General features: G+C 46.6%; 1 protein-coding gene across 1 annotated transcript; it reads right to left on the bottom strand.

The window, feature by feature from the left end:
* Positions 1-39,299: 39,299 nt before the first annotated feature.
* On the bottom strand, positions 39,300-122,455 carry LOC115462243 (oocyte zinc finger protein XlCOF6-like). The gene is made up of 5 exons (XM_030192254.1): positions 122,404-122,455; positions 119,431-119,544; positions 105,143-105,791; positions 103,785-105,052; positions 39,300-39,523 (listed from the first exon to the last, which is right to left on the bottom strand). Exons 1-5 carry the CDS (start codon positions 122,453-122,455, stop codon positions 39,300-39,302), a joined length of 2,307 nt encoding a protein of 768 aa, XP_030048114.1.
* Between the last annotated feature and the right edge of the window lie 21,724 nt (positions 122,456-144,179).

The raw sequence follows: 144,179 nt of genomic DNA, 5'->3' as shown, positions 1-144,179 counted from the left end.
ATGGCCGGCGATCTTGGAAAAGCGGCGAAATCGGTATAATCGAAAGCTGCTTTTTAGACAGCATCGCCGCTTTCCCGTTGCCTCGCCGGCGAAAGTTCAAAGGGGCATGTCGGTGGCGATGTGAAGGCGGGACATGGGCGGGTGTGGGCGTGGCTACTAGATGGCCGGCATTCGCCGATAATAGAAAAAAAAAAACCCCGGCGTTAAGCAGTATTTCGCCGGGTTTACTTGGTCCTTTTATTTTCACGACCAAGCCTCAAAAAGGTGCCCCAACTCATCAGATGACCACTGGAGGGAATGGGGGATGACCTCCCCATACTCCCCCAGTGGTCACCAACCCCCTCCCATACTAAAAAAATAAAAATAAGAACCTTTTTTGCCAGCCTGTACGCCAGCCTCAAATGCCGTACCCACCTCCATGACAGCAGAATATGTTCTATCCTCTGACAGCCTTTCCCTGGTTGTGATTTGGCTCTGGGGTGAGTGTGACACCTTTTCTGTTAGGTGCACTGCAGAGTCACATCAGCAATGCATTGTGGTGGGTGTAGGGTAGTGGGCTCTACTCCCATGGTGCTTTTCCCCCTGCTAACTGGGTCAGAGTGTGCCCTGATGTGTTTCCAGTAGGCCATGAGGTAGTGGCCATTTTTGTAAGGCAGTTTTAGATCCCTTTCATGTGTTACCCACATTAGAGAACTTAGTTCTTACCTTGAATGTTGCTGAAAGAGGGCATTTTACAGCATTCTACCAGCTCTGACCTACTGCTAATCTCAGTACCAGGGAGACTCTTTGCCAGTGGGGCACAACCTCTGATCTGCAGTTAACTGTGAGTAAACGTGCTTATTCAAATAAAGGACTTTTTCAAAGAGATTAGTCTTCAGGTGTGAACTGGTGTGCCAAGGTTATACAGCAGCAACAAGTCCTAGAGGCCCGTGTGTATGCAGGTCCCTGGAGCACTTTTAGTGGGTATCGCAGTGCACTTAAGGCAGGCGGACCCAGGTCCATCCCCTCCTACCTGTAACACTTGTGCTTGTAATGGGAGCCCTCCAAAACCCACTGTACCCACATGTAGTTGCCCCCTTCACCCCTAAGAGCTACGGTAGTGTTGTACATTTGTGGGTAGTGGGTTTTGGGAGGGGGTGGGGGGCTCAGCACCCAAAGTAAGGGAGCTATGCATGTGGGAGCTGCACATCCTTGTACAAGAAGGGAATAAGATTTGCGCTCACATTCCCGGCTAAGTTGCGAGTCTGGCACGAGGGGAAACAGCTAGCCTTACATGATGCAGCAGCAGCTCAGGACTTTCTGAATAATCTCAATCAAGTGTTACGTCTGTGCTTTCCTCGCCCTCTGGTGGCCGGAACGGGTGGCTGCTATGGACCATCACCCATTCCAGATTTCTGCTCGGTCCAGTCCGGATCTTCCAGGCTGCCAGGGTTGCTTGTGTTGTTTGAGCTTGCACAGCACCCATAGCTGCCTGGTGATTGCAGCAGCTGAGTTCCAAGTGCTGCAGTGCTGGGCTTATTAGCCATTTTGTTACTCTCAGCCCTTGCATCGTCTTAGGCCCTGGTATGTGGGTGCTTGTGCACTTCTGCCTGAGAGACTTTGTCTGGACCTGATCCAGCTTTTGCTGGTTTCCTGCCTTTTGAACCTTGCCTGATCCTGGACTTTGCTTTGCTTGCCACCTGCCTTTTGAACTTTTGCCTGGACCTGTCTTCTGCTTGCGGGCTGACTGCCTACAGACCTTGCCTGGATTTGCCGGTACGTCTGTTCTGCCTTGCTTCTGGTGTGGGGTGGTTTTGCCTGCCACTGCTGCTCTGCGGCAGTGGCCCAAGGGCTCACAAACCCAGTTCCTGTTTAGTAAACGTGACATCAACAGGGACCGAGGGACAGGGCTCAGTGACTGTAACCTTAAAGGTATGCTGGAGGGGAACAGATCTGGTATAAGGAGGGATGTGATAATTCTCCTATTGTTTTCTGTTTGGTTCCTTACATCACTTTCTGGGACACATAGACAAGCAACTATCTTTGGTGTGTAAAGTCAGTCCAGAGGGAGCGAGCACGCTGCCAAGACCACGTGGGCAAAAAAACAAAACAAAAAAAAACAACTCAGAATTGTTGATCTTTTGATGACATTTTATAAGTTGGGGTTCACTGTTGCAGGGGATAGTAATCTACGGGGGGGGGGGGGGGTATGGTTTTCTCTTGTTGTGTGGATCGGGAAAGGGGGAGGATGGCGGTTTGGTTGGAAAGGGGGGAGGGGGAGGGGGAGGGGAGGGGAGGAAAAGGGGGAGGGGAGGAAAAGGGGGAGGGGGGAGTGTTTGAAATGTTTGGGGTAGCAGGGGGGTGGGGGATGATGTGTGGGGAGTGCGAATGGGGGTGAGAGGGATGGGGTTAGGTTTTTTTAGAGAGCAGACTTCGTTAATGGCGGGGTCTGTTGTGCAAACAGGCGGGAAAAGGGTACACATATTGAGAGTGGAGGAGTCTGGCAGACTAAGCTGGGAGGCCTGCGGGACACTGAGAAAAAGAGAACGGAGTATTCTAGCTACAGACTCTGATCATGGTTAAGTTAAAACTAATATCTCTAAATGTGGATGGATTGCACTCCTTGGTTAAACGGTCCAAAATTCTATCTTGGCTCAAAAAAAACGGAGGGGACATTGCTTATTTGCAAGAAACACATATTACTATGGGAGAACATGCTAAATTGAAAAGAGGATGGGTGGGTGAAGTGGTTAGCTCAGCTTTTAACAGCAGACCGCGAGGGGTTGCCATTTTAATACATAAACAGCTACCACTTCATATTCACAAAATAATCTCAGATACAGAAGGTAGATATATAATAATTTTGGGAGAGCTGTGGGGCAGAAAGATGAGCCTCTGCAATTTATATGGTCCAAATATATGTAATCATAAATTCTTTTCAGAGATCATGGCCCGGTTGTTACCGCACACAGATTATCAACTAATAATAGGGGGTGATTTTAACATCTTTGCAGACCCCACACTTGACTGTAAGCCCGCAAAGACATGAGGAACTGCAATAGAGAACAAGGGGGTCCACTTTGTTATGAACCAGTTGGGGGCGGTGGATGTGTGGCGGTTACTTCACCCACATGAGGCGGACTTCACATTTTACTCACATCCACATAACGTGTATTCTAGGCTGGATTACTTTCTCATTTCACAATCACTATTCTCATCAGATGATGAGAAGGCAACATATCAGGCATTTGGACAACTCGTTGAAGGAAAGACTGATGGGTCTCCGCAGATGAATTGATCAAATCCTCACTAGCAGGGCTAAAAAAGACATTTACTACCAAAGATACAGGTTGTTTAAATGGGGTAGTAAGGCCGGAAAGCTCATGGCCAACTTGGTACGTCCTTATAAAAAACGACAGGTTATAACAGTCATCAAAGATAGTGTCGGCAGACAATATCAAGATGCAGCTCACATTCAACAGCAATTTGTTCGATATTACCAGGCACTTTATGGAGAGAAGGAATTTGATAGGGAGCGGAGGGATGAGTTTTTTTAAGGACCTCCAACTTCCCCAGTTCACTCCAGATCAGCTGTTTAGTATGAACGGGCTAATTTCTGGAAAGGAGGTTAAGCAGGGCATCAAAGCCCTCAAATTGACAAAGGCGCCCGACCCAGATGGATATGGACCTGAATATTACAAAATTCTAGCAGACGTAGTGGCAGTCCCGTTGGCCAACATGTACAATAGTTTGGAATCGGAGGGGGAGGTTCTACACCATAATATGGCTCACATTATCTTGCTTCCAAAGCCTGGGAAGGACCTGACACAGGTAGGGTTGTATAGGCCCAATCCTTACTTAACCAGGATGTGAAGTTATTAGCAAATATAATGGCTAAGAGAATGAATGCCTTTCTGCCGAGTGTCATACACGAAGATCAAGTGGGCTTTGTACCCGGCAGATATGCTTCGATGAATCTCACGTGGGCTCTGGCAGCGATACATGTCTATAGGGGGAAGGGGGCTAGGGAGGCCATAGCAGGATTAGACATGGAAAAAGCGTTCGATAGTATATCATGGCAATTCCTTTTCTGGATAATGGAAAAATTTGGATTAAGAGGTTGGTTCATAGAATGGGTTAAGGTTTTATACTACTACTACTACTTAACATTTCTAGAGCGCTACTAGTGTTACGTAGCGCTGTACAAATTAATAACTAAGGACGGTCCCTGCTCAGAAGAGCTTACAAGCTAAAGGACGAAATGTCAAGTTGGGATAGTCTAGATTTCCTGAGTAGAGGTGTTGTGATTAGGTGCCGAAAGCGACATTGAAGAGGTGGGCTTTGAGCAATGATTTGAAGATGGGTAGGGAGGGGGCCTGGCGTATGGGCTCAGGGAGTTTGTTCCAAGCATGGGGTGAGGCGAGGCAGAAAGGGCGGAGCCTAGAGTTGGCAGTGATGGAGAAGGGTACTGAAAGTACTACTACTATAAATCACTTCTATAGTGCTACCAGTCGTACGCAGCGCTTTACAACTGAACATGAAGAAAGACAGTCCCTGCTCAAAAGAGCTTACAATCTAAATCCAAGCCGCAGGCGCAATTATTAGTTAATAATATCCTCACAGATAAATTTGATTTGCAAAGGGGCACCCGGCAGGGGTGTCCCTTGTCACCTTTACTATTTTTACTAGCTATAGAACCCTTGGCGAGTAAGATACGGCAGAGCTCGCAGATCAAGGAAATTCAGGTGGGGAGGGGCAGGAAATTCGCATCAATTTGTTTGCGGATGACATCTTATTGTATATGGTGGATGCTCCCCTACAGTTGGAAAGGCATTGCAAATAGTTAAAGACTTCAGGGCTCTCTCTGAACTTCAAGTTAATTGCACTAAGTCAAAGCTCTTACCCCTGGCGGGGAAAATAAATGACTCACACTTTGCAAATCTGTCTATCCCATCAGTGCAACATCCGATGAGACACCTAGGAATATACTTGAGTACAAATCCAGAGGTCATGTACAAAAGGAACATAGTAGACTAGATTGAAAAAATTAAGCAGATTTGTCTGCACTGGAGAGACCTTCCAATATCCCTATCGGGGCGGGTGGCCTTGGCCAAGATGATTTTACTCCCAAAGTTGTTATACCCATTACAAGCCATGCCCATCTGGGTTAAACGGAAAGATGAGAGACTTTTCCGATCTATATTATGCTCCTTTATACGGAGACAGAGGGCATCGAGGATCGGACATCAAACACTGATTCTTGATAGAGAAAAAGGTGGACTCAATTTCCCTGATTTACGACTATATAATGTGGCAGCCTTGATGAGAATAGTGTTTGAGGGGATACGGGGCAGTCGAAGTTTACACCTAGGGATTGGTGGGAGGGCTGGTACATAAGTACATAAGTAATGCCACACTGGGAAAAGACCAAGGGTCCATCGAGCCCAGCATCCTGTCCACGACAGTGGCCAATCCAGGCCAAGGGCACCTGGTGAGCTTCCCAAACGTACAAACATTCTATACATGTTATTCCCGGAATTGTGGATTTTTCCCAAGTCCATTTAGTAGCGGTTTATGGACTTGTTCTTTAGGAAACCGTCTACCCCTTTTAAACTCTGCTAAGCTAACCGCCTTCACCACATTCTCCGGCAACGAATTCCAGAGTTTAATTATGCGTTGGGTGAAGAAAAATTTTCTCCGATTTGTTTTAAATTTATTACACTGTAGCTTCATCGCATGCCCCCTAGTCCTAGTATTTTTGGAAAGCGTGAACAGACGCTTCACATCCACCTGTTCCACTCCACTCATTATTTTATATACCTCTATCATGTCTCCCCTCAGCCATCTCTTCTCCAAGCTGAAAAGCCCTAGCCTCCTTAGTCTTTCTTCATAGGGAAGTCGTCCCATCCCCGCTATCATTTTAGTCGCCCTTCGCTGCACCTTTTCCAATTCTACTATATCTTTCTTCAGATGCGGCGACCAGAATTGAACACAATACTCAAGGTGCGGTCGCACCATGGAGCGATACAACGGCATTATAACATCCTCACACCTGTTTTCCATACCTTTCCTAATACCCAACATTCTATTTGCTTTCCTAGCCGCAGCAGCACATTGAGCAGAAGGTTTCAGTGTATTATCGATGACGACACCCAGATCCCTTTCTTGGTCCGTAACTCCTAATGTGGATCCTTGCATGATGTAGCTATAATTCGGGTTCTTTTTTCCCACATGCATCGCCTTGCACTTTTTCACATTAAACGTCATCTGCCATTTAGCCGCCCAGTCTTCCAGTCTCGTAAGGTCCTTCTGTAATTTTTCACAATCCTGTCGCAAGTTAACGACTTTGAATAACTTTGTGTCATCAGCAAATTTAATTACCTCGTTAGTTACTCCCATCTTTAAATCATTTATAAATATATTTAAAAGCAGCGGTCCTAGCACAGACCCCTGAGGAACCCCACTAACTACCCTTCTCCATTGTGAATACTGCCCATTTAATCCCACTCTCTGTTTCCTATCCTTCAACCAGTTTTTAATCCACTATAGGACATTTCCTCCTATCCCATGACCTTCCAATTTCCTCTGTAGTCTTTCATGAGGTACCTTGTCAAACGCCTTTTGAAAATCCAGATACACGATATCAACTGGCTCCCCTTTGTCCACATGTTTGTTTACTTCTTCAAAGAATTGAAGTAAATTGGTCAGGCAAGATTTCCCTACACAAAAGCCATGCTGACTTGGTCTCAGTAATCCATGTCCTCAGATGTGCTCTGTAATTTTGTTTTTGATAATAGCCTCTACCATTTTCCCCGGCACTGACGTCAGACTCACCGGTCTATAATTTCCCGGATCTCCCCTGGAACCTTTTTTAAAAATCCATACACATTCATCAACATGTTGCATGTGTCTTCAGGTCCGGGTACCAGGCTCAATAGGCAATTCTTGTTTGTGAGGCCGTTGCGAGCAGCGTGGAGTTGGTGGAGGGCCAGACAGGCACGTAGTCCATTTGCATCACCCTTCTTGCGGATGGTTGGCCTGATGGGGTTCCCGGCGGGGATGGGCCCGTCAGTCTTCAAGCAGTGGGACAGCAAAGGTTGTAGTACCATAGGCAATTTGCTCACACCAGGGGAGGACACTTTTATGTCCTTCACTCAGGTAAGGGACAAATGGCAGATACCAACAACACATATGTTACATTACATGCAAGTGCAACACTACTGGCACCAGATGAAGAGGACATATGGGGATACTTGGGTTGGATGGGATGATGCAGTGCTTGCCCCAGGGGGGAAATAGATTATCTAATTGGTAGAAGTTAGTGAAATTGTCTATCCCCGAAGAGGAGACATTGAGCGATGAAGGCGATGAAACAATGCGACAAGGCAGTGGCCGTAGCGAGAAGGTTGCTAGGCTGTATAGAGCGAGGTGTGACCAGCAGAAGAAAGGAGGTTTTAATGCCCCTGTATAAGACGTTGGTGAGGCCCCACCTGGAGTATTGTGTTCAGTTTTGGAGGCCGTAACTTGCGAAGGATGTTAAAAAAATGGAAGCGGTGCAAAGAAAAGCTACGAGGATGGTATGGGAGTTGCGTTCCAAGACGTATGAAGAGAGACTTGCTGACCTGAACATGTATACTCTGGAGGAAAGGAGGAACAGGGTTGATATGATACAGATGTTCAAATATTTGAAAGGTATTAATCCGCAAACGAATCTTTTCCGGAGATGGAAAGGCGGTAGAACGAGAGGACATGAAATGAGATTGAAGGGGGGCAGACTCAGGAAAGATGTCAGGAAGCATTTCTTCACAGAGAGGGTGGTGAACGCTTGGTATGCCCTCCCGCGGGAGGTGGTGGAGATGAAAACGGTAACGGAATTCAAACATGCATGGGATAGGCATAAAGGAATCCTGTGCAGAAGGAATGGATCCTCAGAAGCTTAGCTGAAATTGGGTGGCGGGGGGAAGAGGGGTTGGTGGTTGAGAGGCTAGGATAGGGGAGGGCAGACTTATACGGGGTCTGTGCCAGAGCCGGTGATGGGAGGCGGGACTGGTGGTTGGGAGGCGGGAAATACTGCTGGACAGACTTATACGGTCTGTGCCCTGAAAAAGACAGGTAGAAATCAAGGTAAGGTATACACATATGAGTTTATCGTGGGCAGACTGGATGGACCGTGCAGGTCTTTTTCTGCCGTCATCTACTATGTTACTATACATGGGGAGAAGGAACAAGGAATTGGGTACTAATTACACAAAAACACAGTATTGGGCACTGTATAAGACATTGAACGACATGGTTAAATCTGCTGAGTGGCAGGAAACCCAATACAAATTGCTACATAGAGCCTTTATTACCAGGAAGAAGGGGAAGCTGATGAAATTGTGGGATTCTGATTTATGTCAGAAGTGCCAGGCGGGAACTGGCACCCTGGTTCATTCTTTTCTGGAATGCCCGAAAATAACATTGTGGAATAGGGTATTTGACACTCTTAATCAAGTCATACAAAAAAAGGTGGAGTGGTCTTACTCGGCCTTGTTGCTGGGAGATCAAATGGATCTGATTGAACAGGGATTGATTGACATATCCACAGAGGAGATTCTTATACATGGGGGTGCTGGCAGTTAAAAAAGTTATATTGCAGTTTGGGGTAAATGAGGAGCCGCCTCCTTACTCGTGCTGGATGGCCAAAATTTCGGAGCTAGCTAGACATGAAAGCAGAACATCGGCTCGGGCCACGAACATATTTCTTAAGACTTATGGTGCCCTATGGACTAACCTTCTAGAGGTGACAAGCGCACCGGACTGCCAAATCTCAAATCCTTCAGAAGAGTGAAAGGGAGGGGGGAGCGGATGTATGGAGAGTGTGTGAGGGAGTGAATGGTGGGGAAGTATGTGTGGATGGGGCAGGTATAATTGGGCAAGGATGAGAAGAGCGCGTGGGGGTAAAATGTAAAAGAAATACTGTCAATGGGAGATTCACAAGATTCCTAAAGAGGGGGCAGATTCTTTATCATATTGTTCATGTACGTATTCTCCCTTCATTGAAATGTATTGAAATGTACTATACTGTATTATGTTCTGTTCGGGTGGATATTGTGCTGTCTTGTATTGACGTCAATAAAAAGAATTTAAAAAAAAAAAAAAAAAGAGAGAGATCATCAGCAAAAGCTGAGATCTTAAAAGTAGCACATCCAATAGGTACCCCAGCAATCTCTGGATGGGAAACAATTTCTCTAATAAGGGGATCCACAGACAACACAAAAAGCAATGGAGACAAAGGGCAACCCTGTCTCTCCCCATTAACCCACATAAAAGCCTTTGGAACTGAATACAACATTCTTACCGCCTCTCCAAAGAAACCCTTGATCCCAACCTTCCTCAAGACTGCAAAAAGGAATTGCCACGCAACCCGATCAAAAGCCTTTTCTGCGTCGAAACTTATCAACAAAGATTCCTCCCCAGAACGTTCCACTGCTTCCAAAGAAGCCAATAATGATCTAATGTTTTAGTTGCCATCCTGCCCTTCACAAAACCCACCTGTGAGGGAGAAATCAAGTCCGGAAGTACATGAGATAATCTATTTGACAAAATTTTTGAATAGAGCTTCACGCCAGTATTAAGGAGACAAATAGGTCTGTGAGACCCCGGATCCTCCGGGGACCTCCCAGGCTTCAGAACTACAATCATTTGAGCAACTTTAAATGACTCCGGCATGGACCCAGTCTCCCCCATTGAATTAAAAAGATTTAATAATGGGGTCTTCAAGTGATCGCAAAGCAATTTATAGAATTCCACAGTAGAGGAGTGTGGTAGCCGTGTTAGTCCACTCTTAAGGTTATCAATAGAAATCAAACAAAATAAAACACGAAAAAGAAAATAAGATGATACCTTTTTTATTGGACATAACTTAATACATTTCTTCATTAGCTTTCGAAGGTTGCCCTTCTTCGTCAGATCGGAAATAAGCAAATGTGCTAGCTGACAGTGTATATAAGTGAAAACATTCAAGCATTACTATGACAGTCTGACAGGGTGGGAGTGGGTAGGAGGTATGCATGGGGACATCAAAGCATATTTTATTTTTTTATTTATTTTTGTTACATTTGTACCCTGCGCTTTCCCACTCATGGCAGGCTCAATGCGGCGGGCAATTGGAGGGTTAAGTGACTTGCCCAGAGTCACAAGGAGCTGCCTGTGTGGGGAATCGAACTCAGTTCCTCAGTTCCCCAGGACCAAAGTCCACCACCCTAACCACTAGGCCACTCCTCCATTGATATTCTAACAGGATGGGTGTGGATAGGTGAGGGGTGGGGTGATCAACAGCACATTTGCTTATTTCCGATCTGACGAAGAAGGGCAACCTTCGAAAGCTAATCAAGAAATGTATTAAGTTATGTCCAATAAAAAAGCTATCATCTTATTTTCTTTTCCATGTTTTATTTTGTTTGATTTCTATTAATAACCTATAGAATTCCACACTAAGGCCATCGGGGCCTGGTGCCCTATGGAGCTTACTTTGTTGGAGTGCCAGCAATAAATCTCCCTCGGTAATGGGGGCATTAAGAAATTCTCTTTGCGAGGGTGTAATCTTGGGTAAGGATAGGTTATCTAAGTACAAATTACTGTCCAGCATAATATCTGTAGGTTCTTGATACAATTGTTCGTAATATTTCCCAAAACACGCCGCTATCTCAGTATCCGAGCATACCCATCCCCCTCTGGAGACTCGCAACTGTAAAATCCTCGGTTGCCCCTTTCTTTTTTTAATCAGTCGTGCCAACAAGGCCCCCGCCTTATTCCCGTGTTGGAACAGCTTATATCGATAATACAATTGGGATTTTCTCGCTCTTTGATGGAGCAGCTCATTCATTTCTTTCTGAGAAGTCAGAAGGGCTTCCCTAGCCTCCACTGACCGCTTAACCCCATATTGGAGGTGTTGCTTTCGGACCATCTTCTCCATATTGGTGGGCATGAGCTCTATTCTGAAACGCAAAATCCTCCCATCTTTCCTGGAGAAAAATGCCAAAACCTGCATCCCAGTAGTGCTATATGTTAACGAGGAAATTCAGTGAAAGAGTAAAAATTCAGCAGGAAACAGATTGCAAAGTGGATGTAGAGAAGTCAGAAAGAGTGAGAGATATAGGGAAGATTATAAAAATTAACAAAGGATGAGAGACAATAGATACTAAAGATAAAGAGAAGAGGCAGAGCGACATGGGATAAGGGTGAGGGAGAATAAGAGAAAGAAGAAATGAAAAAAAAACACCACCAATGAAAGAAGAAAAGGAAAAATATGAAAAATAGAACAAACACATTATCTACACAAGAGTTAGAAGTCAGAGGCTGTGATTATAACACCTCATTCTCACTATCTCTGGTCCACAGGAGAGAATCTTTCTTATAGGAAAAGTTTGTATCACCTCATTACTAGCTTTAATCGTAGCTTCATCACATGCTTCAGGCAGTTCCTCACATCTGCCTGTTGTGGTCAGATTTCCTGTTTCCTCAGATCCCCGAGGCTCAGTTCGGAATCCTTTTTGCTCAAATTGGATTAAAATGTCAGGCCTGACATTGTAGAAACCTATTATAAGAAAAAGACAGCAAAATATGTTTGTTTGTTTGTTTTTTAAGTTACCACAGAATTATTCACAGGCACCTCCACTGGTACAGAATTAAAATAAAGAAGGGTACTGCTGTACTGATCATCATCAAAAATGTATTCTAGAAATACCTCGATATTTTCATGCTGTGGTGAACAACTCCTTTCTCAACAGCACTAATACTGCATAAATATAATGGAAATGTCTGTCATCAGAAGTTTTGTTGCTGATTCGATTATTAGGCATGTAGATAGCTGGGTGGCTGGTGGACGTAAGGATCGCCTGCTCACTTGCCTGCCTGGTGCGAAAGGTGACGGATCTCACGCATCACCTAGATAGGATTTTAGATAGTGCTGGGGAGGAGCCGGCTGTCTTCGTACATGTGGGTACCAATGACATAGGAAAATGTGGGAGAGAGGTTCTGGAAGCCAAATTTAAGCTCTTAGGTAGAAAGCTCAAATCCAGAATCTCTAGGGTAGCATTTCTGAAGTGCTACTCGTTCCACGCGCAGGGCCCAAGAGACAGGCAGAGCTCTGGAGTCTCAATGTGTGGATGAGATGATGGTGCAGGGAGGAGGGCTTTAGATTTGTTAGGAACTGGGCAACATTCTGGGGAAGGGGGAGCCTATTCCGAAAGGATGGGCTCCATCTTCACCAGGGTGGGACCAGGCTGCTGGAATCAGCATTTAAAAAGGATATAGAGCAGCTTTTAAACTAGAAACTGGGGGAAGGCTGTCAGTCGCTTAAAAGCGCATAGTTCGGGATAAGGCATCTTTCAAAGACATCACCAAAACAGGGAAGATAGGGTATCCTGATAGTGAGGTTGCAAAAAAGACCATAGTAGATCAGGTGTCCTTAAATAAAAATCAGACAAAAGATTGCAAATTAATACTGTCAAGTACTGAGCATGATGTAAATAGGAACAACAAACTTAATTTGAAATGTCTATATGCAAATGCCAGAAGCCTAAGAAATAAGATGGGAGAGTTAGAATATATTGCACCAAATGAAAAATTAGAAATAATAGGAATCTCTGAGGCCCGGTGGAAGGAGGATAAACAGTGGGACACTGACATACCGGGGTACAAATTATATCATAGCGATTGGGTGGATTGAATTGGTGGAGGGGTAGCACTGTATGTTAAGGAGGGCCTTGAATCAAATAGATTGAAAATTCTACAGGAAACAAAATACATCTTGAAATCCCTATGGATTGAAATTCCATGTGTAAAGGGAAAAGGATAGCAATAGGAGTGTACTACCATCCGCCTGGCCAGGATGGATGTAGAAATGTTATCGGAAATTAGGGAAGCTAACAAGCTGGGCAACACAATAATAATGGGTGATTTCAATTACCCCAATATTGACTGGGCAAATGTAAAATCAGGGCATGCAAGGGAGGTAAAATTCCTTTACGAAATCAAGGACTGCTTTATGGAGCAGCTGGTACAGGAGCCGAGAAGAGGAGGAAAAATTCTAGACCTAGTCCTTAGTGGAGAGCATGATCTGGTGCGGGAGGTAATGGTGATGGGACCACTTGATAACAGTGATCATAATATGATCAGATTTATTTTTATTTATTTATTGCATTTGTATCCCACATTTTCCCACCTTTTTGCGGGTTCAGTGTGGCTTACAATACGTTATGAAAACTGGAAGTACATTTTGTTACAGCTCAGTTATGGATTACATTATGAAGCGTTATGCGAGACAAGTCTTGTAACAAGGAATATTACAATGGAAAAGTTAATTGAGACATTGGAAGGAAGGAACGGGAAACTAAAAGGGGCGATACATTGGAGGGACTCAGCGGGAAACAAGAGGGGCGGTGTATAATAACAGGCAAGCATTTGGTATACATTTTCTGTGAGTAAGGTATGAGTGTGGTAAGTTTGCGGGAGATGAGAAGGTGAGGTAGGGGATGGGAATTCAGAGTGGCTGTAGTGATGCATTATTGAACAGTGAGTGCGGTTTTATATTTATATTTGATATTAGCTTTGGAGTAAGTATAAACAGGAAATCCAAAACGTTAGTGTTTAACTTTCAAAAAGGAGACTATGATAAAATGAGAAGAGTGAAAAAAAAAATACCTTACAGGAGCGGCTGCAAGGGTCAAAAATTTACATCAGACGTGGATGCTGTTCAAAAATAAATACCATCCTGGTTTTAAAAATGGAGGACGGAAGACCAAACGACAGCTGGCATGGTTAAAAATTGAGGTATAGGAAACTATTAGAGCTAAAAGCAAATCCTTCAGAAAATGGAAGAAGAAACCGACTGAAAATAATAAGAAACAGCATAAGGAATGTCAAGTCAAATGCAAAGCGCTGATAAGGAAGGCAAAGAGGGACTTTGAAAAAAAGATTGCGTTGGGAGGCAAAAACACAAACTAAAATTTTTTTTACGTATATTAGAAACAAGAAGCCGACAAAAGAATCAGTTGGACCTCTAGATGACCGAGGGATAAAAGGGGCAATCAGGGAAGACAAAGCCATAGTGAAGAGATTAAATGAATTCTTTGCTTCGATCTACACCGAGGAAAATTTGGGAGAGTTACCCGTGCCAGAAATGGTATTCAAAGCTAAACTGAATGAAATCTCTATAAACCTGGAGGATGTAATGGGGCAATTTGACAAACTGAAGAGTAGCAAATCTCCTGGACCGGATGGTATTCATTCCAGAGTACTGACAGAATTGAAAAATGAACTGGCGGAACTTATTGTTAGTAATATGTAATTTATCTTTAAAATTGAGTGTGGTACCAGAAGATTGGAGGGTAGCCCATGTAACACCGATATTTAAAAAAGGTTCCAGAGATCTGGGAAATTATAGACCGGTGAGCCTAACGTCGGTGCCGGGCAAAATGGTAGAGACTATTATAAAGGACAAAATCACAGAGCATATTCAAAAGCATGGATTAATAAGACAAAGCCAACATGGATTTAGTGAAGGGAAATCTTGCCTCACCAATCTATTACATTTTTTTTGAAGGGGTGAACAAACATGTGGATAAAGACAAGCCAGTTGATATTGTGTATCTGGATTTTCAAAAGGCATTTGACAAAATACCTCATGAAAGACTCCAGAGGAAAATGGAGAGTCATGGGATAGGAGGAAGTGTCCTTTGTGGATTAAAAACTGGTTAAAGGGGAGTCACGTGACGCGATGCACGAGAGCGGATGCTAAAAACTTCGCTCCGTGCCTACTCCCGCATTCATCCGGGCTAAAACCCATAAAAACAAGAAAAAGCCATTCCCTTTTTATACAAGACGCCCTATCGCATTGCTGGGAAACGGCGATCGACTGTCAGATTTGACGATGGCGGCGAAAACTTTGAGAAAAGACAAAGACAGAGGCAGAATCGGGGAGGACAAAATGGCGGCCCCTGTGAGTCCCTCGGGTTCGTCGGTTAGCTCCGCATGGACAGCTGAAATAGTCAGAGAGGTAACAGCAGCTCTGGAAGTATTCGACAGAAAACTACAGGGGCTGGAACAAAAACTGGAGGGGATAAAAGACAACATGTCCCAACTCACCCAAGACATGGCGGGATTCCAACAACGTACGGGAGCGCTGGAAGACCAGGTATCAGCTATTGAACAAAACTATGCTAAGTTGTTAAAGTTGATCGAGACACAGGCCGAAAAACTGGAGGACTTAGAGAACCGGTCCCGTCGCAATAATTTGCGTTTTGTGGGGATATCAGAGGAATTGAGTGACAGAGACCTACGTTCCTTTTTGGAGGACTGGCTTGTGAAAGAACTGAAACTGCCCGCTGCCATGGGGCCACTGATAATAGAGCGCGTGCATCGGGTGGGACTCAAGCGCCAGAACGAAAGCAGACCCCGAGTTGTAATTTGCCGTGTGCTCAACTTTGCCCAGAAAGCGGAGATTATGCAGGCGGTTCGGAGCGGAGCTGGACTGCACTATAAAAATCAAAAGATTCTTTGTTTCCAGGATTACTCAGTTGCGGTGGCGGCGCAACGAAAGGCCTTCTCGCCGACACGTTCAACACTGGTAAAACACAAAATTAAATTTGCGCTGATGTATCCAGCCAAACTGAAAATATTTCACCAGACAGGCACAAAGATTTGTGAAACGGTACCAGAGGCCCAGCAGTATGTTCGCCAAATATTAAATACAGGTGATGAATGACCCCAGCAAGAGAGCGGACCGGAATGGTTACAGTGGGGGAAATAAGTATTTGATCCCTTGCTGATTTTGTAAGTGTGCCCACTGACAAAGACATGAGCAGCCCATAATTGAAGGGTAGGTTATTGGTAACAGTGAGAGATAGCACATCACAAATTAAATCCGGAAAATCACATTGTGGAAAGTATATGAATTTATTTCCATTCTGCAGAGGGAAATAAGTATTTGATCCCCCACCAACCAGTAAGAGATCTGGCCCCTACAGACCAGGTAGATGCTCCAAATCAACTCGTTACCTGCATGACAGACAGCTGTCGGCAATGGTCACCTGTATGAAAGACACCTGTCCACAGACTCAGTGAATCAGTCAGACTCTAACCTCTACAAAATGGCCAAGAGCAAGGAGCTGTCTAAGGATGTCAGGGACAAGATCATACACCTGCACAAGGCTGGAATGGGCTACAAAACCATCAGTAAGACGCTGGGCGAGAAGGAGACAACTGTTGGTGCCATAGTAAGAAAATGGAAGAAGTACAAAATGACTGTCAATCGACAAAGATCTGGGGCTCCACGCAAAATCTCACCTCGTGGGGTATCCTTGATCATGAGGAAGGTTAGAAATCAGCCTACAACTACAAGGGGGGAACTTGTCAATGATCTCAAGGCAGCTGGGACCACTGTCACCACGAAAACCATTGGTAACACATTACGACATAACGGATTGCAATCCTGCAGTGCCCGCAAGGTCCCCCTGCTCCGGAAGGCACATGTGACGGCCCGTCTGAAGTTTGCCAGTGAACACCTGGATGATGCCGAGAGTGATTGGGAGAAGGTGCTGTGGTCAGATGAGACAAAAATTGAGCTCTTTGGCATGAACTCAACTCGCCGTGTTTGGAGGAAGAGAAATGCTGCCTATGACCCAAAGAACACCGTCCCCACTGTCAAGCATGGAGGTGGAAATGTTATGTTTTGGGGGTGTTTCTCTGCTAAGGGCACAGGACTACTTCACCGCATCAATGGGAGAATGGATGGGGCCATGTACCGTACAATTCTGAGTGACAACCTCCTTCCCTCCGCCAGGGCCTTAAAAATGGGTCGTGGCTGGGTCTTCCAGCACGACAATGACCCAAAACATACAGCCAAGGCAACAAAGGAGTGGCTCAGGAAGAAGCACATTAGGGTCATGGAGTGGCCTAGCCAGTCACCAGACCTTAATCCCATTGAAAACTTATGGAGGGAGCTGAAGCTGCGAGTTGCCAAGCGACAGCCCAGAACTCTTAATGATTTAGAGATGATCTGCAAAGAGGAGTGGACCAAAATTCCTCCTGACATGTGTGCAAACCTCATCATCAACTACAGAAGACGTCTGACCGCTGTGCTTGCCAACAAGGGTTTTGCCACCAAGTATTAGGTCTTGTTTGCCAGAGGGATTAAATACTTATTTCCCTCTGCAGAATGCAAATAAATTCATATACTTTCCACAATGTGATTTTCCGGATTTAATTTGTGATGTGCTATCTCTCACTGTTACCAATAACCTACCCTTCAATTATGGGCTGCTCATGTCTTTGTCAGTGGGCACACTTACAAAATCAGCAAGGGATCAAATACTTATTTCCCCCACTGTATGTACTGCAAATAAGGAAACGGATTATATTATAGGTAGAACGAGAGGACATGAAATGAGATTGAAGGGGGGCAGACTCAGGAAAGATGTCAGGAAGTATTTTTTCACGGAGAGGGTGGTGGACGCTTGGAATGCCCTCCCGCGGGAGGTGGTGGAGATGAAAACGGTAAAGCGAATGCTACATACCTGTAGAAGGTATTCTCCGAGGACAGCAGGCTGATTGTTCTCACTGATGGGTGACGTCCACGGCAGCCCCTTCAATCGGAACCTTCACTAGCAAAGGCCTTTGCTAGCCCTCGCGTGCCGATGCGCACCGCGCATGCGCGGCCGTCTTCCCGCCCGAAACCGGCTTGTGCCGGCCAGTCTCATATGTAGCAAGACAAAGACCAGGGAAGACACAACTCCAAAGGGGAGGCGGGCGGGTTGGTGAGAACAATCAGCCTGCTGTCCTCGGAGAATACCTTCTACAGGTATGTAGCATTCGCTTTCTCCGAGGACAAGCAGGCTGCTTGTTGTCACTGATGGGGTATCCCTAGCCCCCAGGCTCACTCAAAACAACAATCATGGTCAATTGGGCCTCGCAACGGCGAGGACATAACTGAGATTGACCTAAAAAAATTTACCAACTAACTGAGAGTGCAGCCTGGAACAGAACAAACAGGGCCCTCGGGGGGTGGAGTTGGATCCTAAAGCCCAAACAGGTTCTGAAGTACTGACTGCCCGAACCGACTGTCGCGTCGGGTATCCTGCTGCAGGCAGTAATGGGATGTGAATGTGTGGACAGATGACCACGTCGCAGCTTTGCAAATCTCTTCAATAGTGGCTGACTTCAAGTGGGCTACCGACGCTGCCATGGCTCTAACATTATGAGCCGTGACATGACCCTCAAGAGCCAGCCCAGCCTGGGCGTAAGTGAAGGAAATGCAATCTGCTAGCCAATTGGATATGGTGCGTTTTCCTACAGCCACTCCCCTCCTGTTGGGATCAAAAGAAACAAACAATTGGGCGGACTATCTGTTGGGCTGTGTCCGCTCCAAATAGAAGGCCAATGCTCTTTTGCAGTCCAATGTGTGCAGCTGACGTTCAGCAGGGCAGGAATGAGGACGGGGAAAGAATGTTGGCAAGACAATTGACTGGTTCAGATGGAACTCCGACACAACCTTTGGCAAGAACTTAGGGTGAGTGCGGAGGACTACTCTGTTATGATGAAATTTGGTGTAAGGGGCCTGGGCTACCAGGGCCTGGAGCTCACTGACTCTACGAGCTGAAGTAACTGCCACCAAGAAAATGACCTTCCAGGTCAAGTACTTCAGATGGCAGGAATTCAGTGGCTCAAAAGGAGGTTTCATCAGCTGGGTGAGAACGACATTGAGATCCCATGACACTGTAGGAGGCTTGACAGGGGGCTTTGACAAAAGCAAACCTCTCATGAAGCGAACAACTAAAGGATGTCCTGAGATCGGCTTACCTTCCACACGGTAATGGTATGCACTGATTGCACTAAGGTGAACCCTTACAGAGTTGGTCTTAAGACCAGACTCAGACAAGTGCAGAAGGTATTCAAGCAGGGTCTGTGTAGGACAAGAGCGAGGATCTAGGGCCTTGCTGTCACACCAGACGGCAAACCTCCTCCACAGAAAGAAGTAACTCCTCTTAGTGGAATCTTTCCTGGAAGCAAGCAAGATACGGGAGACACCCTCCGACAGACCCAAAGAGGCAAAATCTACGCTCTCAACATCCAGGCCGTGAGAGCCAGGGACCGGAGGTTGGGATGCAGAAGCGCCCCTTCGTCCTGTGTGATGAGGGTCGGAAAACACTCCAATCTCCACGGTTCTTCGGAGGACAACTCCAGAAGAAGAGGGAACCAGATCTGACGCGGCCAAAAAGGAGCAATCAGAATCATGGTGCCTCGGTCTTGCTTGAGTTTCAACAAAGTCTTCCCCACCAGAGGTATGGGAGGATAAGCATACAGCAGACCCTCCCCCCAGTCCAGGAGGAAGGCATCCGATGCCAGTCTGCCGTGGGCCTGAAGCCTGGAACAGAACTGAGGGACTTTGTGGTTGGCTCGAGATGCGAAGAGATCTACCAAGGGGGTGCCCCACACCTGGAAGATCTGCCGCACTACACGGGAATTGAGCGACCACTCGTGAGGTTGCATAATCCTGCTCAACCTGTCGGCCAGACTGTTGTTTACGCCTGCCAGGTATGTGGCTTGGAGCACCATGCCGTGACGGCGAGCCCAGAGCCACATGCTGACGGCTTCCTGACACAGGGGGCGAGATCCGGTGCCCCCCTGCTTGTTGATGTAATACATGGCAACCTGGTTGTCTGTCTGAATTTGGATAATTTGGTGGGACAGCCGATCTCTGAAAGCCTTCAGAGCGTTCCAGATCGCTCGCAACTCCAGAAGATTGATCTGTAGATCGCGTTCCTGGAGGGACCAGCTCCCTTGGGTGTGAAGCCCATCGACATGAGCTCCCCATCCTAGGAGAGACGCATCCGTTGTCAGCACTTTTTGTCGAGATATGGGAACACGTGTACCCCCCGTCTGCGAAGTGCCGCTGCTACTACAGCCAAGCAATTTGTGAACACTCTGGGCGCAGAGGCGAGCCCAAAGGGTAGCACACAGTACTGGAAGTGACGTGTGCCCAGCTGAAATCGCAGATACTGTCTGTGAGCTGGCAGTATCGGGATGTGCGTATAGGCGTCCTTCAAGTCCAGAGAGCATAGCCAATCGTTTTCCTGAATCATGGGAAGAAGGGTGCCCAGGGAAAGCATCCTGAACTTTTCTTTTACGAGATATTTGTTCAGGGCCCTTAGGTCTAGGATGGGACGCATCCCCCCTGTTTTCTTTTCCACAAGGAAGTACCTGGAATAGAATCCCAGCCCTTCCTGCCCGGATGGCACGGGCTCGACCGCATTGGCGCTGAGAAGGGCAGAGAGTTCCTCTGCAAGTACCTGCTTGTGCTGGAAGCTGTAAGACTGAGCTCCCGGTGGACATTTGGAGGTTTTGAGGCCAAATTGAGGGTGTATCCTTGCTGGACTATCTGGAGAACCCACTGATCGGAGGTTATGAGAGGCCACCTTTGGTGAAAAGCTTTCAACCTCCCCCCGACTGGCAGGTCGCCCGGCACTGACACTTGGATGTCGGCTATGCTCTGCTGGAGCCAGTCAAAAGCCCGTCCCTTGCTTTTGCTGGGGAGCCGAGGGGCCTTGCTGAGTCGCACGCTGCTGACGAGAGCGAGCGCGCTGGGGCTTAGCCTGGGCCACAGGCTGTCGAGAAGGAGGATTGTACCTATGCTTGCCAGAAGAGTAGGGAACAGTCTTCCTTCCCCTGAAAAATCTTCTACCTGTAGAGGTAGATGCTGAAGGCTGCCAGCGGGAGAACTTGTCGAATGCGGTATCCCGCTGGTGGAGCTGCTCTACCACCTGTTCGACCTTCTCTCCAAAAATGTTATCCGCACGGCAAGGCGAGTCCGCAATCCGCTGCTGGAGTCTGTTTTCCAGGTCGGAGGCACGCAGCCATGAGAGCCTGCGCATCACCACACCTTGAGCAGCGGCCCTGGACGCAACATCAAAGGTGTCATACACCCCTCTGGCCAGGAATTTTCTGCACGCCTTCAGCTGCCTGACCACCTCCTGAAAAGGCTTGGCTTGCTCAGGGGGGAGCGCATCCACCAAGCCCGCCAACTGCTGCACATTGTTCCGCATATGTATGCTGGTGTAGAGCTGGTAGGACTGAATTTTGGCCACGAGCATAGAAGAATGGTAGGCCTTCCTCCCAAAGGAGTCTAAGGTTCTAGTCTTTGCCCGGGGGCGCCGAAGCATGCTCCCTAGAACTCTTAGCCTTCTTTAGGGCCAAATCCACAACTCCAGAGTCATGAGGCAACTGGGTGCGCATCAGCTCTGGGTCCCCATGGATCCGGTACTGGGACTCGATCTTCTTGGGAATGTGGGGATTAGTTAGAGGTTTGGTCCAGTTCGCCAGCAATGTCTTTTTGAGGACATGATGCATGGGTACTGTGGAAACTTCCTTAGGTGGAGAAGGATAGTCCAGGAGCTCAAACATTTCAGCCCTGGGCTCGTCCTCCACAACCACCGGGAAGGGGATGGCCGTAGACATCTCCCGGACAAAGGAAGCGAAAGACAGACTCTCAGGAGGAGAAAGCTGCCTTTCAGGAGAGGGAGTGGGATCAGAGGGAAGACCCTCAGACTCCTCGTCAGAGAAATATCTGATGTCTTCCTCTTCCTCCCACGAGGCCTCACCCTCGGTGTCAGACACAAGCTCACGAACCTGTGTCTGCAACCGTGCCCGGCTCGACTCTGTGGAGCCACGTCCACGATGGGGGCGTCGAGAGGTAGACTCCCTCGCCCGCATCGGCGAAGCTCCCTCTGCCGACGTAGTCGGGGAGCCTTCCTGGGAGGCGATGGCAGTCGGTACCGCAAGCGACACCGACGCCAGTGACCTCACCCCGGGCGATGGACCAGCCGGCGCCACGCTCGACGGTACCGGTGGCACAAGCACCGCCGGTACCGGAGGGGTAGGGCGCAACAGCTCTCCCAGGATCTCTGGGAGAACGGCCCGGAGGCTCTCGTTCAGAGCGGCTGCAGAAAAAGGCATGGAAGGCGATGCAGGCGTCGACGTCAGAACCTGTTCCGGGCGTGGAGGCTGTTCCGGGCTGTCCAGAGTGGAGTGCATCGACACCTCTTGAACAGAGGGTGAGCGGTCCTCTCGGTGCCGATGCCTGCTGGGTGCCGACTCCCTCGGCGACCCAGAGCTCTCGGTGCCGACGCGGGAAGGGGACCGGTGTCGATGCTTCTTCGATTTTTTGGAGCGAAGCACGTCACCGGCGCTTCCCGGCACCGACGAGGAGGACGTAGAATCCAGCCGTCTCTTCCTCGGGGCCGAGACCGAAGAGGGTCGATCTCGGGGGGGCTGTACCGCAGGAGCCCTCAGGGTAGGGGGAGACCCACCCGAAGGCTCACCGCCACCAGCAGGGGAATGGACAGCCCTCACCTGCACTCCAGACGAAGCACCACCGTCCGACGACATCAGCAGACGGGGTCCCGGTACCACCGACGTCGATACAGTCGTCCGATGTCTCGGCGCCGATGCAGAGGGTCGATGCCTCGATGCACTCGATGCACTGGCGGCCGAGGATGAAGGTCTGGACGCTGAAGACGTCGATGCACTCGATACCCCCCGGTGTCGATGCCGACGAAGAGCCCGAGAACAAAAAGTTCCACTGGGCCAATCTCGCTACCTGAGTCCGCTTCTGTAAAAGGGAACACAGACTACAGGCCTGAGGGCGGTGCTCGGCCCCCAGACACCGAAGACACGAAGCGTGCCTGTCAGTGAGCGAGATTACCCGGGCGCACTGGGTGCACTTCTTGAAGCCGCTGGAAGGCTTCGATGTCATGGGCGGAAAAATCACGCCGGCAAGATCAAAAGTCGAAATGGCAAAATTTGGCACCAGAAAAAATAGCGGGAAGGAAATTTCGACCGGGGCCTAAGTAAGGCCTACCCCGACGACGAAAGAAAACTTACCGGGGCGAAAAAAACTCGAACTAGAGGAAGGGAAAGGCCAAAAGAGGTCTTTCCGAAACAATTTGAACAGTTTCTCACGGAAACAAGTCGAACGACGCGCGAGGTCGACTTTTCGGGGCACGAACGGCAAAACACAACCGTACCGAGCGCGGAGAAAAGAAGACTGGCCGGCACAAGCCAGTTTCGGGCGGGAAGACGGCCGCGCATGCGAGGTGCGCATCAGCGCGCGAGGGCTAGCAAAGGCCTTTGCTAGTGAAGATTCCGATTGGAGGGGCTGCCGTGGACGTCACCCATCAGTGAGAACAAGCAGCCTGCTTGTCCTCGGAGAACGGAGTTCAAACATGCGTGGGATATGCATAGAGGAATCCTGTGAAGAAGGAATGGATCCTCAGAAGCTTAGTTGAAATTGGGTGGCGGAGCAGTTGGGGGGAAGAGGGGGTGGTGGTTGGGAGGCGAGAATAGGGGAGGGCAGACTTATACGGTCTGTACCAGAGCCGGTGATGGGAGGCGGGACTGGTGGTTGGGAGGCGGGAAATACTGCTGGGCAGACTTATATGGTCTGTGCCCTGAAAAGGACAGGTACAAATTCAAGGTAAGGTATACACATATGAGTTTGTCTTGGGCAGACTGGATGGACCATGCAGGTCTTTTTCTGCCGTCATCTACTATACTATACTATGCTATGTTCTAAGGCCAAATGAGCTGGACTAGTGGGAGAGGACTGATTCGGCACACTGGCACCTGAACTAGATCTAACTTGGTTTCATGACTGGTTTTGGTAACGTTGAACCTGAACACAAGACAGAGAGTTTAAGAAGCGCGAAACGGTTTGGCGCAATATCGGGTGAGAAAAATTTTGGAACACGGCTAAGGACTACATATAACTATCATTAATACACAAGTTGAGCTAGTGATTTACCCCCTAAAAAGCTTAAATGAGCTATGGTCAGCCGTGGAACCTGCCAACATAGAACGCTGCTGAGAAAGGTTGGAAAGGACGAAATGAGCAGGCCAAGACTCATCATTCACTGGCGTGACTGAGTGCAGTGGTTGAACTTGAGCAAAAATGTAAGTTGGTGTTAAGTGCCATCGCTGCATGATGGTGAGAGAAGGACTTGGCCAACTACAGATTTCAGCTGCTGATATGTGACTGAGCTCCACTAAGTTGCAAAGGTTTATAATTCTCTCAGTATTGCGCTAAAATAGGGAAAGCGCAAGCATATAATGAGAAGAGCAGACTGTTAAGTACTGTTTATTAAAGTTAAAGCATGTTATATGGTATAAAGTTATGTTGTTGGTTTAACGTAAGGAACAATGTAAGTAATATAAAGGGTTAAGGGTCAGGGGTGGGGAGGGTATATGTGATATAGGAACCTGGAGGAGGGAGGAACACAGTTTGAATTGGAATTTTTGAGAAAATCTCTTGTTACCCCTGTTTATAGTGGAATGCTGGGAGGGGCGTAGATGTGGCTAGTTCCCTAAGAATAGGGACGAAGAGAAAGGGGGAGGGTAGGGGTTTTGGGGGGAGGGCCGAGGGGATGGGGAATGGGAGATGGGAGATTAAATGGGAATCCTAGGGTTTTGGGAGGGGAGGGTTTCACTCAGGCCACAACCAAGGTAAACGCTCAGCACCATGAAGGAAATGGGGGGGGCGCCATGAGCTGGGGTGGCGCCCCCTTGGAGGTAAAGAACTACAACAGTGTAATAAGAGCCACAAACACACAGGTGATGACTAAAATCATAACATGGAATGTGGGTGGAATAGGTTCACCAGTTAAGAGATCCAAGATATCCCCAACACCCACCCACCCCTAGGACAACTCCTCATTTATAGTCAGTTATTGTAATTAGGGTAACAAGCAAGGAGTGCTCTTATAGAGTTTTTAATACATTTCATTACCATCTAAGAAGGAAATACTATATAAATCATACAATACACTATATAAAGTAAAAGACACTTTTATATTAGGCCAATATTCTTAATACTGTAGCAAGTTTTAAAATATTGGAAAAAACTCAAAAACACTAAGATGGAGTCAGCAGTCCAGCAGCGAGAGGGGTGCTATCCAGTCTTTTGCATTGAGTGTCACATGTATGATTATCTCCCAGTTGGTGAGATGTCATATGTTTGCGCCCGATGCAAAGAGCTCCTAGCTCTTAGAGAACGTGTCCGTTCTCTTGAGGCTAGAGTATCAGACTTGGTGGAGCTGAGGGAGACAGAGAGGTACATAGAGGAGACCTACAGGGATGTTGTAGAGAGGTCCCACCTCCAGTCTAGTAGCCCTTGTGCTACCTTGGAGGAGGGAGGTCTCCTAGAAGGAGAGCATCACCCTGGTGAAGTAGGAAGTACTCCTGTAGCCAGGACCTGCCCACCAGGGGATGTACTATCCTCTCGCACTGAGGATATGTCTCCAAGTGCTGCCCGGGAGGGAAAGGTTAGGACTGCTGTTGTAGTTGGTGATTCGATCATTAGGCATATAGATAGCTGGGTGGCTGGTGGACGTGAGGATCGCCTGGTGACTTGCCTGCCTGGTGCGAAGGTGGCGGACCTCACGCGTCACCTAGATAGGATTTTAGATAGTGCTGGGGAGGAGTCCGCTGTCTTGGTACATGTGGGTACCAATGACATAGGAAAATGTGGGAGAGAGGTTCTGGAAGCCAAATTTAGGCTCTTAGGTAGAAAGCTCAAATCCAGATCCTCTAGGGTAGCATTTTCTGAAATGCTACCTGTTCCACGTGCAGGGCCCAAGAGACAGACAGAGCTCCAGAGTCTCAATGCGTGGATGAGACGATGGTGCAGGGAGGAGGGTTTTAGATTTGTTAGGAACTGGGCAACATTCTGGGGAAGGGGGAGCCTATTCCGAAAGGATGGGCTCCACCTTAACCAGGGTGGGACCAGGCTGCTGGCGTTGGCATTTAAAAAAGAGATAGAGCAGCTTTTAAACTAGAAATGGGGGGAAGGCCGACAGTCGCTCAAAAGCGAATGGTTCGGGAAAAGGTATCTTGCAAAGATACCTCACAAACAGGGAAGATAGGGTTTCTGGATAGTGAGGTTGCACAACAGACCGTGGTAGGCCAGGTGCCCTTAAATACAACTAAAGATCAGACAAAAGATGTCAAATCAATAGTGTCAGGTACTAAGCATCATGCAAATAAGAACAACAAACATACTCTGAAATGTCTATATGCAAATGCTAGGAGTCTAAGAAATAAGATGGGAGAGTTGGAATATATTGCACTAAATGAAAAATTGGATATAATAGGCATTACTGAGACCTGGTGGAAGGAGGATAACCAGTGGGACACTGTCATACCGGGGTACAAAGTATATCGTAATGATAGGGTGGACCGGACTGGTGGAGGGGTAGCATTGTATATTAACGAGAGCCTTGACTCAGATAGATTACAAATTCAGCAGGACACAAATCACACCTTTGAATCACTGTGGGTTGAAATTCCATGTATAAAAGGGAAAAAAATGGTGATAGGAGTGTACTACCGTCCGCCTCGCCAGGATGAGCAGGTAGACACAGAAATGATAAAAGAAATCAGAGACGCGAACAAAATGGGCAATGTGATAATAATGGGTGACTTCAATTATCCAAATATAGACTGGGTAAATGTAACATCGGGACACGCTACAGAGATACAATTCCTTGATGAAATCAAGGACAGCTTTATGGAGCAACTGGTGCAGGAGCCGACGAGAGAAGGAAAAATTCTAGACTTGGTCCTTAGTGGAGGGCATGATCTGGTGAGGGACGTTATGGTACTGGGGCCGCTTGATAACAGTGACCATAATATGATCAATTTTGACATCGACCTTGAAGTAACTGTACACAGAAAGTCAAATACGTTAGCGTTTAACTTTAAAAAAGGAGACTATGATAAAATGAGAAGAACGGTAAAAAAAAAACTTAGGGGGGCAACTGAGAGAGTAAAAACTGTACAACAGGCGTGGACGCTGTTCAAAAATACCATCCTGGAGGCCCAGGCCATACATATTCCGCGAATTAGAAAAGAAAGACGGAAGTCCAAAAGACACCCGGCCTGGTTGAAAAGTGAGGTGAAGGAAGCTATTAGGGCTAAAAGAAACGCCTTCAGAAAATGGAAGAAGGAACCGTCTGAAAATAACAAGAAACAGCATAAGGAGTGTCAAAGCAAATGCAAGGCGCAGATTAAGAAGGCCAAGAGGGAGTATGAAAAAAAGATAGCATTAGAGGCAAAAAAAACATAGTAAAAATTTTTTTCGGTATATTAAAAGCAGGAAGCCGGCAAAAGAATCGGTTGGGCCGCTGGATGACCGAGGGGTAAAAGGGGCGATCAAGGAAGACAAAGACGTAGCGGAAAGACTGAATGAATTCTTTGCTTCGGTCTTCACCGAGGAAGATTTGGGTCGGATACCGGTGTCGGAAATGGTATTTCAAGCGGACGAGTCGGAGAAACTTACTGACTTCACGGTAAACCTGGAGGACGTAATGGGGCAGTTCGGCAAACTGAAGAGTAGCAAATCTCCTGGACCGGATGGTATTCATCCTAGAGTACTGATAGAACTGAAAAACGAGCTTGCGGAGCTACTGCTAGTGATATGCAACCTATCCTTAAAATCGAGCGTGGTACCGGAAGATTGGAAGGTGGCCAATGTAACGCCCATTTTTAAAAAAGGCTCCAGGGGAGATCCGGGAAATTATAGACCGGTGAGTCTGACGTCGGTGCCGGGGGAAATGGTAGAGGCTATTATTAAAAACAAAATTACAGAGCACATCCGAGGACATGGATTACTGAGACCGAGTCAGCATGGCTTTTGTGTGGGGAAATCTTGCCTGACCAATTTACTTCAATTCTTTGAAGGAGTGAACAAACATGTGGACAAAGGGGAGTCGGTTGATATTGTGTATCTGGATTTTCAAAAGGCGTTTGACAAGGTACCTCATGAAAGGCTACAGAGGAAATTGGAGGGTCATGGGATAGGAGGAAATGTCCTATTGTGGATTAAAAACTGGTTGAAGGATAGGAAACAGAGAGTGGGGTTAAATGGGCAGTATTCACAATGGAGAAGGGTAGTTAGTGGGGTTCCTCAGGGGTCCGTGCTAGGACCGCTGCTTTTCAATATATTTATAAATGATTTAGAGATGGGAGTAACTAGCGAGGTAATTAAATTTGCTGATGACACAAAGTTATTCAAAGTCGTTAAATCGCGACAGGATTGTGAAAAATTACAAGAGGACCTTACGAGACTGGGAGACTGGGCGGCTAAATGGCAGATGATGTTTAATGTGAGCAAGTGCAAGGTGATGCATGTGGGAAAAAAGAACCCGAATTATAGGTACGTCATGCAAGGTTCCACGTTAGGAGTTACGGACCAAGAAAGGGATCTGGGTGTCGTCGTCGATAACACATTGAAACCTTCTGCTCAGTGTGCTGCTGCGGCTAAGAAAGCGAATAGAATGTTGGGTATTATTAGGAAAGGTATGGAAAACAGGTGTGAGGATGTTATAATGCTGTTGTATCGCTCCATGGTGCAACCGCACCTTGAGTATTGTGTTCAATTCTGGTCGCCGCATCTCAAGAAAGATATAGTAGAATTGGAAAAGGTGCAGCGAAGGGCGACTAAAATGATAGCAGGGATGGGACGACTTCCCTATGAACAAAGACTAAGGAGGCTAGGGCTATACAGCTTGGAGAAGAGACGGCTGAGGGGAGACATGATAGAGATATATAAAATAATGAGTGGAGTGGAACAGGTGGATGTGAAGCGTCTGTTCACGCTTTCCAAAAATACTAGGACTAGGGGGCATGCGATGAAACTACTGTATAGTAAATTTAAAACAAATCGGAGAAAATTTTTCTTCACCCTACGTGTAATTAAACTCTGGAATTCGTTGCTGGAGAAAGTGGTGAAGGCGGTTAGCTTAGCAGAGTTTAAAAAGGGGTTGGACGGATTCCTAAAGGACAAGTCCATAAACCGCTACTAAACGGACTTGGAAAAATCCAAAATTCCAGGAATAACATGTATAGAATGTTTGTACGTTTGGGAAGCTTGCCAGGTGCCCTTGGCCTGGATTGGCCGCTGTCGTGGACAGGATGCTGGGCTCGATGGACCCTTGGTCTTTTCCCAGTATGGCATTACTTATGTACTTATGCAGAAGATAAGTGCGGATGTAGCTCTCCTACAGGAGACACATTTGTCGGCCATCGAACACATGAAATTGCAGAAATGGTGGGTGGGGGAGTGCACTAGTTCACCAGCAAAAGGGAGGAAAGGGGGAATAGCCATATTGGTTAGGAAAGGAGTAGCCGGACAAATAAGCAACATTACTAAGGACCCTGAGGGCAGACACATCTTCTGTAAAGTATCTTTAGGTAGGAGACAAATTTTATTGGGCAGCATTTATGCGCCTAATCAACTAGACAATAGATTTTACAAGAACATTATTGATCTGTTGTCAAAAGTGTTGGATTATTTGTAGTAAATAATTAGCAGATTTTGATACACACAGCTTCAGCTTTAGAAATGTTAATTTCTTTTCTTCATCTCTCTCACATACACCCCAGAATAATTCACTGCTGAGTCACTTTAAAGTTGAAGTAACAAAACATCTGTTTACTCACAGTTTGTAGTTAGATTATATTCAGACAGGCTTATATAACATAATACTATACATTTGGATTATCAGCTCTTTCCATGTGCTTAGATGTTAATGGATGCTCACACCATACTTTCTCTCAGGTTAGGAGAGATCATGAGCTCCATGTGCTATACCCAACCCCCACAGGAAGTTGCATGGGTGTGACCTCTCTAAGTAATTCACATCAGAGGTCACAGAGTAATCACAGAGAAAGAATTGGTGACAGGCAATGCATGTAAAATACAATACATTCCAACAAACCCCTTCTCATGCATAACTGTCATGCAATTATTAATTCATACAAAGTCCAAGCTTTATACGCAGATTCTCAAAACGTTCTCTGGGTAACGGTTTGGTCATGATGTCAGCTGTCATCTCACTGGTGTGACAATAGTGTAGACTGATGACCCCTTCTTTCGCCAGCTCTCGCACGTTGTGATATTTCGTTGCGATGTGCTTGGTGCGTGACTGAACCTTGTCATTCTGTGACAGCCTGATGCAGCTCTGATTATCTTCCATTATCTGGATTGGTCTCTGTTCATCTATTCCAAAATCCAGCAAAAGTTTTTCAATCCACATCAGTTCTCTGCATGCTTCTGATACAGCCACATATTCAGCTTCTGTAGAAGACAGACTCACAATACTTTGTTTATGACTGGACCAAGAAATTTGTACATTTCCATACATAAACACATATCCACTTGTGGATTTATAATCAGAATGATCCCCTGCCCAATCTGAATCACAGTAACATATTAGTTTTGGATTACAATTGGCTGAAATCTTTAATTTACAATCAATGGTACCTTTTAAATACCTTACCATCCTTTTAACTGCAGTCCAATCTGATTTGGTAGGTGAGCTGACCCTTCTGCTCAAAATTCCTACTGCATTTGCTATATCAGCCCTGTATGTGGTAGTTAGATATAAAAGCTTACCTATGGCTGATCTATATTGGATGTTATCTGGTAAAGGTTCTCTTACTGTTTCATCCTTCATAAAATCAGTGATCATGGGAGTGCTTACAACTTGGGCATCTTGCATACCTAAACTTTCAATAAGCTCATTTATTTTCTGCTTCTGGCTTAAAAGATAAGAACCATCATTTTGTTTCTCAATTTCTATACCAAGATAGTATGACACATTACCAAGTTCTTTTATCTCAACATTCTGGTTTAAATATTTTACAATGTCCTTGTACTCTTGCTCACTTTCGCTTGCAATGAGCAGATCATCAACAAAAGCTAAAATGTATGCATATTGTCCATTTCTGCACCTAGTGTACAAGCATTTATCTGCTTCACCTTGCTTAAATCCTAAATTTGTCAATATTTCATGCAATTTGTCATTCCAACATTTTGCACTTTGCTTTAATCCATAAAGACCTTTGTTTAATTTACACACTAGCTGTCTTTGTTTTGTATTTATGAAACCTGTTGGCTGTTCCATGTACAAGTCTTCAGTTATATCTCCATGAAGAAATGCTGTTTTCACATCAATGTGGTTGACTTGCATGCCTTTTGAGACTGCAATGCTCAGAAGTGTTCTAATTGCCGTGTGTTTCACTACAGGTGCAAACACTTCATCAAAATCTTCTCCATATTTTTGAAGATATCCCTTTGCGACTAATCTGGCTTTATACCTTTCCACTTTTCCTTGTGCATTCCTTTTTAACTTGAATACCCATTTGCATCCTATAGCTTTCTTGCCAGGAGGTAATTTTGTAAGAATCCAAGTATTATTTTTATGCAATGAATCAATTTCTTCTTGTGCAGCTTTACGCCATTCAGCAGCTTCTTCTGCTGGCATTTTCTCAATCTCATCCCATGTTAAGGGCTCTTGAGCTTCTGCTGACTTTGTTAGGTAAGACAGTCTTGGGGGTGGAACACCTTTGTTTTCCCTGGATGAGCGTCTGACAACAGGTTGGTCTGACCTTTCCGCATCCTCTAAATCTGAGAGTCCTTCTCCAATTGATTCCCCTTCTCCAACTGTACTGTCTTCTTCAATGATCCTTTCTGTGTCTGCTTCCTCTGCCTGTTCCTCGTTAGATACAGGTGAGTTGCTTTCAGACATCTGCCTTGGTATGGCATTTATATACACTGGCATGTCTATTATGGTTCTAGTTTCATATTCTGGATGATAAGGCTCATCTGGGATAATCCAGCCTTTATCAACCCTTTTGTTTTCATCAAAATATGTAACATGTCTTATGCCAACAATGCCAGTTTTCAGATTCAAAATTCTATATCCTTTGTGTCCTGGAGCATAGCCAACTAAAATGCCCCTTTCTGTTGTGGAATCCAGCTTATGCCTTCTTTGCTTTGGTACATGAGCATATGCTGTACTTCCAAATGTTCTTATGTGTGACAGGTTTGGCTTCCTACCATGCCATGTCTCATGTGGTGTGCGCTCAGCGCCTTTAGTTGGCATTCTGTTTTGTAGGTACACTGCTGTGAGAATGGCTTCCCCCCATAGTCTTTTAGGGAGATTGCTATCTGACAGCATACATCTGATCATTTCCACAAGTGACCTAAATTTTCTCTCTGCAACAGAATTTTGCTCTGGTGTATAAGCTACTGTTGTGATATGCTGAATGCCTTCTTGTTCTAGAAATGTGCGCATGCTTTGTGAAGTGAACTCACCACCATTGTCGGTCTGAAGAACCTTTGGTTTTCTTTCAAATTTATTGCTCACCATGGCTACGTATTTCTTCAGCATGTCTGTGACTTGACTTTTTTCTTTCAGCAAATAGGCCACACAGTATCTAGAGAAATCATCCAAGAATATTAGCACAAATCTGTTATTTCCCAATGATGGGATATTAAACGGTCCACATAAGTCACTGTGTATTAAGTCCAGTACTTTATTACTCCTATTTCCTGTGTATGCAGGAAATGAGGGTCTCACACCTTTTTGAGTAACACAGTCTATGCATTTCTCCATTTTACCAGTATCTGCACTTATCTGAATGCCTGTGGCTAGTTGCTTACTGTAAAGATCCTGGATCACCTTAAAATCACGATGTCCCAGGCGGCGGTGCCAGATTTCCAGACTACATTTACCATCATTCTTCCTTACTTGCGCCATATGTGAGGCTTCACCTGAAATGCTCAGTTTATAAACATCATTATGCATAAAAGCTTCAGCATACACTTCATCATTTTTAGAGATTGTGCACTTACTGTTTTCAAAATGAATCACAAATCCCTTCTTATCTAATGTAGATACACTAAGCATATTGCAAACTGCTTGGGGAATATACAAGACATCACTTACAGGAATTTCTTTAACTTCATTAGACACTTTGCATTTTAAGAATCCAATGCCTTTTGCTTGGATCTGAGTAGTCCCTGCGTTTGCAGTATGAAGAACACCTTCTTCTGGACACATTTCCTGAAAGAAATCCTTACAATTGGTTAAATGGCATGTGCTCCCCGAATCCAAAATCCAAGTACTTTCATTTGAATTATTATTTACCATAGTCAAAGATTTTTCTGCCATTAGAAAGCTGTTATGTTTATCATTGTCTTTCATACATTTTCTGCTTGGAAAATTCTTTAGTTCCATTGGCTTAGGTGAGCTAGAGGGAGTGTTTTGCGTTTCCTTACACCATTTAGATACATGTCCCTCCTTTCCACATGAGTAGCAAATCAGCTTGCCCTTGGGTGGAGTTTTCCCATAGCTCCGCCTTCCTCTATTCTTTGCCAAGAAATTTGTTTCATTTCTCTCTGACTGTCTTTGAGAACACATCTCCTCAGAATCATTAATTATGCATTCCTGCCTCAGTTTTGAAGTTGCCTGTTCAAAAGATTGCCCTTCAATGGCTTCATTTACAGACCTAAAAACATCAAACTTCTTTGATAGTGAGGTAAAAAGAAATGCTCTTTTCAATGCATCACACATGGGAATTCCAGAAAGTTCTAACTTTTGAAATGAAGACATAAGATGCATAATGTGATCATTACACTTACTTTTATCCCTTAATTTGGTCTCATTCAACTCTGCCAACCAAATTGGTTGCTGTTTTGCATATGTAGTTGCATACATAGTTCTCAGCTTATCTAAAATTTCGTTTGCTGTATCTTTTGCTTCCACTAATATGGCTTGTTTCTCTGAGAGAGCTTCAAAAAACATGCACTTCACATAATAGTTTGCATTGTCCCATTCAGCCATATTTTCAGCTGTTCTGTTTTGGTCTAAACACATACTTAATTTCTTTGCTTGAAGGAGACATCTGAATCTTAGTTCCCAATGCTGATAATTAAATTCAGTTAATTTAGGCACCTTGAGAGAGTGGAAAAATGGTGAATTTCCTCCCTCAGCCATTTTCTTAGCCTTCTGTTTGGTGTGTGGGGGGAGAGAGAGACAGACTGAATCTTTCTTTTAAAACTTAAGAGAAAAATTTGGCTTTTTCACTGCCTGGTAATATTTCTCTTCTTCCTTTTTCAATTCCTGGGCTGGGCCCATAACCCTTTTGTTGGATTATTTGTAGTAAATAATTAGCAGATTTTGATACACACAGCTTCAGCTTTAGAAATGTTAATTTCTTTTCTTCATCTCTCTCACATACACCCCAGAATAATTCACTGCTGAGTCACTTTAAAGTTGAAGTAACAAAACATCTGTTTACTCACAGTTTGTAGTTAGAGATTATATTCAGACAGGCTTATATAACATAATACTATACATTTGGATTATCAGCTCTTTCCATGTGCTTAGATGTTAATGGATGCTCACACCATACTTTCTCTCAGGTTAGGAGAGATCATGAGCTCCATGTGCTATACCCAACCCCCACAGGAAGTTGCATGGGTGTGACCTCTCTAAGTAATTCACATCAGAGGTCACAGAGTAATCACAGAGAAAGAATTGGTGACAGGCAATGCATGTAAAATACAATACATTCCAACAAAAAGAAGATGATATCCCAATGATCCTGGGAGGTGATTTTAATATGGTGTGGGACCCGCAAATGGATAAATCGCTTGCTACCCCCACGCCTCCCCGGTGGAAGTCGAGGGGACTCCCGAACTTGGGTACGTTTTTCACCCACAAGAGTGGGACTACACACATTTGTCTAGGGCCCACAACACGCAATCACGGATTGACTATCTCCTGGTGTCTCGATCCCTAATAACAGATATACAGGACACACAGATTGGCCCATATGCGATATGAGACCATGCAGAGGTATGGGCAACTCTGAACTTTGGGGGACAGGGTACGAAAAATAGAAAATGGATATTTCCTAGCTACTTAGCTCAGCACGCACGGTTTCGTGAGCACTTATTGAAGTCTTGGAGAGAATATAAAAGCCATAATGAACATTCTGTATCAGACATAGGGACGTACTGGGAGGCGGCAAAGGCTGTGATAAGGGAAGAGATTATCAGTTTTGTAATAAGCCAGTTTAAAAGGACGAGGGACAGAGAAATATTGAGATTAGAAAAACAAATTCTGACATTGAGGAAGAAATTTGGGGAACTGCCTTCCCCACAATTGAAAACGGACCTCACTGCAGCCCAGGTGAGTTTGAACTCCCTTACACATGAGAGGGAGAAGAAATCCCAGGACTACTATCGGTATCAATTATACAAGTATGGTAGCAAGGGAGGGCGGATGTTAGCTAGATTGATAGCCCGGAAACAAGCCTCAAGAACAGTTACAGCGTTAAAAGATAAGGCTGGGAAGCTGTGTCACACAGATAAGGAGATTAGAGAGATTTTCCATGGATTCTACCAGAAGTTATATAAGGCAGAAGAAGACTCTGGTCTTGCAACCAAGGCCTACCTAGAGGGAGTGGATCACCCAGTACTTAGAGACAAAGATCAGAAAGATTTAAACGCCCCCATTACAGTAGAAGAAGTACATTGGGCAATTACCCGCAGCCAAATGGGGAAGGCTCCGCGACCAGATGGTATGAGAGCGGAGTGTTATAAATTGCTGGGTGAAGAGATAGAACCAACACTAGCGGAAGTCTTTAATAGCTGGGTCGACAAAAGCTCGTTACCTAAGCAGCTAAACATAGCCCAAATTATTTTAATACCAAAGCCTAAAAGGGATGTGGTTTTGGCAGAATCGTATCAGCCAAGCTCCCTGTTGAATTGCGAATTGAAATTATTTGCAAATATTCTGGCCAACCGCCTGGGTACAGTGCTACCAAAGCTCATCCATGACGGACAGGTGGGATTTGTAAAGGGGCGATCAATCTCCAAGAACTTAAGGAAGATACTAGCAGCATTGGAGTTTATGGGTACGAGAGCAGAACCCACATTAATGATTAGTTTTGACGCAGAGAAAGCTTTTGATCGCATAAAATGGGAATATTTGTTTGAAACCCTTAAAGCATATGGGATCACAGGGTGGTTTGAAAGAGCGGTCAAAACATTATACCTAGACCCAATGGCACGAATTATGGTAAATGAGGGTACCTCTGCAGATTTTGCGATAGGGAGAGGCACCCGGCAAGGATGTCCACTATCGCTATTATTGTTTGCCATATACTTGGACCCCCTGATCAGGGACATATATTCCATGCCGACAGTGAGAGGAGTAAAGATCAATAAACAGGAGTTTAAATTGGGGGCGTTTGCAGATGATCTGCTGGTAATGCTTACGAACCCAGCGGAATCACTGAACGCTCTATTGGAAATATTTCAGGAATTTGGTGATTACGCGGGGTTCAAGTTAAATCTAGAGAAATCAGAGGCGCTGGGAAGGAACATCAACAAAAACGAGCTAGGGCAGGGACGTTTTCCCCTCAGATGGGCGGAGGGTAAATTCAGATATCTAGGAATTATGTTGACACCCAAAACTGAGGACCTTTTTGAAACTAATATTCAAATATTACTGAACACGACTAAACAACAATTAGAGAGTTGGAAATATGCTTAATTCGAATGATCATTCTCCCCAGGTGGCTTTATGTCCTGCAAACAATTTCCATTTGTTTATTACGCAAAGACCTTTGTGTGTTTAATAGAATGGTAGTGAAATTTTGTTGGGCAAACAAGAAAGCAAAGATGAAATCCCAATGGTTGGTGGGGGGTTGGCAACAAGGGGGGCTGGGACTGCCAGATCTGGAGCAATACAATATGGCGTGCTTGTTAAGATATGTCAAAGACTGGATTTTTGGTACCACCTATTACACACCTCTCGAACTGGAAGAGGCCCTGTTCGCCCCATTGCGGCCACAGGCCTTGGTACAAATAGAGAAAATGCAAATACCTGCATTTTTATTTTATTTATTTTTATTACATTTGTACCCTGCGCTTTCCCACTCATGGCAGGCTCTATGTGGCAGGCAATGGAGGGTTAAGTGACTTGCCCAGAGTCACAAGGAGCTGCCTGTGCCGGGAATCGAACTCAGTTCCTCAGTTCCCCAGGACCAAAGTCCACCACCCTAACCACTAGGATACCGACACAGTCTGCTGCTGGGCCCTCTGAGGAAGGCATGAAAATTTATGGAAAAAAGATTAGGTATAGGGGATGGAGCAACAGAACTACTACCGATAAGGGGGAATCCACTATTTGAGGCAGGCAGGGATAATGCAGTTTTTCTCCGCTGGGAAGAGAGGGGACTGATAACTTTAGAGGACATCATTGGGGAAACAGGGGAGACTCGGACGCTAGAGCAGCTGGTGAGGGCAGATGAACTGCAATGGGGAGATACGTACGCCTATTGCCAATTAAAACACTTTGTTAAATCGATGAGCAAAGAAAGACTTTCACAGAAATTAGGAGCTAAGATCAAACAGTTTTTTGAAAAAAATCTCAGAGACAAATCCCTCCATTCCAGGAATTTATAGGGCCCTGTGGGAAGGAAGGCCACCAAAGGATCTGACTCACCTAAAAGAATGTTGGGAAAAAGATCTTGGAGTCAATCTAGTAACATGGGACATTACTAAGGAATTGCAGAGGATTCCCAGATTGTTAAATTTTTTTTTTTTTGTTACATTTTGTACCCTGTGCTTTCCCACTCATGGCAGGCTCTATGCGGCAGGCAATGGAGGGTTAAGTGACTTGCCCAGAGTCACAAGGAGCTGCCTGTGCCGGGAATCGAACTCAGTTCCTCAGTTCCCCAGAACAAAAGTCCACCACCCTAACCACTAGGCCACTCCTCCGCACAATATAGGGAATGCGCATTCCGATTCATCCATAGAGCTTACATGACTCAAGTACAGCTGGCGAGGATCGGGGGGACACAGTCAGCGCTCTGTAGGAGGTATGGGGGAGCAGAAAATACCTTTTATCATGGATTTTGGAGTTGCAGGAAACTTAAAGCATTCTGGGGGAAAATAGCCCAGTACTTGACTACAATTATGGGACAACGGGTAGCATGCACACCAGAGCAGTTGCTGTTGAACTTCCCAGGATCAGGTAGAGGAATGTTATCAAGGGGCAATATATTATTTGGTAAACTGACACTGCTGGCGAAAAAATGTATACTGATATACTGAGAAACGGGACCCGAATTCTGGCACTGGCGGAATCTGGTTCACCAATTGGTGATGTGGGAGGCAAAAGAAGGTAGGAGTGGCCCCAAAAAACGTATTAAATTTCTGAAGATTTGGGGCGGATACCTGGACTCTTTGACGCCTAGGAGTAGGAACTTAATACTTAAGGTGCTGTAGCTAAGGTAAAGGACTGGGGGTTACCGGCAAGGGTGAGACTGGGGGAGGGAGGAGGGGAGGTCGGGGGGGGGGGGGGATGATTCACTGGAGAAATGTATTCATTGTTGATAAGAAGTAGCCACACGGTAAAACATAGTATGCCATAAATCATAAATTCAAGCTACTTAGTGCTAAGGGAGAATAATAGGGACGGTTGGGGAAAAGAACAAAACCAGGAATCCCTCATTAACGTACTCAATATCTGGACTTGAAGTGAAAATTGTCAGGGCATGATTTTAGGTATGTAGAATGGATACTGTTTTTCTAAAAGAGGGCTGGGGGGGTGGGTACTCATGGAGGGGGGAACAAAAGAAAATGAACACGTGCTATAAAATTTGTTTGTAATACTCTATTGTTGTTCAATAAAAAATGTTTAAAACTAAAATATATTATTGTTAACCTTTAAGTGAAAAAAAAACTGGTTAAAGGATAGAAAACAGAGAGTAAGGTTAAATGGTCAGTATTCTCAATGGAGAAGGGCAGATAGTGGGGTTCCCCAGGGGTCTGTGCTGGGACCGCTGCTTTTTAACATATTCATAAATGATCTAGAGATGGGGGTAACTAGTGAGGTAATTAAATTTGATGATGACACAAAGTTATTCAAAGTTGTTAAATCGCCAGAGGATTGGCAGATAACGTTTAATGTGAACAAGTGCAAAGTGATGCATGTGGGAAAGAGGAACCCGAGCTATAGCTACGTAATGCAAGGTTCCACGTTAGGAGTCACCGACCAAGAAAGGGATCTGGGTGTCATCATTGATACGTTGAAACCTTCTGCTCAGTGTGCTGCTGCGGCTAAGAAAGCAAATAGAATGTTAGGTATTATTAGGAAAGGAATGGAAAACAAAAGTGAGGACTTTATAATACCTTTGTATCGCTCCAAAGTGCGACTCCATTCTCTTCTGTTCTACAATTAACCCTTTCAACAATAAATGTTAACTCCCTAATCTCTAATTGGTCTGTCTTGAATAGACTGTAAGCTCTGATGAGCAGGGACTGTCTCTTCATGTTCAAGTGTACAGTGCTGTGTACGTCTAGTAACCCTATAGAAATGACATGTAGTAGTATGTAGTAGTACTAGTAGTAATAGCAATGCTACTCAATTACACACCCTGGCAGTATCTGCTTTACAGAGAGGATAATGGCTCTGAATTCCTAAATAATCCCGGCTGATTTTATTAAAATGTGCAGGAGGAATTTTATACCTACTTGTTACAGGAGGGTGAGTCTGTTCAGACGTCTCTGATTCAGGAGGATCCATCAAGGGGAGATCTTCCTCTTGTTTAACACCGAGTGAGATCACAGACGTTACAACTGGAAGGTCTGTTAAGAGAAAATACATTAGAAGGAGTTATCAAAGATACAATAATACTAAATAAGGAAATGGACCTTAAATCTCTAAACGCCTGGAGACTTTGATCTGAAAATTCAAACCCAAAACATTTACTTACTCTTAATGAGATCATCTGGGTTTTCTTTTTCCTCCCACTCAAAATGTTGAGTGAAATATTTCTCGTCTTCGTTCTTAATCTTGAATATGACATCAGGATTAACAAATGAATAACCTGTAAGTAAGCAGGAAAATAGCATTTAAATAAAAATGTATAAGCCCTGGGGAGGTTCCATCTGTTTCCTGTTGTGAACAAGCAGTGCATGAAAGTGTGTGAGTGTACATATCATCCTTGAAGTAATAAGTTAGCGTTTAACTTTAAAAAAAGGAGACTATGAAAAAATGGGAAGAACGGTGAAAAAAAAAAACTTAGGGGGGCAACTGAGAGGGTAAAAAGTGTTCAACAGGCATGGACACTGTTCAAAAATACCATCCTGGAGACCCAGGCCAAACATATTTCGCGAATTAGAAAAGAAAGAGGGAAGTCCAAAAGACAGCCGGCCTGGTTGAAAAGTGAGGTGAAGGAAGTTATTAGGGCTAAAAGAAACGCCTTCACAAAATGGAAGAAGGAACCATCTGAAAATAACAAGAAGAAGCATAAGGAGTGTCAAAGCAAATGCAAGGCGCAGATTAAGAAGGCCAAGAGGGAGTATGAAAAAAAGATAGCATTAGAGCCAAAAAAACATAGTAAAAATTTTTTTCGGTATATTAAAAGCAGGAAGCCGGCAAAAGAATCGGTTGGGCCGCTGGATGACCGAGGGGTAAAAGGGGCGATCAAGGAAGACAAAGACGTAGCGGAGAGACTGAATGAATTCTTTGCTTCGGTCTTCACCGAGGAAGATTTGGGTGGGATACCGGTGTCGGAAATGGTATTTCAAGCGGACGAGTCGGAGAAACTTACTGACTTCACGGTAAACCTGGAGGACGTAATGGGGCAGTTCGGCAAACTGAAGAGTAGCAAATCTCCTGGACCGGATGGTATTCATCCTAGAGTACTGATAGAACTGAAAAACGAGCTTGCGGAGCTACTGCTAGTGATATGCAACTTATCCTTAAAATCGAACGTGGTACCGGAAGATTGGAAGGTGGCCAATGTAACGCCCATTTTTAAAAAAGGCTCCAGGGGAGATCCGGGAAATTATAGACCGGTGAGTCTGACGTCGGTGCCGGGGGAAATGGTAGAGGCTATTATTAAAAACAAAATTACAGAGCACATCCGAGGACATGGATTACTGAGACCGAGTCAGTATGGCTTTTGTGTGGGGAAATCTTGCCTGACCAATTTACTTCAATTCTTTGAAGGAGTGAACAAACATGTGGACAAACGGGAGCCGGCTGATATTGTGTATCTGGATTTTCAAAAGGCGTTTGACAAGGTACCTCATGAAAGGCTACAGAGGAAATTGGAGGGTCATGGGATAGGAGGAAATGTCCTATTGTGGATTAAAAACTGGCTGAAGGATAGGAAACAAAGAGTGGGATTAAATGGGCAGCATTCACAATGGAGAAGGGTAGTTAGTGGGGTTTCTTCAGGGGTCTGTGCTAGGACCGCTGCTTTTTAATATATTTATAAATGATTTAGAGATGGGAGTAACTAGCGAGGTAATTCAATTTGCTGATGACACAAACTTATTCAAAGTCGTTAACTTGCGACAGGATTGTGAAAAATTACAGAAGGACCTTACGAGACTGGAAGACTGGGCGGCTAAATAGCAGATGACGTTTAATGTGAGCAAGTGCAAGGTGATGCATGTGGGAAAAAAGAACCCGAATTATAGCTACGTCATGCATGGTTCCACGTTAGGAGTTACGGACCAAGAAAGGGATCTGGGTGTCATCGTCGATAATACACTGAAACCCTCGGCTCAGTGTGCTGCTGTGGCTACAAATAGAATGTTGGGTATTATTAGAAAAGGTATGGAAAACAGGTGTGAGGATGTTATAATGCCGTTGTATCGCTCCATGGTGCGACCGCACCTTGAGTATTGTGATCAATTCTGGTTGCCGCATCTAAAGAAATATAGTAGAACTGGAAAAGGTGCAGCGAAGGGCGACTACAATGATAGCGAGGATGGGACGACTTCCCTATGAAGAAAGACTAAGGAGGCAACGGCTTTTCAGTTTGGAGAAGAGACGGCTGAGGGGAGACATGATAGAGGCGTATAAAATAATGAGTGGAGTGGAACAGGTCGATGTGAAGCATCTGTTCACGCTTTCCAAAAATACTAGGACTAGGGGGCATGCGATGAAACTACAGTGTAGTAAATTTAAAACAAACCGGAGAAAATTTTCTTCACCCAACGCGTAATTAAACTCTGGAATTCGTTGCCGGAGAACGTGGTGAAGGCGGTTAGCTTGGTAGAGTTTAAAAAGGGGTTCGACGGTTTCCTAACAGACAAGTCCATAAACCACTACTAAATGGACTTGGGAAAAATCTACAATTCCAGGAATAACATGTATAGAATGTTTGTACATTTGGGAAGCTTGCCAGGTGCCCTTGGCCTGGATTGGCCGCTATCATGGACAGGATGCTGGGCTCGATGGACCCTTGGTCTTTTCCCAGTGTGGCATTACTTATGTACTTAAGGTTTTTTTTTTTTTGTTACATTTGTACCCCGCACTTTCCCACTCATGGCAGGCTGAATGCGGCTTACATATTATATACAGGTACTTATTTGTACCTGGGGCAATGGAGGGTTAAGTGACTTGCCCAGAGTCACAAGGAGCTGCCTGTGCCTGAAGTGGGAATCAACTCAGTTCTATAGTTCCCCAGGACCAGAGTCCACCACCCTGACCACTAGGCCACTACTCCTCTCTGTATATGGAGCCAAAAAAATGATGCCGATAAAAATTGGAGCTAAACGCTATTCTATAAACAGTTCTCAGAGTTAGGCACTGTTGATAGAATAGTGTTTTCCACCAGGATCTGCGACCAATTTTGGGTGTAAGGATTTACACCCACTGAAACCTGGTTTATATTTTTACACAGAAGTTGTAGTTCTCAGGAAGAAGGGTCAAAATTTTGTTGTACAAAAAAGGGAGACAGACTGCAGCTGGTCTTGTATGAAGCCTCCAGTTTAAGGTAAATATTTTATCTTTTGCAACAGAAGCCAGGTCTCAATTTCAGGTGCCCAAGGGACCTGGTACCTGGGAATTTTCCAGCTCTGATAAAATAACAGCACCCATTCCATTAATGTGCCTGTGTGGTAGATGATTTTAAAAAAGACATATTTACCTTGTGAGATGAGGATGTCATGAACCTCCTTGATGACCTTCTTGTACAGCTCCTTCTGCCATTCTCCCAGAATGTCCCAGTCCACTTCCAAGAAATAAGCAGCGACATTCTTGAACAAGGCCTGGAACAACAGACAAGACACAGTCACAGTTTCATTATAATGTTTACTTTGTTGGGTAGACTGGATGGACCGTGCAGGTCTTTATCCGCCGTCATCTAATATGCTACTATGTTTGTGTTTTCTCCAGAACTTCGGATCCTTAAACGTGAAGGACGAAAACTGGAAAGGAGATGGCACAAATCTCACCTGGATGTAGACAGGCTAAACTGCAGGAAGAACATGGCAAAGTACCGCCAAGCCTTAACAGCAACCAAAAAGGGGAAAATTAGGTTCTTACCTTGGTAATGTTCTTTCCTTTAGTCACAGCAGATGAATCCATTTCGAATGGGTTGTATCCATCTACCAGCAGAGGGAGATAGAGAACACTAAAAACCATAGTGCCTTAAGGACAGCTAGCTCCATCTGCCTCTCAGTATTTTGAAATTTCCAAAGCAGTGTTACACCGCAAAGTAGAATAACATGAACTTTCCTCACAGCGAACGGACGCCCCAGAACAGGAGCAATAACTCAAAGGAGGGTCGAACTCAACCTCCTGTAGAAGAACAGAAATCCTGAAGACTGTTTTCCAACTTCTCCCAATGAGGGAACATGTCTGCAGGAAAAACTGAGCACAAAACAGAATCAATCAGGGAGGGATCATGGATTCATCTGCTGTGACTAAAGGAAAGAAAATTACCAAGGTAAGAACCTAATGTTTCTTTCCTTGTCATCAGCAGCAGATGAATCCATTACGAATGGGATGTATCAAAGCAATCCCTAGATAGGGTGGGAACAAGCCACACCACGCGCAAGCACTTGTGCTCCAAAATGCGCATCCCTCCTGGCGGCCACATCCAGCCTGTAATGTCGGGCAAAAGAGAGCTTAGAAGTCCAAGTAGCTGCACTACATATCTCTTGAAGACAGAGTGTGTCACGTTCCCTGGCTATACAGAGTATGGGCACCGGAGGATGGGATGGCCATCTTGGTTTTGAGCTTGTTTCAGGTTTGGGCGGCCATCTTAGTTAGGGGCGGCTTGGGTTATGGCAGCCATCTTGTGTGGGGCAGCTTCAGGAAGGAAGCCCATATTTGGACGTAGGGTGTCACCGATGGGGACAGCCATCTTGTTTTCAGCTGGGCTGGATTGAGCCTAATTTCCACCCTATTTAAGACCCTGCCCTCAGGCCTTCCTTGCTTCGGCTTCTATTCAGTTCTCTGGGTAGGTGCAGTGCTACTGGAGTTTTGTTTCTGTCTGCTGTCTGGTATTGACCCTTGCCTGTTCCTGGACCTGCTACAGACCGCTGCCTGGTATTGACTCGTGCCTGTTCCTGGACCTGCTACTGACCGCTGCCTGGTATTGACCCTTGCCTGTTCCTGGACCTGCTACTGACCGCTGCCTGATATTGACTCTTGCCTGTTGCTGGATCTGCTTCTGTCCGCTGCCAGGTTCCACCTTTGCTTGTCCTTGTCTCTGCTGTTCTCTGCTGCCTGGTTTAACCGTGTGGACTTTGTGCTGGACTTTGTTCTCTCTGTTGTTGGCTACCCGCACTCAGGGGCTCAACTCCTGGGAAATGGTAGGAGACACAGGGGAACTCAAGGTTTTGACCGACAGCCCGGTGAGGGGCCTCCCTCATCATGCACAAGGGCTCACCTTCCCTGGAGGGAACATTACAGAGTACACCAGATTCAGCCCAAGAAGAGGAAATCGCTCTTGTGGAATGTGCCTTAAAGGCATCAGGCGGAGGCCGGCCAGACAGCAGATATGTAGAAAAAATAGCTTCTTTGAGCCAACGGGCTATAGTGGCTTTAGACGTTGGAGACCCTCTGCAAGGACCTGACAACAATACAAAAAGGTGATCAGAGGTCCTGAATGCATTAGACATCTGCAGATATTGCAACAGAGCCCTGCGCACATCCAGGAGGTGCAACTACCCAAAAGAGTCCGGAAACTTCTCCCAAGAAAAGGAGGGCAAGCAAATAGGCTGGTTTAGGTGAAACGCTGAAACCACCTTAGGCAGGAAGGAAGGCACAAAACGTACCGTTACTCCGGACTCTGAAAATTGCAGAAATGGGTCTCGACAGGACAGCGCCTGGAGCTCAGACATACGTCTCGCCGATGTAATGACCACCAAAAAGACTGCCTTTAGAGTCATATCCTTCTCCGAAGCGCGCCTCAGCGGCTCGAAGGGCAAACACTGAAGAGCCTTTAATACTAGCGCCAGGTTCCAAGCCGGACAAGGGGCCCGCATGGGAGGACGGAGCAGAAGCACCCCTCTAAGAAACCGTGCAATGTCAGAATGTGCAGCAAGGGAGAGGCCAGCGACCTTCCCCGAAAACATGCCAATGCTGCCACCTGAACACGCAGGGAATTATAGGCCAAGCCCTTTTGTACACCATCCTGCAAAAAGTCAAGTATCGGCGAGACAGAAGCCTGCATGGGTGTTAACGCTTTAGAAGCACACCAAGCCTCAAACTGGTGCCAGATCCGAGTATAAGCAACAGAAGTGGAACGCTTGCGGGCCTGCAAGAGAGTGGAGATGACCTTGTTGGAATAGCCCTTGTCTCTCAATTGTGCCCTCTCAATAGCCATGCCGTAAGACCAAAGCGGCAGGATTCCTCCATGGTCACCGGACCCTGTGTCAACAGGTTCGGTACCAGAGGAAAGGAAGGGGAGCTTCCACCAGCATCCGCTGGAGGTCCGCATACCACAGCCGCCTGGGCCAATCCGGGGCAATGAGAATCACCACTCCTTGATGCAGCCGAATTCGCAGGAGGATTCGCCCTATCAAGGGCCAAGGAGGGAACACATACAGGAGGTCCTGAGGCCAGGGTTGAGCCAAGGCATCCAATGGATCCTAAGGAGCTTAGACGAGATTGGGTGGCAAAGCCAGTGGCGGGAGACGGAGATGGTGCTGGGCAGACTTATACGGTCTGTGCCAGAGCCGATGGTGGAAGGCAGGGCTGGTGGTTGGGAGGCGGGGATAGTGCTGGGCAGACTTATACGGTCTGTGCCCGGAAAAGGACAGGTACAAATCAAGGTAAGGTATACACAAAAAGTAGCACATGTGAGTTTATCTTGTTGGGCAGACTGGATGGACTGCGCAGGTCTTTTTCTGCCGTTATCTACTACGTTACTATGTTAACCCAACCGAGCGAGGATCTCTCCGTCTGCTGTAAAAGCACAGGACTTTGGCATTTGCGCTTGATGCCATAAGATCCGCTACAGGCGTCCCCCATTTGGCACAGATCTGAAGGAACACTTCATCTGCCGAAATTGGGTGGAGCTTAGCCGAAATTGGGTGGCAGAGCCGGTGGAGGGAAGAGGGGTTGGTGGTTGGGAGGCGAAGATAGTGATGGGCAGACTTATACGGTCTGTGCCAGAGCCGGTGGTGGGAGGCGGGGCTGGTGGTTGGGAGAAGGGGATAGTGATGGGCAGACTTATACAGTCTGTGCCAGAGCCGGTGGTGGGAGGTGGGGCTGGTGGTTGAGAGAAGGGGATAGTGCTGGGCAGACTTATACAGTCTGTGCCCTGAAAAAGACAGGTACAAATCAAGGTAAGGTATACACATGAGTTCATCTTGTAGGGCAGACTGGATGGACTGTGCAGGTCTTTTTCTGCCGTCATCTACTATGTTACTATGCCAGTTCCCACTCCGCTGGGTCGATTTGATGCCTGCTTAGATAATCGGCTTGCACGTTGCTCTGACTTGCAATGTGAGCTGCTGACAGAAACTGTAGATGCAGCTCGGCCCAGTGGCAAATCTGAGCGGCCTGTGTGGCCAGTGCTCGGCACTGCGCGCCGCCTTGTCGATTTATGTAGGCCATTGCTGTTGTGTTGTCCGACAGAACTCTGACAGCCAGGCCCTCCAGGGTCGAGTGAAAGGCCAGAAGCGCCTGGAAAATCGTTCTCAGCTCCAAGCGATTGATGGACCACTCCGATTCCTTGGGTGTCCACAGACCCAGGGCATGCCTTCCCCGGCAATGTGCGCCCCAGCCCTTCAGGCTGGCATCGGTTACCACCAAGCACCAATCAGGGAGCGCTAGCAGCATTCCTCGCTGCAGCTTGCTGTCTGAGAGCCACCTTATTGAGTTGGGCCGCAGGGAGCCATTTGAGTCTGCGTTGATAATCCTGGGACATTGGAGACCAACGCTGAAGCAGGGAGCACTGCAGAGGTCTCATGTGCGCTCTCGCCCATGGCACCACTTCCAAGGTAGCCATCATCGACCCCAACAGCTGGAGAACGTCCCAAGCTGGCGGGCGAGGCATCCTCAGGAGCAGAAGGACCTGATTCTGAAGCTTGCACCGCCTTTGCTCGGGTAGAAAGACATATCCCGAGGCTGTGTCGAACCGGGCCCCCAAATATTCTAGAGACTGAGAGGGGGTCAGTTGACTTTTGGCTATATTGACGACCCAGCGCAGAGATTGAAGCACTGAGACCACTCTGGCTGTTACTTGATGACTCTCTACTGCAGAGTCCGCTCTGATGAGCCAGTCGTCTAGGTATGGATGAACCCGGATATCCTCTCACCTGAGGAAAGCACCTACTACCACCATTACCTTGGAAAAGGTTCGGGGAGCTGTGGAGAGGCCAAAAGGCAAGGCCCGAAACTGGAAATGTTTTCCCATCACCGCAAACTGCAGAAACCTCTGGTGCGGGGGCCAAATAGGAATGTGCAAGTAAGCTTCTTTCAGGTCCAGAGACGTGAGAAACTCTCCTGGCTGAACCGCCGCAATGACGGAGCGCAGGGTTTCCATGTGAAAATGCCGCACTCTTAGAGACTCGTTGACTTTCTTTAAAGCGTGAATGGGCTGAAAAGACCCGCCTTTTCACGGCACCACAAAATAAATGGAGTAACGGCCGCAGCCATGCTCGGCGGGAGGTACAGGGATCACCGCCCCCAGGTGGAACAAGACTTGTAAGGTCTCCTCTACCGCCGCCCGTTTGACGGCACTGCCGCATCGGGACTCCACAAACACGTCTCTCACTGAGGCACTGAATTCCAGTCTGTAACCTTCTCTGATCAGGGCCAAAACCCACTGATCTGAGGTAATCTTGGTCCATTCCTCGAGGAAGAGTGAAAGGCGTCCTCCTACTGCAGGAATCAAGGAATGGACCGGCGCACCATCATTGAGAGGGTCGCCCTTGAACTCCAGGCCTTGGACCGGCCGATGCGGAGCGTTTGTCCGAGCGAAAGGAGTTCCTCTGCTGAAAACGGGCACGTTGAGTAAACCCAGCAGAGCGCCCCGGTCGATACTTACGAGCTTCACGGAAGCGAGGTCTGGAAGAGGAGAGAACTACTTGACCCTTGGAAGAAGGCCGCGGTCTGTCCTCAGGTAGCCTCTGGAGTTTAGCATCCCCCAGGTCTTTAACAATTTTCTCCAACACTTCTCCAAATAGGAGAAGGCCCCGAAAGGGCAACTTCACCAACCTTTGCTTAAGGCCATGTCAGCCGCCCAATGCCGTAGCCACAGAAGGCGGCGGGTGGACACCGCCACATCTGTTTAGCCAAAGCTCTGACCAGATCATAGAGGGTGTCAGCCAAAAATGACAAGGCCGACTCCATCCACGGTGCAACCTCAATGAGGGATTCAGCACCATCCCCGGGCTGTTCCACTGCCTGTTGTAACCAAGAGAGGCAGGCTCGAGCAGCATAAGAACTGCACACAGACGCCCTTAAGGCTAGGCCTGAAATCTCAAAGGGCCGCTTTAGTGCTGATTCCAGCCGCCGGTCCTGAATGTCCTTCAGGGCGACCCCTCCCTCTACTGGGAGGGTGGTCTTTTTCGTCACGGCCGTGACTAAGGCATCCACTTTAGGCAAGCCAAAGTGGGCCAAGTGCTCCTCACTCAGAGGGTAAAGGTGCCCCATCGCCCTGGCAACTTTCAAAGGCCCCTCGGGGTCAGCCCACTGAGCAGAAATAAGCTCCAGGATGGAGTCATGCAAAGAAAAGGCTCGAGCAGGCTTCTTAGTAATCGCCATCCTCGGATTACCAGAGGAGGCATCGCCTTTAACAGGATCATCAATAGAGAGGGCTACTACTACTACTACTACTATTTAGCATTTCTATAGCGCTACAAGGCATACGCAGCGCTGCACAAACATAGAAGAAAGACAGTCCCTGCTCAAAGAGCTTACAATCTAATAGACAAAAAATAAATAAAGTAAGCAAATCAAATCAATTAATGTGAACGGGAAGGAAGAGAGGAGGGTAGGTGGAGGCGAGTGGTTACAAGTGGTTACGAGTCAAAAGCAATGTTAAAGAGGTGGGCTTTCAGTCTAGATTTAAAGGTGGCCAAGGATGGGGCAAGACGTAGGGGCTCAAGAAGTTTATTCCAGGCGTAGGGTGCAGCGAGACAGAAGGCGCGAAGTCTGGAGTTGGCAGTAGTGGAGAAGGGAACAGATACGAAGGATTTATCCATGGAGCGGAGTGCACGGGAAGGGGTGTAGGGAAGGACGAGTGTGGAGAGATACTGGGGAGCAGCAGAGTGAATACATTTATAGGTTAGTAGAAGAAGTTTGAACAGGATGCGAAAACGGATAGGGAGCCAGTGAAGGGTCTTGAGGAGAGGGGTAGTATGAGTAAAGCGACCCTGGCGGAAGATGAGATGGGCAGCAGAGTTTTGAACCGACTGGAGAGGGGAGAGGTGACTAAGTGGGAGGCCAGCAAGAAGCAGATTGCAGTAGTCTAAACGAGAGGTGACAAGGGTGTGGATGAGGGTTTTGGTAGAGTGCTCGGAAAGAAAGGGGCGGATTTTACGGATGTTGTAAAGAAAGAAACGACAGGTCTTGGCGGTCTGCTGGATATGAGCAGAGAAGGAGAGAGAAGAGTCAAAGATGACCCCAAGGTTTCGAGCTGAGGAGACAGGGAGAATGAGAGAGCCATCAACAGAAATAGAAAACGGGGGGGGGGGGAGCGGGGAGGTGGGTTTAGGGGGGAAAATGAGAAGCTCGGTTTTGGTCATATTTAATTTCAGGTGGCATTGAGACATCCAGGCAGACAAGCACGCTGAAACTTTGGTTTGGATGCAAGGTGAGATATCAGGGGTAGAAAGGTAGATTTGGGAGTCATCAGCATAGAGATGGTAGGAAAAGCCATGGGATGAGATTAATGAACCAAGGGAAGAAGTGTAGATAGAAAAGAGGAGGGGACCAAGAACAGAACCCTGAGGTACGCCGACAGGCAGAGGGATAGAAGTAGAAGAGGATCCACCAGAGTGAACACTAAAGGTGCGGAGGGAGAGGTAGGAAGAAAACCAGGAAAGGACAGAGCCCTGGAATCCAAGTGAGGACAGGGTATCGAGAAGTATGCTGTGATCGACAGTGTCAAAAGCAGCAGAAAGATCAAGAAGAATGAGGATGGAATATTGACCTCTGGATTTAGCCAGTAATAGGTCATTGGAGACTTTAGTAAGCGCAGTTATGGTTGAGTGGAGAGGGCGAAAACCAGATTGTAATGGGTCAAGAATAGCATGTGAGGAGAGAAAATCAAGGCAGCGGCGGTGAACAGCACGCTCAAGTAATTTGGAGAGAAAAGGAAGGAGGGAGATGGGTCGGTAATTAGAGGGACAAGTAGGGTCAAGTGAAGGCTTCTTAAGGAGAGGTGTGACCACAGCATGTTTAAAGGCAGCAGGGACAGTCGCAGTGGAAAGTGAGAGGTTGAGAATGTGACAGATAAAAGGAATAAGAGTAGGAGAAATGGCATTAAGAAGGTGGGTGGGAATGGGATCAGAGGAACAGGTGGTACATTTTGGGGAAGAAAGGAGAAGTGTAGTTTCCTCAATAGTAACTTCAGGAAAGGAGGAAAGGGAATGAGGGGAAGGAGAGAGAGGGGAACGGACTAGTGGAGGGAGAGGTGGTGAGGTAGAGAAAGCAAGGTTTATCTTTTGAACCTTGTTGTGAAAGAATTCAGCAAGGGTCTGAGGAGATAATGAAGGGGGAGTTGGGGGAGGGGGCACCTTGAGGAGAGAGTTCAATGTGGTGAAGAGAAGTCGAGGATTAGAGCCAAGAGAGTTGGTCAGTTGGATATAATAATCCTGTTTGGCACGTAAAAGAGCAGATTGGAAGGAGGTCAGCATGAACTTAAAGTGTAAGAAATCAGCAAGGGCCCGAGATTTCCGCCAGAGGCGTTCGGCGGAGCGGGTACAGGGCCTGCAAGGTATCAGAAATAAGCGCCGGCTACTCATCGCGGTGGAAAATCTGAACCACGGTGGGATCATCCAGATCCAATGGCAAACCGGCACCTTCTTCTGGCTCCTCAGACCACGAAGGCCTGCCAGATCCCTCAGAGTGAGTCTCCACAGCCTGACCACGGGGGGGGGGTGTTGGGAGGTGCGCCACTCTCTGACGGGGAATTTACCAGTCTATGCTTAGCATGCATCCAGGTCTCCGGGGAAGTCACATCTGTCGGCAACCCCGCGCCAGCATCCGTCGGAGGGGAACCAGGTAGCAACGCAGTGTCAGACACCTGCGGCAGAGCTCTTTTTAGCATGAAGGCTTTATGTAAAAGAAACACAAACTCAGGGGAGAAAGGCTCACCCTGGCACCCCGTCTCCGCATTAGGAGCCCCGGGGAATGCAGCTCCTCTGGTCGCCTCGGCCCGAGGCACCCCTCTAGCATCAGACTCCTCCGCGACTGCGGGGGTTGAGCCACGAGGCGCATCCAAGATAGCGACTGCTGCCAGTTCCATCGAGCGGGAAGATTCATCGCTTGCCATGCTCGTGCTGGCTCTACCGTCTGAACAGCACGATTTACAGAGCCCTGCTGCTGATCTGCGCTTGCCACAACAGGAACAGCGCTTAACAACCTCCGCAGCCATTGCCGAAAACGGCGGAAAATTCAAAATGGCGGATTCGCGCCAAAATAGCCCCCGGAGGAGCTGAAAACCGCTCTTACCTCAACAGACCGAGTCCAGGACCTCCGGTCACGCTGCACAGACAGAAGAAAGCCTCAGAAATCACAGCGCTAAAAAGCGCATCGCGTTTTGTTTTTTTTTCAAGCTGTGAGGAAAGTTGGAGGCAAACAGCTACAGAGGTACTCCGGAGGCAGAGGAGGGTGGAAAGGCAGAGAAAGGGCGAACCTATGTGCCTGCATCCACACAGGGGGAAGGGTAAGGCAGGGAAAGGGCGAACCTATGTGCTTTTAAAGTGGGCTTTTGTTTTCCAGCAGCCACAACACCCCTGCTACAACTGGCAAAAGCACAGGAGCCGCCCCAGGCAGAATCTTGAAGGAGCTGAATAAGCTGCGTCCAACCCTGCTGGGAGATAGAGAAATACTGAGAGGCAGATGGAGCTAGCCGTCCTTGAGGCAATATGGTTTTTAGTGTTCTCTATCTCCCCCTGCTGGTAGGTGGTTACAGCCCATCCGTAATGGATTCAAACGCAGCTGATGACAAGGAACAGTATTTCTCTCAATGCATTGCACAGGCTGCCAATTCAACCAAGCAGCTGTTCAGTATAGTAAACAACCTACTGCAACCCCCACAACAAACCCAGCCCGCCCAGTCTAAACCCACAACGAGTATGGAGAAAATTAAAAGACGAACACACACTCAATGCATGGAAACAGACACAAAGAAAATATAAATACGTAATAAGGATAGGAAGGATAGGAAACAGAGAGTGGGGTTAAATGGGCAGTATTCACAATGGAGAAGGATAGTTAGTGGAGTTCCTCAGGGGTCTGTGCTAGGACCGCTGCTTTTTAATATATTTATAAATGATTTAGAGATGGGAGTAACTAGCGAGGTAATTAAATTTGCTGATGACACAAAGTTATTCAAAGTCATAACTCGCGACAGGATTGTGAAAAATTACAAGAGGACCTTGCGAGACTGGGAGACTGGGCGGCTAAATGGCAGATGACGTTTAATGTGAGCAAGTGCAAGGTGATGCATGTGGGAAAAAAGAACCCGAATTATAGCTACGTCATGCAAGGTTCCACGTTAGGAGTTATGGACCAAGAAAGGGATCTGGGTGTCGTCGTCGATAACACACTGAAACCTTCTGCTCAGTGTGCTGCTGCGTCTAGGAAAGCGAATAGAATGTTGGGTATTATTAGGAAAGATATGGAAAACAGGTGTGAGGATGTTATAATGCCGTTGTATCGCTCCATGGTGCGACCACACCTTGAGTATTGTGTTCAATTCTGGTTGCCGCATCTCAAGAAAGATATAGTAGAATTGGAAAAGGTGCAGCGAAGGGTGACTAAAATGATAGCGGGGATGGGACGACTTCCCTATGAAGAAAGACTAAGGAGGCTAGGGCTATTCAGCTTTGAGAAGAGACGGCTGAGGGGAGACATGATAGAGGTATATAAAATAATGAGTGGAGTGGAACAGGTGGATGTGAAGCGTCTGTTCACGCTTTCCAAAAATACTAGGACTAGGGGGCATACGATGAAACTACAGTGTAGTAAATTTTAAAAAAATCAGAGAAAATTTTTCTTCACCCAACGTGTAATTAAACTCTGGAATTCGTTGCCGGAGAATGTGGTGAAGGCGGTTAGCTTAGCAGAGTTTAAAAAGGGGTTGGACGGTTTCCTAAAGGACCGCTACTAAACGGACTTGGAAAAATCCAAAATTCCAGGAATAACATGTATAGAATGTTTGTACATTTGGGAAGCTTGCCAGGTGCCCTTGGCCTGGATTGGCCGCTGTCGTGGACAGGATGCTGGGCTCGATGGACCCTTGGTTTTTTCCCAGTATGGCATTACTTATGTACTTAAGACAAACCAAAAGGACATACTATAAAACTAAAATAGGGCCAGGCTACAAAGACACAAAGAAACTATACCAACTTGTGAACAAGCTACTAGACACCACAGCGGTCACTGCTACCAATATAGACATCCCCTCCGCAAACAAACTCGCTAAATACTTCAATGAAAAAAACCTACGCAAAACGCTACCCCAGGTCAATACTGATACCAATAACTCCATTAATAGCTTGGATTCAAACCATGGAGAACACCCAGCCATCCGAATTTGGTCAAACTTCACACTCCTCACCGTCGAAACAGCCACCCAGGCGATCAAAAGGTTCTCCAGCACCCACTGCAAACTGGACACCTGCCCCAGATACCTACTAAAATCTGCCCTGGACCGCTTCTTAACAGACCTCACATCCCACCTAAACTACCTGCTCCAATAAGGTCTTTTCCCAGAGGAACATAGTAACATCCTACTCACCCCAATCCCAAAAGACACCAAAAAAAAAACAAAACGAACTTACCAACTACCGCCCAGTTGCATCTGTTTCTCTAGCAGTCAAGCTGATGGAGAGCATGGTGACCAAACAGATCACTGACTACATGGACAAGTTCTCAATACTACATGAATCACAATCGGGATTTCCCCCCTCCATAGTACCGAAACTGTGCTAGTCACTCTCCTGGCCAAATTCAAGCAAGAAATAGTCACAGGTAAAAGCATACTCCTCCTCCAATTCGACATGTCGAGCGCATTCGACATGGTCAACCACAATATATTACTAAAACTCGGTGAGTAGTGGAGTGCCTCAGGAATCGATGCTGGGGCCGATTCTGTTCAATATATTTGTGAGTGACATTACCGAAGGGTTACAAGGTAAAGTTTGCCTTTTTGCGGATGACACCAAGATTTGCAACAGAGTGGACACCCCGGAGGGAGTGGAAAACATGAAAAAAGATCTGAAGAAGCTGGAAGAATGGTCTAACGTTTGGCAATTAAAATTCAATGCGAAGAAATGCAAAGTGATGCACTTAGGGAGTAGAAATCCAAGGGAGACGTATGTGTTAGGCGGGGAGAGTCTGATAGGCACGGACGGTAAGAGGGATCTTGGGGTGATAGTATCTGAGGACCTGAAGGCGACGAAACAGTGCGACAAGGCGGTGGCCGTAGCTAGAAGATTGCTAGGCTGTATAGAGAGAGGTGTGACCAGCAGAAAAAAGGAGGTTTTAATGCCCCTGTATAAGACGTTGGTGAGGCCTCACCTGGAGTATTGTGTTCAGTTTTGGAGGCCGTACCTTGCGAAGGATGTTAAAAAAATGGAAGCGGTGCAAAGAAAAGCTACGAGAATGGTATGGGATTTGCCTTCCAAGACGTATGAAGAGAGACTTGCTGACCTGAACATGTATACTCTGGAGGAAAGGAGGAACAGGGGTGATATGATACAGACGTTCAAATATTTGAAAGGTATTAATCCGCAAACTAATCTTTTCCGGAGATGGGAAGGCGGTAAAACGAGAGGACATGAAATAAGATTGAAGGGGGGCAGACTCAGGAAAGATGTCAGGAAATATTTTTTCACGGAGAGGGTGGTGGATGCTTGGAATGCCCTCCCGCGGGAGGTGGTGGAGATGAAAACGATAACGGAATTCAAACATGCGTGGGATATGCATAAAGGAATCCTGTGCAGAAGGAATGGATCCTCAGAACCTTAGCTAAAATTGGGTGGCAGAGCAGGTGGGGGGAAGAGGGGTTGGTGGTTGGGAGGTGTGGATAGTGGAGGGCAGACTTATATGGTCTGTGCCAGAGCCGGTGATGGGAGACGGGACTGGTGGTTGGGAGGCGGGGAATACTGCTGGGCAGACTTATACGGTCTGTGCTCTGAAAAAGACAGGTACAAATCAAGGTAAGGTATACACATATGAGTTTATCTTGGGCAGACTGGATGGACTGTGTAGGTCTTTTTCTGCCGTCATCTACTATGTTACTATGTTACTAAAACTCTTAGATTACTTCAGGATTGCTGGAAATATAATTAACTGGATCAAGGGTTTTCTAACCACCAGAACATACCAAGTGAAATCAAACCTAAACATATCACCACCTTGGAAAGCAGACTGTGGAGTACCTCAAGGATCACCACTATCACCCATTTTATTCAACATAATGATGATCCCACTGGCCAAATCCTTATCTAAGCAAGGCCTCAACCCATTCATCTACGCGGTTGATGTCACTATATACACTCCCTTCAGACACGATCTAACAGAAATCACCAAGAAAATCAAACTTGGATTCAACATCATGGACTCATGGGCAACCGCTTTTCAACTGAAACTGAACACAGAAAAAACACACTGCCTCATTCTCTCATCTCAACACAACACGTACAAACCCACAACTTTAACCACTCCAGAACACACCCTCCTTATCTCAGACAACTTGAAATTACTCGGCATCACACTCGACCGCAACCTTACACTCGAAAGCCAATTGAACTCCACTATAAAGAAAATGTTCCACTCAACGTGGAAATTTAAAGAGTAAAGCCTTTCGTCCCGAGGGAATCATTTCTTAACCTAATACAATCAATGGTATTAAGCCACGCACACTACTGCAACGGAATCTATGCGGAATGCAAAAAACAACTCACAAAGAAATTTCAGACCGCTCAAAACACAGCAGCCAGGCTGATATTTGGCAAATCGTGATTCGAAAGTACAAACCCCTCCAAGAAAAGCTGCATTGGCTTCCAATCAAAGAATGCATTACCTTCAAAATCTGCACCCTGGTCCACAAAATTATCTGCGGCCAAGCCCCAGGCTACATGACAGACCTCATAGACCTACCACTCAGAAACATAACCAGATCATCTCGAACATACCTAAACCTCCACTACCCAAACTGCAAAGGACTTAAATACAAAGCAGTCTATTCATCCAGCTTCTCCTACACAAATATGGAACGCATTGCCAAAAGCTGTGAAAACAACATACGACCATCTAAACTTCAGGAAATCCTTAAAAACCAACCTGTTCAAAAAGGCATACCCCACCGACCCAACATAACCGCCTACCTACACACTGCAACAAAGCAAAACCAAAGATCGTAATGGACACTATATAACCTTCCTCTGCTTGATCCCCATTGTAATGGACACTATATAACCTTCCTCTCCTCGATCTCCATTGTAATGGACACTATATAACCTTCCTCTCCTCGATCCCCATTGTAATGGACACTATATAACCTTCCTCTGCTTGATCCCCATTGTAATGGACACTATATAACCTTCCTCTCCTCGATCCCCATTGTAATGGACACTATACAACCTTCCTCTGCTTGATCCCCATTGTACCTGAAACACATGTACCTTTATTCGACTATATCACCTTGTATTTGTTTCTCTACTGGACTTGGCGAATGCCATAACGGTACTATGTAAGCCACATTGAGCCTCCAAATAGGTGGGAAAATGTGGGATACAAATGTAACAAATAAATAAATAAAATAAAAATAAACTGAACTGCAATGATTTTGCTGCATATTTTGCCAACAAAATTAAAACTCTCCACCAGGATTTACAGGCAATCCCACCCAGTGCCCAACCAGTCAATCAGGGGTGCACAAACTCGCCCGCTCCTAACAGAGACAGATGGAACACTTTTAACCTAATGACAGAGGACAGCCTTGACAAAATCCTAAGAGACCTTCCACCAACTACCTGCTCCTCGATCCCTGCCCATCAAAGATAGTGCAGCAGGCAAGTATGGGCCTTATAGAAGGCGCCACAAAAATTGTGAACACCTCTCTTTCTAATGGGCAAGTACCAACAGCATTAAAAAGGGCAGTGGTTCGCCCTCTGCTGAAGAAAAACAACCTTGACCAGTACAAACTTGAAAGTTACAGGCCAGTATCCAACATCCCGTTTCTAGGGAAACTCATAGAACAAAAAGTCTGTGTTCAACTTAATGAATGGCTAGAAAAGAGTAACTGGCTAGATCCATGTCAATCTGGATTCCGACCTGGTTAAGGAACAGAAACAGTCCTCATATCCCTGCTAGATGATCTTCACAGAAACCGAGACAAGGGATTTGCCTCGATGTTAGTACTGCTAAATTTCTCAGCAGCTTTTGACACTGGATCATGATATAATCTTGCTAGCACAACTGACAGAAACAGGTATCAATGGAACAGTACTTGCCTGGTTCAGATCCTATCTATCAGACAGGCAACAATAAATAATGTTTGGCAGCAACTCATCACCACCATGGACACTGACCTGCGGGGTACCACAAGGATCGATACTGTCACCTATTCTGTACAATATCTACCTCAAGCCACTAGCTGAGCTGATTCGATCAATGGACACTCAGTTCTACATCTATGCGGATGATGTGCAGCTACTCATACCCATTGAACCTGACTTACCTACAGCCTTGAATAAACTGATCACTTGTCTAACATCAATTCAAGAATGGGCTAAACGTAACAAACTTTGCCTGTACCCAAGTAAAACCGAGCTTCTCTGGGTCCCTAACACAAGTGGATACATACCTGACATCAAAGTCTCTTTTAAGTATGAACTCCCCCTCAAATCACAAGTCAGGAACCATGGAATACAGTTAGATTCAACACTTACCCTGATTCCCCAAATCCAAGCAACCTTCAAGAGCTGCTTCTACTACTTGCGACAGCTACGCTGCCTCTCTCCTTACATCGAGAGGGTAAATCTTATCCCAGTTGTGAATGTCATGGTAACATCAAGAACGGATTAATAAAATGCAGTATACAATGGTCTGACTACAAAGGGGTTGCACCAGCTCCAGTTCATTCAGAATGCAGCAGCAAGACTCATAGGTTTTTTTATGTTTATTATTTCTAAGTGCAAAGGGTTTTGCAAACTTTAATAAGGGGGTGGTATTATGCCTGAGGCAATAGTGTGAGGTGGAGCTGCTCTCTGCCGTTGTCAACTTACAGAGGGAGGAGCCCTCCTGTGAGGGAGAGTCGGTGCCGATTCCAACAGGCACCCTATTGGACACCCGCAGATATCGGGGGTCTTGTTGCCTTGAAAAGATTTGTGCCACAGGTGTGAGGCCGCAGGGCATGCCAAAAGGGGCGTGCTGTAAGGTACACACCCTGCCCCTTCGGAGTTTTGACTCTATACTATAATTCTCAAAGGGGAAGCGTAAAGTGAAGCCTCCTGGGTCCTACGGACAAACACCTGATTTCTTCTGGACCATCAATTAATCAAGTATTCTCTCCCCTTGGAGCTTCTTTGAGCTCACTGGAGCATACCCTACCTCTCCCTCCCTTTGCCTGTCAGATAAGGGCTTCCCAGGTGGTGCCCCTTCCTCAGGCTGGAGGTTCAGTTGGAAGAAGCAGTTTCATCATTAACTTTTGTCAAGTTGCCAACAGCTATTCAGGCACCTACCCCAATTCAGCAGCCTTCAGCTAATCAGGACCAGCAGGAAATGACGTTAAGAGATTTGTGGGATTCAATTCAACATATGGAGAGTATGTTCAATTCCACTGTTTCTCAGATTGTAGTTTTTCTATTAATTGTACTCGCCTATTGTACTGTATTGTGTAATTTAAATGCTGTAAGCCACATTGAGCCTGCTGGCGGTGGGAAATTGTGGGATATAAGTGCTGTCAAATAAATAAATAAATTGGAGAATGTAGAATATAATACGCAATGTTTTGATAAGAGCGTATCTAATGTTGAGAAGCAAATAGAATGTAAGGTATTTATTAGGAAAGCAATGGAAAATGAAAATTTGATCCCATGGTTTAATGACGAACTAAAAAAACTCAAAACACAAACCAGGAAACTGGAACGAGCATGGAGAAAGCTAAAGGATGAGCACTCACTCAACGCTTGGAAACAAATACATAAAAAATATATATATGCAATAAGGCAATACAAAAGATCTTATTAGAAATCCAAAATTGGCCCATGGTACAATGATTCGAAGAAACTATTTCAACTCGTGAACAAGCTCTTAGATACCACCCAAATTATCACCAACAACAGGGAGAGGGATCTTGGGGTGATAGTATCTGAGGACCTGAAGGTGACGAAACAGTGTGACAAGGCGGTGGCCGTAGCTAGAAGATTGCTAGGCTGTATAGAGAGAGGTTTGACCAGCAGAAGAAAAGAGGTTTTAATGCCCCTGTATAAGACGTTGGTGAGGCCCCACCTGGAGTATTGTGTTCAGTTTTGGAGGCCGTATCTTGCGAAGGATGTTAAAAAAATGGAAGCGGTGCAAAGAAAAGCTACGAGAATGGTATGGGATTTGCGTTCCAAGACGTATGTGGAGAGACTTGTTGACCTGAACATGTATACCCTGGAGGAAAGGAGAAACAGGGGTGATATGATATAGACATTCAAATATTTGAAAGGTATTAATCCGCAAACGAACCTTTTCCGGACAGGGGAAGGTGGTAGAACAAGAGGACATGAAATGAGATTGAAGGGGGGCAGACTCAAGAAAAATGTCAGGAAGCATTTCTTCACGAAGAGAGTGGTGGATGCTTGGAATGCCCTCCCGCAGAGGTGGTGGAAATGAAAACGGTAACGGAATTCAAACATGCGTGGGATAAACATAAAGGAATCCTGTTCAGAAAGAATAGATCCTCAGGAGCTTAGCCGAGATTGGGTGGCAGAGCCGGTGGTGGGAAGCGGGAATAGTGCTGGGCAGACTTATACGGTCTGTACCAGAGCTGGTGGTAGGAGGCGGGGCTGGTGGTTGGGAGGCGGGGATAGTGCTGGGCAGACTTATACGGTCTGTACCAGAGCTGGTGGTAGGAGGCAGGGCTGGTGGTTGGGAGGCGGGGATAGTGCTGGCCAGACTTATATGGTCTGTGCCCTGAAGAGGACAGGTACAAATCAAGGTAGGGTATACACAAAAAGTAGTACATATGAGTTTATCTTGTTGGGCAGACTGGATGGACCGTGCAGGTCTTTTTCTGCCGTCATCTACTATGTTACTATGTAATTTAGACACCCCATCTGCAGACAGTCTCGCTAAATACTTCTGTGACAAAATAATAAAATTACGCAATACACTTCCTCAACATAGCAATGATATTGAAAATTTCATCAATGATCTGGACTCAAACTCTTGCGCATGCCCAGCTGACTGTAGTTGGTTAAAATTTTCTCCTCTCACCATCGACTCAGTATCTCTAGCTCTTCAGAGATTCTCCAACAAACACTGCAAATTGGACACTTGCCCCAGCTACCTTCTCAAATCTACTCCCAATCGCTTCTTAGAAGATCTCTCATCGTACTTAAACTACATGCTCCAACAAGGTCATTTTCCTAACAAATATGGCAACATCTTACTCACCCCTATACCAAAGGACACAAAGAAAAAAACAAATATCACCAATTATCGTCCAGTTGCATGTATCCCACTTATAGTTAAACTGAAGGAGAGTTTAGTGACCAAACAGCTCACTAACTATTTGGACAAATTCTCTTTATTACATGAATGTCAATCTGGTTTCCGCCCTTCCCACAGTACCGAAACTGTGCTGGTCACCCTATTGGCCAAATTCAAGAATGAAATAGCCTTAGCTAATAACATACTCCTACTCCAATTCAACATGTCGAGTGCATTCGATATGGTTAACCATAGTATACTTCTTCGACTTCTAGATCACTTTGGAATTGGTGGAAACGTACTTGATTGTTTCAAAGGCTCTCTGACCACCAGGTCATACCAAGTTAAATCTAATACAAATATATCATCAGCATGGAAATCAGACTGCGAAGTTCCTCAAGGTTCATCTCTATCACCAATACTCTTCAACATATTAATGATCCCATTGGCCAAGTCCCTATCAAATCAAGGACTCCACCCGTTCATCTATGCTGATGACGTTACAATCTACGTCCCTTTTAAGGGAAAATTAGGTTCTTACCTTGGTAATTTTCTTTCCTTTAGTCATAGAATTATGAGTGGGTTGTGTCCACCTACCAGCAGGGGGAGAGAGAGAGCACTGAAAAACCACAGTGTCTCATAGCCAGCTAGCTCCATCTGCCTCTTCAGTATTTGAAGCTTCCAAAGCAGTGTGACACCGCAAAGTAGCATAACATAAACTTTCCTCACAGCAGATGAACGCCCCATAACAGGAGCAATAACACAAAGGAGGGACTAACTCAACCTCCTGTAACAGAACAGAAATCCTGAAGACTGTTTTCCAACTTCTCCCAATCAGGGAACATATCTACAGGAAAAACTGAACACAAAATAGAATCAAGCAAACAATGCATCAATGAGGGAGGGCTCATGGATTCATCTGCTATGACTAAAGGAAAGAAAATTACCAAGGTAAGAACCTAATTTTCCCTTCCTTGTCATCAAGCAGATGAATCCATTACGAGTGGGACAAAGCAATCCCTAGATAGGGTGGGAACAAGCCACACCACGCGCCAGCACTTGAGCTCCAAATTGCATGTCTCTCCTGGCCGCCACATCCAGCCTGTAATACCGGGCAAATGAAAGCTGAGAAGCCCATGTTGCTGCACTGCAAATCTCCTGAAGAGAGAGTGCTCCAGTTTCAGCCCAAGAGGAAGAAAACGCTCTTGTGGAATGTGCTTTAAAGGCGGCAGGCGGAGGTCGGCCCGATAACAGGTATGCAGAAAAGATAGCTTCCTTGAGCCAACGGGCTATAGTGGCTTTAGACGCTGGAGACCCTCTGCGAGGACTTGATAACAAAACAAAAAGTGATCAGAGGTCCTGAAAGCATTTGGCATGCACAGATACTGCAACAGAGCCCTTTGTACATCCAGAAGGTGCAACTGCACAAAGGCTTCCGGAAACTCCTCTCTTGAAAAGGAGGGCAGGAAAATAGGCTGGTTAAGGTGAAACGCTGAAACCACCTTAGGCATGAAGGAAGGCACCGTACGTACCATTACTCCGGACTCTGAGAATTGCAGAAATGGGTCTCGACAGGAGAGCACCTGGAGCTCAGACGCCCGTCTCGCCGATGTAATGGCTACCAAAAAGATCACCTTTAAGGTCACATCCTTCTCCGAAGCTTGCTTTAGCAGCTCGAAGGGAGAACGCTGAAGAGCCTTCAAAACTAGCGCCAGGTTCCAGGCCGGACACGGAGCCCGCACGGGAGGACGGAGCCGAAGCATCCCTCTAAGAAACCGTGCCACATCCGGATAAGCAGCCAGAGAGAGGCCAGCGACCTTTCCCCGAAAACATGCTAAGGCTGCCACTTGAACACGCAGGGAATTATAGGCCAAGCCTTTTTGTAAACCATCCTGCAAAAGTCAAGTATCGGTGAGACAGAAGCCCGCATGGGTGTAATTGCTTTAGAAGCACACCAAGACTCAAACTGGCGCCAAATCCTGGCATAAGCCACGGAAGTGGAACGCTTGCGAGCCTGCAGGAGAATGGAAATGACTTTGTTGGAATAGCCCTTGTCTCTCAATTGTGCCCTCTCAATAACCATGCCGTAAGACCAAAGCGGCAGGCTTCCTCCATGGTCACTGGGCCCTGCAACAACAGGTTCGGTACCAGAGGCAACGGAAGGGGAGCCTCCACCACCATCCGACAGAGGTCTGCATACCACGGCCTCCTGGGCCAATGAGAACTACATCTTCTTGATGTAGCCGAATCCGCAGGAGCACTCGCCCTATCAAGGGCCATGGAGGGAATCCATACAGGAGGCCCTGAGGCCAGGGTTCAGCCAAGGCATCCAACCCAGCCGAGCAAGGATCTCTCCGTCTATTGAAAAAGCACGGGACTTTGGCATTTGCACTTGAGGCCATAAGATCCGCTACGGGCGTCCCCCATCTGGCACAGATCTGAAGGAACACATCGTCTGCCAGTTCCCACTCCACTGGGTCGATTAGATGCCTGCTTAGATAATCGGCTTGCACGTTGCTCTGACCTGCAATATGAGCTGCTGACAGAAACTGCAGATGTAGCTCAGCCCAGTGGCAAATCTACTCGGCCTGCGTGGCCAGTGCTCTGCACTGAGTGCCGCCGTGTTGATTTATGTAGGCCACTGCTGTCGTGTTGTCTGACAGAACTCTGATAGCCAATCCTTCCAGGGTCGATTGAAAGGCTAGTAGCGCCTGAAAAACCGCTTTCAACTCTAAGCAGTTGATAGAGCACTCCTCGGGTGTCCACAGACCCTGGGCATGCTTGCCCTGGCAATGTGCATCGCAGCCCTGCAGGCTGGCATCTGTTACCACCAGGCACCAATCGGGGAGTGCCAGCAGCATTCCTCGTCACAGCATGCTGTCTGAGAGCCACCACTCCATACTGAACCGGGCCGCAGGGAGCAATGTGAGTCTGCATTAATAATCCTGAGATATTGGAGACCATCGTTGAAGCAGGGAGCACTGCAGAGACCTCAGGTGCGCTCTAGCCCATGGCACCAGTTCCAAGGTGGCCGTCATCGACCCAACAGCTGGACAATGTCCCAAGCTCGTGGGCGAGGCATCCTCAGGAGCAGATGGAACTGACTCTGAAGCTTGCACCACCTTTGCTCGGGTAGAAAGACATATCCCGAGGCTATGTCAAACCGGGCCCCCAAATATTCTAGAGACTGAGAGGGGGTCAATTGACTTTTGGCTATATTGACAACCCAGCCCAGAGATTGAAGCACTGAGACCACTCTGGCTGTTACTTGATGACTCTCTACTGCAGAGTCAGCTCTGATGAGCCAGTCGTCTAGGTACGGGTGAACCCGGATACCCTCTCGCCTGAGAAAGGCAGCTACTACCACCATTACCTTGGAAAAGGTTTGGGGAGCTGTGGAGAGGCCAAAAGGCAAGGCCCAAAACTGGAAATGTTTTCCCATCACCGCAAACTGCAGAAACCTCTGGTGCGGGGGCCAAATAGGAATGTGCAAGTAAGCTTCTTTCAGGTCCAGAGACGTGAGAAACTCTCCTGGCTGTACCGCCGCAATGACAGAGCGCAGGGTTTCCATGTGAAAATGCCGCACTCTTAGAGACTTGTTGACTTCCTTTAAGTCTAGAATGGGCCAAAAAGACCACCTTTTCGCAGCACCACAAAGTAAATGGAGTAACGGCCGGAACCGTGCTTGGCGGGAGGCACAGGGGTCACCGCCCCTAAGTGAATCAAGCCTTGCAAGGTCTCCTCTACCGCCGCCCGTTTGATGGCAGAGCCGCATCGGGACTCCACAAACACGTCTCTCACCGGGGCATTGAATTCTATACGATAGCCATCTCTGATCATGTCCAGCACCCACTGATCTGAGGAAATCTTGACCCACTCCTCAAGAAAGAGGGAAAGGCGTCCTCCTATTGCAGGAATCGATGAGAGGGCCGGCACACCATCATTGAGAGGGTCGCCCTTGAACTCCAGGCCTTGAGCTGGTTGCTGCAGAGCGCTTGTTCGAGCGAAAGGAGTTCCTCTGCTGAAAGCGGACACGAGACATGAACCTAGCAGAATGCCCCGGGCGGTACCTTCTAGCTTCACGGAAGCGAGGTCTATAAGAGGAGGGGACCGCCTGACCCTTGGAGGAAGGCCGCGGCCTATCCTCGGGTAAGCGCTGTGGTTTAGCATCCCCTAGGCCCTTGACAATTTTCTCCAACTCCTCACCAAATAGGAGAAGGCCTTGAAAGGGCAACTTCACCAACCTTTGCTTAGAGGCCATGTCAGCCGCCCAATGCCGTAGTCATAGATGGCAGCGAGCCGCCACTGCCACAGCCACAGCCATCTGTTTAGCCGAGGCTCTGACCAGGTCATAAAGGGCGTCAGCCAAAAAGGACAAGACCGACTCCATCCGCGGAGCCACCTCAGGAAGGGACTCTGCTCCATCTCCGGGCTGCTCCATTGCCTGTTGCAACCAAGCGAGGCAGGCTCTGGCAGCATAGCAGCTGCATGCAGACGCCCGTAAGGTAAAGCCTAAAATTTCAAAGGACCGCTTCAGAGCTGATTCCAGATGTCGGTCCTGCATGTCCTTCAGGGTGACTCCTCCCTCAACTGGGAGGGTAGTCCTTTTTGTCACAGCCATGACTAGGGCATCCACTTTGGGCACTGCTAAGTGCGCCAAATGCTCCTCACTTAGAGGGTATAATTGCCCCATAGCCCTGGCGACATTCAAAGGCCCCTCAGGGTCAGCCTATTGAGCTGAAATAAGCTCTTGGATGGAGTCATGCAAAGGAAAAGCTCAAACAGGCTTCTTGGTACTTGCCATCCTCGGATTTCCAGAGAAGGCTTCGCCACTCCCAGGATTTTCAATAGAGAGGACCTGTAAGGCATCAGAAATAAGCGTTGGCAGCTCTTCGCGGTGGAAAATCCTCACCGCGGAAGGATCGTCTGGATCCAGTGGCAATCCTGCACCTTTCTCTGGCTCTTCAGGCCACGAGGGCCTGCCAGACCCCTCAGAGTCCCCACAGCCCAACCAGCCCGGGGGGGGGGGGGGGGAGGGGGTGCGCCACACTCTGAAGTGGAATTAACCCTTCTGCGCTTGTCCTGCGGCCAGCTGTCAGGGGAAAACGCACCTGACGGCAATCGCAGACCGGGTTCCACTGGAGGGGGATCAGTTAGCAGGGCAGAATGAGACCCCTGCGGGAGAGCTCTTTTTAACCTGAATGCCTTATGTAGCAACAAAACAAATTCAGGGGAGAAAGGCTCACCCTGGCCTCCCGGTTCCAGTCCGGGGCTAGAAGCTCCTCTACTAGCCTTCATCCGAGGCCCCCCTCCGGATTCAAACCCCTCCGCATCTACTCGGGCCGGCCCTGACGTCTGAAGAGCACGATTTACATAGCCCTGCTGCGGATCTGCGCTTGCCACAACGGGAACAGCGCAGGCCGGTAAGCCTCACTTCGGTTATTGGAAAAGTAATGGAAACCATGCTGAAAGAAAGGATAGTGAATTTCCTGGAAGCCAATAAGTTGCAAGATCCGAAACAACATGGTTTCACCAAAGGGAAATCATGCCAAACGAATCTCATTGAATTCTTTGACTGGGTGACGGGAGAATTAAATCAAGGACGTGCTATGGACGTCATCTACTTAGATTTCAGCAAGGCTTTTGACACGGTTCCCCACAGGAGGCTCTTAAATAAACTAGACGGCCTGAAGATAGGACCCGAAGTGGTGAACTGGATTAGAAACTGGTTGACGGACAGACGCCAGAGGGTGGTGGTCAATGGAGTTCGTTCGGAGGAGGGAAAGGTGAGTAGTGGAGTGCCTCAGGGATCGGTGCTGGGGCCGATTCTGTTCAATATATTTGTGAGTGACATTGCCGAAGGGTTACAAGGTAAAGTTTGCCTTTTTGCGGATGACACCAAGATTTCCAACAGAGTGGACACCCCGGAGGGTGTGGAAAACATGAAAAAAGATCTGAAGAAGCTAGAAGAATGGTCTAACGTTTGGCAATTAAAATTCAATGCGAAGAAATGCAAAGTGATGCACTTAGGGAGTAGAAATCCAAGGGAGACGTATGTGTTAGGCGGAGAGAGTCTGATAGGCACAGACGGGGAGAGGGATCTTGGGGTGATAGTATCTGAGGACCTGAAGGCGACGAAACAGTGCGACAAGGCGGTGGCGGTAGCTAGAAGATTGCTAGGCTGTATAGAGAGAGGAGTGATCAGCAGAAGAAAGGAGGTTTTAATGCCCCTGTATAAGACGTTGGTGAGGCCCCACCTGGAGTATTGTGTTCAGTTTTGGAGGCCGTATCTTGCGAAGGATGTTTAAAAAATGGAAGCGGTGCAAAGGAAAGCTACGAGGATGGTATGGGATTTACGTTCCAAGACTTATGAAGAGAGGCTTGCCGACCTGAACATGTACACCCTGGAGGAAAGGAGGAACAGGGGTGATATGATACAGACATTCAAATATCTGAAAGGTATTAATCCGCAAACGAATCTTTTCCGGAGATGGGAAGGCGGTAGAACGAGAGGACATGAAATGAGATTGAAGGGGGGCAGACTCAGGAAAGATGTCAGGAAGTATTTTTTCACGGAGAGGGTGGTGGACGCTTGGAATGCCCTCCCGCGGGGGGTGGTGGAGATGAAAACGGTAACGGAGTTCAAACATGCGTGGGATATGCATAGAGGAATCCTGTGCAGAAGGAATGGATCCTCAGAAGCTTAGCTGAAATTGGGTGGTGGAGCAGTTGGGGGGAAGAGGGGGGTGGTTGGGAGGCAAGGATAGGGGAGGGCAGACTTATACGGTCTGTACCAGAGCCGGTGATGGGAGGCGGGACTGGTGGTTGGGAGGCGGGTAATACTGCTGGGCAGAATTATATGGTCTGTGCCCTGAAAAGGACAGGTACAAATTCAAGGTAATGTATACACATATGAGTTTGTCTTGGGCAGACTGGATGGACCATGCAGGTCTTTTTCTGCCGTCATCTACTATATGTTACTATGTTACTATGTTAACAGTCTCCGCAGCCATCGCCGAAAACAGCGGGAATTCAAAATGGCGGATTCGCGCCAAAAAAGTCCCGATCGCAGGCCCTCCCTGGAGGAGCTACAAAATACTCTTACCTCACCAGAGCGAGTCCCAGAGCTCCGGTCACGCTGTGCAATCAGAAGAAAACCTCTTTTCTGGAATCGTAGCGCCAAAGCGCGACACAATTTTTTTTAACGCTGTGAGGAAAGTAGAGGCAACAGCTAAAGAGGCAATTTCTCCAACTCCGGAGGTTCAGTAATGTGGGAAAGGACAAACCAATGTGCCTGCATCCACCAAGGAGAGTGTGGGAAAAGACAGGGACAGGGCAAGCCTATGTGTCTACATCCACATCGGGGGCCGGGTAAGGCAGGGAAAGGGCTAACCTATGTGTCTTTAAAGTGAAGCTGCAATAGCCACAACACCCCTGCTACCACTGGCCAAAGCACAGGAGCCACCCCAGGAAGACTTTTTGAAGGACCTGAATAACCTGCATCCACCCTGCTGAGGAGATAGAGAATACAGAAGAGGCAGATGGAGCTAGCTGGCCATAAGGCACTATGGTTTTTCAGTGCTCTCTCTCTCCCCCTGCTGGTAGGTGGATACAACCCACTCGTAATGGATTCATCTGCTTGATGACAAGGAAACATGATTTATCAGAAATCTCCAACGATATCAAGAGTGGATGGAACATCATGCACTCATGGGCAAACTCGTTTCATTTGCCTTATCCTCTCAACCCAGTACAACAATTATAAACCAACAACCTTATTTACTCCAGATCATTCCCTTCCCATCTCTGACAGTCTCAAAATATTCAGGTGTTACTGTTGATCGAAATCTTACACTTGAGTCCCTGAGGATTTGAAGGCGACGAAACAGTGTGACAAGGCAGTGGCTGTATCTAGAAGGTTGTTGGGCTGTATAGAGAGAGGTGTGACCAGCAGAAGAAAGGGAGTGTTGATGCCCCTGAATAAGTCGTTGGTGAGGCCCCAACTGGAGTATTGTGTTCAGTTTTGGAGGCCGTATCTTGCTAAGGATGTAAAAAGAATTGAAGCGGTACAAAGAAAAGCTACGAGAATGGTATGGGATTTGCGTTACAAGACATACGAGGAGAGACTTGCTGACCTAAACATGTATACCCTGGAGGAAAGGAGAAACAGGGGTGATATGATACAGACGTTCAAATATTTGAAAGGTATTAATCCGCAAACGAACCTTTTCCGGAGATACGAAGGTGGTAGAACGAGAGGACATGAAATGAGATTGAAGGGGGGCAGACTCAAGAAAAATGTCAGGAAGTATTTTTTCACGGAGAGAGTGGTGGATGCTTGGAATGCCCTCCCACGGGAGGTGGTGGAGATGAAAACGGTAACGGAATTCAAACATGCGTGGGATAAACATAAAGGAATCCTGTTCAGAAGAAATGGATCCTCAGGAGCTTAGCCGAGATTGGATAACAGAGCGGGTAGTGGGAGGCGGGGCTGGTGGTTGGGAGGCGGGGATAGTGCTGGGCAGACTTACACGGTCTGTGCCCTGAAAAAGACAGGTACAAATCAAGGTAAGGTATACACAAAAAAGTGGCACATTTCTTGGGCAGACTGAATGGACCGTGCAGGTCTTTTTCTGCCATCATCTACTATGTTACTCTGTTACTATGTCACGTCGATTATTGCAATGGAATCTATGCGGGATGTAAGGTACAACTCACAAGGAAACTCCAGACGGCACAAAACACAGCAGCCAGATTGATATTTGGTAAGACACTATTCCAAAGCGCCAAGGGGGGGGGGGGGGCAGTCCACCCCGGGTGTCAGCTCAAGGGGGGTGTTCCCTGCCAGCTCCCCCCCCCCGGGTGCAGAACGATGACACCCCCCCCCTCGGCGCATCAACACCCCCAGACCCAGTGCCTACCCTCCTCAACTCCGTCCAACCAGTTCCCGCAGCCTACCTTTAAAGAAATCTCGGAAGCCGTGGCGTGGCAAGGCGCAGCGCCTCGCGCCTGCATATAAAAGAAGTGTGGATCGTCTCATCGGGCCTTCCCTCACTCTGTCTGTCCCACCCTCTGCTGACGCAACTTCCTATTTCCGCAAGAGCGGGACAGACAGAGTGAGGGAAGGCAAGCCCGATGAGACGATCCACACTTCTTTTACAAGCAGCCTCGCCTCGGCTTCTGAGATTTCTTTAAAGGTAGGGTGCGGGAGCTGGTTGGACGGAGTTGAGGAGGGTAGGCACTGGGTTGGGGGAGGGTGTTGATGTGCCGGGGGGGGGGGGGGATGTCATCGTGCTGCACCCGGGGGAGGGGTGCAATGGCGAACCGCCCCAGGTGGCAGCCCCCTTGCTACGCCACTGGCCACACCACTCCGTGAGAAACTGCACTGGCTTCCTATCAAGGAACGTATCTCTTTCAAAATCTGCACCTTAGTCCATAAGATTATCTACGGTGCAGCCCCAGGTTACATGATTGACCTAATCAATCTCCCAATCAGAAATAGTACCAGTTCATCACGGTCTTATCTGAATCTCCACTACCCTAATTGCAAAGGACTAAAATACAAGACAACCCATGCGTCCAACTTCTCTTACATAAGCACGCACCTGTGGATCAAACTGCCACAAGTGGTGAAAACAACTTATGATCACCTAAAATTCAGAAAATTATTCAAGACTCAGCTATTCGGAAAGGCATATCCGAATGACCCAACTTAGGTGACTCAACCCTGCAACACTTCACTATCAAAGATCATATTGAACATTGACAAACCCTTTTACCTCACGTGATTGAATCTTATCTTCCCTATCCCACTATAACATTTTGTACTATTCCCATACCGGACTTGGCGAATGCCTTCACGGTGTTATGTAAGCCACACTGAGCCTTCAAATGTGTGGGAAAATGTGGGATACAAATGTAACAAAAAAACAGTGTTTTTTTGCTTCGTTGTTCTTCTGTGGAGAGAACACCTTCTGCGTGTGTTGGCGGATACAAATGTAACAAATAAAATAAAAATAAGAATGTTATAATGCCTTTCTATCACTCCACAGTGTGACTGCACCTCAAATACTGTGTGCAATTCTGGTCACCGCATCTCAAAAAAGATACAGCGGAATTAGAAAATTTACTGAGAAAGGTGACAAAAAAGATAACAGGGATGTAACGACTCCTCTATGAGGAAAGGCTAAAGCTGTTAAGGCTCTTCAGCTTGGAGAAGAGGCAGCTGAGGGGAGATATGACAGAGGTCAATGAGTGGAATGGAACGGGTGGACGTCAATCGCTTGTTTACTCTTTCTGGAAATACTACGACTAGGGGACACACAATGAAACTATTAAGTAGTAAATTTAAAAGAAATCGAAGAAAATATTTCATCCTCAATGTGTAATTAAACTCTGGAATTCATTGAAAGAAAATGTGGTAAAAGCAGTTACCTTAGCAAGGTTTTAAAAAAGGTTTGGCTAACTTCCTAAAAGAAAAAAGTCCAAAAGCCATTATTAAGATGGACTTAGGGAAAATCCACTGCTTATTTCTAGGATAAGCACATAAAATCTATTTTACTGTTTTGGGATCTTGCCAGGTACTTGTAAATTGGTTTGGCCACCATTGGAAAATAGGATACTGGGCATGAGGGACCTTCAGTCTGTCCCAATCTGGCAACACTTTCCTACTATGGCAACATTCATGTGCATTGTCCCCTCTGCCTTCTCTTCTACACTCGCACACACACTTTCCTTCTATCCATGTGCAGAATAGTCTCCTCTCCCATTCATTCATTCCTTCCTTTCATTTGCTTTCCCAATCCCCTTCTCTTCCATGTGCATTTCCCCCTCTCCTCTTTCTTTTCCTTTAAGTGGATCCCCACTTCACTTCCCTTCCATCCATATGCAGAATCTTCCTCTCTGACTTCCATTCATGTGCAGCTTCTGGCCCCCACCCTGTTCCCCCCTAGGGGTCCCACGTGCCTTCCTACCTCCCACTGTCCCCCTCCTCAAAGGCCTACGGATTTGCAGCATTAGCAGGTAGGGTCCACAGTCTTGCTCTCTCCAGCTGGCCTGAAGCTTTCCCTCTGCTGCCTCCTTCCCACATGGCAACAGAGGGAAGGACCCTGGGGCTGGCTGTAAACAGCTTTAATCTTTTGTTTACCTTTGAAGTATCTTGTTTTAAGAAACATAAAGTAGACCTACTACTTCACTCCACATGGACAAATAAGAAGAGAGAAGAGAAAGCAAGAAAAACTGGACAGAAATCTTTTCCTGTTAGTGCTGGAACCCTGTGTGCAAGAGGAGAGAGAATCATTTCTTACCTGATCAGACATTTCCCTGCTGTTTCCCCTCTGAATAGATTCAAGCTGGAGATTTCCCTGGACAGATGAATAAAACAGGAGGAGGTTGAGCTGATTCCAGGTCTCAGATAAATTCCCTCTGCAGATCTGAGATTGGGTCTTGCAGGGATTCCAGGACCCAGAGACAGAAAGGTTTTGCTTTTGTTCTCAGTCTTTTCCCTCTTTGCAGCTCTTGTTGCAGTTTGCAGACACTAGACAAAGAAGTAGAACAGAGACAGACAGAGCATGTTCAGAGCTCCTCCCCCCCTGGTGTGGTCAAGGAGATGGAACAGACAGAGCATGTTCAGAGCTCCTCCCCCTGGTGTGTATGGTCAAGGAGACGGAACAGATAGAGCATGTTCAGAGCTCCTCCCCCTGGTGTGGTCAAGGAGACGGCATGATGTCAAAAGGCTGTAGCCACTTCAAGCAAGGAATTTTTCATTCTCCAAAGACAAGCAGGCCAATATTCTCAGAGATGGGTGACGTCACGTCGGCCCGGAGGACTTTCTAGCAAAGTCCATGACAAAATAAAAAATGTCCCCCGTCGCGCGGGCGGATGCAGTGCGCATGCGCGCGTCCACTTTCCCGCCCGTCGCGCGGGCACATTCCTCAGTTTTTTCTTCTCCGCGTCTGAGGTGACACGGAGCTCAACCTTCGTCTTCGTGTTCCTCCTGTGCCCGGAGGTGAAGATTCAAGAAGAAAAGGAAGTATCCTTTCTAGTTATCTTAGAAATTTTTTTGTTTATTAAGTTTCCTTTCTTTTAGCCTGCGATTTTATTTAAATCGCTCGGTCGGGTTTATTTCCCCTTTTTTCTTTTTCTTTTTCTTTTGTGTCCTCTTTTTATAGACACAATCGCGTCTTTTGATTTGGCAGGGATAGTTTTTCCCGAGATGTCAACGAAGACGCCCAGCGGCTTCAAGCCTTGTGCCCGCTGTCATCGGGCCATCTCTGGCACTGACACACACTCGTGGTGTATTCAGTGCCTTGGGCCGGACCACCGCTCGGAGAGCTGTAAGTTGTGTCTCGCCATGAAGAAGCGGACACTGCTCTCTCGAGACGCCCAGAGAGAAAAGATTTTTGGGCCCGGTGCTTCGGCGCCGTCGACGTCGACGCAGTCGGCGTCGTCTAAGGCGGCGCCGTCCAAATCGGCGCCGGGGAAGTCGGTGCCGGTGAAGTCGGTGCCGTCGAGGACGATGTCTTCAGGGCCGGCGTCGTCGAAGTCGACGTCGAAGGAAGCGTCGGCACCGGGAGACCGGGGACAGGCTGCCATTCGACCGATGCACGCTGGGAGCAGTGATGCATCGAGTGGGTCTCCACCCACCTCGGCGCCTCCTGCTTTGCAGACCCCCCGGGACCGTCCTGCGTCGGACCCGGCCCCGAAGAGACGTGTGGATTCCACGTCCTCTTCTCCGGTGCCGAGGAGTCTCGACAACATGCGTCGGGCGAAGGCCAAGAGGCATCGTCGTCGATCTCCTTCGAGACACGGCACCGGGAGCTCCGGGTCATCGATACACTCGATACCCGAGAAGCGTCGGTGCCGAGAGGACCGCTCTCCCTCTATTACTGAGGTTCCGACGCGTGGGGTCACTGGCAGCCGAGTCCCCACTCCCCAACCTCAGCAGACTTTGCCTCCGATGCCTCAACCGACCCCGCAGCATCTTCCGGCACCAACTTTGGATGAGCGTATGCAGGCCATGTTCCCATTTTTTATGGACATGATGCAGCAGTGGCAGTCGGCATCGAGGTTGTCGGTGCCGACGGCGTCGGCGGTGCCGGTGTCGATGTTTTCTGAGGCACCGGTGCCGACGGCGTCGGAGGTGTCGACATTGCCGGTGCCGGATGTTTCTGCATCAGGCCTTCAGCCTGTGGTGAGGTCTGTCTCACCGGTGCCGCCTCCGGCGCCGGTGTCTTTGACTTCCCGAGTTGACTCTCCCGAGACATCGGGGCAGGAAGCTTCCCCGGAGTCTCAGGGACCGTCAACTTCTCGGCATCATCATAGAGGCCGTCAAGCCTCTTCATCGAGACGGGCTCAGATCCAGGCGGCTCTGTCTGAGCTTTTAGCCCCATCGGACAATACCTCATCTGAGGATGATGATGGAGTGCATGGGGAGTTCTTTGGCGAGGATTCTCAAGGCATTCCATCTGACTCCACTCCCTCGCCACAGAGGCAGCTGTCTCCTCCCGAGAGCTTGTCTTTTTCATCTTTTGTTAGGGAGATGTCTGAGGCCATCCCCTTCCCCGTGGAAATTGTGGACGAGCCCAGAGCCAAAATGCTTGAGGTTCTGGACTATCCATCTCCACCTTCATCTTCTGCCACAGTTCCTTTTCATGAGACTCTCAAGGAACTTATGCTGAGGAACTGGGAGAAGCCTTTTTCTTGCCCAACCGTCCCCAAAAAAGTTGAGTCCCAATACCGGATCCACGGGGAACCCAGTCTCATGCAGACCCAATTGTCTCATGATTCAGCGGTGGTGGACTCCGCTCTCAGAAGGGCCAAGAGTTCCAGGAGCTTCTCCTCAGCGCCCCCGGGGCGGGAGTTTGGAACTCTGGACGCTTTTGGGAGAAAGGCGTATCAGGCCGGTCTGCTCGCCGCCAAGATCCAGTCATACCAACTCTACACGAGTATTCATTTACGGAACTCTGTGAGGCAACTTGAGAGTTTGGTAGATACACTCCCTGAGGAGAAGGCCGAACCCTTTCGTCAAGTGATCAGGCAGCAGAAGGCGTGTCGCAAGTTCCTGTCCAGGGGCATTTTTGACACTTGCGATGTGGTATCTCGCTTCTCTGCTCAAGGTATAGCGATGCGCAGGCTCTCATGGCTGCGTGCCTCTAACCTGGAGGAAAGAACTCAGCGGAAGATAGCAGATATCCCATGCCGGGGGGATCACCTTTTTGGAGAGAAGGTAGAAGAGATGATTGATCATCTCTACCAGTGTGATAACGCTATGGATTCTCTCTCCCGCCGGGCGCCTTCTGCAAACACTTCCACTGCTAGGAAGTTTTTTAAGGGAAAAAGAAGTGCTCCTTTTGCTTCTAGGAACCGAAAGTACACTCCTTATTCCCGTCAGCCGGTTCAGGCTCGACCCCAGCCCGCTCGCTCTCGTCAGCAGCGGGCACCGAAGCAGGCCCCTGCAGCTCCCCAGCAAAAACCAGGGACGGGTTTCTGACTGGCTCCAGCGGAGCATAGCCGGAATCAAAGTACCTGTGCCGGACGATCTGCCGGTCGGGGGGAGGTTAAAATTTTTTCACCAAAGGTGGCCTCTCTTAACCTCCGATCGGTGGGTTCTCCAAATAGTCCAGTACGGGTACGCTCTCAATTTGATTTCCGAACCTCCAAATTGCCCACCAGGAGCTCAGTCTTTCAGCTCCTACCACAAGCTGGTACTTGCAGAGGAACTCTCCGCCCTTCTCAGCGCCAATGCGGTCGAGCCCGTTCCACCAGGGCAAGAAGGGCAGGGATTCTATTCCAGGTACTTCCTTGTGGAAAAGAAAACAGGGGGGATGCGTCCCATCCTAGACCTAAGGGCCCTGAACAAATTCCTGGTCCGAGAAAAGTTCAGGATGCTTTCCCTGGGCACCCTTCTTCCCATGATTCAGGAAAACGATTGGCTATGCTCTCTGGACTTGAAGGACGCTTACACCCACATATCGATACTTCCAGCTCACAGGAGGTATCTTCGATTTCGGCTGGGATCACAGCACTTTCAGTACTGTGTTTTGCCTTTTGGCTTGGCGTCTGCACCCAGGGTATTCACAAAGTGCCTGGCAGTTGTGGCAGCGTCGCTACGCAGACTGGGAGTGCATGTGTTCCCTTATCTGGACGATTGGCTGGTAAAGAACACCTCCCCGCAAGAAACGTTGGAGTCCATGCGGATGACTATTCAGGTGCTAGAGATGTTGGGGTTTGTCATCAATTATCCCAAGTCCCATCTCGTCCCAGCTCAAAAATTGGAATTTATAGGAGCTCTGTTGTGCACAAAGACAGCTTGCGCTTATCTCCCAGGACCCAGAGCGGACAGACTTCTGTCTCTGGTTTCCAGAGTGCAAGCGTCTCAGCAGATCACAGCTCGGCAGATGTTGAGATTGCTTGGCCACATGGCCTCCACAGTTCATGTGACACCCATGGCACGTTTACACATGAGATCTGCTCAATGGACCCTAGCTTCTCAGTGGTTTCAGGCCACGGGGAATCTAGAGGATGTAGTCCGGCTGTCCATCAATTTTCAAAACTCCCTCAATTGGTGGACCATTCGATCCAATCTGGTCTTGGGACGCCCATTCCAAATTCCTCAGCCACAAAAAGTGCTGACGACAGATGCATCCCTCCTCGGGTGGGGAGCGCATGTAGATGGGCTTCACACTCAAGGAGCTTGGTCTCTTCAGGAGAGGCATCTCCAGATCAATCTCCTGGAATTGCGAGCGATCTGGAACGCCCTGAAGGCCTTCAGAGATCGGCTAGCCAACAAAATTGTCCTCATTCAGACAGACAATCAGGTGGCTATGTATTACACCAACAAGCAAGGGGGTACCGGATCTCGTCCTCTGTGTCAGGAGGCTGTGCAGATGTGGCTATGGGCTTATCAAAACGGAATGTTTCTCCAAGCCACTTATCTAGCCGGTGTAAACAACAGTCTAGCCGACAAGCTGAGCAGAGTTATGCGGCCTCACGAGTGGTCCTTGAACATGACTATTGCCAAAAAGATCTTTCGAGTTTGGGGCACTCCATCGATAGATCTTTTTGCTTCTCAGGACACTCACAAGGTTCCTCAATTCTGTTCCAGACTTCAGGCCCACGGCAGACTAGCGTCGGATGCCTTCCTCCTTTTTGGGGGACAGGACTCCTTTATGCGTATCCTCCCATCCCTTTAGTGGGGAAGACTCTCCTGAAACTCAAGCAAGACCAGGGAACCATGATTCTGATAGCGCCCTTTTGGCCCCGTCAGATATGGTTTCCCCTTCTTCTGGAACTTTCGTCAGAAGAGCCATGGAGATTGGACTGTTTTCCGACCCTCATTACTCAGAACGAGGGGGCGCTTCTACATCCCAACCTCCGGTCTCTAGCTCTCACGGCCTGGATGTTGCGAGCATAGAGGTTGCCTCCTTTGGTCTCTCTGAGGGTGTCTCCAGAGTTCTGTTTGCTTCCAGGAAAGATTCTACACATAGGTGTTACTCTTTTAAATGGAGGAGGTTTGCCGTCTGGTGTGACAGCAATGGTCTAGATCCTTTCTCTTGTCCTGCACAGACCTTGCTTGAGTACCTTCTGCATTTATCCGAGTCTGGTCTTAAGACTAACTCGGTCAAGGTTCATCTTAGCGCAATCAGTGCTTATCATTCACATGTTGATGGCTTGCCGATTTCTGGACAGCCTTTAGTCATGCGTTTCATGAGAGGTTTGTTTTTGTCAAAGCCCCCTATCAAACCTCCTCCAGTGCCATGGGATCTCAATGTCGTTCTCACCCAGCTGATGACAACTCCTTTCGAGCCACTGGATTCCTGTCATCTGAAGTACTTGACCTTGAAGGTCATTTTCTTGGTGGCTGTTACTTCAGCTCGTAGGGTCAGTGAGCTTCAAGCTCTGGTAGTTCATGCACCATTCCTTGTCTTTCATCATGACAGAGTAGTTCTCCGCACGCACCCAAAGTTTCTACCGAAGGTGGTGTCGGAGTTCCATCTGAACCAGTCAATTGTCTTGCCAACATTTTTTCCCCCTCCTCACATGAGCCTGGGCGAAAGCAAGTTGCACACTTTGGACTGTAAAAGAGCACTGGCCTGTTACGTGGAGCGGACACGCCCCTTCAGACAGTCCGCCCATCTGTTTGTTTCTTTTAATCCCAATAAGAGGGGAGTTGCTGTCGGAAAACGCACCATCTCTAATTGGCTAGCAGATTGCATTTCCTTCTCTTACGCCCAAGCTGGGCTGACTTTGGATGGCCATGTCACGGCTCATAATGTTAGAGCCATGGCGGCGTCACTGGCTCATCTAAAGTCAGCCACCATAGAAGAGATTTGCAAAGCTGCGATGTGGGCTTCGATCCACACATTCACATCACATTACTGCCTTCAGCAGCATAGCCGACGCGACAGTCGGTTTGGGCAGTCGGTGCTGCAGAGTCTGTTTGGGGTTTAGAATCCAACTCCACCCCCCTAGGCCCATTTTTATTCTGTTCCAGGCTGCACTCTCAGTTAGTTGAGTTTGGTTTCAGGTCAATTCTGTTTTTTGTCCTCGCCGTTGCGGGACTCAATTGACCATTCTTTGTTATGTTGAGTGAGCCTGGGGGCTAGGGATACCCCATCTGTGAGAATATTGGCCTGCTTGTCTTTGGAGAAAGAGTAGTTACTTACCTGTAACAGGTGTTCTCCGAAGACAGCAGGCAATATATTCTCACAACCCTCCCACCTCCCCTTTGGAGTTGTATTCCTCTAATTCTTGTAATTAACTGAGGAATGTGCCCACGCGACGGGCGGGAAAGTGGACGCGCGCATGCGCACTGCATCCGCCCGCGCGACGGGGGACATTTTTGATTTTGTCATGGACTTTGCTAGAAAGTCCTCCGGGCCGACGTGACGTCACCCATCTGTGAGAATATATTGCCTGCTGTTACAGGTAAGTAACTACTCTTTCTCACAAATGCAGCCACCGCCATCTTGGTACACCCACAACAACATACATGACAGGAAGATAAGCTCTGCCTACTAACTTCAGATCATATAATGGGTCATGCACACTCCTTGGGTGAGGTATTACTGGGATTTCCTACCCCCTTAAAGTGCATCTGTGTAGAACAAGGAGGTGGAAGTGAGCCTTGCACTGTAAGCAAGGAAGCCAATTAGGACAATTTAAGTTTCCCCTTCCCAGCGCAGCCGTCATCCTCATTCACTCAAAACAAAGCAAGCAAACCTAGGAGCTCCACATTGTCGTTTTTTAATTGTTGTTCCATCTGAAACAAGTCTAAAGCTGTTCAACTAGATAGACAGTGCCTTAAAAGGTACTTTATATTTTATTTATTTATTGTACCCCACATTTTCCCACCTTTTTGCAGGCTCAATGTGGCTTACAGAGTATGGAAATGAAAACGTTGTTACATGATTTGAAAAAAAAAATTTCTCTTTGCCAATCTCAGGGTACAGACTGTAGAAGAGTTCTGAAGTAAATGTTGAAGCCCTTTCAAATTTATACTCCAGCCCATCCATATCTATTCAGTCACGATCAGGGCACAGACCATAGAAGTCTGCCCAGCACTGGTTTTGCTTCCCAATTACTAGTGTTGCCAGCCAATCTCCACTAAGATTCCTTGGATCCATTCCTTCCTTCTAAACAGGATTCCTTTGTGTTTATCCCACGCATGTTTGAATTCTATTACCGTTTTCACCTCCACCACCTCCCGTGGGAGGGCATTCCATGTATCCACCTGACATTACTCTTGAGTCTGCTGCCCCCCTTCTTTATGTCCCCTAGTTCTACTGCATTCCCATCTCCAGAAAAGGTTAGTTTGCAAATTAATACAGATGTTCAAATATTTGAAAGGTATCATCTCACCCCGTTTCTCCTTTCCTCCAAATTATACATGTTCAGGGCATCATGTCTCTCCTCATACAGTTTGCAACGCAAATCCCATACCATTCTTGTAGCTTTTCTTTGCATCGCTTCCAGTGTTTTTACATCTTTATTTATTTATTTATTAGGATTTATTTACCGCCTTTACGGCCTCCAAAACTGAACACAGTACTCCAAATGGGGCCTCAACAATGACTTGTAGAGGGGCATCAAAACCTCCTTTCTTCTGCTGGTGATACCCTTCTCCATGCAGCCTAGCATCCTTCTGGCCCTACATAAAAATTGTACTGTGACCAAAATCCAGAATAAACAGAATTCAATAGAGAATGGCACGTAAATGCACTCTGATAAAAAAAAGTGACTTAAATGCACCCTGATACTATCCTGCTTATTTTCGAAAGAGAAAAACGCCAATATTTCGACCCAAATCGGGAGATGGGCGATTTTCTCGCAAAGGCGCCCAGATCGGTATAATCGAAAGCCGATTTTGGGCGTTTCCAACTGCACTCCGTCGCAGAAATGAATAAAGTTGATGGGGGCGTGTCAGAGGCGTGGTGGAGGCGGGACTGGGGCGTGGTTATCAGCCGAGGAGAGATGGCCGTCTTTAGCTGATAATTGAAAAAAAAAAGTGTTTTTGCCGCAATTTTGGGTCACTTTTTTGGACCCTTTTTTTTTCACGAACAAGTCCCAAAAAAGTGCCCCAACTGCCCAGATGACCACTGGAGGGAATCGAGGATGACCTCCCCGGACTCCCCCAGTGGTCACTAACCTCCTCCCACCAGAAACAAAACACAACTTTAAAAACTTTTTTTTCCAGCCTCTATGCCAGCCTCAAATGCCGTACCCACCTCCATGACAGCAGAATGTGTTCTATCCTCTGACAGCCTTTCCCTGGGTCAGATGTGGCTCTTGTGTGCACTAGGGTCACATCAGCATTGCATTGTGGTGGGTGTAGGGTATTGGGCTCCGTGATTTCAATAGCTTGTGTTACAGTCTCACGATGTTGGTAGTTGGTAGGCTCTTCTCCCATGGTGCTTTTCCCCCTGCCTACTGGGTCAGAGTGTGTCCAGTTTTGTTTCCGGTAGTCCATGAGGTAGTGACCATTTTTGTAAGCCACTTTTAGATCCCTTTCATGTGTTAGCCACGTTACAGAACTTAGTTCTTACCTTGAATGTGGCTGAAAGAAGGCATTGTACAGCATTCTGCCAGCTCTGACCTACTGCTAATCTCAGTATCAGGGAGACTCGTTGCCAGTGGGGCACAACCTCTGATCTGCAGTTAACTGTGAGTAAGCGTGCTTACTCCAATAAAGGACGTTTTTGGAGAGATTAGTCTTCAGGTGTCAACTGGTGTGCCAATGTTATACAGCAGCAACAAGTCCTAGAGGCCTGCGTGTATGCAGGTCCCTGGAGCACTTTTAGTGGGTACCGCAGTGCACTTCAGGCAGGTGGACCCAGGCCCATCCCCCCCTACCTGTAACACTTGTGCTGGTAAGTGGGAGGCCTCCAAAACCCACTGTACCCACATGTAGGTGCCCCCTTCACCCCTAAGAGCTATGGTAGTGTTGTACATTTGTGGGTAGTGGGTTTTGGGGGAGGGGGTTGGAAGCTCAGCACCCGTGGTAAGGGAGCTATGCATGTGGGAGCTTTTTCTGAAGTCCACCGCACTGACCTAGGGTGCCCAGCTGGTGTCCTGGCATATCAGGGGGGCCAGTGTACTACGAATCCTGGCCTCTCCCATGGCCAAATGGCTCGGATTAGGACGTTTTTGAGCTGGGCATCTGTTTTTTTTTAGCGATAATGGAAATTTAAAACGCCCAGCTCAAAAACGTCCATTTTTTCGAAAATACGGTTCGGCCCTCCCCTTCACGGACCCATTCTCAGAAATAAACGCCTATGGAGATAGGCGTTTCCGTTCGATTATGCCCCTCAATGTGACATTCATTGTGGTGAAAATGTGTACCTATGAAGTAAACTGAAGTGAATGTGAAGGTCTACTGACATACATTAAAGTGAAATGTGAAATATGTGGTTAATGTGTGATAATAAAAGCTAAGTAAAACTAGCACTTTCGACATGGTTGATCATGGAATACTATTACATATCCTCAAGTACTTTGGAATTGGAGGCAGCATTCTCAGTTCGTTCAAGGGGTTCCTAACCACACGATCATACCAAGTGACATCTAACTCAACTACATCAGCCACATGGATACCTGAATGCGAAGTTCCACAGGGATCCCCCCTCTCACTGACCTTATTCAACCTAATGATGACACCCTTGGCCAAACTACTATCAAACCAAAACCTCAACCCATATATATACGCAGACGATGTAACGATCTACATCCCATTTAAACAAGATTTAAAGAAAATTTCCAGTGACATCAACCAAAGCCTACATATCATGCACACTTGGGCGGACGCATTCAAGCTGAAACTCAATGCAGAAAAAACCCAATGCCTAATACTTACCTCTCAACATAACAAGAACAAATTCACCACCATTAACACATCAAAACTGAACCTTCCAATTTCGGATACCCTAAAAATTCTTGTAGTTACCATTGATCGACACCTAACTCTTGAGAGTCACGCGAAAAACACAACTAAGAAGATGTTCCACTCAATGTGGAAACTAAAAAGAGTAAGACCTTTCTTCCCAAGGACCGCAATCTGGTACAATCAATGGTACTTAGTCATCTAGACTACTGCAACGCACTCTACGCTGGCTGCAAAGAGCAAATAATAAAGAAACTTCAAACAGCTAAGAACACAGCAGCTAGACTCATATTCGGTAAAACAAAATATGAAAGTGCGAAACCCCTACGAGAAAAGCTACACTGGCTCCCACTTAAAGAACGCATTACATTCAAAATATGTACCCTAGCTCACAAAATCATTCACGGAGACGCCCCAGCCTACATGTCAGACCTGATAGACTTACCACCCAGGAATGCTAAAACATCATCCCGCACATTCCTCAATCTTCACTTCCCCAACTGTAAAGGTCTAAAATACAAACTAATGCATGCTTCAACCTTTTTTCTACTTGAGCACACAATTCTGGAATGCGCTGCCGCGCAGCCTGAAAACGGTCTATGAACTAACTAACTTCCACAAACTACTGAAGGCCCATCTCTTTAACAAGGCATACCACAAGGATCAACAAATGTGAACTCCTACAAATATATCCAGAATTGTCTTACAGTATTTGCTTGTCACATTACTATCATGTTTCATCATTATCATGTTAAACAAGATCCTTATGTAATACTACATGTATATTCTCTTATACATTTCCAACATTCATGATGTATTGTTAGGCACATTGAGCCTGCAAAGAGGTGGGAAAACGTGGGATACAAATGCAATAAATAAATAAATAAATATAAAACAGCAACATCAAAAAGTAAAAGTAAAACAGGGCTTACCAACGGGACAGCAGAAATAACATGAGCTGTCTTAACAATCACCGTGGTTTGTGATAAAGAAGCGGCACATTGCGTGGGACACGGTGCAAACATCATGCTGAAAGACCTCTGGCTGCAAAATTCTTGTGTGAAAACTGTTCTGTCCTCCGACAGCCTCGCACTAGTTTATAACGTGATCCTAAAATGTGTGTAATGCCTTTACTGTTATTCTCAGTCCCAAGGACTATTATTGCTGCAGTTTCTCACTGGAAAAATACATGAGCAATGCACTGTGGGTAATGTAGCTCACAGGCAGTGCAACCACACTTGTTTGGCTGTGTAAGAACTGTTACCACTGGTTATGAGGCTGCCCAGACCTTCCCTCTCTCTCTCTCTCTGCCAAGCTTGGCTCTTTTGTCTTCCTGTTCAGTCTTACTATCTGTCCTCAGAGGTCTGCCAGGTATGACCTTTCCCTCCTATCTCTAGGACTACCCCTTGCTATCCGATGGCAGGCTCTGTCCCCATTGGTCTCTATCTGCTCCTCCCTGTGTGAAGCCCCACCACTTCTTTGTCCTTTCAGCCACGCAGGGCTTCTTTCACCATTATAGCCAGGGACATGGAGCTAACACCATCTGGCTCCACACAGCTCTGTCCTGCTGAGAACTCCCTGTAAAGAACCTGGTTTTTTTACCCTGAGAATATCTCCTTCCAAATGAGATATCGCCAGTGCTTTTTTTGTGCCGGTACGCAACGGTACGGCGTACCAGCACCTTTTTTTTTTTGCTCCCCCTGCCCCATGAGTCCATGTCCCGCACGCAGTGCCAGCCCCCATTTCCGCCGCTGCTGCTTCTCCTGTTGAGCAGCAGCGGCCGCTACACAAAGAAAAAGATTTAAAAAAAAAAATTGAAACCTGGCTGAAACGCGGCACCCCGGCACTGTAGACAGCCATTAGGCATTGGCTGTTGCCCCGCAGCCGCTCCTTCTCTTGCCTCTACATCAATGCGCTCCTCCGGAGTCTTCCTCCAGGGGCAGTGACGTAGAGGCAAGAGGAGGAGCGGCTGCGGGGCAACAGCCAATGCCTAATGGCTGTCTATAATGCCGGGGTGCCGCATTTCAGCCAGGTTTCAAATTTTTTTTTAAATCTTCTTTTTCTTTGTGTAGCGGCCGCTGCTGCTCAACAACAGGAGAAGCAGCAGCAGCCGGAAATAGGGGCTGGTGCCGCTTGCGTCGCGACTTCGCGCCGTTCGCGGGAAACTTGGCAGGGAGAGGGAAACCAACAGAGGGAAGGATTGGGGAGAGAGAGAAAGAGGGAAACCAACAGAGGGAAGGCTTGGGGAGAGAGAGAAAGAGGGAAACCAACAGAGGGAAGGATTGGGGGGGGGAGAGAGAAAGAGGGAAACCAACAGAGGGAAGGATTGGGGGGAGAGAGAGAAAGAGGGAAACCAACAGAGGAAGGATTGGGGGGAGAGAGAGAAAGAGGGAAACCAACAGAGGGAAGGATTGGGGGGGGAGAGAGAAAGAGGGAAACCAACAGAGGGAAGGATTGGGGGGGGAGAGAGAAAGAGGGAAACCAACAGAGGGAAGGATTGGGGGGAGAGAGAGAAAGAGGGAAACCAACAGAGGAAGGATTGGGGGGAGAGAGAGAAAGAGGGAAACCAACAGAGGGAAGGATTGGGGGGGGAGAGAGAAAGAGGGAAACCAACAGAGGAAGGATTGGGGGGAGAGAGAGAAAGAGGGAAACCAACAGAGGGAAGGATTGGGGGGAGAGAGAGAAAGAGGGAAACCAACAGAGGGAAGGATTGGGGGGAGAGAGAGAAAGAGGGAAACCAACAGAGGGAAGGATTGGGGGGAGAGAGAGAAAGAGGGAAACCAACAGAGGGAAGGATTGGGGGGAGAGAGAGAAAGAGGGAAACCAACAGAGGAAGGATTGGGGGGAGAGAGAGAAAGAGGGAAACCAACAGAGGAAGGATTGGGGAGAGAGAGAAAGAGGGAAACCAACAGAGGGAAGGATTGGGGGGAGAGAGAGAAAGAGGGAAACCAACAGAGGGAAGGATTGGGGAGAGAGAGAAAGAGGGAAACCAACAGAGGGAAGGATTGGGGAGAGAGAGAGGGAAAACAACAGAGGGAAGGATTGGGGAGAGAGAGAAAGAGGGAAACCAACAGAGGGAAGGATTGGGGAGAGAGAGAAAGAGGGAAAACAGAGGGAAGGATTGGGGAGAGAGAGGGAGGGAAAACAACAGAGGGAAGGATTGGGGAGAGAGAGAAAGAGGGAAAACAACAGAGGGAAGGATTGGGGAGAGAGAGGAAGAGGGAAACCAACAGAGGGAAGGATTGGGGAGAGAGGGAAAACAACAGAGGGAAGGATTGGGGGGAGAGAGGGAAAGAGGGAAACCAACAGAGGGAAGGATTGGGGAGAGAGGGAAAGAGGGAAACCAACAGAGGGAAGGATTGGGGAGAGAGGGAAAGAGGGAAACCAACAGAGGGAAGGATTGGGGAGAGAGAGAAAGAGGGAAACCAACAGAGGGAAGAATTGGGGAGAGAGAGAAAGAGGGAAACCAACAGAGGGAAGGATTGGGGAGAGAGGGAAAGAGGGAAACCAACAGAGGGAAGGATTGGGGAGAGAGGGAAACCAACAGAGGGAAGGATTGGGGAGAGAGAGGGAAAAACAGATGGAAGGATGGGGAGAGAGAGGGAAAACACAGATGGAAGGATTGGGGAGAGAGGGAAAAACAGATGGAAGGATGGGGAGAGAGGGAAAACAGATGGAAGGATGGGGAGAGAGAGGGGGAAAAACAGATGGAAGGATGGGGAGAGAGGGAAAACAGATGGAAGGATGGGGAGAGAGAGAGGGAAAATGGAAGGATGGGGAGAGAAAGAGGGAAGACGCTGGATGGAAGAATGCAGAAAGAAATAGGGGAGACAATGGAAGGATGGGGAGAGAAAGCAGAGCTGCTGGATGGAAAAGGGAAATAGAGAAAGACTGGAGAATAAGAGGAAGGGGCATGGGGAGAACAAGGGTGAGGAAAAGATGAAAAGCCACAGGTAGATGAAGGAAATTAAAGAATGGATAGTAAGAATGAATTAAATCTGGACAGAGAGAGAGCCTGAAAAATATTGAAGAAAGCAAAGAAAAAGGAGACAAAAATGACAAATGGCACAGAAGAGTTAAGCGAAAACAAAGGAAAGCAGAATCACAGACTGGGACCAATATGGAAAGAAAAACAGTCACCAGACAACAAAGGTAGAAAAAAAATCATTTTATTTTCATTTTAGTGTTTGTAATATGTCCAATTTGAGAATTTACATTGGCTGTCTTATTTTGCACTGGGTATACTGGAGCTGTAAGAGCTTACAGAGATTATTTATCATGAAAATAATCACGTTATTTTTTTCTCCTATAGTACTATAATATTTTCAATGATGTCTGTTTATATGCGCCATGGCTGGTATAGGGGGTGTGGTTAATGTGGGTGTGGCTATCATAGGGGTGGAGCCATATGTGGTGACCCCGCCCATAATGAGTACCAGCACCTTTTTTTCTACAAAAAAAGCACTGGTTATTTCTATTGATTACCTTCACCCAATGTGTAATTAAACTCTAGAATTTGTTGCCAGAGAATGTGGTAAAAGCAGTTAGCAGGGTTTAAAAAAGATTTGGATATCTTCCTAAAAAAATGTCCATAAGCCATTATTAAGGTGGACTTGGGAAAATCCACTGCTTATATTCTTGGACGAGAGTGTTTATGAACTTGAAAATCTAAAGGTGGACAAAGCCATGGGTCTGGACGGGATCCATCCCAGGATATTGAGGGAGCTCAGAGAGGTTCTGGTGGGTCCTCTTAAAGATTGTGGGGAGGTTCTGTGGGATTGGAGAAGAATGGCTGTGAGCCCTCTTCACAAAAGTGGTGACAGAGAAGATGCTGAAAACTACAGGCCAGTAAACCTCATGGGGAAGGGGGGAGGATGGGGACGGAGCCCCTGGGGTCAGGGACAAACTTTGCCCCTGTGTCATTTTCTACTTTGAAGCCTCTTAATGACCTGGAATGTTTTTCATATTTGAGTGATGCAGACGACGATATTTTGATTATTTTGGAAAAACAAGCAAACATGCTGGCCACAACTAGCAAAATTTGCAAGGGGGATCCTGTACATCCTGCTACCAACACATCTCCTGAGAAGACAAGTTGCTTGTTTTTCTTATTGTTTTCTATTGGTGATTTATAAACAACAGTTGCACAGCATCTTGTTCCTTTTTGTACTTTAATAAAAAGATTTAAATATAAAATCATAAGTGTTCGAGGCTTCTACAGATGAGAACAGATCCCTCGGGGACGGGACGGGGACAAACTTTGTCTCTGTGCCATTCTCTACTTAGAAAGGAGTGGTTTAGCTTCAAGATAGTTGGCAAGTTGTAAAGAGGACTGAACATAGTAACATAGTAGATGATGGCAGAAAAAGACCTGCACAGTCCATCCAGTCTGCCCAACAAGATAAACTCATATGTGCTACTTTTTATTTGTACCTGTTCTCTTCAGGACACAGACCATATAAGTCTGCCCAGCACTATCCCCTCCTCCCAACCACCAGTCCCGCCTCCCACCACCGGCTCTGGCACAGTCCGTATAAGTCTGCCCAGCACCATCCCTGCCTCCCGCCACCGGCTCTGCCACCCAATCTCGGCTAAGCTCCTTAGGATCCATTCCTTCTGAACAGGATTCCTTTATGTTTATCCCACGCATGTTTGAATTCCGTTACCGTTTTCATTTCCACCACCTCCTGCGGGAGGGCATTCCAAGCATCCACCACTCTCTCCGTGAAAAAATACTTCCTCGAGCAGAGACTTATAACTACTACTACTACTTAACATTTCTAAAGCGCTACTAGGGTTACGCAGCGCTGTACAGTTTAACAAAGAAGGCCAGTCTCATTTTGAAAGACTAAACAAACTGTTGTTACCTTGCAATCCACTGCAGTTTCTGCTCATGGGCGTAGTTTGACTGTTTCATTTGGGGGGGGGGGGGGCAAAGGATGGGATGGAGCATATTAGCATATTCATATACAAATGAACTTAGTCAAGATCGTGAGGCGGGGCTGGTGGTTGGGAGGCGGGGATAGTGCTGGGCAGACTTATACGGTCTGTGTCAGAGCCGGTGGTGGGAGGCCGGGCTGGTGGTTGGGAGGCGGGGATAGTGCTGGGCAGACTTATACAGTCTGTGTCAGAGCCGGTGGTGGGAGGCCGGGCTGGTGGTTGGGAGGCGGGGATAGTGCTGGGCAGACTTATACAGTCTGTGCCCTGAAAAGGACAGGTACAAATCAAGGTAAGGTATACACAAAAAGTAGCACATGTGAGTTTATCTTGTTGGGCAGACTGGATGGACCGTGCAGGTCTTTTTCCGCCGTCATCTACTATGTAATATGCTAATATGGAGGAGGGAAGGAAGGGAAAAAGAGCTGGCATTTTTGGGGAATAAGCCAGCTCTTTCTCCCTCCCTCCCTCCCTTCCTTTCCTCCTTACCCAGCACAATTTGGTTATCTTAATAAAATTTTCCTTGAAGCACTAGCAGCTCTTCTATTGTGGTATTAAGGAGTTCTGCACTAGGAGGAACTGGGGGAAGGAGGTGTAGTAGAACAGGGCAATATTAAGATACTTAACTAGGTACACAGGATCCGAAGCCCTCTGCCTACCGCAGGGGCCCAGGAGCAGCCACTAGAGCGACCCCCATGGGTGTCAGCGTATTTGCAATAACTTTGTGGTTAAACTTCTGTTAGCTGTCTGCATCAGCCCCTCTGTATCCCTAATTGATTTTAAATTGACACCTACAGGTTCAGAGGTAGGGCACTTTGTTCCTCTCCATCCCCACTGGCTGCCTACAGCTGTGTACTTGAGAGAATGTAAAATAAAAAGAGGCAGAACCCATCAGGAAACAGAATATATTCTCACTGAAATCTGGCCATCTGAATTGTATAGAATAACAGTGGAGAAAAATGAGCACAAACTGAAACTTGTAACCAGGTCACCCTTCCAGGTGGGAGCTGAGGTAGTCCCTGCTTTGCGGGCCACCCATCTCTCTCTCTCTCTCTCTCTCTCTCTCGTTTGTACAGGGACTTGTTGATGCCCCTGTACAAGTCGTTGGTGAGGCCCCACCTGGAGTATTGTGTTCAGTTTTGGAGGCCGTACCTTGCGAAGGATGTTAAAAAAATGGAAGCGGTGCAAAGAAAAGCTACGAGAATGGTATGGGATTTGCGTTCCAAGACGTATGACCAAAGACTTGCTGACCTGAACATGTATACCCTGGAGGAAAGGAGGAACAGGGGTGATATGATACAGATGTTCAAATACTTGAAAGGTATTAATCCGCAAAAAAATCTTTTCCGGAGATGGGAAGGCGGTAGAACGAGAGGACATGAAATGAGATTGAAGGGGGGCAGACTCAAAAAAGATGTCAGGAAGTATTTTTTCACGGAGAGGGTGGTGGATGCTTGGAATGCCCTCCCGCGGGAGGTGGTGGAGATGAAAACGGTAACGGAATTCAAACATGTGTGGGATATGCATAAAGGAATCCTGTGCAGCAGGAATGGATCCTCAGAAGCTTAGCTGAAATTGGGTGGCGGAGCAGGTGGGGGGAAGAGGGGTTGGTGGTTGGGAGGCTAAGATAGGGGAGGGCAGACTTATACGGTCTGTACCAGAGCCGGTGATGGGAGACGGGACTGGTGGTTGGGAGGCGGGAAATACTGCTGGGCAGACTTATATGGTCTGTGCCCTGAAAAAGACAGGTACAAATTCAAGATATGAGTTTATCTTGGGCAGACTAGATGGACCATGCAAGTCTTTTTCTGCCGTCATCTACTATGTTACCCACATGTTCTAAGGAACTCAGACTAGAGAGTTGCACGGGGACAGAAATCTTACCCATCCTCGCCCGTCCCTGCTGGAATCTTACTCATCCCCAACCATCCCCACTGGAATTGTACCCATCCCCACCCATCCCCTCAAAAATTTGACTCATCCCAACCCATCCCCACCCATCCCCGCAAGAATTTAACCCATCCCCACCCATCACTAAGAATTTAATGGTACATAAAAGAAAATTCTAGTCAGCTCCCTCAGTCTCTCTCTGGATATGAGCCACAGCACTGTAGGCAAGGAAGGAATGGAAGTTGAAACTTAGGACACTCTGGTGTGCACATGTAAGATTTGTCTCTGACTTACTGGAACTGTGTGCTGAGAGATCACCACATGCACGCGCTAGTAGATCAGGTGACATCTGATGGTCATGCTTGTGTCAGAGCCAAGGTCTGCGCATCAACCTGGGAGCAAAGAGGATTAATTGTAACATAGTAAGTGACAGCAAATAAAGACCTGAATGGTCCATCCAGTCTGCCCAATAGTCACACTTATTATCAATTCATGATTAAATCAACGAGTGTGATATATACTTGATTATGGTCTTTCTTTTGTGTTTCTGGAACATAGACCATAGAAGTCTATCAGGCCATATCCTTATGTTCCAACTGCTGGAGTTGTCATTGAAGCCCACTCCAGTCTATGCATCTTCTCATTTGTGAGACACAGATCTGTCCAGCACTGTCCTTATGTTCCAGCCACTGAAGTTGTTGTCTAAGCCCTTTCTAGCCCATCCTAAACCAGACTTCCATATATTAGACACAGACCATACAAATCTGCCCAGTATCAGCCCTAGTTAATCACAGCCAGAGTTGCCATCTAAGCATTACTTCACACATCCACACACATGCAGCCATTTAAGGTTAGGTTTTTTATAACTTCCATTTTCTAATTAGAGATCCTCTGTGTTCATCCCACGCCTTTTTGAATTCCATCATCATTTGTGTCTCTACCACCTCCTTAATGGAAGACTTTCCACATTTGTGCTGTTAAAGCAAGGATGAGGAGGAGGAGACAGCACTCAAAGAACTTGGTACTCGGTATTCATCCCAGAGTATTAATAGAACTAAAAAATGAACTTGCGGAGCTACTGTTAGAAATATGCAATCTGTCCCTAAAATCGAGTGTAATACCGGAAGACTGGAGGGTAGCCAATGTTACTCCGATTTTTAAGAAGGGTTCCAGAGGAGATCCGGGAAATTATAGACCGGTGAGTCTGACGTCGGTGCCGGGCAAGATGGTGGAGGCTATTATTAAGAATAAAATTGCAGAGCATATACAAAAACATGGACTGATGAGACAAAGTCAGCACGGATTTAGTGAAGGGAAGTCTTGCCTCACCAATCTAATGCATTTTTTTGAGGGGGTAAGCAAACATGTGGACAATGGGGAGCCGGTTGATATTGTATATCTGGATTTTCAGAAGGCGTTTGACAAAGTGCCGCACGAAAGACTCCTGAAGAAATTGCAGAGTCATGGAATCGGAGGTAGGGTACTATTATGGATTAAGAACTGGTTGAAAGATAGGAAGCAGAGAGTAGGATTGCGTGGCCAGTATTCTCAGTGGAGGAGGGTAGTTAGTGGGGTCCCGCAGGGGTCTGTGCTGGGTCCGTTGCTTTTTAATGTATTTATAAATGACCTAGAGATGGGAATAACTAGTGAGGTAATTAAATTCGCCGATGACACAAAATTATTCAGGGTCGTCAAGTCGCAGGAGGAATGTGAACGATTACAGGAGGACCTTGCGAGACTGGGAGAATGGGCGTGCAAGTGGCAGATGAAGTTCAATGTTGACAAGTGCAAAGTGATGCATGTGGGTAAGAGGAACCCGAATTATAGCTACGTCTTGCAAGGTTCCACGTTAGGAGTTACGGATCAAGAAAGGGATCTGGGTGTCGTCGTCGATGATACGCTGAAACCTTCTGCTCAGTGTGCTGCTGCGGCTAGGAAAGCGAATAGAATGTTGGGTGTTATTAGGAAGGGTATGGAGTCCAGGTGTGCGGATGTTATAATGCCGTTGTATCGCTCCATGGTGCGACCGCACCTGGAGTATTGTGTTCAGTACTGGTCTCCGTATCTCAAAAAAGATATAGTAGAATTGGAAAAGGTACAGCGAAGGGCGACGAAAATGATAGTGGGGATGGGACGACTTTCCTATGAAGAGAGGCTGAGAAGGCTAGGGCTTTTCAGCTTGGAGAAGAGACGGCTGAGGGGAGATATGATAGAAGTGTATAAAATAATGAGTGGAATGGATCGGGTGGATGTGAAGCGACTGTTCACGCTATCCAAAAATACTAGGACTAGAGGGCATGAGTTGAAGCTACAGTGTGGTAAATTTAAAACGAATCGGAGAAAATTTTTCTTCACCCAACGTGTAATTAGACTCTGGAATTCGTTGCCGGAGAACGTGGTACGGGCGGTTAGCTTGACGGAGTTTAAAAAGGGGTTAGATAGATTCCTAAAGGACAAGTCCATAGACCGCTATTAAATGGACTTGGAAAAATTCCGCATTTTTAGGTATAACTTGTCTGGAATGTTTTTACGTTTAGGGAGCGTGCCAGGTGCCCTTGACCTGGATTGGCCACTGTCGGTGACAGGATGCTGGGCTAGATGGACCTTTGGTCTTTCCCGGTATGGCACTACTTATGTACTTATGAGAGGCTGGTGCAGGTGTAGCTTACACTTCCACGGGAACCCTGCAGAACTGCTTCCTTCCCCGCGGGAACCCCGCAGAACTGCTTCCGCCCCCACGAGAACCCCGCAGAAACTGCTTCCGTCCCCGCGGGAACCCCGCAGGAACTGCTTCTGTCCCCGAGGGAACCCCACAGAACTGCTTCCATCACCATGGGAACCCCGCAGAAACTGCTTCCGTCCCCGCAGGAACCCAGCAGGAACTGCTTCCGTCCCCGTGGGAACCCCGCAGAATTGCTTCCGTCCCCATGGGAACCCCGCAGGAACTGCTTCCATCCCCGCGGGTTCCGCGGGATTCACGCAAACCCCGTTCCCGTGCAGCTCTCTAACTCAGACCCACTCCAGCAGTAAAGCAAACCCCGCAGAACTGCTTCCGTCCCCGCGGGAACCCCGCAGGAACTGCTTCCGTCCCCGCAGGAACTGCTTCCCTCCCCGCGGGAACCCCGCAGGAACTACTTCCGTCCCCATGGGAACCCCGCAGAACTGCTTCCGTCCCCGGGGGAACCCCGCAGGAACTGCTTCCGTCCCCGGGGGAACCCCACAGGAACTGCTTCCGTCCCCGTGGGAACCCCGCAGAATTGCTTCTGTCCCCGTGGGAACCCCGCAGGAACTGCTTCCATCCCCGCGGGAACCACGTGGGTTCCGCGGGATTCCCGCAAACCCCGTTCCCGTGCAGCTCTCTAACTCAGACCCACTCCAGCAGTAAAGCAAACCCCGCAGAACTGCTTCCGTCCCCGCGGGAACCCCGCAGGAACTGCTTCCGTCCCCATGCGAACACCGCAGAACTGCTTCCGTCCCCGCGGGAACCCCGCAGGAACTGCTTCCGTCCCCGGGGGAACCCCGCAGGAACTGCTTCCGTCCCCATGGGAACACCGCAGAACTGCTTCCCTCCCCGTGGGAACCCCGCAGAAACTGCTTCCGTCCCCGCGGGAACCCCGCAAGAACTGCTTCCGTCCCCGTGGGAACCCCGCAGAACTGCTTCTGTCCCCGCGGGAACCCCGCAGGAACTGCTTCTGTCCCCGCGGGAACCCCACAGAACTGCTTCCATCCCCAGGAGAACCCCGCAGAAACTGCTTCCGTCCCCGCGGGAACCCCGCAGAAACTGCTTCCATCCCCGTGGCAGGAACTGTTTCCGTCCCTGCGGGAACCCCGCAGAACTGCTTCTGTCCCCACGGGAACCCCGCAGGAACTGCTTCCGTCCCCGCGCAGCTCTCTAACTCAGACCCACTCCAGCAGTAAAGCAATCAACGTTCTTTATTGTTCCAGTTCTTATACCAGTTCATTTATAGCAACTTCCACAGCACAACATACTATTTGTTCACCTTGACAATGTCACCCAGGATTCTATCTACCAGCCTGCTGCTTATGGTTCAGTCCTTTAAGAGTCCTTTCTCTTTTAGGTTTAAACACCAGTTGCTTACAACACACAGCATTCAACTTAACATTCCTTTCTCTTCTTAGGTTAATCAGCAGTTTCTTACAACACCTAGGTTTTAACTTCCCCTGTTCTTGACCTTTTGAGCTACCCGCTGCCACGGGTTCCTTCCCAGCTGCAGCAACTCTGTCTTTCCAATTGCAGACAGTTTAGGAAACACCGCAGCCAAGAAACCTCTCACCTTAGTACCAGCAGTTTGGGTAAAGGCAGCCACCTCCATACGCTCCTCCCCTCCTTCTCCCTCCTCTTTATTCCAATCCATCTCCTCCTCCTCAAGCTCCACCAGCTGTTCCTCATCTCCAGGATCAGACCTCCTCATCTCCCAATCTGCTATACGTCCCTCCCCCTCCTGGGAGCTCAGCTGACCCTGCATTGGGGACTTCTGGGGAGTGTAGTTTTTCTCCTGCACCAAACCTTTCTCTGGCAGTTTGGCCCCTAGAGGGCGCACTGCTCGCCTAGCTGGGCTGAATGACCGGGGATGACGCCGGCTGAAAGAAACACTATCCCCTCTCCCCCGCCCCAGCACTCCAGAGTGCTCACAAACTACAGAATTTATAATTGCTGTTTCTAGCTAGCTACAATAATCTTTGAAGTTGTTTTAGTGATATTCAATTATTTATTTTCTCCTCCACCTTAAGTAGAGAGGTGTTATTTTCTCCTCCACCTTGTAAGGCACTGCCTACCCAACAAAAACAGTGTTAGAAACTTGATAAACATGGACCACCAATAAAGAACGACAACGCTCTTTCAAAGCACAGGACTTTTGTTTGAATTCCTGGCAATGCTCTAATGACAAGGAGCGGGTCACGGGTGGTATTTCTCTTCCTTTGTTTCTTAGGGATTGTGGGCACAGGTATTGACTGCCTAACCTTGGACAAACGGGAAGCAAGCATTTCTCTCTCTCCCTGGGATCCCGTCATCTTTCCTTTGCCGAAAAAGCAGTGTCGTCGCCCCCCCCCCCCCCCGTCCTTTCTGGGAAAGGATACCCCAGCTCGTGTAACAAACGTGGATTCTGGTTTTTTAACTAAAGGGTTGCCGTGCGGCAATCTGGAATTACCACCGGTGGCAGTTGCACCCCGAACGCGCAGCATTTCCAGCGCTAGCGGAAATATTGGAAAAATATTTCCGCAGGGGGTTACCGCTGACTTAGTGACGGAACCCTTACTGCCACCTAAATCCTTATTGCACGGCCATTTTGTTTTGGGGCTACGGTAAAATGAGCGACTCTGCAAGCATCAAAAATACGCACTGACGCTAGCGCAGCTTAGTAAAAGGGCCCCTTAAGACACTTAAATTTTCTAGCGACATTATCTGGCTTCTTTACAGCTTCTGAAAATGTATCTAAAGAACATTGTTGGGTATCCTCATGCAGCTGTTCTAACTGTCGAGGGTATATTTTATGTTCAAAGAAGCTCAATCCAGATAAGAGGAGAGGGTGAAATGGACCAAGCACTGTCTAGTCCTGATTTATCTCAATTTTTGGAGTCATCACAGAATTTGATAGCAAAAAAGAGCTACTCTTCTGGTTAAAATTTCCTCTAAATTGACCCCCCCCCCCCCCAAATATTCTTAAATTATATTTCTCAAAAAAATATGTACCTTTATGTGGTCACCAAATTTATTTGTTTCCTGATGTCTCCAGGCAGAAGCAATTATGTAGAAAGCAGTTTCCACAGTTAAAAGTAAAGTTTTGGCTGTGGGAGCAACTTTTTTCCTTACATTTCCCCGTAAATGCCTTCAAGAGGGAAGCAAAAGTTATATTTTGGGGAATTGTTTCTTTCTGCTAAACCGGTACTTGCTAATCAATTCCTGAAATGTAATGGTTTTTGAGGTTTCGGAGTGATAGAGGCAGTGCTTTTTTTGTGCCGGTACGCAACGGTACGGCGTACCGGCACCTTTTTTTGCCCGCCCCGCCCCCCCCCCCCTCTCTCCCGCGACACTCCGGGCGAGTCCTGCACTTAGGTTTTTTTTTTAAGACTCAGAACGTGCGAACGATGCAGCCGGCAGCGATTGAAAGAGGCTGTCTGGGCTGGCGTCTGCGTCGGAGCTTCCCTCACCCTCTGCGAGTCCCGCGAAACAGGAAGTTGTAACAATGAAGGCAGGACTCGCAGAGGGTGAGGGAAGCTCCCGCCAGCCCAGACAGCCTCTTTCAATCGCTGCCGGCTGCATCGTTCGCACGTTCTGAGTCTTAAAAAAAAAAACTAAGTGCAGGACTCGCCCGGAGTGTCGGGGGGGGGGGGGGGAAGGATTGGGGAGAGAAAGGGGGAAACCAACAGAGGGAAGGATTGGGGAGAGAGAGAAAGAGGGAAACCAACAGAGGGAAGGATTGGGGAGAGAGAGAAAGAGGGAAACCAACAGAGGGAAGGATTGGGGAGAGAGGGAAACCAACAGAGGGAAGGATTGGGGAGAGAGGGAAAGAGGGAAACCAACAGAGGAAAGGATTGGGGAGAGAGAGAAAGAGGGAAACCAACAGAGGGAAGGATTGGGGAGAGAGAGAAAGAGGGAAACCAACAGAGGGAAGGATTGGGGTGAGAGGGAAACCAACAGAGGGAAGGATTGGGGAGAGAGAGGGAAACCAACAGAGGGAAGGATGGGGAGAGAGAGGGAAAAACAGATGGAAGGATTGGGGAGAGAGGGGAAAAACAGATGGAAGGATTGGGGAGAGGGGAAAACAGATGGAAGGATGGGGAGAGAGGGGGAAAAACAGATGGAAGGATGGGGAGAGAGAGAAACCAACAGAGGGAAGGATTGGGGAGAGAGAGAAAGAGGGAAACCAACAGAGGGAAGGATTGGGAAGAGAGGGAAACCAACAGAGGGAAGGATTGGGGAGAGAGGGAAAGAGGGAAACCAACAGAGGGAAGGATTGGGGCGAGAGGGAAACCAACAGAGGGAAGGATTGGGGAGAGAGAGGGAAACCAACAGAGGGAAGGATGGGGAGAGAGAGGGAAAAACAGATGGAAGGATTGGGGAGAGGGGAAAACAGATGGAAGGATGGGGAGAGAGGGGAAAAACAGATGGAAGGATGGGGAGAGAGAGAAACCAACAGAGGGAAGGATTGGGGAGAGAGAGAAAGAGGGAAACCAACAGAGGGAAGGATTGGGAAGAGAGGGAAACCAACAGAGGGAAGGATTGGGGAGAGAGGGAAAGAGGGAAACCAACAGAGGGAAGGATTGGGGAGAGAGAGAAAGAGGGAAAACAACAGAGGGAAGGATTGGGAAGAGAGGGAAACCAACAGAGGGAAGGATTGGGAAGAGAGGGAAAGAGGGAAACCAACAGAGGGAAGGATTGGGGAGAGAGAGAAAGAGGGAAAACAACAGAGGGAAGGATTGGGAAGAGAGGGAAACCAACAGAGGGAAGGATTGGGGAGAGAGGGAAAGAGGGAAACCAACAGAGGGAAGGATTGGGGCGAGAGGGAAACCAACAGAGGGAAGGATTGGGGAGAGAGAGGGAAACCAACAGAGGGAAGGATGGGGAGAGAGAGGGAAAAACAGATGGAAGGATTGGGGAGAGAGGGGAAAAACAGATGGAAGGATGGGGAGAGAGGGGAAAAAACAGATGGAAGGATGGGGAGAGAGAGAAACCAACAGAGGGAAGGATTGGGAAGAGAGGGAAACCAACAGAGGGAAGGATTGGGAAGAGAGGGAAACCAACAGAGGGAAGGATTGGGGAGAGCGGGAAAGAGGGAAACCAACAGAGGGAAGGATTGGGGAAAGAGGGAAACCAACAGAGGGAAGGATTGGGGAGAGAGGGAAAGAGGGAAACCAACAGAGGGAAGGATTGGGGAGAGAGAGAAAGAGGAAAACCAACAGAGGGAAGAATTGGGGGGAGAGAGAAAGAGGGAAACCAACAGAGGGAAGGATTGGGGAGAGAGGGAAAGAGGGAAACCAACAGAGGGAAGGATTGGGGAGAGAGGGAAACCAACAGAGGGAAGGATTGGGGAGAGAGAGGGAAAAACAGATGGAAGGATTGGGGAGAGGGGAAAAACAGATGGAAGGATGGGGAGAGAGAGGGAAAACACAGATGGAAGGATTGGGGGAGAGAGGGAAAAACAGATGGAAGGATGGGGAGAGAGGGAAAACAGATGGAAGGATGGGGAGAGAGAGGGGGAAAAACAGATGGAAGGATGGGGAGAGAGAGAGGGAAAATGGAAGGATGGGGAGAGAAAGAGGGAAGACGCTGGATGGAAGAATGCAGAAAGAAATAGGGGAGACACTGGAAGGATGGGGAGAGAAAGCAGAGCTGCTGGATGGAAAAGGGGAATAGAGAAAGACTGGAGAATAAGAGGAAGGGGCATGGGGAGAACAAGGGTGAGGAAAAGATGAAAAGCCACAGGTAGATGAAGGAAATTAAAGAATGGATAGTAAGAATGAATTAAATCTGGACAGAGAAAGAGCCTAAAAAATATTGAAGAAAGCAAAGAAAAAGGAGACAAAAATGACAAATGGCACAAAAGAGTTAAGCGAAAACAAAGGAAAGCAGAATCACAGACTGGGACCAATATGGAAAGAAAAACAGTCACCAGACAACAAAGGTAGAAAGAAATCATTTTATTTTCATTTTAGTGTTTGTAATATGTCCAATTTGAGAATTTACATTGGCTGTCTTATTTTGCACTGGGTATACTGGAGCTGTAAGAGCTTACAGAGATTATTTATCATGAAAATAATCACGTTATTTTTTTCTCCTATAGTACTATAATATTTTCAATGATGTCTGTTTATATGCGCCATGGCTGGTATAGGGGGTGTGGTTAATGTGGGTGTGGCTATCATAGGGGTGGAGCCATATGTGGTGACCCCGCCCATAATGAGTACCGGCACCTTTTTTTCTACAAAAAAAGCACTGGATAGAGGAATATATTTGCATCGCCTGCTCTGCTTTCCAGTGTTTCCATTTTCCTCTTGAGTCTCCAGCTTCCTTGTTAGCCTACTGCACTTTCCTAGATGTGGACTAAGCCTATGTATCTTTTTCTTTATTATTATTTTTCTAATTTTTGAATTATTCTTGGATGTTTCTCTACTTTGTATGGTAAAATTACAAATAAGAATAAAAACCTTCCCTGTGGCTGCCTCCAAATGCTGTGTGAGTAATATCATGTCATTTCCGTTCAGCTTTTCTTTTGAAAGAGTTTTCATATTTAGAACATTTCAATGGTTTATGTCACATGTGACAATTACACAACAAGATGATGAAAAGTCCCCACAAAAAAAACTAGGAATAACCAAACACAAACCGGAGTGAAAAACACCTTAATTATTACCCTACTTTGAACATTACAAATCAAAATACATATGCACCCGAATCAACACACTTTATCTGTGGTAATGGAGGAAAAAGACCTCAGGAGCGGTAGAAGCTCTGCAGATCAGTGGCTTAACACACCTTACAGACCAGCGGTACTTCCGAATTGCCACGCAGCGAGCCTGCAATAGGCTTTCTGCACTTCAGTAAAATAGTCCCTTTATACATTTGTTTTAAACCATTTTTCTCTCCAGTGAGACCCTATAGGCCATTGCAGCTTCTAAAACATTTAGAATATTTAACTGGTTTATTGTATAAGTCATTTCATGTCGTTGCAGCTCAATATGACATTCAGGAACATTTAAATGGTTTCTCTTTTGTATGATTCATTATATGCCATTATGATTCATTATATGCCATTTGCATCTCGGTCTCCATTACCAGCCCACCATACACTCACTGCGAGGTTCACCTCTGCGATGGGGACGTCTTACCCAAAAAATTCTCACAGAACCAACTGTCAAATTCAGCAAGATTCTTTATTTTTCTTACTTCAACCAGCAGACAAAAATCATAAGCAAGGGCAGAGTGCAAGCAGCTACTGAAACATGAAAGAGAAAGATCAGGAGGGGGAAGCTGTACAGAGGGTGCTTCTGGGGCAGGCAGAAGGCAGTGCTTACATTGGTGATACTGCTGCCAGAAGCCTCGAAGTTGAAAGACATGCAGGAGCAGAGGGGGAGAGCGATAGTGCACTAGTCGGGGGACGGGGGTGGGGGGGGGAAGGACACCCATACAGCACTGCACCAGGGGGGAGGGGTAAAGACGGCAGCACCGCACCAGTCGGGGGGGGGGGGGGGGGAGGAATTCATCCAAGGCAGCACCCCCTCATGAGCTGCACCCGGGATGGTCCGCCCCACTGCTCTTACCTTCCTCTCTGACAGTAACCCCTTGTTTTTGAAACATGTATAACATCTTGAATATTGATTTATTGCAAGCCCAGTCAGATGGTTCCTCTGAAACATTTATCACATTCTAAACATTTAAATGGTTTCCCTCCCATATTTCAATTGGACCTTCTTATTAAAACATTTATCACATACTTAATATTTAAATGTTTTTTTCTTCCGTATGAGTTTTTGTGAACTTTTCCTTGGCATTCCTTCTGAAACATTTATCACATTAGGCACACTTATGGTTTCTCTCCTGTATGAGTCATTTTGTGGCATTCCAGGTTTACCTTGCTTCTGAAACATTTGTCACATTCTGAATATTGAAATGGTTCTCCTGTATGAGTCTTTTCGTGTTTTTTTCAGCTGAGCCTTGGTTCTGAACAATTTATTTATTTATTTATTGCATTTGTATCCCACATTTTCCCACCTCCTTGCAGGCTCAATATGGCTTACAATACATCATGAATAGTGGAAATATGTAAGAAAATATACATTTAGTATCAGTGGCGTAGCCAGACCTGACATTGTGGGTGGGCCCAGAGCTAATATGGGTGGGCACTATGTATATATAGGTGTGAGTAGTTTTTTGGGGGGATCCTAAATAATTTTTAATAAACAGTCTGCCCAACAGCTGTCCTACAGCAACATAAACCACATACATATTCGGAACCTATGTTGCAAACCTTAAAACCACCATACCGAGAATACAAAACACTCAGGACCTATAGAGCAATTCTACCATACCATAAGCAGTCACTTCTACGAGTCACACAAGGAAAAGGAAAGCATCTTAAACACTACAGTGAGCATTAGAACATCAATTCACCTATTGTAAAACGAAAACAGACAGTACAGATCGTCGATCCTGCACAGTCAATGCCAACTGAAAGCCATGTCTTTTTCACAAACACAGATACACCCTAATCCACTATAAAATAAGTAATCATAAATTTTCTATTTAGACAAAAATTAAACTGAACCCCCAATGCCAGACTCTGCATACAATGCAACACCACAGAAACAGAAACTGTCCCCTAGTACTGTGCAAAATATAAAGACAGCAGAAGTAAATTTGAAAAAACTAACAAATACCAATCACCACTTTACAAATTAACAAATAGAAATAAAACAAATATAGAAAATAAAATAATACCATTTTATTAGACTAATACATCTAGCTTTCAGAGGCCAAAACCTTCTTCCTCAGGTCAATAGAGTATAGTGCTGTTACAGTATCCTATCCTGACCTGAGGAAGGGGGTTTTGTTCTCCGAAAGTTAAGCCAAAATGTATTAAAATTAGTCCAATAAAAAGATGACCTTATTTACATGTTCTGTTATAAACATTTATTAACACAGCTACAATACTACTTTATCCTAAAGCAAAAAAATAAAAAATATATATTTTATTTAGTTTGTTGTCTCTGGTTTCTGCTTTCCTCATCTTCTTTTCACTGTCTTCCTTCCATCCAGCATCTGTCTTCGTTCTTTCTCTGCCATCCAGTGTCTGCCCTCTCTGCTGTCCCCTCCATCCAATGTCTGCCCCTGTCTGACTCCCAGCTCTTATTAGGACTGAAAATTAAGTATTATTTCTCTGTAAAGAAATATAAAGTCCTCCTCTGCGGGTGGGGAAAGACATTTTGGGTGATTCCAGGCACTTGCTGCACTGTGGAACAGTGGAATGCATCCATGGAAAAGGGCAATTAAGCAGCGAACCACTGTGAACTTTCTCGCAAAGGGAAATGAATGCTAAATATATGCAAATTCTACAGTTCACATACAATTATGCTGCATTAGGGAAAGAAAAGACTAACATGCAGCCATTCAGACCAGTGGATCCCTTGAAACAAACTCTGCACCTACCTAGGACCCAAGCCCATTAAGAGTAAGATTAACTGAATGCACCATCCTAATGTTTAGCTTTACATGTCAGGAGGGTGCTAATTGCTTGAAAGTATTTTTCTGAAGGCTTTGGAGAGCTACAGGCTTCAGTTTCGTTTTTGCTCCGGTTACCGATTTCAACTGCAAACAGTGCAAAAACTATTCTTTTACCCAGCTGCTCTTAAACAAGCGGCTCAGACCCTCAAAAGTGCACAGTGGCTGTTTGTTTACCTGACCTTTTCACAGCCGTGCTCAGTGACCCCTTTCAGAATAACAGTTAATATACGGTGGTTAATTAAAGCAGTACAAACACTGCTTTAGACCTGTCCCTGCCTGGAAGCCCTTCTCTCTCCTACACGGGAACAGGAAGTTGAAGGAGAAAGAAAGGCTTCTCGGGCAGGTCTAAAGCAGCGTGTGTACTGCTTTCTCACTGACGCTATCGGCGGATCAGGGGATTGGAAGGCTGGGGGGGCGGGGCATACCTGGTGGCTGGTGCCGGGATGCTGGAAGGAGAGAGAAGAGCTGCTCTTTCCTGTTCGCTGCAGGGCTAAAGGCTGGCTGTGCACTGATTGGAGGAGCAGGGAAAACTGGGTGGGCCTAAGCTGAGATTGGGTGGGTCCAGAGCTATGCCCCTGTTTAGTATAATAGAAGGATCTTGAGTAACATGATAACTAAAAAGCATGATGGTAGTTTAACAAGCAAATATTGTAAGGCAATTCTAGATGTACGTTTAGGAGTTCATATTTGTTGATCTTTGTGATGTGCCTTGTTAAAGAGATGAGTCTTCAGTAGTTTGCGGAAGTTAGTTAGTTCATTCTAAACAGTTAAATGATTTTCTCTCCTGCATGAATCCTTGCATGCTGTTTCAGATTCTTTTTGAATCTAAATGATTTATTGCATTCTGAACATTGAAATGGTTTCTCTCCTGTATGAGTCCTTTCATAATTTTTCAGCTCAGTCCTGCATCCAAACCATTTCTCACATTCCAAACATTGAAATGGTTTCTCTCCTCTATGAATCCTTTCATGAAGTTTCACCTCATCCTTGGTTCTGAATCATTTCTCACATTCTGAACATTGAAATGGTTTCTCTCCTGTATGAGTTATTTCGTGCTGTTGTAGCAAGGCCTTGGTTCTGAACCATTTCTCACATTCTGAACATTGAAATGGTTTCTCTCCTGCATGAATCCTTTCATGCCGTTTCAGATTCCCTTTCAGGCTAAACAATTGATCACATTCTGAACATTGAAATGGTTTCTCTCCTGTATGAGTCCTCTCGTGAAGTTTCACCCCACTCTTGGTTCTGAACCATTTCTCACATTCTGAACATTTAATTGTTTTCTTTCCTGTATGAATCCTTTCGTGACTTTTCACCTCACCCTTGGTTCTGAACAATTTATCACATTCTGAACATTTAAATGGCTTCTCTCTGGTATGAGCCATTTCATGAAATTTCATTTTATCCTTAGTTCTGAACCATTTATCACATTCTGAACATTTAAATGGTTTCTCTTCTGTATGAGTCACTTCATGACGTTTCACCTCACCCTTGGTTCTGAAACATTTATCACATTCTGAACATTGAAATGGTCTCTCTCCTGTATGAATCATGTGGTGCGTTTCCAGGTGCATCTTTGCTCTGAACCGTTTATCACATTCTGAACACTGAAATGGTTTCTCTCCTGTATGAGTCATGTGGTGGGCTTCCAGGTTTCCCTTTGTTCTGAACCATTTCTCACATTCTGAACATTGAAATGGTTTCTCTCCTTTATGAGTTCTTTCATGAAATGTAACGTCACCCTTAGTTCTGAACCATTTCTCACATTCTGAACATTGAAATGGTTTCTCTCCTGTATGAATCCTTTCATGCTGTTTCAGACGTCCTTTCAAGCTAAATGATTGATCACATTCTGAACATTGAAATGGTTTCTCTCCTGTATGCATCTTTTTATGCTTTTTCACCTCAACCTTGGTTCTGAACCATGTCTCACATTCTGAACATTGAAATAGTTTCTCTCCTGTATGAATCCTTTCATGCCGTTTCAGATGTCCTTTCAAGCTAAATGATTGATCACATTCTGAACATTGAAATGGTTTCTCTCCTGTATGAATCGTTTTATGCTTTTTCACCTCACCCTTGGTTCTGAACCATTTCTCACATTCTGAACACTGAAATGGTTTTTCTCCTGTATGAGTCATGTGGTGGGTTTCCAGGTTCACCTTCCTTCTGAACCATTTCTCACATTCTGAACACTGAAATGGTTTTTCTCCTGTATGAGTCATGTGGTGGGTTTCCAGGTCCACCTTCCTTCTGAACCACTTCTCACATTCAGAACATTGAAATGGTTTCTCTCCTGTATGAATCCTTTCATGCCGTTTCAGACTCTCTTTCATGCAAAACGATTGATCACATTCTGAACATTGAAATGGTTTTTCTCCTGTATGAATCATTTTATGATTTTTCAGCCTAGTCGTGGTCCTGAAGCATTTATCACATTCTGAACATTTAAATGGTTTCTCTCCTGTATGAATCATTTTGTGATTTTTCAGCCTAGTCGTGGTCCTGAAGCATTTATCACATTCTGAACATTTAAATGGTTTCTCTCCTGTATGAATCATTTTGTGATTTTTCAGCCTAGTCCTGGTCCTGAAGCATTTATCACATTCTGAACATTTAAATGGTTTTTCTCCTGTATGAGTTCTTTCATGAAGTTTCACGTCACCCTTAGCTCTGAACCATTTATCACATTCTGAACATTGAAATGGTTTCTCTCCTGCATGAATCCTTTCATGCCGTTTCAGACTCCCTTTCAAGGAAAACAATTGATCACATTCAGAACACTGAAATGGTTTCTCTCCTGTATGAGTCATGTGGTGAGTTTCCAGGTTCACCTTGGTTCTGAAATATTTATCACATTCTAAACATTTAAATGGTTTATGTGTCATGTGACCTAGTTGTAGGTTCCTTTTCTCACTGAAACATTTATCACATTCAGAACAGTTTCCAGAGTATCCAGGTGGGTTAATTTTGTGTATACCTTGACAGTCATGAACTTCAGTCCTAAGCCCACTTATGTGGTGCTCAATAAAATTGGAGTCGGTAATAAAGGTTTCCCAAACATCAGCACTTTTAAAATCTCTCTCACTATTGAGTCTTCCAGGTTGTTCAAGTGTTGGGAAAAAGCTACAGTTTCTCTTTTGTCTTTCAAATCTTTCTCCTTTCTGAGCTGCTGCTTTCTCACCGGTTGGTATTATGCTACTGATACCTCCTTCACGGTCTGCTGAAGGACATGTGCTGTTTCTGGAAGAGTCTTCGTGTTTCCATTCCTCTTTCTGCTGCTCATCACACATTCTCACTCTTTCACTCTCATTCCCAAATTCATCACCTGTTGGATAAAATAGAAAGAGTACGATCATTCATTTTACATGTGCTCCTACCCCACAAAATCCACTGGAGCACCTGGGCTACAGATAGAACTGGGGGGGGGGGGGGGGGGGGGGGGGGAGGGGGGGGGGGAGAGAAACAGGATGAAACATTATCAGGAGAGCCAGGGGAGGGGGGGGAGGGGGGGTTGAAAAAAAAAGTTATGTGGGTGCCAGTCCGATATTCAACAGTTCATGTCCTGTGTGAGCCAGCCGGCACCCGCATAATCCTGGGCTCCTCCTATATGCCTCCCCCACATAACCTCCCCTTATTTTGTGATCACAGGCAATATTCAGGGTACCAGTACTACCTGCTTTAATGCCTCTGAAGATTGGGGGTTAGGTAGCCCCGGGGGATTCTTGAGAATATGGCCTAGTAAATATGAAGGGTACACATTTACAGGCGTGAAGATATTAAATACATTTCTCTTACTGTGGATTAAACAAAACACAAAAACATTCCCCTGCACTACTCAGGCCAAAGCAATTAAATTACCTCAGAAGAAACCTCCCCCTTCCCTGAGAGGAACTCTGCTACAGTATAATTATGTCCACGACTAGGTTTGATGAAAGAGGGAAACAGCTGGAGAGAAGGAAGCAGGTGGCCAGTGTTTCCATCAGCGCTATATTATGGCTGGAGGGTTATAGAGGGAACAGGGCAGGTGACTAGGGACTTACCTAGACCATCACGCGCCATCCCCTGCTGGACCGAAAGCGACCGGAGCAGACCCAGAGCTGAAAAGAGGTCTGCAGAGCTGCGACGGCCTCGCTGAGGCATAGTACAGGCGAGCGAGTCCGAGACTGGTGGTGTGCCGCCTCGTGGAGCGGTCCCCGGCGCCAGGCAGGGGCAGCCGGCTGGAGAGGCTGTGGATCGCTGCTCTGCTCTGCAGGGCTGACGCGGCGTGTCCCGACTGCCTCTCTCTGCCTCGTGGTGGCCTGCCTCGTGGTCGCGGCCCATCCCGACTACCTCTCTGCCGCAGCCCGAGCCCTCCTAGCGGCCCGATACGAGAAGGGCCGGGTGGGCAGACCTCCAGCATGTCCAGCACTGCCGCCGCATTCCCCGGCCGGAACGGCCCGGGCACGGCCTCGCTGGCCACAGATCGTGGCGCCCACGCTACTCATCCTGCTGCGGCCTGCCCCCCCCATCCTGAGTCCTCGGGACCAGGGCAGTCGTAGTGGGGCATTGTGGATCCCAGCGGGGCAGACTTCTGCGGTGCTTCGCTGCTCTGAAGGCAGTGTGTAGCTGCCCAACTATTCGGTCCACTCGCTCCAGCCTCTCCCTCGCTCCAGCTTCTCCTTGCTTGCCTGCTCCAGCTTCTCCCTGCTTGCCTGCTCCAGCCTGTTCCAGCTCTCCAGATCCCTGCTTGTTCCAGTCCGCCTTATCCAGCTTCCCACCTGCCTGTTCCAGTCTATCGGCTCCTGTGTGTTCCAGTCCTCCTGATCCCAGGCAAGCAGTCCGCTGATCCAGCTTCTCCCTGCTTGCCCCAGTCCGCCGATCCAGCTTCTCCCTGCTTGCTCCAGACCGCTGATCCAGCGTCTCCCTGCTTGCGCCAATCCATCGGCTCCAACGTGTTCCAGCTTGTTCCAGTCCGCTTGATCCAGTTTTCCCCCTGCTTGTTCCAGTCTATCGGCACCAGTGGGTTCCAGTCCGCCTGATCCAGTTTTCCCCTGCTTGTTCCAGTCTATCGGCTCCACTGTGTTCCAGTCCGCCTGATCCAGCTTCTCACTGTTTGCTCCAGTCCACTGGCTCCAGCATGTTCCAGCTCGTTCCAGTCCGCCTGATCCAGCTTCTCCGTGTTTGCTCCAGTCTACTGGCTCCAGCATGACCCAGCTCATTCCAGTGCTCCTGATCCACCTTGTTCCAGTCCGCTGTTCCAGCCTTCCCCCTGCCTGTTCCAGTCCATCGGCTCCAGTGTTCCAGCCTTCCCCCTGCCTGTTAATCCGCTCCAGCGTCTTCCAGCTTGTTCCAGTCCTCCTGATCCCAGTTTGTTCCAGTTCGCCTGACCCAGCTTCCCCCGCCTGTTCCAGTCCATCGGCTCCAGCATGTCCCAGCCCGCCTGACCCAGCCAGCATATTCCAGCTCGTTCCAGTTCTCCTGAGCCCAGCTTGTTCCAGCCCGCCTGATCCTTCCAGTCTATCGGCTCCTGTGTGTTCCAGTCCGCCTGATTCAGCTTCTTCCGGCTTGCCCCAGTCCACCGGATCCAGCGTGTCCAGCTAGTTCCAGCCACCGATCCAGCCTTCCCCCTGCTGTCTATCGGCTCCAGTGTGTTCCAGCCTGCCTGACCCAGCCTCTCCTTTCTTACTCCGATTCTTCTGCTCCAGCGTGATCCACCTAGTTCCAGTCTTCCTGATCCCGTCTGCTCATCCTGACACAGTTCATCTGTTCCTGCTTCTTCCAGCTAGCCCATCTGTTCCTGCCTGTTCCGGCTTGTTACTGCTTGCTTCAGCCTGTCCCGGCTTGCTCCAATCCATCTGCCTGTTAACAAATCGAGTAACCTGCCTGCCTGCTTGCGAGCCTCTCAGCCATTGACTTACCTGCCTGCTAGCTTATCAGCCATTGACTTACCTAATCGCCAACCCAAAACCTAGCCTCAAGCCCTATCTATCTGCTTAACACCTCAGTCATTACATAGTCACCCATTGACACCTGTTAACTGCTTAACACCTCAGTCACTATACAGTCACCTGTTACACCACCCATGGCCCCTGTCCATGTTCTCTTCCTTGCCCTGTCCCTTCCTAATCTTCTTTCCCCCCCACTCCCACTATCTACCATTAGAACTACCCGCTGCCCTCCCACCCTTCCCGCCACCGCCATACCCTATTCACCTCCATCCCTCACCTCACCATCCCTCTTGTCCCCCTCCTCCTTCCTAGCTCTCAACCTTCGGCACTTCCTTCCTGCCATTAACCCATCCCCTTTCCTCCTAAGTACACCCCGTCTTCGTCGCCTTCATCGCCCGACCTCCCCCACCCTCCTCCGCACTCTCTTGCTCCTCCTCCTGCTATCCGCGGGAGACATTAACCCTAATCCAGGTCCCCCTCACTTGTCCCCATCCTATCCCTGCGAACGATCCCGGGATGTCTCCAATCTTGTCTCTATTCCCCTCCTTCCCCCCTCCTCCCTCCCCTTCTCATGCGCCTTGTGGAATGCCCACTCAGTCTGCAACAAACTGCCTCTCACCCACGATCTCTTTATCTCTTGCTCCCTTCAACTGCTCGCCCTAACCGAAACCTGGATCTCCCCGAAAGACTCTGCCTCAGTTGCAGCCCTCTGCCATGGAGGCTATCTCTTCTCCCACACGCCCCGCCCAGTTGGCCGCGGTGGAGGCGTTGGGCTACTACTCTCACCCTCCTGTAGTTTCCAACCCCTCCACCTTCCGCAGTCTCACTGCTTCTCATCCTTTGAAGCCCATTCCATCCGGCTATTCTACCCGCTACCACAGAGTGGCAGTCATTTACCACCCCCCTGATAAATCCTTCCCTTCCTTCCTTACCGACTTTGATGCTTGGCTCTCTGTCTTTCTTGACCCCTCATCTCCATCCCTCATTCTCGGAGACTTTAACGTACATGCTGACGACCTATCCAACCCCCATGCTTCTAAGTTCCTCACCCTAACATCCTCCTTCAACCTCCAGCTGTGCTCCACCACCCCTACTCACCGTGACGGCCATTGTCTTGACCTCGTCCTCTCCTCCTCCGGCTCACCCTCCAATTTCCACATCTCAGCTCTTCCTCTCTCCGACCATCACCTGATCACATTCACACTTCTTCACCCCCCCCTCCACCCCATCCAACTTTAACCACCACCTCCAGGAACCTCCAGGCTATTGACCCCTCCACCTTATCATCTACTATCTCTAATCTCCTCCCCTCCATCACGTCCTCCGCATCTGTCGACAAAGCGGTCTCCGCTTACAATACCACTCTCTCCTCTGCTTTGGACACCCTCGCGCCATCCATCTCCCGTCCCACAAAACGCACCAATCCCCAGCCCTGGCTGACTCCGTGCATCCGTTACCTTCGCTCCTGCACCCGATCCGCTGAGCGCCTCTGGAGGAAATCTCGTACCCTTTCAGACTTCCTCCACTACAAATTCATGCTATCCTCCCTCCACTCCTCCCTATTCCGTGCAAAACAGGACTATTACACCCAATTGACCAATTCTCTCAGCTCCAACCCTCGTCGTCTCTTCACCACCCTTAACTCCCTCCTAAAAGTGCCCCCCGCTCCTACTCCCCCTTCTCTCTCTCCTCAATCACTGGCCGACTATTTCCGCGACAAAGTGCATAAGATCAACCTTGAGTTCACGACCAAGCCACCACCACCTCCTCACCCTTTAACCCTCTCCCTCAACCAACCTACCCAGGTCTCTTTCTCCTCTTTTCCTGAGATCACCGAGGATGAAACTTCCCGCCTTTTTTCCTCCTCGAAATGCACCACCTGTTCCTCTGATCCCATCCCCACCAACCTACTCAACACCATCTCCCATACTGTCACCCCCGCCATCTGTTGCATCCTCAACCTCTCTCTCTCCACTGCAACTGTCCCTGACACCTTCAAGCACGCCGTTGTCACACCTCTCCTCAAAAAACCTTCACTTGACCCTACCTGCCCCTCCAACTACCGCCCCATCTCTCTTTTACCCTTCCTTTCCAAATTACTTGAGCGTGCCGTTCATAGCCGCTGCCTTGATTTTCTCTCCTCTCATGCCATCCTCAATCCACTTCAATCCGGTTTTCGCCCCCTGCACTCGACTGAAACGGCACTCTCTAAAGTTTGCAATGACCTGCTCCTGGCCAAATCCAGAGGTCACTACTCCATCCTCATCCTCCTCGATCTTTCCGCCGCGTTTGACACTGTCAATCATGATTTACTTCTTGCCACGCTGCCCTCTTTTGGGTTCCAAGGCCCTGTCCTCTCCTGGTTCTCCTCTTATCTCTCCCACCGCACCTTCAGGGTACACTCCCATGGATCTTCCTCCACTCCCATCCCACTTTCCATTGGAGTTCCCCAGGGATCTGTCCTTGGACCCCTTCTCTTCTCAATCTACACCTCTTCCCTGGGCTCGCTGATCTCGTCTCATGGTTTTCAATATCATCTTTATGCTGATGACACCCAGCTATACCTCTCCACACCTGACATCACCGCGGAGACCCAGGCCAAGGTATCGGCCTGTTTATCCGACATTGCGGCATGGATGTCCAACCGCCACCTGAAGCTGAACATGTCCAAGACCGAGCTCCTCGTCTTTCCTCCTAAACCCACCTCTCCTCTTCCTCCACTCTCTATCTCTGTTGATAACACCCTCATCCTCCCCGTCCCATCTGCCCGCAACCTCGGAATCATCTTCGACTCCTCCCTCTCCTTCTCTGCGCATATCCAACAGACTGCCAAGACCTGTCGCTTCTTCCTCTTCAACATCAGCAAAATTTGCCCTTTCCTCTCTGAGCATACCACCAGAACTCTCGTCCACGCTCTCATTACCTCTCGCCTTGATTACTGCAACTTACTCCTCACCGGCCTCCCACTCGGCCACCTATCCCCCCTTCAATCCGTTCAGCATGCTGCTGCACGTCTTATATTCCGCCAAAACCGATATACTCATTTCACCCCTCTCCTCAAATCACTTCATTGGCTTCTGATCAGATATCGCATACAATTCAAGCTCCTCCTCCTTACCTACAAATGCACTCAGTCTGCGGCTCCTCACTACCTCTCCACCCTCATCTCCCCCTATGTTCCCGCCCGCAACCTCCGCTCACAGGACAAAGCCCTTCTCTCAGTACCCTTCTCCACTACTGCCAACTCCAGGCTCCGCTCATTCTGCCTTGCCTCACCCTATGCCTGGAACAATCTTCCCTCACCCATACGCCATGCCCCCTCCCTACCCATCTTCAAATCTCTGCTTAAAACTCACCTTTTCAATGCTGCCTTCGGCGCCTAACCGCTCTAGAAATATGAAATGGCCCAATCTATCCACCCTATCAGATTATCTGTTCACTCGTCCTCTAGATTGTTCACTTGTCTTTAGATTGTTCTCTTGTCTTTTAGATTGTAAGCTCTTTGAGCAGGGACTGTCCTTCTATGTTTAAATTGTACAGCGCTGCATAACCCTAGTAGCGCTTTAGAAATGCTAGTTAGTAGCAGTAGTAGTAGGTGAAGAGAACTGGGTGAGAGAAAAGATGGAACAGTAAAACCAACTGGTTCCTGAGAACGTCACCTTTTCCTCAGAACCATGACCTTGTATAAGTGCGATAAGAAGTTCTAACAAGATTGGGCCCAATTGGGTCCCAGGAAATGCATCTGTTATGTGCCTTCTCAATAAAAATAAAAGGACATTTTACAGACCCAACTTCTTTGAATTCTAAGCTAAGAGAAATTGTACATAAGTCTCTTGTAAGGAAGGGCCAAGAAGACCACTGACCATCTCTCACTTGTTGGTCTCACCTAACAATGAGATTTTGCCTGTGTAGCCCAATTACCCTGTGTTATTTTTGCTGCAAAATACTTTATTTTAACTTTGGTAACAACAAAACAGAAACAGAGAGAGTAAAGATGAAAAATGGCAGGGGGCACAGAAAGAGAGAAGGCCGCTTGGCAGGGGGAACAAAGAGTGAATGAGGGAGAGAAGAGACATTGCATGGGACAGAAAGAGAGAGAAAGAGACAGAAGAGGCTGGATGGCAAGGGGTACAGAGAGAGAGAAGAAGCAGCTTTACTGCAGGGGGCAGAGAGAGAGAGAGAGAGAGAGAGAGAAGAGGCTGCACTGCAACAGACACAGGGAGACTGAGAAGAGGCTAGGGTGGAAGTGCAGAGGAAAGAAGGGGAAAAATGGGACGGGGGAGGAATGGGGACACAGAAGGCAGATCTGAACATGGGAATAGGGAAAGGGACACAGAGGAAATGATGGTGGAAAGAAAAAGTCAAATAGACAAGAGATCCTGGAAAGCAGAAAATGGATGAAACTGGTGTGTGGGGGGGAGTAAGGAAGGAGCAGAAGATGGATGGGGTGGGGGGAGGAGCAGGAGGCAGATGGGGCTAGGGGTAGAGGGGTTGTGGGGGAGGGGGTTGGAACAGGAGATAGGGCTAGGGGGTGTGGGTGGGAAGGGAACAGAGCAGAAGATGGATGGGACTGGGGGAAGGAGTTAGATGTGTATGGGTTATGGGTAGAGGGGAGGGAAATGAAGTAGAAGATGGGGTGGGGGAGGAGCAGTAGGTGGATGGGGCTAGAGGGTATAGATAGAGGGGAGGGGAACAGAGTAAAAGTGACGGGCAGACTCTTCAGGTGGCTGCAGGGTAACCCCAGGAAAGTACTAGGTGTTTCAAGATACAGACGTACTGATTTTGGTAAAATGGGGGAATATCTGAAGAAGGAGCTGATGGCATGGGGGTCAGGATAGGTGAAGCAGAAGTGCAGTGGTCCAAGCTGAAAACTGCTATAAATAGGGCAACCGATCTTTACACAAGGAAAGTAAACAAAAACAAGAGAAACAGGAAGCCTATGTGGTTCTCCAAAGAAGTAGCTGAAAAAATAAAAGAGGCTTTCTTCAAGAAATACAAAAAAACAGAACGAGAGGATCATGGAAAAGATTATCGGATTAAACTTAAAGAAGCGAAGAAGGAAATACAGCTATTGGGGAACGGAATTGCAAGACTGAAAGACGCTGAGAATAGCTATGTGGAGAGTGATGAGGATAAAGTAACTGTACACAGAAAGTCAAATACGTTAGCGTTTAACTTTAAAAAAGGAGACTACGATAAAATGAGAAGAACGGTAAAAAAAAAACTTAGGGGGGCAACTGAGAGAGTAAAAACTGTACAACAGGCGTGGACGCTGTTCAAAAATACCATCCTGGAGGCCCAGGCCATACATATTCCGCAAATTAGAAAAGAAAGACGGAAGTCCAAAAGACACCCGGCCTGGTTGAAAAGTGAGGTGAAGGAAGCTATTAGGGCTAAAAGAAACGCCTTCAGAAAATGGAAGAAGGAACCGTCTGAAAATAACAAGAAACAGCATAAGGAGTGTCAAAGCAAATGCAAGGCGCAGATTAAGAAGGCCAAGAGGGAGTATGAAAAAAAGATAGCATTAGAGGCAAAAAAACATAGTAAAAATTTTTTTCGGTATATTAAAAGCAGGAAGCCGGCAAAAGAATCGGTTGGGCCGCTGGATGACCGAGGGGTAAAAGGGGCGATCAAGGAAGACAAAGACGTAGCGGAGAGACTGAATGAATTCTTTGCTTCGGTCTTCACCGAGGAAGATTTGGGTGGGATACCGGTGTTGGAAATGGTATTTCAAGCGGACGAGTCGGAGAAACTTACTGACTTCACGGCAAACCTGGAGGACGTAATGGGGCAGTTCGGCAAACTGAAGAGTACCAAATCTCCTGGACCGGATGGTATTCATCCTAGAGTACTGATAGAACTGAAAAACGAGCTTGCGGAGCTACTGCTAGTGATATGCAACTTATCCTTAAAATCGAGCGTGGTACCGGAAGATTGGAGGGTGGCCAATGTAACGCCCATTTTTAAAAAAGGCTCCAGGGGAGATCCGGGAAATTATAGACCGGTGAGTCTGACGTCGGTGCCTGGGAAAATGGTAGAGGCTATTATTAAAAACAAAATTACAGAGCACATCCGAGGACATGGATTACTGAGACCAAGTCAGCATGGCTTTTGTGTGGGGAAATCTTGTCTGACCAATTTACTTCAATTCTTTGAAGGAGTGAACAAACATGTGGACAAAGGGGAGTCGGTTGATATTGTGTATCTGGATTTTCAAAAGGCGTTTGACAAGGTACCTCATGAAAGGCTACAGAGGAAATTGGAGGGTCATGGGATAGGAGGAAATGTCCTATTGTGGATTAAAAACTGGTTGAAGGATAGGAAACAGAGAGTGGGGTTAAATGGGCAGTATTCACAATGGAGAAGGGTAGTTAGTGGGGTTCCTCAGGGGTCTGTGCTAGGACCGCTGCTTTTTAATATATTTATAAATGATTTAGAGATGGGAGTAACTAGCGAGGTAATTAAATTTGCTGATGACACAAAGTTATTCAAAGTCGTTAAATCACGACAGGATTGTGAAAAATTACAAGAGGACCTTACGAGACTGGGAGACTGGGCGGCTAAATGGCAGATGATGTTTAATGTGAGCAAGTGCAAGGTGATGCATGTGGGAAAAAAGAACCCGAATTATAGCTACGTCATGCAAGGTTCCACGTTAGGAGTTACGGACCAAGAAAGGGATCTGGGTGTCGTCGTCGATAACACACTGAAACCTTCTGCTCAGTGTGCTGCTGCGGCTAAGAAAGCGAATAGAATGCTGGGTATTATTAGGAAAGGTATGGAAAACAGGTGTGAGGATGTTATAATGCCGTTGTATCGCTCCATGGTGCGACCGCACCTTGAGTATTGTGTTCAATTCTGGTCGCCGCATCTCAAGAAAGATATAGTAGAATTGGAAAAGGTGCAGCGAAGGGCGACTAAAATGATAGCGGGGATGGGACGACTTCCCTATGAAGAAAGACTAAGGAGACTAGGGCTATACAGCTTGGAGAAGAGACGGCTGAGGAGAGACATGATAGAGGTATATAAAATAATGAGTGGAGTGGAACAGGTGGATGTGAAGCGTCTGTTCACGCTTTCCAAAAATACTAGGACTAGGGGGCATTCGATGAAACTACAGTGTAGTAAATTTAAAACAAATCGGAGAAAATTTTTCTTCACCCAACGTGTAATTAAACTCTGGAATTCGTTGCCGGAGAAAGTGGTGAAGGCGGTTAGCTTAGCAGAGTTTAAAAAGGGGTTGGACGGTTTCCTAAAGGACAAGTCCATAAACCGCTACTAAACGGACTTGGAAAACTCCAAAATTCCAGGAATAACATGTATAGAATGTTTGTACGTTTGGGAAGCTTGCCAGGTGCCCTTGGCCTGGATTGGCCGCTGTCGTGGACAGGATGCTGGGCTCGATGGACCCTTGGTCTTTTCCCAGTATGGCATTACTTACGTACTTATGTACTTATATAAAGTGAATGTGCTAAACAAAAACTTTGCTTCACTGTTCATGGAAGAAAATTCTGGAGAAGGATCATAGTTGGTTGAGGAGGGAATATCTGAGAATGGAGTGGATACGGCGCCGTTCATAGAAGAAAGTGTTTTTAAACAGCTCGAAAACCTGAAAGTGGAAAAAGCTACGGAGCCGGATAGGATACATCCCAGTGAGGGAGTGTTTTTTGCCTCTATGTCACTCCCTCCCTCACGGCCCACTATATTTAACCCTGATCAGGTAAGATTTATTATTGGAAGGCAAGCAGCAGATGGTAGAAGAGTACTTTCCATCTATGAAGGGTGAAATGAGGTGTATAGACTCTTTGCTTTCGTTGCTAAAATAGAAAAGGAAATTTCTTCCTGGATAGTTCAGGCATCAAGCTCAAAACAGATTTGTTTCAGAATTATGAAAGGACATGAACATATTAGTTTTAATTCATGATAATGTTATGCTGTAATTTCTGGTTTGTCTAGTCTCGTTGTATGTAACCCACATAGAACTGCGAGGTATTGCGGACTATAAAAACAAACGCCTAGCACCCGCCTGGGGTTAACCCTGTGGCCACCTGGAGGGTCTCTGTCCAACATTGCTCAGGACCGCCTGCACCTGGGCATGTGCTCTATACTAGCACCCTCCTCCCACCGACTGTGTCCTGCTTGCCTCTGAGCTAGTCTCCAACTCTCAGATTATTCTCTGGTGAGTTCTAGGACACTGGGGCAACACTCCAGGAGTTTCAGTTTCTAGAAAGCAAACCCAAAAACACAAACCAGGATTCTTAGTCAGTCCAGGACGGCAGAACTAATAAACTATAGGTTTCTTATCATGAAAATGAACAGTGAATGTTTGAAAAAACAGATGAAAAAGTACAGCAAGCAATTAAACCTATCTAACACTTCCTGGGTAGCACCTGGGGAGTTCAGGAACTTAACTGTTCACAAGAATTGGACAGGATCTCAGGACAAAGATGTTCCTCCTCCTTACCCCCCACCTTGAGAATAAAGAAAAATCCAGTACCTCCTGTCTAGTTTGAAGTCCAGGGCTAATCAGAGCCCCAGGGCATCAACTTTGAAAGTATCTGGCCAATGATTGCAGATTGCCTTTCCATAAGCTTAAACTGGAAAAGACAAAGCCTTTTTTTCTGCTACAGCTTTAAAACTCAAAACAAGAGCCATCTGCTGGCCAACCAGTAGAAAACATTTCATGAAATAATACAGTTTTCAGGCTTAGAAACCCAGTGTTTCGTCACAGTTATGTTATCTTTTGGAAGGCACATCAAGAGTGGATACCTATGATAGCAGAAGCAGTGTCGCTCGTCGCTTGCCTTGGTGGTAGGGAAATTAAAGGACTTATAATAGGAGACAAGGAACATAGAGTCTCCTTGTTTGCAGATGATCTTTTGATATTGACTCAAGGTACAGAAAAAGCCCAAATGGCAGAATATGGAAGCTTGTTGGGATTCAGACCTAACCCCACTAAGACAGAGATTTTGAATATATCCCTTCCAAAAGGGGAGGAGACGAATCTTAGGAAATGTTTGCCCTTTCAATGGGTTTAGTATTTCTCTATCAAACTTGAGGCGGACTGGGAGAAACTCTGTAGTTGGTATCGAGATTTACAGATTTAGGTGGGATTAATTAACACTGTTCAGGATTGGAAGGATGGAGGCAGTGAGAATGATGGTTCTCCTTAAATTTTTATATTTATTCCAAGTTCTTCTTGTTGAACTACCTCATAGAAAGATATTTTGCTTTATATAGGGAAGGAAGAGATCCAGAGTAGCCTGGGAGCCTGTATTCCAGTCTAAGGGAATGGGGGATGGGTATACCCAATCTGGAAAAATACTACCAAGATGCACAACCTAAGGCACTGTTAGAGTAGCAGATACCCCCAACCCAACCCAAACAATGGGTGCTAGCAGAACAAGAGGCTAGTATGTTTTAGTTGAAGATTCTCTACTGGGCAGCTAGCATGCTCAAACACATTCAAGAGGTCCAAAACCCCTTTACGAGGACCACTATGAACCTATGCCTCAAGACACATCCCCATTTATTGAAGAATAAGACATGGGACATACGGATAAGTTTATACCCGAGCTAGGCAATAGCTTGTTTCAAAGATGGGAAAGACATGGTCTTCTCTATTTTGGTCAATTTATAGGAGTTAACCAAATTCTACATTTTGGAACGTTATAAGTTCACTATCAACTAGCAGCTAGAGATGTTATTCCCTTATCTTCAAGATAAATGTTTCATTCAGGTAGAACAACAAATAGCAGGGGGTGGAGGCCTTAAGTCAGCTTTTGAAACTTTAGTGGGTGGACAAGTTGGTAGGGATTATATATCTTTTGTTTATGGGCTCCTCAACACCTTAGATAAATGGAAGGCTACCTACAGGGGGGCATGGGAGAGGAATGGGAAAATGTCTCAATGCGATCTCATAAATTGTCACATGCACCTCACATTATTGAGAACGGTCTTAAGGTACTGGTGAGATGGCATTACTCTCCATGTAGACTGCAAGCCATTATGAGGAAAGGGGATGGTATATGTTGGAGAGGGTGTAGCCGGAGGGGAATATATACTCACATCTGGAGGGAATGTCCTAGGGTCCAGAAATTATGGAAGGAGGTATCTGCATATGGGCAACAGTTACTCGAGACTCATATAGCGTGTACTATGGAAAATGCCCTACTAAGTGGGAGAGTGGATATGATAACAGGAGCTATGGATAAATTAATGCTATTGGGTTTTACAGCAGCTCGACTGCTGATTGCCTCACATTGGCATACACGGACCATGCCAAAACAGACTGTATATTATATGCAAACGATATAGATTGACTACCTTAAAATCTAATAAATGCAAATATCAAGAAATGTGGGGCGATTCCTTCAGTTGGAAGGACAATCTGAGTTTTGGGGAGGGGAGTGAGGGGAAGGGGAGAGATAAGGGATGCGGAGGGTCTACTTTTAGGTTTTCATTATTGGGGGTGGCAGTTTGTTATGTAACAAATGTACATTTGTTCTTAATATTTTCTGTTAAGAGATGCTGTCAGTTATTTTGCTAGAAAATTAATAAACAAAGTTAGAAATGGCAGTCGCGACTTCCCTTGGCAGCCTGCATGAAGTTGTGGCCGCCATTTTGGAATTGGGAATGGCATCATTACGATAAACTGCATTATATACTGTGATTTGTATTAACCTATCAGCAACACAAAATGTCCATGACTAAGTCAAACTGAACCATGTTCATCTGTCATGTCTCTCCACAACAGAGCAGAAGACTCTCCACCTCCAGCAGCCCTTTCAACAGTACAGATTTCACAACCCCAAGACACTCTAGGATAAAGGGTTTTGCAGACCAGATCCCACCACTGGAACACCCACCTCTATCCGTGCCTCCTCCATCTCCACAGACAGTTTCATCTGTCCAAAGTAGGGAAACAGACAGAGGGAGGAGAAGAGGAAATGACAACCTTTTATCTCACCAGCACTGAATTCCTGAATGATTCCAGCTGACTTTAGGAAAGATGTGCAGCAGGAATTCTATACTTACCTGTTATAGAAGGCAGGGTCTGTTCAGACATCTTTGATTCAGGATTTTCCATGAAGGGGAGATCTTCCTCTTGTTTAATACTCAGTGAGAACACAGATGTTACAATTGGAAGGTCTGTGATGAGAAAACACATTCAGAAGGATTCACGAGGTATCTGATACTAAATTAGGAAGTGCCCAAATGTTGATGTTATTGACCCATCTCCTGTGATCTAAAAATGCAAAGCCCATTAAATCCAAAACATTTACTTACTGTTGAGGTCATTTGGATTTTCTTTTCCCTCCCACTCAAATTGTTGAGTGAAATATTTCTCATCTTCCTTTTTAATCTTGAATATAACATCAGGATTAAGAATTGAATAACCTGTTGATAAGAAGTAGGAAAATTACATTTAAATTGTAATTGTAGAATCCCTCGGGAGGTTCCCTCTGCTTCATGTTTTGATGGAGCAGTGCGTGATTTGTGCATGGAGGTCTGTGTACCGATATCTTGAGGCGTGTGTATTTGACTGACAAAGCTTGGAGAGAAGAGGCAGCAGTGGTCCGACACTTGATTAAGATTATATCATAGAGGTTTTCTGGTATAGAGATTTCTCTTCGTTTCCCTCCTAGGTGGAGGCATTACAGCTGCCAATCTTCTGGTTACCATTTGGAGAGGTTATACGTTGTACAGTATAGTTGACGTGTACAGCTGATATGTCATGACCTTATGCAAAAGTCTCAGAAGAAATCTCTCTCTGGTCTTCTGTGCCAAAATATTTTCTATAGGAATGGGAGAGAGACTCCTGCTGGTGCTGTGTGAAGCCTCTAGTTTAAGTTGTACATTTTATCTTACAACAGAGAGCAGCATCTTTTGCAGATCCTGTAGAAGTGGAGTCTTTCACAGGCTCCTATTGCATATGGGATGGTATCAGAAGCCAGGATCTAAATTTCAGGTGCTCATGGTATCTAGTTCCTGTGATTTTTACACCACTGATTCCATAATGTGCTTGTGTGGTAGATGATAGAGAAACATATTTACCTCGTGAGATGAGGATATCATGAATCTCCTTGATGACCTTCTTGTACAACTCCTTCTGCCATTCTCCCAGAAGGTCCCAGTCCACTTCCAAGAAATAAGCAGCAACATCCTTGAAAGTGACCAATGCCTAGAACAGCAAACAGGACACCCTATGTCAGAGTTTCATTATTTTCTCATTTCATTTTATTTTAGTTTTTTAAATATACACCTATGAACATAATTCTAGATGGTTTACAACAAACATATGTAATAGTTCACTTAAAAAGAAACAATAACAGAAACAGAAAAATCATTCAAAATAAAATGGGAAAGTAGAAGAAAGTAGTCAATCTTTTTTCAAAACATCAAATAATGCTACACACACCACAACTTCAAGGATAAATTGTTCCAGTTGAATACATCATACTGAAAACACACACTGTCTCATACAAGTTTTATACCACAGCACTGCTAAGAAGAACAAAGGTTTCTAGAAGGAAGACGTTTAAGTAGTGTGCGATATTTTACAGGTGTCCAATGCAACTCCCTCAGAATGGAAGAACTAGGCATTAAATGGGCAATTCTAAATCGAGGGAGGGGAAAGGATCTCACAAACGTAAAACCCGTTTTTTGAAGCTCTGGGACCCTTATCTGTCCTCTCAGTCCCCTACGGGAAGAAGTTTGGTGTTTAACGTGTTGTGATTCCATATCTCTTTGATCTGCCCTCTTATCGAATAACGACTCCAAATAATTGCCTAATCTGTGTTGGGAGGGTACCTGGGTGGGTAGAGGGTAGGGTAATACAACCCTGTAGCCAAAGCGCCCTCCGTGCCGCGACTACGAGGGACATATTCTTTGCTGGTGCACGTAGCAAATCATTAAGGCCATCAGCCAGGAAAGAAGAGCCCATCTCCAACTTGACCAACTGCTGCACTAAACCAGCCCTGTCCAAGACCGAATCTGCCCAGCGAAAGTAAGCACAGGCCACTAGCCACGCACAAACGGACGCTTGCAGCACTAGAGCCAATAAATCAAAACTACACTTAAGGAAAGACTAAGAATCCAGGGAATCTTCCTCCTCCATCCCTCCTGAGCATTCATCAGCCAAAAAAGGACCAGACCGAATATCTTCTGACAGACTGGGCCGGGACTGGGGCAAGGCTGTTCCCCCCCCCCCCCTCTGAGGTCGCCACAGCTGCCACTCCCCCCCCCCTGAGGCCGCCGCCTCCTCCATCCGCCACCGGGCCGGGCCCCCTGCATTGAAATCGGAGCGCCTCTCACCTCCTTGTGAAAGCGCTGCAGGCAGCAGCAGATCACCTCCCTCCGGGCCTCCTTCCCTCCCTGTGGTCCCACCCTCGTCTGACATAACTTCCACAAAGACGGGACACAGGGAGGGAAGGAGGCCCAAAGGGAGGTGATCTGCTGCTGCCTGCAGGCGCTTTCACACGGAAGTAAGAGGCGCTGTGCTTTCAATGCAGGGGGCCCAGCCCGGTGGCAGACGGTCGACAACGGAGACGCGGGTGTGTGGGACTACAGCGCCGGGCCCCCCTTGGAGGCCCAGGCCCAGGGAATTTTGTCACCCCCTGCCCCCTCTCTCTGCGGCCCTGCAGTGATGGAAGAATTAAAAATGGCGGAGGTTTCCGCTGAAAATGGAGCCGCCACCGGTTAACCCGCCTGCAGGTCAGACTTCGTTCAAGCTGTTCCTGCCGCACTGTGCTCAGTGGTCAAATCAGGGTGGTGTTGCCGAGGACAACTGCGGCTCACCACAAAGCCGGCGCTGCGATCCATGCGCCTCAACCCCCTAACCACAGAAAGGCTCTCCTCTGGTAGTAAGACATCTTTCTTCTGAGGATCCAGAGAATCTTCCTCCACGAGCTCACTAAAAACCTCCTCTGAGCCTGAGAGGGAAACCGTCCAGATCCTCAGCCCAATCCAGGCGAGGTCTTTTGGCCACCACCGGACCACCTCCCTCACCTGTCTTCCAGGCCTGATATAAGGTCCAGACAAACTCAGGAGGGAGCCCCATCCCTCCTGAGCATTCACTGGCCAAAAGAGGCCCAGACCGAATATCTTCCTGCAACAACTGAGGCGGGCCTGCAGCGCGGGATCCGCCAAAAACGGAGCCACCGCTGGTGAACCCACTGGCAGAGCAGCCTCTGTTCCAGCCGTTCTTGCTGCGCTGTGCTCCACAGTCAAATCGGGTGGAGTCACTGAGGATGACTTTGGCTCATCATCAGAAAGCTGGCACTCTGATCCAGGCACCTCAACCCCTGGTGCGCACACGAGCGGCAGTGGAGAAGCTTGGCAGTACACATCACAGTGGTAAAAACAGGAGGGAGGAAAGATGCGACCCACCCTACAAGACAAGCAAAAACAACTTCCCCTCCAGCACAGAATCAACACTCTGCTCTTCAGGACAGCCAAAACGTATCGGCACTGAGTCTGGTGCTGTTTACTCTCTCTATCTCTCTATCTCTCTCTTCAGACACGGCAACAGAGGCACAATGCTGTCCACTCCAGAGAGCAGAGAACGGGGAAGGACCTGGCCACCTGGGTTTAATACCCCAAGGTGAAACGGGGCACCACCAGACCCACACTCCAGAACCCAAGAAGCACTACAAGGGACCAGGCGCAGGGTTTTTTTTTCCAGGCTAAAAACTCAAGAAGAAGAAAAGCCCCCAAAGAAAAAACAACCACAGAGCACCAAAGCACTCCCTAGGGCCTAACAGACCGGTTAGGCTGCACAGACTGCCACGTCTACCCTCTGCTGGAGAAGGGACCAGGTGTAGGGATTTTTTTTCCATATGCTCTACGCAAAATACGAAATTGGCATTCACGTATATCCGCATTTACCGACAATGTGAGCACTTCGGCCAATAGCTGATCAAAATCTAAAACAAGATCCGGCCTCCCTAAATCTAGAGCTCACCAGCTCCTTATACTTGTGAGGAGCTATTCTCGTAAGCGTCTTATATAATCCGGAGACCGAAAGACGGTCTCCCATGACCATACCAAAGAAATCCCTCACTCCTTTGCCGTGTCTACCTCACGAATGAGTTAACTGGTTATGCGCAAAGATATTACCAGAATCAGAATCAATACCCACCCCTAAGGCCCCAAGGTTCAACATCGACACATTCGCAGTCAGAACATGTTCTAATCTAGTAACATAGTAGATGACGGCCAACAAGATCAACTCATATGTGCTACTTTTTGTGTATAACCTACCTTGATTTGTACCTGTCCTCTTCAGGACACAGACCGTGTAAGTCTGCCCAGCACTATCCCTGCCTCCCAACCACCAGTCCCGCCTCCCACCACCGGCTCTGGCACAGACCGTATAAGTCTGCCCAGCACTATCCCCGCCTCCAAACCACCAGTCCCGCCTCCCACCACCGGCTCTGGCACAGACCGTATAAGTCTGCCCAGCACTATCCCCGCCTCCCAACCACCGGCTCCCCATCTTCGAAACACAGGGTTGTCCATACCTGGAGAAAACAATAAATTACCCTTAATGGGCATCAAATCAGAGACTTCCGACGTTACACTCCAGTATCTATTCAAGTCCTTCCAAACCTCCCTCAAGGAACGTAGCAAGACACTTTCTCTAAAAGAGGAAGGTATCCTCCGACTAGGAACCTGCAGTAAAAAATAGAGGTGACAGGGTCTAAAATGTTCCATTTCCAGCTCTTGGGTAGTAGAATCCTGTTGTATTGTTATTTGACAGCCAAGGCCTGAGACTTTGGTTCAGGCTCCAAAATGGTATAAAATCTTACAAGCCTTTAGCCATAATTTGAACTCTGAAGTTCCAGCAAGCTTCTGAGCTATTGGGACACAGCATGCAGCAAAATGAGGAAGGAGCTGGGGTGCAAAAAAACCTCGTAAACAGGATACAGATGGCTCCTCAAGCCAGGTGCAAGGTCTTGCTTAAATTTGTGGTTAACTGGGCTGAGGATGAGAACATGTTCTCAAGATAGAGCTACTCATTAGCAGAAGCCAATCAGTGCTAACCATGACATAATCTAGATCCAATCAGGTGAGCTTCCTGTAATATAACTGATATCCTGAGTAAATCTATAAAAGTTAGCGTACTTCATACTTCAAGTTGGAGAGGAGTCGTAGCTCATTCTCTCTCCAGGGGAAACCGGGGCAGCCCAATAGAACTGGCAAATTACCCAATTGTTTTCCCCTGAATACCTTTGAGTAATAAAATATATCATATAAGACTAAAACCCGGATAGCACCTGTTTGCAACTGGGGGACTATATTCCTACAACCAATTGATTGCACATGCCACTTGTATCTTCTTTGGTGTCTTTGGTAAGTATGGAAAAGGTACAAATGAGAATGAACTGGATAGAGCACCGTTCATGGAAGAGAGTGTGTATGAACAACTTGAAAAGCTAAAGGTGGACAAAGCCATGGGACTGGACGGGATCCATCCCAGGATATTGAAGGAGCTCAGGGAGGTTCTGGCAGGTCCTCTTAAAGATTTGTTTAATAAATCCTTGCAGACGGGAGAGGTTCCGAGGGATTGGAGAACGGCGGATGTGGTCCCTCTTCACAAAAGTGGTGATAAGGAAGTAGCTGGAAACTACAGGCCGGTAAGCCTCACTTCGATTATTGGAAAAGTAATGGAAGCGATGCTGAAGGAAAGAATAGTGAATTTCCTGGAAGCCAATAAGTTGCAATATCCGAGACAACATGGTTTTACCAAAGGGAAATCGTGCCAAATGAATCTCTTTGAATTCTTTGATTGGGTGACAGGAGAATTAAATCAGGGACAAACTATAGACGTAATCTACTTAGATTTCAGCAAAGCTTTTGACACGGTTCCCCACAGGAGGCTCTTAAATAAACTGGATGGGCTGAAGATAGGACCCGAAGTGGTGAACTGGATTAGGAACTGGTTGACGGACAGACGCCAGAAGGTGGTGGTTAATGGAATTCGCTCGGAAGAGGGAAAGGTGAGTAGTGGAGTGCCTCAAGGATTGGTGCTGGGGCCGATTCTGTTCAATATATTTGTGAGTGACATTGCCGAAGGGTTAGAAGGTAAAGTTTGCCTATTTGCGGACGATACTAAAATTTCTAACAGAATGGACACCCGAGAGGGAGTGGAAAACATGAAAAAGGATCTGCGGAAGCTAGAAGAATGGTCTAAGGTTTGGCAATTAAAATTCAATGCGAAGAAATGCAAAGTGATGCACTTAGGGAATAGAAATCCTCGGGAGACGTATGTGTTAGGCGGGGAGAATCTGATAGGTACGGACGGGGAGAGGGATCTTGTGGTGATAGTATCTGAGGATCTGAAGGCGACGAAACAGTGTGACAAGGCGGTGGCCGTAGCGAGAAGGTTGCTAGGCTGTATAGAGAGAGGTGTGACCAGCAGAAGAAAGGAGTTGTTGATGCCCCTGTACAAGTCATTGGTGAGGCCCCGCCTGGAGTATTGTGTTCAGTTTTGGAAGCCGTATCTTGCAAAGGATGTAAAAAGAATTGAAGCGGTGCAAAGGAAACCTACGAGAATGGTATGGGATTTGCGTTACAAGACGTATGCGGAGAGACTTGCGGACCTGAACATGTATAATCTGGAGGAAAGGAGAAACAGGGGTGATATGATACAGATGTTCAAATATTTGAAAGGTATTAATCCGCAAACGAATCTTTTCCAGAGATATGAAGGCGGTAGAACGAGAGGACATGAAATGAGATTGAGGGGGGGGGGGGGGGGGGGCAGACTCAGGAAAAATGTCAGGAAGTACTTTTTCACGGAGAGAGTGGTGATACTTGGAATGCCCTCCTGCGGGAGGTGGTGGAGATGAAAACGGTAATAGAATTCAAACATGCGTGGGATAAACATAAAGGAATCCTGTTCAGAAGGAATGTATCCTTGGGAGCTTAGCCGAGTTTAGGTGGCAGAGCCAGTGGTGGGAGGCGGGGCTAGTGGTTGGGAGGCGGGAATAGTGCTGGGCAGACTTATATGGTCTGTGCCAGAGCTGGTGGTGGGAGGCGGGACTGGTAGTTGGGAGGCGGGGATAGTACTGGGCAGACTTATACGGTCTGTACCAGGGCTGTGGAGTCGGTACAAAAATCCTTCGACTCCGACTCTGACTCCTCAGTTTATGGTGACTCCGACTCCTCAGTTTTTAATGTTGACTGAAAGAGTGCAGCATGCAAGGCTGCATGTTAATGTTTGGGTTTAAAATCTATGTCATTGTGACTTTTTATTTTATTTATTAAAGAAACTATAAATATTCATTAATCCTAAAGTTTAAACAAAAAACACACATAAAAAAACAAGGTTATGTTTATTGTTTTTTTTATCAAGTATAAAGTCATCATAGCATTAGCAAGTATAAAAATCTGGAACAACCACATCCTTTGGAAATTCTAGAACAACATCCTTTGGAAATTAGAACAAAATCAAAGTTAACCTACTTAAACCAAAAACATTTGGAAAACCTAAAACAACTTATATATTATTTAAACTTGGTATATATAGCTGTAGAATAGCTGTTAAACATAATCCAAAATTAACTAATATATTGTTCTTAGAAAAAGAATTGCTTCTGCCAGATCCTCCTTCATAGAAGCCCTTAAATCTGATTTGATTATTTTCAGTGCTGAAAACAGTCTTTCAACACTGACTTGGGTGGGTGGCTTTGCTGTTACGGTTCTAGCTGCATCACTGACAATCTCTGGATAAACAATGATGGCTTCTTCTATAGTCAGTTTTGATGAGCGGTCAAACTTTTCCACTTCTTTTAATCCTTTAAAAAAAACTCTTGCATGAATTTCTTTATATGGACATTTACAGGTTGTTTTTCCATGCTTAACTGACATCGCTTTGCTTTTGAAGCTTCTATTTTGTCCAAATAGGCTTGAAAATTCTCTTCTTCATTTGAAGAGGATGAACCTGAGTTACCATTACCACCAGTATTTATAGCTTTAGCTTCATCCAGTGGTTTATGAGTTTCAGGTAGCAACCCTTTCATGCGAACTGCTGTGTCATAGAGTGCCTGTTTTCCTGTAGCAATTTGGTCACTGCTCAACAAAATTCGGCTCATTGGGTCAACATAAACAGCAGCTAAGAGAATTTGATTATCCAGCAAGAGCTCCTCTCTTTTCCTCATTGAAGATACAATGCCATCAGCAATTAACCCCCCACTTTTGTTAAGGTTATATATCAAGCCCTTCCATTCCAAGAAGAATTTACCTGGTGTTAAATCTTCATATTGCAGCTTCTTGGTAACAGCAAAAGGGTAAGAAAGTAGCCTTTCTAATTCTGTAACTTGAGCCCACTGGTTTTCTTTTAATGAAACATTTACATTGTCCAGTTCTTCAAGAAAGTCTTTTAGTTCAAGCAAACGCTTTATCATCAAGTAAGTGCTTCCCCAGCGCGTTGCTTGATCCAAAATGGCTCCTTTTCCAGCACGTCTCTTCAGAATAGCATCTGTTTTAGGGATCCTGGCTGCAACAGCTACTTGCCTCAACTTGCTAATTAGTGTAGCCGCATGACGATCCTTCAATCCATCTCTTATTGCTAGTTGCAGAGTATGAAGAGCACAATGCATATGTTGAATGGTAATAAGCTTAGATGCTTCTTCAGCGATATCATCCAAACTTTCACAGCTTTCTTGAATTGCAGAACTGACATCTTCTGACATTTGTATGCTGCTTTCTTCATCAACTTCCTTCATTTTTTCAATTGTGCTTAACATATTTGAAGCATTATCAGGTACAATACATAGAATGTGTTCCTTTTTAATTTCAAAATCTTCTAAAACACCTTCCACTAACTTCTGCAGATACTCACTGGTATGATGTGCCTGAGTGTCCTTTACTCCTAATGTCCGGGTTATTGTTTTTTTTGTTTTCATCAGCAAATCTAACATTAATTGCAAAATAATTGACTCTGTGACGTGTGCATGCATCCATTTTAATAAAGACAAAACGTCCCGTCAGACTTTTTCTTAGTTCTTCCTTCTTACATTTGGCCTCTTCAAGTATAAAAGTTTCCTTATACTTTCTCGTTCCAGAGAAACTCCAAGCTTTTTAGCCATTTCTCCATTTAAGCCTAAAAAGGCTGGTTGTGAAAAAAAAGATAGTGGTATACTATTCTTTACTGCCATTTCAATGATGTGGTTTTTGAATTTTTCTGGTGTCATTGTTATAGTAACTTTGTCAGCTGTAAAAAAATCTTGATAGTTGTGTCTGGCCTCCAGTAGATTTCTGATCTTTTATTGACCCTGAAGTAGATGGAATGTTTTCATTGCTATCTTTCTCATTCACAGCTTCTAACACTTTAGGATGGAAACGCTGCAAGTGTCTTTTTAAATTTGATGCTCTTGTAGGTGCATTTTTTTCATAACCACTGAAACTGCTAATTTTTGCATCACATGCTTTTTCACCATCATCATCTTCTATAATACATTGACACACATAATGTTTCCCATCTGTTGATATTGTAAAGTGTTCATAAACAGCAGACTTTGTCATGTTTCCTTACATTCTTTTTGCCATTGTGAATGGTGTGCCATTTCCACTAAAATATAAAGCTCTTCTTGCAGAGAGAGAGGACGTTGGGTGGAGTCTCTCTGCTGCCTTATCTGTGTGTGCTGAAAGATCTTCTCTTGGAGCTTAAGTTCACTGTGGGATCAGAGAGGAGGTGCTCTACAGCAGGTCAGTAAATGCAAAGGGAGACTGAGCAGAGGGAAGCTCTCCAGCAAAATAGTTCAGCTGGACTTCACACTAGGCTGTATAGAGAGAGGAGTGACCAGCAGAAGAAAGGAGGTTTAAATGCCCCTGTATAAGACGTTGGTGAGGCCCCACCTGGAGTATTGTGTTCAGTTTTGGAGGCCCTATCTTGAGAAGGATGTTAAAAAAATGGAAGCGGTGCAAAGAAAAGCTACGAGGATGGTATTGGGATTTACGTTCCAAGACGTATGAAGAGAGGCTTGCTGACCTGAACATGTACACCCTGGAGGAAAGGAGGAACAGGGGTGATATGATACAGACGTTCAAATATTTGAAAGGTATTAATCCGCAAACGAATCTTTTCCGGAGATGGGAAGGCGGTAGAACGAGAGGACATGAAATGAGATTGAAGGGTGGCAGACTCAGGAAAGATGTCAGGAAGTATTTTTTCACAGAGAGGGTGGTAGACGCTTGGAATGCCCTCTCGCGGGAGGTGGTGGAGATGAAAACGGTAACAGAGTTCAAACATGCGTGGGATATGTATAGAGGAATCCTGTGCAGAAGGAATGGATCCTCAGAAGCTTAGCTGAAATTGGGTGGCGGAACAGGTGGGGGGAAGAGGGGGTGGTGGTTGGGAGGTGAGGATAGGGGAGGGCAGACTTATACGGTCTGTACCAGAGCCGGTGATGGGAGGCGGGAAATACTGCTGGGCAGACTTATATGGTCTGTGCCCTGAAAAGGACAGGTACAAATTCAAGGTAAGGTATACACATATGAGTTTGTCTTGGGCAGACTGGATGGACCATGCAGGTCTTTTTCTGCCGTCATCTACTATGTTACTAGTGAAACAACTAGGTACTAAGCTTTATTCACAGCAGAGAAGTACTTTATTCAAATGTATGAGGAGTCGGAGTCGGTACATTTTTGCCGACTCCAACTCCGACTCAATGTACCCAAAATTGCTGCCGACTCCGACTCCACGACTCCAACTCCGACTCCACAGCCCTGGTCTGTACCCTGAAGAGGACAGGTACAAATAAAAAGTAGCATATATGAATTTATCTTGTTGGGCAGACTGGATGGATCATGCAGGTCTTTTTCTGCCGTCATCTACTATGTTACTAAGTAAATAAATTTATGTTCCTTAGAAACATAATGTCTCTCCTTCTCTTTACTAATATCTATTAATAATCCCTTGGTTTGGTTTAAAAAAATAAGAACCACTATTTTATTTAGAGATGGCGTCAGTTTTGAGGTCCAATCAGCCTTCTCAGGGCTCTCTCTGGTACTAGACAGCTGAACTGCAGTACCAGGCGGAACCTGGGGGGGAACATTTAACCCCCCATAAAATTCACTGTCTATCTAGCAACCAATCCCCCAAGTGATGAAGCATGCAAGCTTGATTACAACGATGCAGATTGGGAATGCCTAAACCCCCTTCTCTAGATTGGGAATTCCTAAACCCCCTTCTCTCCAAGAACCTAACATGAACTGTAACGACATTTTAGGTTTAGCTCCTCCCCACAGAAAAGTTCTTAACTGTCTATGCAATAAAACCAAATCCTTTGCCAGAATACGTAAGGGCAGCATTTGAAGAACATAAACCCACCTTGGAAATTCCACCATGCGAAATAAATGTATTCTTCCATGAAGGGAGAGAGGAAGGGCCCTCCAACGCTTCAAACATTCTGTAGTATTTTCTAATAAGCGGGAAATATTTAAATGGTATAAGGACCCTAGTTTCATTGCCAGCTGTATGCCCAAATAAGTGAAAGACTCCCGTGCCCACCTAAAAGGGAACGCCCCTCCCCAATCCCATTTCAAACAGTCCTTTGACGGCAATGCCAAAGATTTGGAAAAATTTTACTTGAAGCCTGCAAAGTCCAAAATTCACAGAACAAATCTAACAACTCCTCCAGAGATCTCCGAGGCTGAGTAATATGCATTAAGAGATCATCAGCAAAAGCTGAGATCTTAAAAGTAGCACATTCAATAGGTACCCCAGCAATCTCCGGATGGGAAGCAATTTCTCTAATAAGGGGATCCACAGACAACACAAAAAGCAATGGAGACAAAGGACAACCCTGTCTTGTACCATGACTTATAGAGAATTTCGAAGATCTCTCCCCATTAACCCACATAAAAGCCTTTGGATCTGAAACATTCTTACCACCTCTCCAAAGAAACCCTTGATGCCAACCTTCCTCAAGATTGCAAAAAGGAATTGCCACGCAACCCGATCAAAAGCCTTTCCTGCGTCGAAGCTTATCAACAAAGATTCCTCCCCAGAACGTTCCACTGCTTCCAATGAAGCCAATATTGATCTAATGTTTTAGTTGCCGTCCTGCCCTTCACAAAACCTACCTGTGAGGGAGTAATCAAGTCCGGAAGTACATGAGATAATCTATTTGCCAAACTTTTTGCATAGAGGTTCACGTCACTATTAAGGAGAGAAATAGGTCTGTAAGACCCCGGATCCTCCAGGGACCTCCCAGGCTTCAGAAGTACAATCATTTGAGCAACTTTAAATGACTCCGGCATGGTCCCAGTCTCCCCCATTGAATTAAAAAAGATTTAATAATGGGGTCTTCAATTGATCGCAAAGCAATTTATAGAATTCCACACTAAGGCCATCAGGGCCTGGTGGCCTATGGAGCTTACTTTGTTGGAGTGCCAGCAATAAATCTCCCTCTGTAATGCGAACATTAAGAAATTCTCTTTGCGAGGGTGTAATCTTGGGTAAGGATAGGTTATCTAAGTACAAATTACTGTCCAGCATAATATCTGTAGGTTCTTGATACAATTGTTCGTAGTATTTTCCAAAACACGCGCTCTCTCAGTATCTGAGCGTACCCATCCGCCTCTGGAGTCTCACAACTGCAATATCCTCGGTTGCCCCTTTTTTTTTTTTATTAGTCGTGCCAACAAGGCCCCCGCCTTATTCCCGTGTTGGAACATAATACAATTGGGATTTTCTCGCTCTTTGATGGGGCATCTCATTCAATTCTTTCTGAGAAGTCAGAAGGGCTTCCCTAGCCTCCACTGACCACTTGACCCCATATTGGAGACGTTGCTTTCGGACCATCTTCTCCAACTGGAGAATCTCCTTATCTCTCGCTTTCCGAATACGGGGTCTATAAGAGATTATCTCCCCCCGCATCACTGCTTTTGCCATTTCCCAAAAAAGACCATATTGGTGGGCATGAGCTCTATTATGAAACGCAAAATCCTCCCATCTTTCCCAGAGAAAAATGCCAAAACCTGCATCTCAGTAGTGCTATATGTTAACGAGGAAATTGAGTGAAACAGAGTAAACATTCAGCAGGAAACAGATTGCAAAGTGAATATAGAGAGGTCAGAAAGAGTGAGAGATATAGGAAAGATTATAAAAATTAACAAAGGATGAGAGACAATAGATACTAAAGATGAAGAGAAGAGACAGAGCGACATGGGATAAGGGTGAAGGAGAAAGAAAGAAAGAAAGAAAGAAAGAAGAAAAGTAAAAATATGAAAAATAGAACAAACACATTATCTACTCAAGAGTTAGAAGTCAGAGGCTGTGATTATAACACCTCGTTCTCACCATCCCTGGTCCACAGGAGGGAATCTTTCTTATAGGAAAAGTTTGTATCACCTCATTACTAGCTTTAATCGTAGCTTCATCACATGCTTCAGGCAGTTCCTCACATCTGCCTGTTGTGGTCAGATTTCCTGTTTCCTCAGATCCCCGAGGCTCAGTTCTGAATCCTTTTTGCTCAAATTGGATTAAAATGTCAGGCCTGACATTGTAGAAACCTATTATAAGAAAAAGACAGCAAAATATGTTTGTTTTTTAAGTTACCACAGAATTATTCACAGGCACCTCCACTGGTACAGAATTAAAATAAAGATGGGTACTGCTGTACTGATCATCATCAAAAATGTATTCTAGAAATACCTCGATATTTTCATGCTGTGGTGAACAACTCCTTTCTCAACAGCACTAATACTGCATAAATATAATGGAAATGCCTGTCATCACGAGTTTTGTTGGTGATTCGATTATTAGGCATGTAGATAGCTGGGTGGCTGGTGGACATGAGGATCGCCACCTCACTTGCCTGCCTGGTGTGAAAGGTGACGGATCTCACGCATCACCTAGATAGGATTAGATAGTGCTGGGGAGGAGCCGGCTGTCTTGGTACATGTGGGTACCAATGACATAGGAAAATATGGGAGAGAGGTTCTGGAAGCCAAATTTAGGCTCTTAGGTAGAAAGCTCAAATCCAGAATCTCTAGGGTAGCATTTCTGAAGTGCTACTCGTTCCACGTGCAGGGCCCAAGAGACAGAGCTCCGGAGTCCCATTGCGTGGATGAGACGATGGTGCAGGGAGGAGGGTTTTAGATTTGTTAGGAACTGGGCAACATTCTGGGGAAGGGGGAGCCTATTCCGAAAGGATGGGCTCCACCTTAACCAGGGTGGGACCAGGCTGCTGGCATCGGCGTTTAAAAAGGAGTTGATAAGAGCAGCTTTTAAACTAGAAACTGGGGGAAGGCTGACAATCGCTCAAAAGCACATGGTTCGGGATAAGGTATCTTTCAAAGACATCACCAAAACAGGGCAGATAGGGTATCCAGATAGTGAGGTTGCAAAAAAAAAAAAGACCATAGTAGATCAGGTGTCCTTAAATAAAAATAAAAATCAGACAAAAGATTGCAAATTAATACTGTCAAGTATTGAGCATTATGTAAACAGGAACAACAAACATAATTTGAAATGTCTATATGCGAATGCCAGAAGCCTAAGAAATAAGATGGGAGAGTTAGAATATATTGTCTAAATGAAAAATTAGATACAATAGGAATCTCTGAGGCCTGGTGAAAGGAGGATAAACAGTGGGACACTGTCATACCGGAGTATAAATTATATTGTAGCGATTGGGTGGATTGAATTGGTGGAGGGGTAGCACTGTATGTTAAGGAGGGCTTTGAATCAAAAATCTGATATCGCTACCTGGATGTCTCAACATCATCTGAAACTTAACATGGCCAAACCTGAGCTTCTCATCTTTCCCCCTAAACCTACCTCTCCTCTCCCCCCTTTCTCTATTTCTGTGGATGGCACTCTCATTCTCCCTGTCTCATCAGCTCGTAACCTTGGGGTCATCTTCGACTCCTCTCTCTCCTTCCCTGCTCACATTCAGCAGATTGCCAAAACCTGTCATTTCTTTCTCTATAACATCAGCAAAATCCGTCCCTTCCTCTCTGAGCACTCTACCGAGAACCCTTATGCACACTCTCATCACCTCTCGCCTAGATTATTGCAACCTGCTTCTCACCGGCCTCCCACTTAGCCATCTCTCTCCTCTTCAATCAATCCAAAACTCTGCTGCGCGACTCATTTTCCGCCAGAGTCGCTATGCTCACATTAGCCCTCTCCTCAAGTCACTTCACTGGCTCCCTATCCACTTCCGCATTCAATTCAAGCTTCTCCTACTGACCTATAAGTGCATTCACTCTACCGCTCCCCAGTACCTCTCCACTCTTATCTCTTCCTATGCCCCCCCTCGGGTACTCCGTTCTGTCAATAAATCTCTCTTGTCTGTCCCCTTCTCCTCTACTGCCAATTCCAGACTCCGTTCCTTTTATCTCGCTGCACCTCACGCCTGGCATAAACTTCCCGAGCCTGTACGTCTAGCCCTGTCGTTGGCCGTTTTCAAATCCAAGCTAAAAGCCCACCTCTTTAACATTGCTTTTGACATCTAACCACTACTCACTTGCCCTGTACCTGTACCCTTTTATTCCCACCTCTTTAATTCCCTTTCCTCTTAATTGCTCTGTCTGTCTGTCCAAATTAGATTGTGAGCTCTTTGAGCAGGGACTGTCTCTTTGTGTATGGTGTACAGCGCTGCATATGCCTTGTAGCGCTATAGAAGTGATAAGTAGTAGTAGTAGTAAATAGATTGAAAATTCTGCAGGAAACAAAATACATCTTGGAATCCCTATGGATTGAAATTCCATGTGTAAAGGGGAAAAGGATAGCAATAGGAGTGTACTACCGTCCGCCTGGCCAGGATGAACAGACGGATGTAGCAATGTTATCGGAAATTAGGGAAGCTAACAAGCTGGGCAACACAATAATAATAGGTGATTTCAATTACCACAATATTGACTGGGCAAATGTAACATCAGGACATGCTAGGGAGGTAAAATTCCTTGACGAAATCAAGGACTGCTTTATGGAGCAGCTGTTACAGGAGCCGACAAGAGGAGGAAAACTTCTAGACCCAGTCCTTAGTGGAGCACATGATCTGGTGCGGAAGGTAATGGTGATGGGGCCACTTGATAACAATGATCATAATATGATCAGGTTTGATATTCGCTTTGGAGTAAGTATAAACAGGAAATCCAAAACGTTAGCGTTTAACTTTCAAAAAGGAGTGAAAAAAAAAAAAAAAAACTTAGAGGAGCGGCTGCGAGGGTCAAAAATTTACATCAGACGTGGATGCTGTTCAAAAATAAATACCATCCTGGAAGCCCAGGTCAAATATATTCCACGTTTTAAAAAATGGAGGACGGAAGACCAAACGACAGCTGGCATGGTTAAAAAGTGAGGTATAGGAAGCTAATAGAGCTAAAAGGAAATCCTTCAGAAAATGGAAGAAGGAACCGACTGAAAATAATAAGAAACAGCATAAGGAATGTCAAGTCAAATGCAAAGTGCTGATAAGGAAGGCAAAGAGGGACTTTTAAAAAAAGATTGCGTTGGGAGGCAAAAACACATACTAAAATTTTTTTTAGGTATATTAAAAGCAAGAAGCCGGCTAAAGAATCAGTTGGACCTCTAGATGACCGAGGGGTAAAAAGGGCGATCAGGGAAGACAAAGCCATAGTGGAGAGATTAAATGAATTCTTTGCTTTGGACTACACCGAGGAAGATTTGGGAGAGTTACCCGTGCCAGAAATGGTATTCGAAGCTGACGAGTTGGAGAAACTGAATGAAATCTCTATAAACTTGAGGATGTAATGGGGCAATTTGACAAACTGAAGAGTAGCAAATCTCCTGGACCAGATGGTATTCATCCCAGAGTACTGACAGAATTGAAAAATGAACTGGCGGAACTATTGTTAGTAATATGTAATTTATCTTTAAAATTGAGTGTGGTACCAGAAGATTGGAGGGTAGCCCATGCAACGACGATATTTAAAAAAGGTCCCAGAGGAGAGCTTAACATCGGTGCCAGGAAAAATGGTAGAGACTATTATAAAGGACAAAATTACAGAGCATATTCAAAAGCATGGATTAATAAGACAAAGCCAACATAGATTTAGTGAAGAGAAATCTTGCCTCAACAATCAATTTCTTTGAAGGGGTGAACAAACATGTGGATAAAGTCGAGCCGGTTGATATTGTGTATCTGGATTTTCAAAAGGTGTTTGCCAAAGTACCTCATGAAAGACTCCAGAGGAAAATGGAGAGTCATGGGATAGGAGGAAGTGTCCTATTGTGGATTAAAAACTGGTTAAAGGGTAGAAAACAGAGAGTAGGGTTAAATGGTCAGTATTCTCAATGGAGAAGGGTAGATAGTGGGGTTCCCCAGGGGTCTGTGCTGGGACCGCTGCTTTTTAACATATTCATAAATGATCTAGAGATGGGAGTAACTAGTGAGGTAATTAAATTTGATGATGACAAAGTTATTCAAAGTTGTTAAATCGCCAGAGGATTGTGAAAACTTCCAAGAGGACCTTACGAGACTGGGAGACTGAGTGTCTAAATGGCAGATGACGTTTAATGTGAACAAGTGCAAAGTGATATATGTGGGAAAGAGGAACCTGAACTATAGCTACGTAATGCAAGGTTCCACGTTAGGAGTCACCGACCAAGAAAGGGATCTCGGAGTCGTTGTTGATGATACGTTGAAACCCTCTGCTCATTGTTCTGTGGCAGCTAAGAAAGCAAATAGAATGTTAGGTATTATTAGGAAAGGAATGGAAAACAAAAGTGAGGACGTTATAATGCCTTTGTATCGCTCCATGGTGCGACTCCATTCTCTTCTGTTCTACAATTAACCCTTTCGACAATAAATGTTAATTCCCTAATCTCTAATTGGTCTGTCTTGAAATAGACTGTAAGCTCTGATGAGCAGGGACTATCTCTTCATGTTCACTTAGGGAGTAGAAATCCACAGGAGACGTATGTGTTAGGCGGGGAGAGTCTGATAGGTACCGACGGGGAGAGGGATCTTAGGATGATAGTATCCGAGGATCTGAAGGCGATGAAACAGTGTGACAAGGCGGTGGCCGTAAGTAGAAGGTTGCTAGGCTGTATAGAGAGGGGAGTGATCAGCAGAAGAAAAGAGGTTTTAATGCCCCTGTATAAGTCGTTGGTGAGGCCCCACCTGGAGTATTGTGTTCAGTTCTGGAGGCTGTATCTTGCTAAGGATGTAAAAAGAATTGAAGATGTAAAAAAAATTGAAGCGGTGCAAAGAAAAGCTACGAGAATGGTACGGGATTTGCGTTACAAGACGTATGAGGAGAGACTTGCGGACCTGAACATGTATACCCTGGAGGAAAGGAGAAACGGGTGATATGATACAGACGTTCAAATATCTGAAAGGTATTAATCCGCAAACAAACCTTTTCCGGAGATGGGAAGGTGGAAGAACTAGAGGGCACGATACGAGATTGAAGGGGGGCAGACTCAAGAAAAATGTCAGGAAGTATTTTTTCACGGAGAGAATGGTGGATGCTTGGAATGCTCTCCCGCGGGAGGTGGTGGAGAGGAAAACGGTAACGGAATTCAAACATGCGTGGGATAAGCATAAAGGAATCCTGTTCCGAGGGAATGGATCGTTAGAAGCTTAGCTGAGATTAGTTGGCAGAGCCGGTGGTGGGAGGCGGGGCTGGTGGTTGGGAGGCGAGGATATTGCTGGGCAGACTTATACAGTCTGTGCCCTGAAAATGACAGATACAAATCAAGGTAAGGTATACACAAAATGTAGCACATATGAGTTTATCTTGTTGGGCAGACTGGATGGACCATGCAGGTCTTTTTCTGCCGTCATCTACTATGTTACTATGTTAAGTGTACAGTGCTGTGTACATCTAGTAACCCTACAGAAATGATACGTAGTAGTACTAGTAGTAATAGCAATGCTACTCAATTACACACCCCGGCAGTATCTGCTTTACAGAGAGGATAATGGCTCTGAATTCCTAAATAATCCCGGCTTATTTTATTAAGATATGCAGGAGGAATTTTATACTTACTTGTTACAGGAGGGTGAGTCTGTTCAGACGTCTCTGATTTAGGAGGATCCATCAAGGGGAGATCTTCCTCTTGTTTAACACCGAGTGAGATCACAACTGGAAGGTCTGTTAAGAGAAAATACATTAGAAGGAGTCATCAAAGATACGATAATACTAAATTAGGAAATGGACTTTAAATCTCTAAATGCCTGGAGACTTTGATCTGAAAATTCAAACCCAAAACATTTACTTACTCTTAATGAGATCATCTGGGTTTTCTTTTTCCTCCCACTCAAAATGCTGAGTGAAATATTTCTCATCTTCGTTCTTAATCTTGAACATGACATCAGGATTAACAATTGAATAACCTGTAAGTAAGCAGGAAAATAGCATTTAAATATATATGTATAAGCCCTGGGGAGGTTCCACCTGTTTCCTGTTGTGAACAAGCGGTGCATGAAAGTGTGTGTGTGTACATAGAGGACTAAGTTCTGTATATGGAGCCAAAAAAATGATGCTGATAAAAATTGGAGCTAAACACTATTCTATAAACAGATCTCAGAGTTAGGCGCTGTTGATAGAATAGTGTTTTGCGCCGGGATCTGCGACCAATTTTGGGTGTAAGGATTTACGCCCACTGAAACCTGGTTTATATTCTTACACAGAAGTTGTAGACGGAGCTCCGGAGCTAGGCAGCCATTTCGGACGGTGACGTCACTTCCTCCGTCCTGATTTATATTCTTACACAGAAATTGTAGTTCTCAGGAAAAAAGGTCAAAATTTTGTTGTACAGAAAAGGGAGACAGACTGCAGCTGGTCTTGTATGAAGCCTCCAGTTTAAAGTAAACATTTTACCTTTTGCAACAGAAGCCAGGTCTCAATTTCAGGTGCCCACGGGACCTGGTACCTGGGATTTTTCCAGCTCTGATAAAATAACAGCACCCATTCCATTAATGTGCCTGTGTGGTAGATGATCAAAAACAGACATATTTACCTTGTGAGATGAGGATGTCATGAACCTCCTTGATAACCTTCTTGTACAGCTCCTTCTGCCATTCTCCCAGAATGTCCCAGTCCACTTCCAAGAAATAAGCAGCGACATCCTTGAACAAGGCCTGGAACAACAGACAAGACACCGTCAGTCACAGTTTCATTATAATGTTTACCTTGTTGGGTAGACTGCATGGACCGTGCAGGTCTTTATCCGCCGTCATCTACTATGCTACTATCCAGCTCATTTTCGAAGGGAGATGGGCGTCCTTCTCTCGAGGGCGCCCAAATCGGTGTAATCGAAAGCAGATTTTGGGCGCTTTCAACTGCACTCCGACGCGGAGACGAACAAAGCTCACGGGGGCGTGCCGGCACAGTAGTGAAGGCGGGACAGGGGCGGGCATGGGAGTGGTTAACAGATAGGCGGTTTAAGGCCCGTTGAGAGAATTTATGTCGTTTTTTCTGGACCCTTTTATTTTAGGTCCAAGTCCCAAAAAAGTGCCCCAACTGCCCAGATGACAACCGGAGAGAATCAGAGATGATCTCCCCTGACTCCCCCAGTGGTCATTAACCCCCTCCCACCAAAAAAAAAGAACTTTAAAAACTTTTTTTTCCAGCTTTTAAGCCAGCCTCACATGTCATACCCAGCTCCATCACAGCAGTGCACTTCAGGCAGGTGGACCCAGGCCCATCCCCCCCCCCCCCCCACCTGTTACACTTGTGGTGGTAAATGGGAGCCCTCCAAACCCCCTCAAAACCCACAGTACCCACATGTAGGTGCCCCCTTCACCCATAAGTGCTATGGTAATGGTGTAGTTGTGGGGAGTGGGTTTTGGGAGGGGGGGGGGATCTGGGGGGCTCAGCACCCAAGGTAAGGGAGCTAAGCACCTGGGAGGTATTTTAATGGTTTTTTTTTAATTTTTAAAAGTGCCCCCTAGGGTGCCTGGTTGGTGTCCTGGAATGTGAAGGGGACCAGTGCACTACGAATCCTGGCCCCTCCCACAACCAAATGCCTTGGAGTTGTTCGTTTTTGAGCTGGGCGGCTTCGGTTTCCATTATTGCTGAAAACCGATACCGCCCAGCTCAAATCAGCCCAAATCCAATGCATTTGCCCAGCGCAAACCGTATTATCGAAACAAAAGATGGACGCCCATCTTTTTCGATAATACAGTCTGTCCCGCCCCTTCGCGGACCCGTCCTTGGAGATGGGCGGCCATGGAGATGGCGTCCACATTTGATTATGCCCCTCCACGTTTGTGTTTTCTCCAGAACTTCGGATCTTTAAACGCGAAGGACGAAACCTGGAAAGGAGATGGCACAAATCTCACCTGGATGAAGACAGGCTAAACTGCAGGAAGCACATGGCAAAGTACTGCCAAGCCTTAACAGCAACCAAAAAACAGTATTTCTCTCAATGCATTGCACAGGCTGCCAATTCAACCAAGCAGCTGTTCAGTATAGTAAACAGCCTACTGCAACCCCCACAACAAAACCAGCCTGCCAAGTCTAAACTGAACTGCAATGATTTTGCTGCATATTTTGCCAACAAAATTAAAAGTCTCCACCAGGATTTACAGGCAATCCCACTCAGTGCCCAACCAGTGGTGCACAAACTTTCCCCCTCCTAACAGAGACAGATGGAACACTTTTAACCTAATGACAGAGGACAGCCTTGACAAAATCCTAAGAGACCTTTGACCAAATACCTGTTCCCTCGATCCCTGCCCATCAAAGACAGTGCAGCAGGCAAGCATGGGCCTTATAGAAGGCGCCACAAAAATTGGGAACACCTCTCTTTCTAATGGGCAACTACCAACAGCATTAAAAAGGGCAGTGGTTCGCCCTCTACTGAAGAAAAACAACCTTGATCAGGACAAACTTGAAAGTTACAGGCCAGTTACGGCTAGAAAAGAGTAACTGGCTAGATCCATGTCAATCTGGATTCCGACCTGGTTATGGAACAGAAACAGTCCTCATATCCCTGCTAGATGATCTTCACAGAAACCGAGACAAGGGATTTGCCTCGATGTTAGTACTGCTAGATTTCTCAGCAGCTTTTGACACTGTGGATCATGATATCTTGCTAGCACGACTGACAGAAACAGGTATCAATGGAACAGTACTTGCCTGGTTCAGATCCTATATATCAGACAGGCAACAATCCATAATGTTTGGCAGCAACTCATCATGGTGGTGTTGTTCCACCGTGGACACTGACCTGCGGGGTACCACAAGGATATCTACCTCAAGCCACTAGCTGAGCTGATTCGGTCTATGGACACTCAGTTCTACATCTACGCGGATGATGTGAAGCTACTCATACCCATTGAACCTGACTTACCTACAGCCTTGAATAAACTGATCACTTGTCTAACATCAATTCAAGAATGGGCAAAACAGAACAAACTTTGCCTGAACCCAAGTAAAACCGAGCTTCTCTGGTTCCCTAACACAAGTGGATACATACCCGACATCAAAATCCCTTTTGGGAAGTATGAACTCCCCCTCAAATCATAAGTCAGGAACCTTGGAATACAGTTAGATTCAAAACTTACTCTGATTCCTCAAATCCAAGCAACCTTCAAGAGCTGCTTCTACTATTTGCGACAGCTACGCAGCCTCTCTCCTTACATCGAGAAGGTAAATCTTATCCCAGTCGTGCATGCCATGATAACATCAAGACTGGATTACTGCAATGCACTATACAATGATCTGACTACAAAGGGCCTGCAGCAGCAAGACTCATAAAAGTTTGCAAGCGACGAGACTATATCACACCATTTTTGCAAAAACTTCATTGGCTACCAGTACAATACAGGGCTAAATTTAAAACTCTGTCTGATCTTCAAGGCCCTGAAAGGAAATAGCCCTGAGTATTGCAATCCCCCATGAGTGCTTTTGTGTGCTGAGGCCCTCTAGTGGTTTCTGTCCAGACTCATATGCTTTCCATCTGGCCTCACTAGCCCTGGACTTCTGAGCAGCTTGTACAGATGCATGCACTTCCTGCTCTCCACCTAGCCACACTGGCCCCTGGGCTCCTGGCAGTGGCGTACCTAGGGTAGTTGACACCCGGGGCCGGTCATTTTTTAACACCCCCCCCCCCAAATCCAGTACTAGGCATACCGAGAATACAAAACATCAGGACCTATAGAGCGATTCTACCATACCATAAGCAGTAATTTCTACGAGTCACACAAGGAAAAGGAAAGCATCTTAAACACTACAGTGAGCACTAGAGCATCAATTCACCTACTGTAAAACAAAACCAGGCAGAATAACACAGATCGTCCATCTTACACAGTCAATGCCAACCGAAAGCCATGTCTTTTTCACAAACACAGATACACCCTAATCCACTATAGAATAAGTAGTAATATTTAAACTTTCTATTTAGACAAAAATTAAACTGAACCCCCAAGATGCCAGACTCTGCATACAATGCAACACCACAGAAACAGAAAATGTCCCCTAGTACTGTGCAAAATATAAAGACAGCAGATGTAAATTTGAAAAAACTAACAAATACCAATCACCACTTTACAAATTAACAAATAGAAATAAAATAAATAATGTCATTTTATTGGACTAATACATTTAGCTTTCAGAGACCAAAATCTCCTTCCTCAGGTCAATACAGTATAGTGCTGTTACATTATCCTATCCTGACCTGAGGAAGGGGGTTTTGTTCTCTGAAAGTTAAGTCAAAATGTATTAAAATTAGTCCAATAAAAAGATGACCTTATTTACATGTTACTACTATTTAGCATTTCTATAGCGCTACAAGGCATACGCAGCGCTGCACAAACATAGAAGAAAGGCAGTCCCTGCTCAAAGAGCTTATTAACACAGCTACAATACTATATCCTAAAGCAAAATAATTAAAATATATATTTACAGTTTGTTGTCTCTGGTTTCTGCTTTCCTCATCTTCTTTTCACTGTCTTCCTTCCATCCAGTGTCTGCCCTCTCTCTTCCTTCCATCCACATCTGCCCTCTATCTCTGCCCCTTCCATCCACCATTTACCCCAGTCTGCCCTCTTTCTCTCTCCCCCTTCCACCCACCATCTGCCCTTTCTCTCTGCCCCTTCAATCCGTCTGCCCTCCCTCTCCCATCCATCCAAGGTCTGCCCTCCCTCACGCTCCCCACTTCCATCCAGGGTCTGTCCCCTCTCTCTCTGCCCCCTCTTTTCAGCCCCCTTATTCCACCTGCCCCTAGTTCCAGCCCACATCTCCCACCTGCCCCCCTTTTCAGCCCCACTATCCCACCAGTCCCCAGCCCTTTTCTCCCATCAGTCCCGAGCTTCAGCCCCAGCCAGTTCTCTCTGTCCCCTTTAAAGCCCCCAGTTTCAGCCCCTGCCCCGTTTCAGCCCCCAGTTCCAGTACTAGCCCCCTTATCCCAAATACCCTCCTTTTCAGCCCCCAGTTCCAGCCCCCTTCATCCACCACATGCCTTGCATCCCCCCTTTTCAGCCCCAGACCCATTCTCCCACCTGCCCCAGGCATGGACCCATTTTCCCTCCTGCCCCCTTGTCAGACCCCTTCTCCCATCTGAGCACTCCCCTCCCCAATCCCCTTCTCCCCTATGAGCACCCTCCCCAATCCCCTTCTCCCCTATGACCACCCTCCCCAATCCCCTTCTTCCCTCTGAGCACCCTCACCAATCCCCTTCTCCCCTCTGAGCCCCCCTCTCCCATCTGAGCCCCCCCCTCCGTCGAGAGGCCTGAGCCCTCTTCACCCTAAAGCCACCACCCTGCTTTTTTTTTTTTTTAATCCGTGCAGCGATGCAGGCAGCGCCTCGCGTCTGCCCTGCATGAACTGAAAAGAGGAAATCGCTTTGC

Source organism: Microcaecilia unicolor, chromosome 2, assembly GCF_901765095.1.
Source record: "Microcaecilia unicolor chromosome 2, aMicUni1.1, whole genome shotgun sequence".
Classification (NCBI taxonomy): domain Eukaryota; kingdom Metazoa; phylum Chordata; class Amphibia; order Gymnophiona; family Siphonopidae; genus Microcaecilia; species Microcaecilia unicolor.
This window is presented reverse-complemented; position numbering and strand designations above follow the sequence as displayed.

What these genes read in the sequence shown, in the direction of transcription:
- LOC115462243 (XM_030192254.1), bottom strand. Translation starts at nt 122,455, where the DNA reads ATGGGGCTCCCTCCTGAGTTTGTCTGGACCTTATATCAGGCCTGGAAG. An exon ending in TGTTCAGAATGTGATAAATG is followed by an intron (nt 105,053 to 105,142) that starts GTTCAGAGCTAA and finishes TAAATGCTTCAG; the next exon opens with GACCAGGACTAGGCTGAAAA. An exon ending in TAAATTGTTCAGAACCAAGG is followed by an intron (nt 39,524 to 103,784) that starts GTGAGGTGAAAA and finishes TTCTCTTAACAG; the next exon opens with ACCTTCCAGTTGTAACGTCT.